The sequence below is a fragment of the Pan troglodytes genome, chromosome 1 (assembly GCF_028858775.2).
Source record: "Pan troglodytes isolate AG18354 chromosome 1, NHGRI_mPanTro3-v2.0_pri, whole genome shotgun sequence".
NCBI classification, from domain to species: domain Eukaryota; kingdom Metazoa; phylum Chordata; class Mammalia; order Primates; family Hominidae; genus Pan; species Pan troglodytes.
In genome coordinates, this window is record NC_072398.2 from 97709933 (window position 1) to 97821489 (window position 111557).

At 43.0% G+C, this 111557-nt stretch overlaps 2 protein-coding genes across 10 annotated transcripts; one reads left to right on the forward strand and one right to left on the reverse strand.

The window, feature by feature from the left end:
* Nucleotides 1–25537: 25537 nt before the first annotated feature.
* POGZ (pogo transposable element derived with ZNF domain) lies at nt 25538–93294 on the forward strand. 9 transcript variants are annotated; one of them, XM_054670972.2, is made up of 20 exons: nt 40551–41371; nt 42262–42305; nt 54070–54194; nt 55189–55347; nt 65391–65566; nt 66522–66630; nt 67822–68112; nt 68194–68412; nt 71173–71279; nt 71951–72288; nt 72684–72838; nt 83629–83729; nt 84255–84401; nt 87193–87327; nt 87440–87612; nt 87781–87921; nt 88729–88785; nt 88997–89109; nt 89389–89413; nt 89558–93294. In XM_054670972.2, exons 3-20 carry the CDS (start codon nt 54071–54073, stop codon nt 91218–91220), a joined length of 4233 nt encoding a protein of 1410 aa, XP_054526947.1. In that variant the 5' UTR covers nt 40551–41371; nt 42262–42305; nt 54070; the 3' UTR covers nt 91221–93294. The 9 variants fall into 9 exon arrangements, with proteins under 9 accessions (XP_009429593.1, XP_003308425.1, XP_063653649.1 ...); XM_009431318.4 differs by lacking the exons at nt 40551–41371; nt 42262–42305; nt 55189–55347 and adding exons at nt 25538–25723; nt 36730–37190; XM_003308377.6 differs by lacking the exons at nt 40551–41371; nt 42262–42305 and adding an exon at nt 36818–37190 and having other exon boundaries at nt 68221–68412.
* Nucleotides 93295–94083: 789 nt separating this feature from the next.
* PSMB4 (proteasome 20S subunit beta 4) lies at nt 94084–96486 on the reverse strand. Its single transcript, XM_513795.7, has 7 exons — nt 96298–96486; nt 95838–96044; nt 95434–95580; nt 95177–95258; nt 94665–94781; nt 94390–94478; nt 94084–94203 (listed from the first exon to the last, which is right to left on the reverse strand). Exons 1-7 carry the CDS (start codon nt 96435–96437, stop codon nt 94191–94193), a joined length of 795 nt encoding a protein of 264 aa, XP_513795.1. The 5' UTR covers nt 96438–96486; the 3' UTR covers nt 94084–94190.
* Nucleotides 96487–111557: the final 15071 nt, after the last annotated feature.

Below are 111557 nucleotides of genomic sequence, written 5' to 3' on the forward strand. Positions count from 1 at the left end.
TTTTTTGTGTGTGTGTTTTGTTTTTTTTTTTGAGATGGAGTCTCACTCTGTCGCCCAGGCTGGGGTGCAGTGGCATGATCTCGGCTCACTGAAACCTCTGCCTCCTGGGTTCAAGCAATTCTCCTGCCTCAGCCTCCCAAGTAGCTGGGACTACAGGCGCCCGCCACCATGTCCAGCTAATTTTTTGTAATTATAGTAGATATGGGGTTTCACCCTGTTAGCCAGGATGGTCTGCTTCTCCTGACCTCGTGATCCACCCGCCTTGGCCTCCCAAAGTGCTGGGATTACAGGCGTGAGCCACCACTCCTGGTGTGAAGTATTATTTTTATTATTGGCTGAAGTACCAGATATAAGTTGGTCAAGTAACAAATGCTTATTGATTATCTACTGTGTGTCAGGTAACGTTTGTATTAGTTTCTATGGCTGCTATAACAAAGTACCACAAATTTAGTGGCTTAAAAAACACAGATTTATGCCTGAGTGCAGTGGCTCATGCATGTAATCCCAGAACTTGGGAGGTTAAGGTGCAGGGATTGCTTGAGGTCAGGAGTTTAAGACCATTCTGGGCAACGTAGTGAGACCCTATCTCTACAAAAAGTACAAAAAGTAGCCGGGCATGGTGGCATGTGCCTGTATCATTTTAGAATAAGGGAGTTGAGAGACTTGATAGACTTGTGTCTCTCAAGTTTTGTAGCACATCAAGGGGACTAAGAAATAGAAGCCTCGGGCCAGCAGAGTGGCAGAACAACTGGCTTCCCTAGGAGAAAGTCGTCTTTCTCTCTATAGGAGAGGGAGGATTTCCTGTAGATTGAAGCGGAGAAGGAAAGGCTGGTCTCAAGGAGAAAGTCAACTAGATAAACAAAGAATTACAAAAAGCTTACAAAAGAATGCAACATTCTCACTCCAGCTAAGCAAAGACTTTTTCCTCATTTCTCCCCTCAGGAGTGGGAGAGGCTAGTTTATTCTGGTGTGTGGCTAGAAATTCTACAATGACACTCTTTGTATCTAGTCTCCCTAGGCTGTCCTTTGTTTTCCCCAAAATGATTATTCAGTTTTTTTTTCTAGAAATGACTTTCTCTTTGACTGCAAAGATGAATTAGATAAATTTATATATGCAAGTTAATAAATTAAGTATCCAAACTCTGTGATTATAAAAAGTTTACATATAAGATTTTTCCTTTTCATAAACAGCCCTACTGAGGTGTAACTGACAAACAGTAAACTGCACAAATGTAAAGTGTGCAATTTGATAGTTCTGACATATGTATGCATCCATGAAATTTTTACCACAATCAAGATAATGAGCATATCCATCTACCAGAAACTGGGTGTTGGAGAGTGGGGGTGGATATGTTCTCCTTAGGTTTTGACCTCTTATTACCAGCTCACAAATTTGTACTCTGAGTAATGAGACAAGATGAGTCATTCATAAAAAATTTTTTCTACAGAAGTGGGCAGAAAAAAAAAAAAACTTCCCACCCACTTGGCAGGTGATCAGTAGCTCATTAACCTAAATCATGTCACCACACTGTCACTCTTTCTTCATTGTATACTGGCTGGAATGCAAAGGGCTGGGAAAAGCACCCAGCTGGTGTCCCAGGCCAGCTCTTGGCTGCCTATATGGAAGCAGGAGGGGATTTCTGACCTCAGTCCCCTAACAGGCCTGCCCTCCAATAGTCTATCCTCACTGGGTACCATAGCATTCAGCCCAGGGCTAGCAGGCCTAAGTCTCTTCCTTATCTCTAGCTCATAAATCTTCCCCATGGTCTAAAAGAAAGAGATACTTATCCCTAATTCTATTTTTTAAAAATATATTTGCCAGATGTGGTGGCTCATGCCTGTAATCCCAGCACTTTAGGAGGCTGAGGCAGGTGGATCACTTGAGGTCAGGAGTTCGAGACCAGCCTGGCCAATATGGCAAAACCCTGTATACTAAAACTACAAAAATTAGCTGGACATGGTGGCGTGCACCTGTAATCCCAGCTACTCAGGAGGCTGAGGTGGGAGAATCACCTGAACTCGGAGGCAGAGGTTGCAGTGAGCCAAGATCGTGCCACTGCACAACAGAGTGAGACTCTATTTCAAAAAAAAAGAAAATTATATAGATAAAAAATGTTTTTAGGTTTTTTTTTTGGTACAGATGGGGGCTCATTATGTTGCTCAGGCTGATCCTGAACTCCTGGCCTTAAGTGATCTTCCCACCTCGGCCTCCCAAAGTGCTAGGATTACAGGTATGAGCCACCACACCCAGTGGATCCTTATTCTACAGCCAGCCTCTCTTCCTAGTGTCTAGACTTAATTCCTGAGCTCTATTATTCAGCAATATTTATCGAACACCTACCAGGTACCAGGCACTGTTCTAGGCTCTTGGAATATAGCAGAAGTCAACAATAGGCAGCAATCCCTGCCTTCATGAGCTTACTTCCTACTGAGTGAGGAAACTAAAGGCCAACATCTTAATTCCACCTTCTGGAAGTAACATCTGAGTTACCTTCTGCCCTCAAAAAGGTGTAGAGAAGAATCTTATCCTTATCCTAACCCTTTTGCAACTTGTAACTTGTAGCTGCTCTGCTTTTTTTTTTTTTTTTTTTTTTTTTTGAGACAGAGTCTTGCTCCGTCGCCCAGGCTGGAGTGCAGTGGCGCAATCTTGGCCCACCTCCTGGGTTCAAGAGATTCTCCTACCTCAGCCTCCCAAGTAGCTGGGACTACAGGTGTGTGCCACCACACCTGGCTAACTTTTGTATTTTTGGTAGAGATGATGTTTCACCATGTTGGCCAGGCTGGTCTTGAACTCCTGACCTCAGGAGATCTGCCCGCCTCAGCCTCCCAAAGTGCCGGAATTACAGGTGTGAGTCACCGCACCTGGCCACATTTCTTTCCTTTCTATTCACCATCTTCAAGCAGTTTATATGCAGTAATTCCAAGTTCCCTTGTCCCTCACCTGCAGTTGAGCTTGGAAACTGAAGGCTTTTGTGAGTCCTCCTTCTACCGGATGTCTCTTGTGCTTCTGCTCCCTATTTTTTCACACTCTTTTCTCCTTGGATTTCTATACCACTGCTCTATTATTTTCTACAGCTCTAGCCCTCCCCTGTCCCTGTGGGTACTTTTTTCCTTTCTCAGCTATTCCCCATAGCTGTGAAAAAGCTCTTTCCTTTCCTCTGCCCTCCACTCTTCCCCTTCAGTGGCTCATTCACTTTCATGCTTTCTCCTGCCACCTCCAAAAGCAGACAACTTTCAAATCTCCACTTTAAACACCGACCTCTCATCCATGTACTGAATCAGTATTTAACTTTCTCCATAACTTTTGCACTTGTGCGTCTCATCTCTACTTAGGACACAGACAAACCAAGCAAAGTAACTTCCCCCGTATACCAGCACTCCTTCTCAAATTCCCTGTCTTTACTTTTTGCAGCCCCTAATATATATATATATATTTTTTTTTTTGAGACGCAGTCTCACTCTGTTGCCCAGGCTGGAGTGCAGTGGCGTGATCTCGGCTCATTACAAGCTCCACCTCCCGGGTTCACACCATCCTCCTGCCTCAGCCTCCTGAGTAGCTGGGACTACAGGCACCCACCACCACGCCTGGCTAATTTTTTGTATTTTTAGTAGAGACGGGGTTTCACCGTGTTAGCAGGATGGTCTCATTCTCCTGACCTTGTGATCTGCCCGCCTTGGCCTCCCAAAGTGTTGGGATTACAGGCGTGAGCCACCGTGCCTGGCCTGCAGTCCCCAATATTAGAAGGAGCAACTTCTTGCTTAGAGTTGCACTGGAGACTCGGTACTAATAATACCTGCCAGCTACCCTAAATAGGAAAGAAATTTAAATAAATTAATAGATACAAAACAAGTTTATGGCTATAGGTGGGGGTAATCTCAACCTTTGGCAAGCAAGGCTAGAAAGTAGCATCAGACTTCAAAGAAAACTTACCATTGTTAGGTTCAAGTCAGAGGGCAAAGAAGGAAAGTGCAGGACACTGGAGGGGATATAGGAGGTGGGAGGGCATCTGAGAACCTCAGAGAAGGAAGACTGAAGCAGGAGGGAGAATGGAGATAGGGATCTTGTGTGTGGGAAAACACACAAACTCAGAGTGTTTGTTCCTGTTATCTCACTCAACAGTAACAATCAACACAGACAGAAGACTCCTGTGACCAAATATGGAGGATTTCTCCCCACCAGCAAACAAGCAATCAGTTCTGCAGCAGACACCAGCTGGGTGTCCTCTAATTCGATTCTGACACCATCTACCAAGAGGCCACAGGTTGAGGGCTCAAACCCCAAAACTGCCCCCACCCACCCCATTCAGACACCAGTCAAAACCCAAGGCTCCAGAATTTCTGACCCAGCAGCTTCAAGTTGGGGCTCCTACAGCCCCCTCTTTGGACTCAATTCATTTGCTAGAGCAGCTCACAGAACTAAGGGAGACACTTCGTTTACCAGCTTATTAGAAAGGATATGACAGAGGATGTGAATGGAGAGATGCATGTCTGTTAGATTCTTCTTGGTCTCTCTATGCAGCCTTCCTTCCTCCAGGCTACAGGGTAGGACCCTCTCTGGAATCAGGGTCTTATGACTCACAATCAGATTAGAGTCCTGCATCTGGCAGGTGCAATGAGAACAGGAAGGCCCGGTGTGGTGGCTCATGCCTGTAATTCCCACACTTTGGAAGGCCGAAGCAGGTGGATTGCTTGAGCTCATGAGTTTAAGACCAGCCTGGGCAACATAGGGAGAGTGTCTCTACAAAAAATAAAAAATTAGCCGGACATGGTGGTGCACACTTGTAGTCCCAGCTACTCAGGAGCCTGAGGTGGGAGGATTGATTGAGTACAGGAGATCGAGGCTGCAGTGAGCAGTGATTACACCAATGCACTTCAACCTGGGCAACAGAGTGAGACATTATCTCAAAACATAAATAAATGAATAAATAAATAAGAGCAGGAGAAAGTCAGATAGCAAGAAAGTCTGCTTTCTGAGGCCGGCCTCTGAATCCTAAAGTGTCCTAACATTATAACAAAAGACTGTAGGCCGGGCACGGTGGCTCACGCCTGTAATCCCAGCACTTTGGGAGGCCAAGGCAGGTGGATCACCTGAGGTCGGGAGTTCAAGACCAGCCTGACCAACATGGAGAAACCCCGTCTCTACTAAAAATACAAAATTAGCCGGGCGTGGTGACGTATGTCTGTAATCCCAGCTACTTGGGAGGCTGAGGCAGGAGAATCACTTGAACCCAGGAGGCGGAGGTTGCAGTGAGCCAAGATTGCGTCATTGCACTCCAGCCTGGGCAACAAAAGTGAAACTCCATCTCAAAAAAAAAAAAAAGAAAAAGAAAAAGAAAAAAAAAAGACTGTAACAGGGGCATTGAGAGATATGAGCCAGGAGCTGTGGCCACATAGACTTCACATATCTACACTTAACTATTAATATTTGCTGATTCTGTATACTGTGCATGGTTAGCTCAGATAAGAGTTTTGCTCCCATTAGTCAGTGAATTGACGTGGGATGACGATGATAAAAAGCGGAAACAACTGCTACAGTCAAGAAGAGCCTAAGAAGACACTATGAATAAATATAATGTGGTGTATCCTGGATGGGATCCTGGAATAGAAAAAGGATATGAAATTTAAAACTAAGGAAATCTGATAAAGTATGGTCTTCAGTTAATAATAATGTGTCATTACTGGTTCATTAACTGTGACAAATGTATCACACTAGTGTAAGATGTTAATAATAGGAGAAACTGGTTGGACACGGTGGCTTACACCTGTAATCCCAGCACTTTGGGAGGCTGAGACAGGTGGATCACCTGAGGTCAGGCGTTCAAGACCAGCCTGCTCAACATGGTGAAACCCTGTCTGTACTAAAAATACAAAAATTAGCCAGGCGTGGTGGTGGGTGCCTGTAATCCTAGCTACTTGGGAAGCTGAGGCAGGAGAATTGCTTGAACCTGGAAGGCGGAGGTTGCATTTAGCTGAGATCACACCATTCCACTCCAGCCTGAGAAACAAGAGCAAAACCCCATCTAAAAACAAAAACAAAGTAATAGGCGAAACTGGGTTCTGGGTATATGAGAACCCTCTGGACTATCTGTGCAACTTTTCTGTAAATCTGAAACTATTTTTTTTTTTTTTTTGAGACAAAGTCTCTGTCGCCCAGGCTGGAGTGCAGTGGCGTGATCTTGGCTCACTGCAACCTCCGCCTCCCAGGTTCAAGCAATTCTCCTGCCTCAGCCTCCCAAGTAGCTGAGTTTACAGACGTGCATCACCACACCTGGCTAATTTTTGCATTTTTAGTAGAGATGGGATTTCACCATGTTGACCAGGCTGGTCTCAGACTCTCGACCTCAGGTGATCCACCTGCCTCGGCCTCCCAAAGTGCTGGGATTACAGGCGTGAGCTGCCTGAAACTATTATTGTTTTTTTTTTGAGACAGAGTTTCACTCTTGTTGTGCAATGGCACGATCTCGGCTCATTGCAACCTCCACCTCCCAGGTTCAAGCGATTCTCCTGCCTCAGCCTCCCGAGTAGCTGGGATTACAGGCACGCACCACCACAGCCAGCTAATTTTTTGTATTTTTAGTAGAGACGGGGTTTCACCATGGCCAGGCTGGTCTTGAACTCCTGACCTCAGGTGATCCTCCCGCCTCGGCCTCCCAGAGTGCTGGGATTACAGGTGTAAGCCACCACGCCCAGCCCTGAAACTATTCTTAAATCATTCATTAAAGCCTGCAGGCATGATGGCCCACTCCTGTAGTCCCAGCTACTTGGGAAGCTGAGGCAGGACCATCCCTCAAACACCAGTGTTCCAGGCTGTAGTGAGCTATTAGCATGACTGTGAATAGCCACTGCACTCCACACTGGGCAACATAGTGAGACCCTGTCTCTAAAAATAAATAAATAAATAAATAAGCAATAAACAGTAATGAATTATTGATTCTGAAACTTTGGCTCCCTAAACTCACCAGGAAGGACCTATCACTGGGAGGATCCCTGCTGGAGAAGCCTTGTAAAGACACTACTATTATTCCCTAGAAACCTTGGGGTTCCTTTTGATGACTTCCTCTCCCAGGTCCTCTATATCTAAGCTGTCATTAAGGGCTGTTGATTGAAATTTAAAATATCCTTCATCTAGAGTTTTCAGTTTATAAACCTAAAAGCTTGTTTTCTTTTTTTTTTTTTTTTTGAGATGGAGTCTCGCTCTGTTGCCCAGGCTGGAGTGCAGTGGTGTGATCTCGGCTCACTGTAACATCTGCCTCCCAGGTTCAAGTGATTATCTTGCCTCAGCCTCCGGAATAGCTGAGATTACAGGTGCATGCCACCGCACCCAGCTAATTTTTTGTATTTTTAGTAGAGACAGGGTTTCCCTATGTTGGCAAGGCTGGTCTTGAACTCCTGACCTCAAGTGATCTGCTTGCCTCAGCCTCCCAAAGTGCTGGGATTACAGGCGTGAGCCAACACGCCTGGCCTAAAAGCTTTATTTCTGTATAGGAAAAAATGCTGCAAATAAAATCAAAAGATTCATAAATTGTGGGTATTATTTATAACTCATATGATAAGCATAGGGCTAATTGCATTAATTTATGTAAAGAAATATTAGGACCAGGCGTAGTGGCTCACATCTATAATCCCTACGCTCCAGGAGGTCAAGGAGCTCAAGACCAGCCTGGGCAACATAGTGAGACCCTGTCTCTACAAAATAAAATGCTTTTAATAAGCTGGCATAGTGGTGAGCACCTGTAGTTCTAGCTACTTGGAAGGCTGAACTGGAAGGATCACTTGAACCCAGAACTTGAGGTTACAGTGAGCTATAACTGCATCACTGCACTCCAGCCCGGGCAACAGAGCAAGACCGTCTCCAAAAATAAAAATGAAAAAAGAAATAGTAAAGACAAACAACCTAATAAGGAAATGCACAAAGGATAGAAACAGGCAGTTCACAAAAAGAAAACAAGAAAATGACCAAATACATAGGGAAAATGTTCACACATACTAAATAGATGCAAATTAAATAGATGTAAATTATAGGCAGGGGGCAGTGGCTCAAGCCTGTAACCCCAGCACTTTGGGAGGCTGAGGCAGGAGGATCACTTGAACCCAGGAGTTCAAGACCAGCCTGGGCAACATAGCAAGACTCTACAAAAAGTTTTAAAATTAGCCAGATATGGTGGTGCATACCTGTAGTTCCAGCTACTTGGGAGGCTGAGGTGAGAGGCTCCCTTGAGCCTGGGAGGTCAAGGCTGCAGTGAACCATGATTGTGCCACTGCACTCCAGCCTGGGAGACAGACAAAGACTCTGTCTCAAAACAAAGCAAAAAATTAAAATGACTACAAGATATCATTTTTTGCCTATCAGACTGGCAAATTTTTTAAGGTTTGGAAATTCCTGGAGTTGACAACCTGTGAGAAAATAGGCACTCTCAAATATTCTTTATAGGAGCAAAAATCAGTACAAACTTTTTGGAGAGCAACTATGCAGTAACTATTATTTGAAATACAATTATCAGCCAGGCACGGTGGCTCACACCTGTAATCCCAGCACTTTGGGAGGCTGAGGTGGGCAGATCACGAGGTCAAGAGATCGAGATCATCATAGCCAACTTGGTGAAACCCTGTCTCTACTAAAAATACAAAAATTAGCCGGGCGTGGTGGCGGGCACCTGTAATCCCAGGTACTCAGGAGGCTGAAGCAGGAGAATCGCTTGAACCCAGGAGGTGGAGCTTGCCGTGAACTGAGATCACTCCACTGCACTCCCGCCTGGACAACAGAGTGAGACTCCATCTCAAAAACAAACAAACAAACAAAACAAAACAGAAAAACAGATATCCTGGCTAGGCTCAGTGGCTCACGCCTGTAATCCTAGGACTTTGGGAGGCCAAAGCAGGTGGATTGCTTGAGCTCAGGAGTTGGAGATCAGCCTGGGCAATGTGGCGAAATCCTGTCTCTATAAAAAATATAAAAATTAGCCAAGTGTGGTGGCATGCATTTGTAGTCCCAGCTATTCAGGAGGCTGAGGTAGGAGGATCACTCGAGCCTAGAAGGTTGAGGCTGCAGTAAGCAAAGATCACGCCACTATACTCCATCCTGGATGACAAAGTGAGACCCTGCCCAAAAAAAAAAAAAAAAAAAGAAAGAAAGAAAGGAAGGAGGGAAGGAAGAAAGATAAGAAAAGAGGGAGGGAAGGAGGGAGGGAGGTAAGGGAGGAAGGAGGGAGGGAGGGAAAGAGAAAGGAAGGAAGGAAGGAGAGAGAGAAAGGAAGGAAGGAAGGAAAAAAATAAAAGAATACTCAAGGTGCTTTCATGGTCATCCACAGACATGCAGAGAGCAGCAAAAGAAATTTTGCTGGGACTACAGGCACGTGCCAAAACACCTGGCTAATTTTTGTATTTTTTGTAGAGATGGGATTTTGCCATGTAGCCCAGGCTGGCCTTGAACTCCTGGACTCAAGCAATCCATTCGCTTCGGCCTTCCAAAGTACTGGGATTACAAGTGTGAGCCACTGTGACCACCCAAAACTTCCCTTTCATCATGTCATTTCCCTCTGGAAAATCTCAACAATTCTCCATTTCCTATTACAGCAAATCTAACTTTCAAAGTCTTACATAATCAGGTCTCCACCTATGTCTCCCTACTCTCCAATTCCAGTCCTATTGGCTAGCATTCCTTCTCACTCTCCACCTTATCTGGCCCCAGCCATGCCAGTTGCTGCCTCCATACTTTTGCCTGTTGATCCCCAGATCTAGGCCACACCTCTGTGGCTACTCAAATCCTACCAATTGCTCAGTTTCACTACTTCAGTGAAACCCTTCTTGATTTCTTTTTTTCTATAATTTTTTCCAATTATAAATTCTTATGAGGCTAAACCACAAGATGAATGTTTCACTTATATGTTATTTATAAATTATAACTGTAAATTTATAATTGTTTTGTATATATTTATTTAAAAGCACTTTAGCACTTACTATTACTATTTTAATTACTTTACAAATATTACCTCATTTGATTTTCATAATGACCTTATGAAGTATTATCATTTCCATTTTAAGTGAGGAAATCAAAGTGCAGAGATGTTAAGTAACTTGCCCAAGGTCATACAGTAAGTAGCAGGATTCACACCCTGACAGTCTGACTCTAGAATCATGCTCATAGTCATGCATGTAATAAGAATATACAGTTCTGCCTTTTGATTGCTTAAATGGATTAATTATATGATGAGGTCCTTGGGAGGGGATTCCCATTTCTTCTCTTGAGAGCCTCATATCATGTACTTAAAAGTCTTATCAACTGCCTGGAGTTTTCTAGGTTTCATTTTCATGGGAGGCTGATACTTCTAGCTCTGGGAATGGACTTGCGATTAGGATGCTGGGCATTAAGCCAAGCATGGTTCCCTTGAATTTGCTAGCTGTCTCCTTTCTATTTGAATTCCCCATCTTTCTTCCATAGATGGGCCATGCCAAGCCCTTTGCTCCCCTCTGGCTTCCCTCACTGATTGCCAGGAGCTCACAGTGAGTCCTATGGCCATGAGAGGGCGAGATGGACCTCAGCGCCTCCATTGGGAAGACTCACCGAGTTACACAGGAGCAAAAGGCAGTATTTCATTTACCCATCCCAGCTCTAGTCCCTCCACCCTGCAGTTGACCCACATTGAGTCCTTCACAGGTACAATGGGGAAATGCACAGTTTTAAAAGTCAGACGGCTCTGGGTTTGAATCTTGGCCCTACCACTTAGTATGTCACCACTTAAACAAATTACTAAAGCTTTCTGAGCTATAATAGGCCTCTGAATATGATTGTGTTATTGCAAATACAATAATGGCTAACACTGAGCACTTACCATGTGGCAAACACAATTCTGAATACTTTACCTACATGAACTTGTCCAATCTTCACAGCTCTAGAGGAGATGCTATATTGTCTTCATTTTACAGATGGGGAAATAGAGGCACAGAAAGGTGAAGTAACTTACCTAATGACACATAGCTAGCAAGGTGTAATCTGGCCAATTTTTGTAGCACTGTCATGAAGATAAAAAGCAGTATATGTATAAAATACCTAAAATATGGAGTTACTCTGTTAATATTCCCCTTGTATTAATTAGGATTTGGTTTGGCTTCATAAAACAGAAAATTTGGCTGGGCACGGGGGCTCATGCTTGTAATCCCAGCACTTTGGGAGGCTGAGGCAGGTGGATCACTTGAGGTCAGGAGTTCAAGACCAGCCTGACCAACATGGTGAAACCCCATCTTCACACACACACAAAAAAAATAGCCGGGCATGGTGGTATACACCTGTTGTCCCAGCCACAGGGGAGGCTGAGGCAGAAGGATCCCTTGAGCCCAGGAGGTGAAAACTGTTCACACCACTCTACTCCAGCTTATATTTCTCGCCATTAGACTATGAGTAAATGAGGCCTGAGAACATTTTCTTTTTTCTTTCTTTTTTTTTTTTTTTGAGACAGAGTCTCAACCTGCCGCCCAGGCTGGAGTGCAATGGTGTGATCTCAGCTCACTGCAACCTCCACCTCCCAGGTTCAAGCAATTCTCGTGCCTCAGCCTCCCGAATAGCTGGGATTACAGGCCCACACCACCATGCTCAGCTAATTTTTTGTATTTTTATTAGAGAAGGGATTTCGCCATGTTGCCCAGGCTAGCCTTGAACTCCTGAGCTCAGACAATCCGCCTGCCTTGGCCTCCCAAAGTGCTAGGATTACAGGCGTGAGCCACCGTGCCCAGCCTGAAGACATGTTTTTTTATTGGTGTGTCTCAAGTGTGTCATGTGGTTTCTGGCCAATAATTGATACTCAGTGAATAGTTGTCAGGTAATAAATGAATTGTTTTCAAAGTTTAGACTATCAGGAGAGTAGAGACTTTCTTTCTTGTCTATCCCCTAACAATAAAAGGTTTGAGAAAGGCCGGCGCGGTGGCTCATGCCTGTAATCTCAGCACTTTGGGAGGCCAAGATGGGCCCAAACTCCTGGGCCCAAATGATCCTCCCGCCTTAGCCTCCCAAAGTGCTGAGATTACAGGCATGATCCACTGTGCCCAGCCTAGAGATAGCTATTCTTTACCCAACAATTATGATGCTTGTGGAGGAAGGGGTGCTTCACCAAACAAAGGAGAATCAAGAAAGCTTTCACAAATGAAGAAACATTAAATGGAGAGCTAAAAGACTAGTGGGAATAAACCCAGTGAGGACTCACAAGTCCAAGGCAAGGAAGCATGGCAGTGCATGGAGTGCTAAGGGGGTGGTGAGGAGGTCTGCAAGACTAGGGCATGGGATGCCAATGGCGCAGTGGGGAGGTGAGGCCTAGGAGGTGGCAAGGGACTAGATTGTGAATGGTCTTACAGGCTTTCTATGACAAAAGTTTAACTCAATCCTGTAAGTGAGATGGAACTATTGAAGAGTAACATGGTGAGAGTCACAGGCTACATGGAGGTGGATGATGTGAAGTTAACGGTAGGGACCCCTGTTATGAGGCTACTTTGATGCTTAAGTAGGAAATGGTAAACTAAGGCATGGTGGGGAGGATAGAAAGAAAAGCCAGAATGTGAGAGAAATGAGCACAGTAAATACAGACAACATTTGTCCTCCTGGCTTTTGCAGCCAAAGCCTTCTGGACGGTAACTAATACCAGCAGCTGGCAATCTTCTCCAGGCTGGATGAAAGTAGCATGGATATACCTCCTGCAGCTCAACCTCCCCTTGGGCACTTAGTCCTCTCTCTTCCATTTCACACATTATGCTGTGCTTGTGAATGTGCAAGCTAAGCATGCCAGAGACTTCTAGCGTTCACCAAGTTCTGTGTTCTTCTCTTTTCCCATTGCATATAGCTAGATCACATTTCCAGTTTCTGCTACAGTTAGATGTGACCATGAGATTGAGTTCTAGCAGAACAAATATAAAGGAATGTAACATATACTAGTGCTTCTCAAACCGTATGTGGTGAGGAACAAGATTTTTTTCCTTGTAATGCATTATGGGCCAACATTTTTGTAAAATACGCCAAAAATTAGTTACTAGAACTACAAAATAAAATAAAATAAAGACATTAAAAAACAAAGCCCAAATTGCTTTTTCAATTTTTTTTTTTTTTTTTTTTTTTTTTTTTTTTTTTTTTTTTTTTTAGACAGGGTCTTGCTCTGTCACCCAGGCTGGAGTGTAGTGGTGTGATCTCAGCTTACTGCAACCTCTGCCTCCCAGGCTTAAGCCTCTGGAGTAGCTGGGACTATAGGCATGTGCCACCATGCCTGGCTGATTTTTTTTTTTTTTTTTTTTTTTTTTTTTTTGAGACAGAGTCTCGCTTTGTCACTCAGGTTGGAGTGCAATGGTGTGATCTTGGCTCATTGTTTTTTTTTTTTTTTTTTTTTTTGAGACGGAGTTTCACTCTGTCACCCAGGCTGGAGTGCAGTGGCACGATCTCGGCTCACTGCAACCTCCATCCTCCAGGTTCAAATGATTCTCCTTCCTCAGCCTCCTGAGTGGCTGGGACTACAGATGCCTGCCACTGCGCCCAGCTAATTTTTTGTATTTTTTTTTAGTAGAGATGGGGGTTTCACCATCTCGGCCAGGCTGGTCTTGAACTCCTGACCTCATGATCTGCCCGCCTCGGCCTCCCAAAGTGCTGGGATTACAGGCGTGAGCCACTGTGCCTGGCCGATCTTGACTCATCGTAACCTCTGCTTCCCGTGTTCAAGCCATTCTCCTGCCTCACCCTCCCAAGTAGCTGGGATTACAGGTGTTTGCCACCATGCCCGGCTAATTTTTGTATTTTTAGTAGAGACTGGGTTTCACCATGTTGGTCAGGCTGGTCTCTAACTTCCTGAACTCAAGCAATGCACCCGCCTCAGCCTCCCAAAGTGCTGGGATTACAGGCATGAACCACCGCGCCTGGTCAGAGCCACCGCGCCCAGCCAAAATGTTTATATTTTTTGTAGAGATGGGGTTTTGCCATGTTGTCCAGGCTGGTCTTGAACTCCTGAGCTCAGGTGATCTGCCCTCCTTGGCCTCCCAACATGCTAGGATTACAAGCATGAGCCACTGCACCCAACCAAGAATTTTTAGTGAAGAATTTCTGAAATTGAGACTTTGGTAGAAGAGAAATCAAGGTAGCAGGGCCCTGTCCCACTGGCCAGATGGCTTTGGTGACCAAGAAGACCTAAACTCCTGATAGTCATCTCCTATCCAGTAGTAGCAGGATACTTAGCAGTGTTGGGGTTAAACCTTCCTTGCCTTCAAGTTTGTTCTCTCCAATATTAGCAGGCTCAACTTAGTCTTCAGTGATTTGAAATAGCATCTCTGACATCCTTTTTCAGAAACAGTAATGGGGGAAATATTTTGGACCAAGCTGAGGTACTGTCCATAGGAAAGTAAAAAATTTTTTCAGACTAAGGCAGGCCTGAATCAATTTCTTTTTTTTTTTTTTTTTGCCCACTCCCCTTTTTTTTCTTTTTAAAGTCAGGGTCTCACCATGTTTCTCAGGCTGGCCTTGAATTCCTGGACTTAAGCAATCCTCTTGCCTCGGCCTCCCAAAGTGTTGGGATTACAGGTGTGACCCACCATGCCCATCCAATTAACTACTTTTAAATAAAATTGTAAAATGATGCTGAATTAGATAGAAACAATGTTGAAAATCCTATAATTTAGAACAGTAAAAAGTGTCTTTTGATTATCTGACTTTTTTTTTTTTTTGAGAAAGAGTCTCATTCTGTCACCCAGGCTGGAGTGCAGTGGTGCAATCTTGGCTCACTGCAACCTCCGCATCCTGGATTCAAAAGATTCTCCTGCTTTAGTCTCCCGAGTAGCTGGGATTACAGGTGCCTGTCACCATGCCCAGCTAATTTTTGTATTTTTAATAGAGATGCGGTTTTCACCATGTTGGCCAGGTTGGTCTCAAACTCCTGACCTTAGGTGATCTGCCCACCTCAGCCTCCCAAAGTGCTGGGATTACAAGCATGAGCCACCACACCTAGTCAAGATTACCTGACTTTTTAAGCTGAATGATGAAGAATCATAAACAGAGAAAAAGAAAAAAGGAAATTTAATTGACTTTTTACATTACCATAGGGAAAAAAATTACCCTGTTTACAGAGTTGGTCCTGTGGCCAGATCATATTTAAGGGAAGAGTGAGTTATTTATTTATTTATTTATTTGAGTTGGAGTCGCACTCTGTCGCCCAGGCTGGAGTGCAATGATGCAATCTTGGCTCACTGCAACCTCCACCTCCGAGGTTCAAGCAATTCTCCTGCCTCAGCCTCCCGAGTAGCTGGGATTACAGGCACCCACCACCACGCCTGGCTAGTTTTTGTATTTTTAGGAGAGACAGGGTTTCACCATATTGGCCAGGCTGGTCTCTTGGCCAGGCTGGTCTCAAACTCCTGACCTTGTGATTTACCCACCTCAGCCTCCCAAAGTGCTGGGATTATAGGCATGAGCCACCACGCCCGGCGGGAAGAGTTATTTAATACAATGTTCTCTTAGTCCCTGCTTTCCAAGTTGTACTTAATTTCCAGGCCCCTTCCAAGAAAAAGGTGATGAATTTTGGGTAGGGTGGTTGCCCTCATCTCTTAAAATTGTCAATGCTGTTCTCTGTGCTGCTCCTGTCTTTTCCTCTGATTGCACTGTTTGTTAACACAGTTTGAAACATTTCATCTATCATCTTTGCCTCATTTCTGAGGGTTCTGAATCAGAGTTTTTTAGTGCTGGTTCCCGAGAACTAAAGGTCTTTTAAATTCTTGTTGTCTTCTTAATATCAGGGCATCTATTTCCTTTGTCATAAAAACTTTATGACCCTTTACCAATGGTGAGTTCAATTTTTTTCCTTATATTCTTACAGTCCAAAGGCAGTGAGTTCAGTTTTTTTATATTTTTTAAAAATATAAAATGTTAATTATAAAAAAAAAAAGAAAATTAAGCCATATATATAAAGTCTCACTCTGTCACCCAGGCTGGAGTGCAGTGGCGTGATCTCAGCTCACTGCAACCTCCACCTCCTGGGTTCACTGTCTCAGCCTCTTGAGTAGCTGGGATTACAGGTGGCTACCACCATGCCCAGCTAATTTTTGTAATTTTAGTAGAGACGAGGTTTCACCATGTTGGCCAAGCTGGTCTCGAACTCCTGGCCTCAAGTGATCTGCCTTCCTCGGCCTCCTAAAGTGCTGGGATTACAGGCATGAGCCACCGCACCCAGACCCAATTTTTAAATTTTAGATTCAACAGATAATTACTGTATCAAAATTGCTATAAAACTTTTTTTTTTTTGAGGCGAAGTTTTGATATTGTTGCCCAGGCTGGAGTACAGTGGCGTGATCTTGGCTCACTGCAACCTGCGTCTCCTGGGTTCAAAGCGATTCTCCTGCCTCAGCCTCCTGAGTACCTGGTACTATAGGCGCACACCACCATGCCCGGCTAATTTTGTATTTTTAGTAGAGCCGGGGTTTCACCATGTTGGCCAGGCTGGTCTTGAACTCCTGACCTCAAGTGATCCACCTGCCTTGGCCTCCCAAAGTGCTGGGATTACAGGCATGAGCCACCGCGCCTGGCCCCAGATTGCTATAAAGCTTTCTAAAGGTTTACTTTCCGTTTCTATTCTTATATTGTCAAGTACCAGTAACAAACTATTTGCAAACCAACACCAATCTGTGGAGCCCATTTCGAGGGATATACCCTACTTCTAGGCCCATAAAATTTTCCCACATATGCTCTTCCATGCCTTTTGCATGGCAGGCCTTCATATCCTGAATTCCTGAAATAGCTGTATGGAGGAGAAGTGTCCTGCCACCCAAAGGGCAAGAAATAAATGTCTATTGTATCTGAGTCATTATTCTTTTTTCTTTTTTTAGAAACAGAGTCTTGCTCTGTCACCTACACTGGAGTGCAGTGGCGCGATCTCAGCTTACTGTAACCTCAACCTCCTGGGTTCAAGTGATTCTCCTGCCTCAGTTTCCCGAGTAGCTGGGATTACAGGTGCCAGCCACCATGCCAGCTATTTTTTTTGGATTTTTAGTAGAGATGGGGGTTTCACCATACTGGCCAGGCTGTTCTCAAACTCCTGACCTCAAGTGATCCTCCCACCTTGGCTTCCCAAAGTGCTGGGATTACAGGCGTGAGCCACCACACCTGGGCAAGCCATTATTCTTATTTGGGTCTATGTGTTATAGCAATTAGTCTATCCTAACTAATATAACATGCTGCTACTGTTTCTTTCACAAGAGTAATTCTTTTCAGAAAGAGCTCAGTAAATCTCTGAAGTGAGAGATTAAGAACAAGCTGTTGGAATGGAATGTGGTAAACAGGCTCTGGATGTTCACAGAGCAATGGTCAAAGCTAGGAAAAATGTTTCAGCGTGGGTGGCACCTTAATACTAAAGTGTTTCTGTAGTTGGTTTAAGTCTACAGAGTCTCATTTCAAGATAAGACTTCATTTGGGAAAACATTGGAAGGCTTCTCTAAGATTAAAATGGTATAGAAGAAGATGTATATGGAGCTGTCTTGTATGCAGTATCTGCTCAACAAATGTTAGTGGATTCTGAATGTGAATGCCCAAGCCTTACCGGAGGGAGGCCCTCCTTTGGGCCAGACCTGGGATGGGGGGGCGGGGGGGTCTTTTTTCCACAGAGACATATTTTCTAGGCTAAAATCCTCCCTCATTTGTTTTGTATTGGTGCTACTGTGCCTTGGCAGCAAGAAGTCCTTCTTGAATTGTAACTTCCTTTCTTCCTTCTGTAATTTCAGGATGTCTCCTTGCTTTCAGCGGAGGTAGAAGGAGTGCTGGCACCTGGCAGAGTTGTCTATGTCAGAGACAGAAACAGAAAGATGAGTACACAGAGGGTCATAAATCCACCTTCTCAGAACTAAAAGGAAACAGCCCATATGGCTAGATTTGTTCTTTCAAGGAAGAGAACTGGTCCTCCAAAGGAAATGTGTTAAGTTAAGGAAACTGCCTGCTCTCAGCACTCCAAAAGTTTATTTAATTAGGTATTTCATTTATTTATTGACCTCCACAAACACTGAATAATTAACTTGCCTCACTGCTCTACTGCCAGGAGGCAGAAATTTGCCTAAGAGAGGAAGGGCTGTGGCGAGAGCCTGGGTTCTTCTGACTTGTTTCAAATCACCACCACATGACCCTTTCTAAGTGACTGCACCATTTTCTCCCTATACAATGTGAAGGGGATTGCTTTCCTCCTTCTGGGAAACTATATGCATTTTTCTAAAGAAGCTCTCCAACCTACAAAAAAAATTAACTGAAGACCATGCTGAAGTAAAAAGCACCTTAATTTAATCCTGATAAAAGGTCAAGTTTTTTTTTTGTTTGTTTGTTTATTTGTTTTTGACAGAGTCTCACTCTGTCACTCAGGCTGGAGTGCAGTGGTGTGATCTTGGCTCACTGCAACCTCTGCCTCCCAGGTTCAAGTGATTCTCCTGCCTCAGCCTCCTCAGTAGCTGGGACTACAGGTGTGCACCACCACACCTGGCTAAGTTTTGTACTTTTAGTGGAAACGGGTTTTCACCACGTTGGCCAGGCCAGTCTGGTCTTGAACTCCTGACCTCAAGTGATCCACCCACCTTGGCCTCCCAAAATGCTGGAATTATAGGTGTGACCCACCACACCTGGCCAAGCTCTTTTTATTATTTTTATTTTTATTTATGTATTTATTTATTTTGAAACGGAGTCTCGCTCTTGTCCCCCAGGCTGGAGTGCAATGGTGCAATCTCGGCTCACTGCAACCGCCACCTCCTGGGTTCAAGCGATTCTCCTGCCTCAGCCTCCTGAGTAGCTGGGATTACAGGCCCCTGCCACCACGCCTGGCTAATTTTTGTATTTTAAGTAGAGACAGGTTTTCACCATGTTGGCCAGGCTGGTCTCGAACTCCTGACCTCAGGTGATCCGCCCACCTCGGCCTCCCAAAGTGCTGGGATTACAGGCGTGAGCCACAGTGCCCAGTACTCTTTTGATTTTTAAATGAAGAGCTTGGAACTCAGAAGTAAATAATTAAAGAATGAATTTCTAAATCTATTTAAATTCTATATTAAAATAAACTAAAGCAGAAAGGAGAGAAAGTAAAGATGGAAGAAAAAAATGGAAAGCAAGTGAGAAGGAAGAAAAAAAAGAAATTCAGATGATAAGAGACTGATAGGTGATAAGAGGAAGGAGCTGGGGAGGAAAGTAAGAGGAAGAAAAAAGACAGTGAAAGGAAGAAACGAGGAGAACTAAACTCAGTGAGCAGAACCTTTGGGCTGGGCGCTTTATGTACATCATCTCACACTTGTCCAATGTGTTCATCATATATTTAAGGTTTTAAACAGAGGAATGACATGATCTGGTGGGCGTTTTTAAAAGCTCACTTTATCTGCAAACAGGGGCAGGGATAGATGCAGGTAGACAATTTCGGAAGCTGTTGTGCAAGTCTAGGAGAGAGATAATCTGGCTTAGATTAGAGTCGTGGCAGGCAGGATGCAGAGAAGCAGAGAGAATTATGAGATTTTAGGAGGAAAAACTGGAGGAACTAAGCCCCTTTTCTATGCTTTCATTGTATGATGAGTGTACTTTTCTCATCATAGCCTTTATTACATTTAATTAAAATTATCTAGTCTGGGTAACATGATGAAAACCTATCTCTATAAAAATTAGTTGGACATGGTGGTACCCACCTGTAGTCCCAGCTGCTGGGGTGGGGAGTTGGGGAGGTTAGCTGGGAGGATCGCTTGAGCCCAGGGGGTGGAGGCTGCACTGAGCCTCTGCACTCCGGCCTGGGAGAGTGAGAATTTGTCTCAAAAAAAAAAAGAAAAATAGAAAAAGAAAAGAAATTATCTGTTTACCTGTTTACAAATTACACATCTGTATTTCTCTCTAGACATGGACTGCCCAGTATGGTAACCATTAATCACATGTAGTTTTTTAGTACCTGAAATGTGGCTAGTGCAATGTAAGATTTGCTGTAAGTAAATTCGAGAAACTTAATTCAAAACAAAGAATGTAAAATAATTTGTTAATAATTTCTAGTGGCTCATGCCTGTAATCCCTGCACTTCAGGAGACCAAGGCGAGTGGATCGCGTGAGCCCAGGAGTTGGAGACCAGCCTGGGCAACATGGGAAATCCTGTCTCTACAAAAAATTAGCTGGTGGCAAATGCCTGTGGTCTCAGCTACTCAGGAGGCTGAGGTGGGAGGAGCATCTGAGCCCAGAAGGTTGAGGCTGCAATGAACCATGATTGTGTCACTGCACTCCAGCCTGGGTGACAGAGTGAGACCCTGTCCCCCAAAAAAAAAAAAAACAACAATAAAAGTATATTAATTACATATTAGGATAATATTTTAGATATATTTTTAGATATATTTGGTGAAATAAAATATATTAATATTAACATTAATTTTATCAGTTTCTTTTTAATGTTTTAATGTGGCTACTAGAAAATTTTAAATTATATATGTGGCTCTCATTACATTCCTATGGAATGGCACTGTTACAGACTATAAGAACTGAGGAAACTCTAAGGCCTTGTACTCAATAAATACGCATTAATAAGTGAATAAATAAATTGCAATCAGCCAGGGCACATTCAATTTCTGACTACATGTATACATTAATGATATCTTTTCACTTCAATGTTGCTATTTTCATAAAACAGAATGTACTTTCTGTACCAGCTAGACTCAAACATTCCCCAAAATCTGGCCAAAAATTTTAGAGTACTTCCACAATTCATCTACAAATGTCTCTACAGGGATATTTGTTTTCTTATAGGTATAGTCACTTTCAGCTAAGTTACTTGCTCTAGAAATGGCGTGGCATAGATATAGCATGATAACTGAGAACCATCTTAAGGCATGCATTCTAAAAGCAACAGCTAAAACGTGAAACAATACCTACACATCAAAATCAGTGAAGCTCTTCCAAAATTGTGACTTCATTTTCACCAAGTAGTTCAGCACCTTGTGAAAGTCTGTGCTTCTACTGAGCTCATGGTGCTTAAGCAAAAGGAAATGAGTCCAGTGCCTGGCTGACTCAGTTGTCACGGCCAGTTCTCATCTGAACACCTGCATGTCTTAGAACACATCAGCACTGCTCTTGTATTACTCCCCAGCAGTTTCACATATACTGTGCTCAGCTATCACATCATATCAGTAAGAAAGTACACTCTTAGAGTCAGTAGGGGTCTGGCATGTTGTATCTCTCAGAATTAATTAAATTTAGAGAATTTAATTAATTCTCTAAAGTCTTCAATCTAAGGAAACAGCTCAGTAAATCTCTTCAACAAGTTTCCACCATTTAGCCGTCTGACAGCATTAAAATAAACTAGATCTTCATGTTCTGCTTCAGCCTTTTCCAAACATACTAAAAACTGAATATGGCCAAGGGCAGACACACAAGAAACCCAGTCTCAATGCCTCCATCAAATCATGTGATTTGCAGAGCTCCCAGCACACATTTTCCTAATGAATGATGTAATGGAAGCTGGGGCCCCCTAATCGCTTTTGACGTGAATAACTTGAATAACATGCAGAAATCTTTCTTCCCGTGATCTGTGTCAAGTGAGCTTAGCTTTTCCATACTTAGACAAACTTCTCAAGTTCCATCTTGACAAGAGGTTAGGCCCTACTAGCTAATTAGGCACACTTTTTCCCCCGAAAATTTTAAGTGGTCCACAATCCAAGGTCAAGGGAGCCTGCATCTGGTAAAAGGGCTGCAGGAGGGATACTTCCACACAAAGCTTCACTGATGAAATGAAATCACTGTGCTAGTGTCCCCATCCTGGTCTTTTCTCTGTGTATACCGCAGTATGGGACATGGCACCTTCATTCATTCAACCAATATTTCTTAGTGTTAGCCATGTGCAAAGCCCTTTGGAAGATACCAAGATAAATAATACTAACAGCTATCATTTAATGAGCCTCTTACATCCGAGATCCTTCTAAATGCACAACACCAAAAGGAGATTAACTCCCTTTCGCTGAAGAATAAAACTGGGTCCCTATATTTAAGGAGTTTATATTTACAAAGATTTCTGATATATAGCATGGTACAGACTATATGTATATGAAATCCTAACTGCTGTTTGTAATGAAATTAACAAGTACATCAGATTGTTTAATTTGTAGTACTCAGCAGCATTCTGATCTAAGCACTTCTCAAATGTTTGTTGACAGGGCCAACTAGGAGACAGTGACAGGTTGTTTTCTATCTACACTAAGAACACAGCAAAAAAATACTTAAAATGCATGCGCAATAAAGCAAAATTTCCTAAATCTTAATAAAGAGAAGCTCGTAAATTACTTGCCACTGAAATTTTTTAAATAATCTGAATTAAACCTGGGCTGAGCTAGGTATAATTTTACCCACTTGAAGCAGGGACATGTATTAGAATGAAGTAAAACAAAAACTCCACGTCATCACCTACAGAAATGTTCATCGTGCACCACGGTGATGTTTTGGGGAGTAGGCCTCCATTTGGCAAAATTACTAGCACACCAAAATCTTATTCTGGTGTCAAGTGAGACCAGCAGCCAGAGCCTAGGAGCCTGATGTTGGGCCATGTTAAAATGTTATTTACATCTAAATTAATTTAAGAGAGAAAAAGAAAGTAGGAAAAACTATATTTTAAATATCACATTTTTTTTTCCCTCCACTTCATTTTCTGCACTCCTACTATGGCTCCCTTAACTCAGTCTGAGGCCAAGAGATTATGATGACAAAAGAGAAATGATCAATAAGAAAAGGCGGCTCCTGAAAACCCAAGCCCACTCGAGGGTTCAGACCTCGAATCCCACCCTCCGGAGCCTCGCCGCTCCCTCCCGGGTTGCGGGCGCCAGCAGAGGAGCGCAGGGCGGACACTGCCCTTTTCTGGACTTCGGTGCTCTTCACCCCGCTTCCCAGTGCCTCCTGCCGCCCCGCGGCCTCCACACCCACGCGCCGCGGGCCCCCGCGCCTTCGCGGCTCCAGCTGTCCCTTCCCGGTATACCCACCCACCCGCACGTCCAACGCCCTTTCCCCCCCACCCGAAAACTTTCTAGACGGTAGGGACTATTTTCTTCTAATGTAACCTTCCACCAAACTGGAGGGAAAAGTTACCCGAGGCCAGAGAAGGGCTGGGGACGTGGGAGGGACTCACAAGATCCCTGGTTCTAAAAACAGAGGTCTCTTTCCATGAAAGTGAGTAACTGGGCCCCCAAGCCAGAGTTTTGTTTGTTGGATTAATTGGTCAAGGTGCACGTTGAAGCTAAATATCTTAAATGGAGATTTTAAAAAAATGGATATAAAATAGACTCCACTAGACAAATGGTTCTTGTCTTCAGACCTTGCAGTTCTTTCTATTGATTCTCATGTTATCTGTCCCTCCCTACCCCGGGCTCCCACGTCATGAGGTTCACGTATAGGGAAATCCAGGTCACTTGAGAATGATGACTTCATAAACCCTAGAGGAAGAAGTCAAATCTAGAAACTGCTCTTTGAGGCAGTTTACTGAATTCTATTCTGTATTCTGGAAAGGTAAGCTAACCTGCAGAAATAGTTAATGATTGGGATAATCCTCTAGACCTTCTTTTTCAAACTGGGTGGCAAAATCAGTTTGACAAGCAGTATAAAGAAGGAAGGAGAGGACGGAATGATGGAAGAAAGGGCTGGGCACAGTGGCCCAAGCTGTAATCCCTGCACTTTGGGAGGCCGAGGCAGGGGGATCACTTGAGGCCCCAGGTTGGAGACCAGACTGGGCAACATAGGGAGATCCCATCTCTACAGATAAAAATAAAACTAGCCGGGTGTGGTGGTGCACTTCTGTGGTCCCAGCTACTCCAGAGGCTGAGGCAGGAGGACTGCATGAGCCCAGGAGTTCAAGGCTGCAGTGAGCCATGTTTTATAAGCCACTGCACTCCAGCTTGGGCAACGGAGCAAGACACTGTCTCAAAAAAAAAAAAAAAGGTGTAATAAAAGAGAATAGAAAGCTATCACATAGTGAATATCAGTAGTCTTTGATGCAATCTGAATCATGAAAAGTACTGTGTGTTTGTGTGTAGCCAGTCAAGATGTAGAATATGCTTTTTACTGTGGGTGGCTGTCAAAAAATGTTTAAAAACCACTGTGCTAGACAGTGGAACTTTTTAAGGATGCGTAGATTGGAAAGGTTGAAAAGTCATCTAATTTATTCCTCTATACTTAGACAGTATTTCATTTTAAGAATAGTACAGACTTTAATTACCTTTCTTGCTTATCATCTCATCTCAACATTTCCTACTAATGATTTGTGAATAATTTGCCTCTTTAAAGCTATTATTTCAGTAAAGAAAGCTATAACTTTCTTTACTGAAAGAAAGTTATACAAAGGCAATTCTGCCAAGTTCCCTTTTTTTCTATGGCTCTTCTATCCTGTCCCCTGGGCAGTGGACATATTACAAATGTGCCTGAAAGATCTGTCTCCAGTGGAGTCCCAGAGAAATCTGAGTTGCTGGAATATCATGTCATCAGATACCCCCATGGATCTATTTTACTTTATTTTAAAATTTGAATTTTTATTTATCTTTTTCCCCTTATTATTTATTTCTAAAATTTTATCCACCCATATAGGTTATATGAAAGCCTGAAGGTCTTTGTTTGTTTGTTTGTTTTGAGATGGAGTCTTGCTCTGTTGCCCAGGCTGGAGTGCAGTGGCGCAATCTCAGCTCACTGCAACCTCTGTGTCCTGGGTTCAAGCAATCCTCCTGTCTCAGACTCCTTAGTAGCTGGATTTACAGGCGCACACCACCACGCCCGGCTAATTTTTGTATTTTCAGTAGAGACGGGGTTTCACCATTTTGGTCAAGCTGTTCTCGAACTCCTGATCTCAGGTGATCCACCTGCCTTGGCCTCCCAAAGTGTTGAGATTATAAGCATGAGCCACCGCATCCAGCCAGAAAGCCCAAAGGTCTTGAATTGACTTTGTCCCTTCTCAAGTAGGGGAGCTCTCTGTCATGCTAACAAGTTTGTGACTGAAACTTTCTATCTTTACACCCATTTCTTCCCCCCATTACACACACTCCAATCTGGCCACTTTCATTAGCTTAACGTTTGGATTAAAACACCCAAATTGGGCCCGGTGCGGTGGCTCATACCAGTAATCCCAGCACTTTGGGAGGCCAAGGCAGGTGGATCACTTGAGGTCAGGAGTTCAAGACCAGCCTGGCCAACATGGCGAAAGGGGTTTAATAGAGATGGGGTCTCTATTAAAAATACAAAAGTTAGCTAGGCGTGGTGGTGGGCACTTGTAATCCTAGCTACTGGGTACTCGGGAGGCTGAGGCAGGAGAATCACTTGAACCTGGGAGGCAGAGGTTGCAGTGAGCCGAGATGGTGCCATTGCACTCCAGCCTGGGTAATGAGCGAAACTCCATCTTAAAAAAAAAAAAAAAGTAGCCCAAGTGTATGTGTGGGTGAGAGTGTTGATGGTTGGGAAACACTCCCCATTGTCAATAGCGGCCCACTTACCCACTAAGGATATTAATAATAAGAAAAATGATAAAACAATAATAATATAACTAAAATAATAATTATTGACAGTTGTTTTTTTTTTTTTGAGACGGAGTTTTGCTCTTGTTGCCCAGGCTGGAGCGCAATGGCACGATCTCCGCTCACCACAACCTCTGCCTCCTGGGTTCAAGCAATTCTCCTGCCTCAGCCTTCCGAGTAGCTGGGATTACAGGCATGCGCCACCACACTAGGCATGCCTTGTACCCTCCTGTGGCGCGGCACATCAGATAAAAGTGTGAGTGAACTACAGTCTGGCAGAAAGGGACCCTGAGGCCCCGCTTTCCTGGGGTGCTATGAGGGAGAGCCACAGTGGCTGAGAAGCTTGCTGGAGGAGGCAGCCTTAGTAGGGCAAGGTGACACTGCAGTGAGGACTGCAGAGTGAACCACCCCAAGTTCAGGGCCAAAGGGGCCCCTCAGACAAACTTAGAGGGACCTGTAGAGCCAGAGAGTTGAAAGGAGGTTGAGGGAGAGCCACGAGGCCTGGGCAACCTGAGTGGGACCAGCTCACAAGTTGTACCCACACGGTCTTGAACCACAAATTTCAACCGCGAACACCAGTAGGGCAAGCGGTGGGCAGATGGAGAAGGGGCATTGTCCCAGAGGCCAGAAGAGTTAAAGAACATTCCACTTGGGGTCTCTGGATTCTTCTTCTTTATTTTTTAATTTTTATTATTATTTTTTAAGATGGAGTTTCACTCTTGTTGCCCAGGCTGGAGTGCAATAGCAGGATCTGGGCTCATTGCAACCTCCACCTCCCAGGTTCAAGCGATTCTCCTGCCTCAGCCTCCCAAGTAGCTGGGACTACAGGTGCGCTCCACCATGCCCAGCTAATTTTGTATTTTTAGTAGAGATGGGGTTTCACCATGTTGGACAGGCTGGTCTCGAACTCCTAACCTCATATGATCCACCCGCCTCAGCCTCCCAAAGTGCTGGGATTACAGACGTGAGCCACCACACTCGGCCCTCTGGATTCTTCTTTATCATAATGTTGCACAAGCCATGCTTGTCGCCAGTACAATTGGACACCACACTGGAGAAAAGCTAGAGAAAAGGATGAATGTCTGAGGATGTTGAGAAAACCAGGTGTTATTTTCCTGATGAGAATAAGCATTACGTAAAGAGATTGTTTAAATTATTTGATGAGACTTAACTCTTTTTTTTGCTAATGTTTAAATTATTTTAAAAAGATGATTATGAAATATTTAAAACCACAAGAAAATTAAGAATATAAGGAATCTATAAACCTACCACTCAGTATAAAAAATAAAACATTACCAATACGGTTGAAACTTCCAGAGTATCACTCCGCAAATGCTGCTTTTATTAGGTCAAATGATATGAAACTGCTGATATTAGATTGTTTTTGACCCACAAAAAAACCCAGTAATTTTTCTTGATTCAATCTAATATTTTAGGTGGTTTTTTTTAATTTTTTTGTTTTTTTCTGAAACAGAGTCTCTTTCTGTTGCCCAGGCTAGAGTGCAGTGGCACAATCTCAGCTCACTGCAACCTCTGCCTCCCGGATTCAAGTGATTCTCCTCCCTCAGCCTCCCGAGTAGCTGAGATTACAGGTGCACACCACTATGCCTCGCTAATTTTTGTATTTTTAGTAGAAACAGGGTTTCACCATGTTAGCCAAGCTGGTCTTGAACTCCCAACCTCGTGATCCACCCACCTTGGCCTCCCAAAGTGCTGGGATTACAGGCGTGAGCCACCACGTCTGGCCTCTTTGTTGGTTTTATCAGTAACTTTATTAATCTGCTGCCCATGTGGAATGCCTTTCTTCTTTTCCCTCATTTATCTACATCCTGCCCCTTCTTTAAGACAAGGTCTGAGCCCACTCCTTTTAAGAATTTTTCACCAAAGACTTGAGCCTGCACAGATCTTTCCTATCTCTTGCCAGAAGGTACTGTCTGTCTCATACATTTAACATCATTTTATATGTCATATTCTTTAATTGCCTGGGCCACACAAATTAACACTTGGCAATATTACGTTACCTATTTTGTTAATTAACATGTGGAAGAAATAGTAGGGTTTTACTAAATGCTTGACTGATTAAGAACAATAACTACATATTTCTTGGAAGTTATTACTTCAAGCAATTTTATAAAAGATGCTTGAGCCCAAGACCCAAAGTATTTAGAAGAGATACCTTAAGGTAAGAAATCTCGGGAAGAATCAGAATAGGGAGCCTGTCATCCATGAGTATAGTCAAATGTTATCATGTCCCATAAAATATTTATATCTTAAGAATTATTGGTAAAAACTATCATTTATGGAGTAACTACTGTAAAGTATTGGCCTAGACATTTTATATATTATATCTCTAATATAACAACCCTGCAATGTAACTAATATCAGGCTCTATCCAGTTCACCATGTTGTCTCTCATTCTTTTTTGTTGTGTTTTGTTTTGTTTAGAGACAGGTCTCACACTGCCACCCAGGCTGGAGTGCAATGGCACAATCATAGCTCACTGCAGCCTCAAAATCCTGGGTTCCAGCAGTCTTCCCGCCTCAGCCTCTCCAGTGGCTGGGACTACAGGCACGCACTACCACACCCAACTAACTTTTTACTTTTTGTAGAGATAGGGTTTCATTACGTTGCCCAGGCTGCTCTTGAACTTTTGGACTCAAACAATCCTCCCTCCTTGGCCTCCCAAAGTTCTGGGATTACAGGCGTGAGCTACTGCACCTGGCCTTGTCTCACATTCTCAACCATAAAAGTGTCCTGGGAACTTCTTATTTTTTCAGTCCAACCTTTATACCCGTTTATTAGTCAGTATAATTAGGCTATCCTACATTAACAAATTAATCCTGGAATCTCAGTGATTTAGCACAATAAATTTTTTTTGTTGTTATTCTGGTAAAGTCTGATGTATTCTGGGCAACTCACTAGTTCAACTCTACTTCATGGGGTGACTCAGGAATCTAGGATGCTTCCATACTCTGGTTCTACCATCTCATTTGATGGGAAAAGAGGAGGCATGTCAACCTTTAAATTGAAGGGCAATTGATGGATTACTTCTGGCCCAGAACATTCTTGAGGTCAGGAGTTCGAGACCAGCCTGGCCAATATGGTGAAACCCCATTTCTACTAAAAAATGCAAAAAAAAGGTTAAGAGATCACGAGGTCAGGAGATCGAGACCATCCTGGCTAACATGGTGAAAACCCGTCTCTACTAAAAATACAAAAAATTAGCCAGGTGTGGTGGCGGGCTGAAATCACACCACTGCACTCCAGCCTGGGTGACAGAGAGAGACTTTGTCTCATAAAAAAAAAAAAAAAAGATTAAGATTCACTTTCTAGGCTAGGAATAACATTCTGGGCCAGAAGTAATCCATCAATTGCACTTACATTCCCATTTACAAGGACTCAATCTTGAGGCCCTGATACAGCTACAAGAGAGGCTGGGAAATGAGAGTACATGAATATTCAGTGAGCCACAGTCAATATAGTAAAGGCAGGCATCCCAGGAGAGCCACTATTCTTGCAAGGTTGGAGAATCAAAATAACCTCCTTAATGCCAATTACATCAACTCAACTGGCTGAAGTAACTAGACTATCTGATCATCTATGGGGTTCTAGAGGTTCCTGGACTTTCCTACATGTCAAAGAACATCTTGGGCAAAGATAAAGGAAGAAGTAAAATAATAATAATAATGGCCGGGTACAGTGGCTCACGCCTGTAATCCCAGCACTTTAGGAGGCCAAGGCGGGCGGATCACGAGGTCAGGGGTTCGAGACCAGCCTGGCCACTATGGTGAAACCCCGTCTCTACTAAAAATACAAAAATTAGCCAGGTGTGGTGGCACGCAGCTGTAGTCCCAGCTACTCGGGAGGCTGAGGCAGAAGAATTGCCTGAACCCAGGAGGCGGAGGTTGCAGTGAGCTGAGATCGTACCACTGCACTCCAACCTGGGTAACACAGTGAGACTCCATCTCAAAAATAATAATAATAATAGTAATATAGTAATAGTAATATAATAATAATAAGCCACATGTTAGAGTGAGAAGAAACTCTAGTTCTTTGGGCACATATGCTCATATAGGATTATTGAGAAATGTGTCATTTCTCTAGGAAGACAGGGAATGAAGCATATCTTTTTTTTTTTTTTTTTTTCTGGAGACAGAGTCTTGCTCTGTCACCCAGGGAGGAGCGCAGTGGCACAATCTCAGCTCACTGCAACCTTCGCCTCCCATGCTTCAGCCTCAGGAGTAGCTGGAATTACAGACCCGCACCCCCATGCCCGGCTAATTTTTGTATTTTTAGTAGAGATGGGATTTCGCCATATTGGCCACGCTAGTCTTGAACTCCTGACCTCAAGTGATCCACCCACCTTGGCCTCCCAAAGTGCTGGGATTACAGGTGTGATCCACCATGACTGGCCAGAAGCATCTTGTCCACTGGGGTTCATGAACAAGCCCAGAAACAGGATTCAAGTCTGAAAGTGCTTGCAAAATGTTGTGTATATGTACAAATGTGCATTTTTCTGGGGGAGATAATTCATAGCTTTTATAGAGATTTTTGAGGGGGTCATGATGCAGAAAAGTTTAAGACTCACTTTTCTAGGCTAGGAATAAGATCTCTGAATAGGAGAAACAGAGATCAGAGCCTGCCAGGAAGCAAGGTTCGTAGGAAAGATAAAACTCTTATTCACACCTGATGCACAGCACTTATACACACAGCTACATTTATGTGAAAACTGAGAAATGAGAATTATTTCCTGAACGAACGAAAGTTAAATCATTTTCCTCCTATAAAATAATTTTAAACTGGTGAATCGTGGCACTCTCACATTGTCAGATTTTATTACCTCTATGTTTCAGGTAACAGAAAAGTCATTAAAAATGGATGATCTTTTGCTGTCATGGGAGATGGCCCCTTTGCCACCTCTAACTCCTATTGTACATATTCAGTAATAAGAGAAGACCCAAACGGACCTTACCACTTATCTACACCAGAAACCTTTAAAAAATTTAATCCTGGCCAACATGGTGAAACCCTAGCTCTACTAAAAATACAAAAATTAGCCGGGCATGGTGGCAGGCACCTGTAATCCCAGCTGCTCGGGAGGCCGAGGCAGCAGAATCACTTGAACTGGGGAGATGGAGGCTGCAGTGAGCCGAGATTGCACCACTGCACTCCAGCGTGGGCAACAAAGCAAGACTCTGCCTGAAAAAGAAAAATTAATTCTGAATGATACCTCAGTCTTCTCATCTGTAAAACAATGATATTAATCCTCATGTCCTTCAAAAATATGAATTGGAAAAGCTATTTACTGTCCACAGTTGCATTCTGAAAATTATGCATGACTATAATAAAATATAAACACTGCTAAATTTAAAAAGAATGTATGCTAGAGGAAAAGGAATTTTTACTACATTTTACTCTGCAATCCATTATCAGGAACAAGTCATATATCAAGCATACCTATAAAATAGTCCAATTTATTTTGTCATGAAGCTTTATGGAGTCAATTTAATTACTTGATAATCATACCTGGTCAACTCCATAGCAACAACCTAGATTAGACAAGTATAGCTTTGCTTCTGGGTATCTCTTTAAAATATTAATTTAATTCGAAGTTAAACTACATCATTACCTCCTAGGAAACCATGCAGCAACTCACAGTGAGCTCTTGATGATGATAACACTGCTGCTCATGCATTTCTTATGAAATATATTTTGAAGACAGAGATCTTAATTGCTTCTTACTGAAAGCTAATGGGAATTCTTCCTTTAGAAACCCAGTCTGAGAACTTCCTCAGGCTTTTTCTCACCTCCTGTGTCTCTAGGAAAGTCCCCAACTCTTCTAAAAATAAGAAGGTAGCAAATAATATTCCTAAATAAAATCCAGCCACAGCTGTTAACTTCCCCATTTTTTAATTTGACATTGGTCAAATGTAGATCTCCACTTGCCCTTTATTTCATGGCAATTTGCCTGTCAAGTTAAGCACCTCAATGTTTTCCTTCCACCACACATGCTGACTTATACACATGCTGAATCCCAGGCTCAGTGCAATCAGCTATCCATCTTTTCAACCTGGGAGCTGCTCAGATGGTAAAAATGTCTCTACTGTTTTTCTCTAACGTTTTCTGAAATGAGTAGCTCTCTTTGAGGTTCCAGCTTTGACAATCCTGAGTGTGCATTACAGAGAGTGGGATACCCATTTCTTTCTTTCTTTCTTTTTTTTTTTTTTTTTTGAGACGAAGTCTCACACTGTGGCCCGGGATGCTATGCAGTGGCGTGATCTCGGCTTGCTGCAGCCTTCGCTTCCCAGGTTCAAGCAATTCTCCTGTCTCAGCCTCCCAGGTAGCTGGGATTACAGGCATGCACCACCACACCCGGCTAATTTTTTGTATTTTTAGTAGAGACGGGGTTTCACTATTTTGGTCAGGCTGGTCTGAAACTCCTGACCTTGTGATCTGCCCACCTCGGCCTCCCAAAGTGTTGGGATTACAGGCGTGAGCCATCGTGTTCGGCTGTTACCCATTTCTTAAAGAAATCTGGCATTATCTCCCACGAAGCTTATTTCTGCCTGGACTAACCTCACCATCTGAGCCTCCCTACTCCCCGCCCAAACACATACCAGTCAACCTCACGCTGAACCTGAACAATAAGTGATTAGGTCTGCATTTTAGCAAAATGATGCCACCGAGGGCATCCATGACTCAATGCTTTTGAAGACATGCTGAAATCATTTGTCTCTCTTCTTTAACATTCTCCAAGCTACAGGTGGTTCCAATTTTCTTTTGTATGTTTTGTTGTTGTTGTTTGTTTGTTTGTTTTTTGATGGAGTTTCACTCTTCTTGCCCAGGCTGGAGTGCAATGGTGCAATCCTGGCTCACTGCAGCCTCCACCTCCTGGGTTCAAGTGATTCTCCTGCTTCAGCCTCCCAAATAGCTGAGATTACAGGCGCGTTCCACCACGCCTGGCTAATTTTTTTGTATTTTTAGTAGAGATGGGGTTTCACCATCTCTACTAAAGACCTTTGGCCAGGCTGGTCTTGAACTCCAGACCTCAGGTGATCTGCCTGCCTCGGCCTCCCAAAGTGCTGGGATTACAGGCATGAGCCACCGTGCCCAGCCCCAATTTTCAACTTGTGGCAGAAACCGTAAGTCAAGGAAGCAAGTAAGTATTTCCATAAACTGTAGAAAAGAAACACTCTCCAGCTATGTAACTGAAAAGCTCAGCTTGGGACATCCATTAACCTTTGACTTTCTTTCTTAGAAAAAGTTTCTAAGTTGGCTACTGAAGACTGGAATAATTTTTAGGAGTACCACTATTAGGATCAAATTTCTTCAACATATCAGACTGGATTGGCTTTCAGATTCCTCCCCAGTATGTTATAGAGGCACATACAAGTTGATTTCTAAGGATCTGATTCAGGTTATTTGTTCTACTACTTGGGTTTCCCATCATCATCAAGATGGTTCAAACCATTATCCAGATGGTCCAAAAGAGAGACCAAAGCTATCAGTTCTGTTACTTCACTCTGGAAACCTGTGTTTTAGCTGAAGAAGCAAAATGTTCCAACACTGTCCAAATTAATATGAGCATTCTCTCTTTAGCACAAGGAATACGTTTCTGGAAATAGCAGTGTTAACTGTATAGTCTCTTTTGAAGTGCTGCACCAGTGTTGTAATGTAAGGTGGCAGAGTTTCCTTGAAATCTTCTGAAGGTATAAAATGTCTTTGCTCATCATTTCCTTTTTTTTTTTTTCTCTGAGATGGAGTCTCACTCTGTCGCCCAGGCTGGAGTGATGTGGTGTGATCTCGGCTCACTGCAACCTCCACCTCCCGGGTTCAAGCGATTCTCCTGCCTCAGCCTCCTGAGTAGTTAGGACTACAGGCATGTGCCACCACGCCTGGCTAATTTTTGTATTTTTAGTAGAGATGGGGTTTCACTATGTTGGCCAGGCTGGTCTCAAACTCCTGATCTTGTAATCCACCCACCTCGGCCTCCCAAAGTGCTGGGATTACAGGCATGAGCCACCACGCCTGGCCAGGATACCTTTTACAACGTCAAAAGACACTCCATTCCCTAATTGCCTGTTGATCTTTACCCTCTGTTTCCACACCCATTTCCTCAAAGGTGCCTCCAGATCCTGCAAAACTCCCACTTTTACATTCAGCATGATAGACTTTCTCTATTTCTTGGTGGCAGGCATAGCACCATCACTCATTTTATTGGGCATTATGGGTCAAAACTGTCTCCCAGGGCACAAACTAAATGACAGAAAAATAGAGAGGAGTAAGTAACACACCACAGAACTCAATCACCTGAAGCAGCAGCTTCACAACTCCCATCCTGGTCCAAGCTACCATCAACTCTCACCTGGATTATTGCAATAGCCTTCTATCTGGTCTCCCTGCATCTGCCCTTGCCTCTATTAGTTATTCTTCACAAGCAGCCACAGTGATCCTTTAAAAACGTGAGTCAGGCCGTGTCACTACTTGCTTTATGATCCTCCAGCAGCTTCATTTTCACTACAAGTAAAACCTAAACTTTGCTTCACTTTCTTCAGGTCTTTGCCCAAATGTCACCTTAACAAGGACTTCTCCAATCACCCCACATAAAATAGCAAATTCTCCACCCCCATGTCTGCACCACACTCCTAATTCCCCTATCCTGCCCTTTACCCTTCATAGCACCTATCACCATTTCATATAATCCATATTTATTTACATAATGTATATCAGATTGCATTTTCCAAGATGGCCACAAGATTTCCCTTTCCGCACACTTTCTTACAATGTGACATTTCCACTATTCCCGTTGAGAGATGGGGATCTATGCTCTCCATCCTGTAACTGTAATGGAAGTAACACTATATGACCTCTGAGACTAGGTCACGATCTCTGTCTGGTCCTTTTGGGGCACTCAGTCTTGGAACTCAGCCACTATGATATGAGGAAGCCCAGGCTACATGGAGAAGCCACTTGTAAATGGTCTGCCAACAACCCCAGCTGCGGTCCAAGCCAACAGTCAACCTCAACTTCCAGACATGTAAGGAAGCTTTTGAGATTACTTCAGCCCTAGCCACTGCATACGAGACTCCCAAGTGAGAACTGTTTAGCTGAGCCTAATTACCTCCCAGAACCATGAGAGGTAATGAAATTGTTGTTTTAAGCCACTAAGTTCGGGGTCATTTGTTATTTAACAATAGATAATAGAACAATTTGTTTATGTGTATATTTTATGTCTCTTTCCCTCTAGAGTATAAATCCCACAGATTCAGGTATTTGTTGTTGTTGCTGCTGCTGTATTCCCAGCACCTAAAACAGTGCCTAGTACATGTGCTCAATAATTTTTTTTTTTTTGAGACAGGATCTTGATCTGTCCCTCCCAGGCTAGAGTGCAAGTAGTGTCATCATAGCTCACTGCAGTCTCAAACTCCTGGCCTCAAGTGATCCTCCCAAGTCTTCCAAGTATCTAGGAATACCACAACCAGCTAATGAAAAAAATTTTTTGGGGCCGGGCACGGTGGCTCACGCCTGTAATCCTAGCGCTTTGGGAGGTGTAGGCGGGCAGATCACGAGGTCAGGAGTTCGAGACCAGCCTGCTTGGTGAAACCCCGTCTCTACTAAAAATAGAAAAAATTAGCCAGGCATCGTGGCGCACGCCTGTAGTCCCAGCTACTCAGGAGGCTGAGGCAGGAGAATTGCACCCAGCAGGCGGAGGTTGCAGTGAGCCGAGATCGCGCCACTTCACTCCAGCCTGGGGGAGAGAGCGAGACTCTGTTTAAAAAAAAAATTTTTTTTTTTGTAGAGATGGGATGTTGCTAAGTTGCCCAGGCTGCCCTCAGACTGCTGTGATCCTCCTCCCTTGGCCTTCCAAAGTGTTGGGATTACAGGTGTTAGCCACCATGCCCAGCCCCCAATAAATATTCATTGAATGAATGAATGGATGCATGATCCATATTCAATAAAGCATGCTAACAGTTACTGGTCAACGGTACATGGCATAGTCTGCGCTAGATCTCATTGGCTGGGAGAATAAATTGACAGAGCATGGGAAAATATGTTGGAATTTTTCAAAGGTTAATAACGTAATATACATAATGTAAATATAACATATATAATGAATTATAGTAATTACACGACAGCATAAAATAGGATTTGAGTTTCATGTAGTCTTTTGGTGATTGATCCCATAATCCTAATATGGGCTTCTCCAGATCAGGTCTGGAAAGTCTTCAGAAGTATTTTCAGAAGGATTTAGTGATTCTTCTCATTCAAATAATGAAGTCCTTCCTAAGCATCCTACACTAGTGGAAATCACTCACATGGTTTTGGTATGAAATGGAATGAAACTGGGTGGTGGCAGTGTGTGTATGTGTATGCACATGTGCACACTCACACGGGCAGGTGCATACAATTTGGAATGCCTACTTCCACTGCCTATTTTCAGTCTGGTGGTTTGAATGGAGTGTGTATATAAAGAACACGAATAAACATAGTTCTGGATTTCCCCTTTCTGCACCAAGTACCTTGATTTCACATTTGGTTTGAAGCAAATATTTGTGTATTGCTTAAATAGCAAACATTTTCAAATATTCAAGGAAAATATTACATTTTTATAATCTCAGAAGGCAATAAAGGACAAAATCTTAGCTACCTGAAAAGAGGTAGTTTTTGTCTGGGGAAGAATAAACAGGTGGATGGTCGTTTGAGTGGACTAACCAATTTCTTTGAGCCAACCCATCTCAGCCTTGATTGGAGCAAAAAGCATAAGGATGTGGAGTGTGTGTGGTTTCTTGGAACTGGGGATCTCTGCTGAATCTACTCACAATGGGAGCAAAGCAGTTTCCATCACAATAATCGCTTTAACAATCGTGTGCCACTTCTTTACAGGATCCAGAAGGGCTTGAGGATCAAAATGGCTTTTAAAAGTTCTTCACTTAAACAAGGCCACAGCCACAAGGTTACTTGGCCGAGTGTCTCTTGAGAAAGAGTGAGTGCCATTTTGTTCTTTGTTCCAATGACAGTTGTTGGTGCCACTGGGCCTCACCACCTGGCCTGTGTCATGAAGTCTCCCTCTTGACTGGGTCTAAGCCTTGAGTGGAAAGTGGGGGAGCCTCCCAACACTTCCTTGGAAACTCTAGGCAAGTAAATTGGGGAATATTTTCTTTGGAAGTCTCATTTTTCTCACCAAAATTTAGATATAGCTTCTGAAGCTAATTATTCTTTTTTCATTACAAAAAATGTTTTCCTTTATTTATTTATTTGCAGGCCCAGCCAAACTTGACTAGAAAAGAAGCCCGGGCAGGGGTTTGGATGAGCCCATGACGTGCAGCGCGCTCCGACCAATTGGGAGGCCGTGAAAAAGGGAAGGGCGGAAGTGACGAGCCGTATCCCTCCGCGGGGCGAGAGGGTCGGTGGGGGGAGTCGGCGTCTCTCTCCCCCGCGCCAGCTCCCGTACACGGAGCCGCATTCCTTGGCCCCCCCACCCCCCTCCCTCGGGGCCCCCCCGCCCCCCTCGGGAAAAAAATCCACCCCGAATCACTCGAACCCGAGGGAGGCTTCCTTTCACCCTTGGGGAGACGAGCTTTCAACGGTTACCTCTTCTTCGTCTCCCCCCAAGCCCCCGTCCCCTCCCCTGCTCCCACCCCCTTCTGGCGCCGGGTGTAAGGTCCCTTTAAGGCGACGGCGCCTTCCTCGGGTCAGACTACCGGCGGCGACGACCACGGGAGGTGAGTGAGCGAGCGAGCCTTCTCTCTCCCCACCCCCTGCTCCCGGGGGTTCCGTTATCTTTTCGCTCGGCGAGGCGTTCAGAGGCGAGACAATGAGAGGGGGATGGGGCCGGTACGCGCGGGGGTGGGGGCGGGGGGCCGGCGGTGCGCGCCCCCGCCCACCGCGAGTGGCGGCGCGGCCCGCGGCAGGGGCGGCCGCGGGGTGCGGCGCGCGAGCGCGAGTGTGTGTGCGTGCGCCCCGGGCCGCGGGAGCCGCGCGAAGGGCCGGCGGCGGAGGCCCCTGCCTGCCGGCTGGCTGGCCGCCCCCGCCCCCCGGCGCCCGCCGCGGCGCGCGCGCGCGCACTCGCGCCCCACGGCCCCGCACACAGCCCGACGTCCACACGCACGCTCGGCGCGAGGCGTCTCGGAGGAGTGGGCGGCGCGGGCGCGGGCGGTGGCCCGCTGGGGAAGGGGCGGGGGCGCGGGCGGTGGCGAGACGGCGGGGCGCGGCGGGAGGGGCCGGCGAGGGGGCGAGGCCGTGCGGCGGAGGGGGCGGGCGGCGGCGGAGCGGCCCCTGGGGGTGGGGGTGCGCGGCCCTCCCCGCCCCATTCCCGCTCCGAGAAGGAGTGGGGCGCTCGTTTTGAGCGGGAGGAGGAAAATGAGTGATTGCTGAGCCGATCCCTTGTGTTATGTAATCTCTGCTTGGTCTAATAGTACATCCCAAGCCTTAGTGCACTGCAGCTAGTTTACGAAGTCTCCTCCCTCGGTCCCCAAATTTCTTTTGGGATGGCGCCGTGATTTATAAAATGGAATGGGGCGGAGAATCTTTATTTTCTGGTGATTATGTCCTGCCGCGGTGGGCGCCATGTTTATCCCGGGGACTATTTTCTTTAGATTCTTGGCACCTTTTGCAAAGGAGTACTGTCATTGATCTACTTGCTTTCCGTCTTTCTGCGTGTTGTTCTTATTTCCTTCCTCTCCAGATGTGGTATTCTCTCAAACTGCTAGTAGCATTTGTCTTAGACATTCTTAGTTCAGGAAAAGGTAGTGCTGATGAGTCCTTAGAGTCATTTAGTGGCCAGTCTCATTTTCGAAATGGAAACTAAGATGCAGTTGGACTATCTCAGAGCAGCCGCCGTCTTGATGCAAGCGGTGTAGCCCGTCCTTCCAAGCCCGTAGACACCTCTTACCGCAGCTCAAAACTCCACAGAAATGGGGTTTTACTTTTTTTTTTTTTTTGAGACGAAGTTTCACTCTTGTCGCCCAGGCTGGTGTGCAGTGGCACGATCTCTGCTCACTGCAACCTCCGTCTGCCGGGTTCCAGTGATTCTCCTGCCTCAGCCTTCCTAGTAGCTGGGATTACAGGCATGTGCTACCACGCCCGGCTAATTTTTGTATTTTTAGTAGGGACGAGGTTTCACCATGTTGGCCAGGCTGGTCTTGAACGCCTGACCTCAGGTGATCCGCCCACCTTGGCCTCCCAAAGTGCTGGGATTACAGGCGTCAGCCACCGCGCCCGGCCGGGGTTTTACTTCTGTAGGCATTTACCCAACTAGAGGAAAGGGAAACGGAGGGGGCAGGGAGGGCTGCTCCTTGGCAAACGATTAATTTTGAGACACTATTGCTCAGGGTCTGAGAGCTTGAACTCTGAATTCGAACTGTTAGCACAATCGTTCTCAACTTCGGGGTGCATAAAAAGTAACTTGAAAGTGGTTAAACGTACAATTTGGGGGGCCTCATCCCCCAAATTTATTTGAATGGAGCAGAGGGGGGTTGTCATCTTTACATTTTCAAATGAGCAGTCCTGCGGCTGAGACTGATTAATGTAACCACTACATTGAGAATTACTGGTCTAACATAAAAGTGTTCAAGATGTTGAAACAGGTGACACCTTGTGCCGTTGATTTCCTTCCCTTTTCCAGAGCTGTGTTGGTGGTGTATCTCAAACTAAAGGAGGTAACAGAGTGGACTCTTGGGACGAACCTGATTTAATTAGAGTTTCCACTCCCACCTTGAACTAGTGGTATAATGTAGGAAAGCAGTTCTCAAAGTCTGGACAGATGACCCATGGGGATCTCCTCTTACCCTTTCAGGGTAGCCTCAAGGTCATAACTATTTTCAAAATAATAGTAAGATGCTATTTATTGTTTTCACTGATACACTGATGGCTCAAAAGCAAGGCTGGGTAAAACTACTGGCGGTACCTTAGCACAAAGCAAGTCAGGGGCACCAAACTACTTGAGAATGCCCTTGAAGCAGTAAAATTTATTATTCTATTTTTATTTTTTTGAGGCGGAGTTTTGCTCTGTCGCCCAGGGTGGAGTGCAGTGGCACTATCTCGGCTCACTGCAATCTCTTCCTCCCTGGTTGTATTTTTAGTAGAGACAGTGTTTCGCCATGTTGGCCAGGCTGGTCTCGAACTCCTGACCTCAGGCGATCCACCTGCCTCGGCGTCCCAAAATGCTGGGATTACAGGCATGAGCCACCGTGCCCAGCCTATTATTATTAAGTCTTAGCTTTTGACTACATGTCTTTTTAATTTTTAAGAATTTGTGGTTAAATAAACATGGATAAAGCATTTATGCTGCCTAGGGAGGTGTGATTGTTGTCATGAAGGAAAAGCATTTGTGAGATTGGGTTGTGAATGAATGATGGCTTATTTCATGGAGTAGCATTTTTACTTGAAAGAACGACTAGCAGACTATGGTTTTTCACACTTAGTATTTGGCAGATATTTCTTGAAAATGAAGTGAGCTTGTCACTTTTAGGAAAACAACTGACAGTATTTATTACCAGTGATAAAATTTGGGTGAAAATTAGAATTTTTAAAAAGTTGACAGCTGGAGTTTGACAGCTTCCTAGTACTTAAAAGACTTTCCTTATGATATCAGTGGTTAAGGACTGCAACATTTTAAAATGTTGTATAATGAAATATGTTATTTGGAAGATGGGCATAACTCAGTAAATCTATGCTTTGCAAATGACCAATGCATGATGTTGCAAAATCAAGCAAAGGCAAAAGATCCTTTGAAAATTCCAGATATAGCAATGGATTTTAACAGTAAAAAAGTGGATTGATGTGGTTTCAGATTCCAAAATGTTAACTGTCCTTTAAGAAACTACTATTTGGCCTAGCGTGGTGGCTCACTCCTGTAATCCCAGCACTTTGGGAGGCCAAGGGGAAGGATTGTGTGAGCCCAGGAGTTGGAGTTGAGCCTGGTCAACATAGTGAGACCCTGTCTCTATTTATTAAAAAAAAAAAAAAAAGAAACTACCGTTTGTTGAGTTTTAGTATTTACCAAACACAGTTATCTGAAAAGGTTATTAAAATACTTCTCCCTTTTCCGACTAGATTTTCATTATATACTTAACCAAAGCTACATATAGCAACAGACTGAATGCAGAAGTAACTGTGAGAATCCAACCATCTTTTATCAAGTTAGACATAAAAGAGATTTGCAAAATGCAAAACAACGTTACTTTTCTCACTTTTTGGAGGGAAAGTATTTTTTGTTGAAATGTTATTTATGTTAACTTGTAATGGGCTTGTCTTAAAATACATTGATAAATACTACATTTTAAAAATTTGAATGTGGTAAATGTGGAAAGATAAAATTCACATAAACAAAAGATCTTTGGCGTCTTCAATAATTTTAAGAGTCAAAAAAATGAGAATCATTCAGTCAGTCCTATGTTTCTGCTCTTTACATCATTCAAATCTAACTCCCTTGGGGAACTTGGGAGAATTTATAAATAGTTGAAGTTGATGGAAGAGGCAGTGACCTGGGGAAGAATTCTAAAGCAAAAAAAGCTTGCTTTGAATCCTAACTGGGATATTTACTAACTGTAACCTTGAGGAAGTTACTTCGTCTCTCTAAACCACTGTTTTGACCTGATCTGTAAAATAAAAACTTTAGAGCTGGTTGATTACAAATCCTAGAGCTGGTTAATGCCTTTGCCATAATATCAATATGGTAACATTTTGATAGATTCTTTGGTATTCTTGTTTGTGATATTAAGCCATATCCACAAAAACTTGTCTTTTTTTTTTTTTTTTGAGATGGAGTCTCGCTCTATTGCCCAGGCTGGAGCGTAATGGCACAATCTCGGCTCACTGCACCCTCCGCCTCCTGGGTTCAAGCGATTCTCCTCCTTCAGCTTCCTCAGTAGCTGGGATTACAGGCACGCGCCACCACACCTGGGTAATTTTTGTATTTTTCTAGAGATGGGGTTTCACCATGTTGATCAGGCTGGTCTCAAACTCCTGAACTCTTCATCGACCCGCCTTGGCCTCCCAAAGTGCTGGGATTACAGGCGTGAGCCACCGCGCCCAACTGAAAAACGTGTTTTTATATGTAACCAAGGGGAAGAGAGCAGAAAAGAGACACTAACCTATTGCTAGGTTTTAGCAGAGTTAAAAGAAATTGAAAGCATAGAAATGGAATTTAGGCAACACACAGCTGTCATTGAAGAAAAGCTTTCCATCATAGTATAGATATTTTTCTTGGGAAAGGGACTCCTGAATATTGAACCCCTTTAAAAAAGAGAACTTGTTGCTTACTTGTTTTAGTAAAGAGCACAGAACTAAGTATTCGGGTGTTTCTTGATACAGGATTGGCTACCAGACAAGAGGAAAGTATTTTGAGTTTGGAAATTTTAGGTTATTAAGACTACTTAAAACCGTTATGATTCTTACATATGAGGTACTATAACAGATGTTGTGAGGGACAAAATGGGCTGTGCAAAAGACTGGATAAATAAAAGCTTATTACATGTTTAACTATAGTTTTATACACAGATTAAGTATTCAGCCCTATAGGTTTTCTGGTATTAGTCCTTTTTAGAGCCAAAAATTGAGGTAACTTGAAAACATAATTACCAGTTATGTTGAGGATTATCATTGTTTATTTTTCACCCTGGAACAAGAAAGTGGTATTCTTAAAATGTTTGTTTTCTGTAAAATATTTTTCCTGTTCCAAATGTTCTTTTTATGTTGATTTTTGGGCAGGTATGTACTGGCAGTAAATAGAAAACGTTAGATACCAAATTCTTCATTTCTGAATTCTTCATTCTTCATTTCTGGACTTTACAGCTATGAAAGAACAAGACAAAGGAATTCAGAGCTTCAAGAACCAAGTATGTCAGGATAGTTGTGGAAAACAGATCTTTTTCTCATTTTCTTTGAGATGAAGATAGGCAACATTTGCTGCCCATTAAATACCTTAAAAGTATACAGGTGTATCTGCAGGATTCTTTTTGCTGCTTTTAAATAGTACATTGTTTTAAAAGGTCTGTTTTTATCTTGCCTTTACAATTATATAGACTTTTATTGACTAGCTGATCATATAGGGCCTTAGTATAGACTACCATATTCGCCAGCATTTAAGAAATAATCCCCTTCCCTCCAGGAGAGTATTTATCTGGTACTCCCATATTATGGATTGAAGGATGAGACAAGAGACTGAGTATTGCTAATAGTTCTGTGTGAGCCTGCAGTGTTAAGTAAAACCTATTGAGTGCACAAAAAAAGCATGTTACAATTACTACAAAATAGAGAAACCACCTAGGTTACCAAGATGTCAAATAATGGATTAATGGAAGAAAGGAATGTACCTCCTTGGTAGCCTACATAATCCACCTTAATTTGTTACTTCTTATTTAACTATTTTGCTATGTCTTAAGAAATGTATATTAAGTGAAAATGGATGCATAAAAATAAAAGAGGAATGTATATATACAAGCTACATGAAAATTGGTCCTGGGAATAAATCAAGAAATTCAACCAACAAGGCTACCAGTTATTTAGTAAATACCAAAGAGATAGGCAGAATGTAGCAGTACAGAATATCACAGCTAAGATATGAGTAGGTAGTTCCACTCCCTCCTACCCCACCTCAGTTTTTATTAAGAAAATTTCACGCATGCGAAAAGGGAGAAAGAGGCTGGGCGCAGTGGCTCGCACCTGTAACCGAAGCACTTTGGGAGGCCAAGATGGGCGGATCACAAGGTCAGGAGTTCAAGACCAGCCTGACCAACATGGTGAAACCTGTCTCTACTAAAAATACAAAAATTAGCTGGGCATTGTGGCGCATGCATGTAATCCCAGCTACTCAGGAGGCTGAGGCGGGAAAATCACTTGAACCTGGGAGGCGGAGGTTGCAGTGAGCCAAGATCACTCCAGCCTGGGCAACTGAGCGAGACTCCATCACAAAAAGAAGAAAAAAGAAAAGGGTGAAAGAATTCTACAAGGAACACTTAAACTATCCACCACCTAGACAGAATGACGTTTTTTTTTTTAAGACAGAGTCTCGCTCTGTTGCCTAGACTAGAGGGCAGTGGCACAATCTTGGCTCACTGCAACCTCTGCCTCCCGAATTCAAGCGATTATCCTGCCTCAGCCTTCCGAGTAGCTGGGACTACAGGCACCAGCCACCACGCATGGCTAATTTTTGTATTTTTAGTAGAGACGGGGTTTCACTGTGTTGGCCAGGCTGGTCTCGAACTCCTGTCCTTGTGATCTGCCTGCATTGGCCTCCCAAAGTGCTAGGATTACAGGCGTGAGCCACTGCGCCTGGTGACAGGATGATTTTTAATGTTTTGGCCCATGCCAAATATTTTTTGAAAGTTGGCATACTAGTATCTATAAGAAAATATCAAAATAGCCCGCCTGTAGTGACAACTACTTGGGAGGCTGAGGCAGGAGGATCACCTGAGCCCAGGAGGTTGAGGCTGCAATAAGCCGTGATTGTGCCACTGCACTCCAGCCTAGGGGATAGAATGACACCCTGTCTCAAAAAAAAAAACCAAATATCTATGTATTTGCTTAACCCCTTGAAAGTCACTTTCAAGATATTTCTATTAAATATTTTGTGCATTTCCTAGGAATAAATACATTCTCCTACATGAATATAATATGATTATCCTTTCTGTTTAAAAATTTTTTAGAGGGATCAGTTCTGTTTCCCAGATTGGTCTTGAACTCCTGACCTTAAGCAATCCTACCACCTTGGCCTGCCACCATGCCCGGCCAACATTGACTTTTTTTTTTTTTTTTGAGACGGAGTCTTGCTCTTGTTGCCCAGGCTGGAGTGCAATTGCACCGTCTCGGCTCACTGCAACCTCCACCTCCCGGGTTCAAGCAATTCTCCTGTCTCAGCCTCCCGAGTAGCTGGGATTACAGGTGCCCACCACCACGCCCGGCTAATTTTTGTATTTTTAGCAGAGACTGGGTTTCATCATATTGGTCGGGCTGGTCTCGAACTCCTGATCTGAGGTGATCCACCTGCCTTGGCCTCCCGAAGTGCTGGGATTACAGGCGTGAGCCACCGCGTCCAGCTGAACATTGACATTTTTAAAGAGACTCTATTAATTTTATAGAATGTTCCATATTCTGCATTTGATTATTTCCTTCTAGAATGTCCCACCTTCTGGATTTATCTCATTATTTGTTTGTGGTGATACTTAATTTGTTCTTTTATTGCTGTATTTCTTGTAAACGCAAAGTTACGTTTAAATAATGGATTTGGGCCAGGCGCGGTGCCTCACACCTGTAATCCCAGCACTTTGGGAGACTGAGGCGGGTGGATCACCTGAGGTCAGGAGTTGAAGACCAGCCTGACCAACATGGTGAAACCCCATCTCTACTAAAAGTACAAAATTAACCAGGCATGGTAACGCACCCCTGTAATTACAGCTCCTTGAGAGGCTGAAGCAAGAGAATCGCTTGTACCCAGGAGGTGAAGGTTGCAGTGAGCTGAGATCGCGCCATTGGGCTCCACCCTGGGCAACAAGAGTGAAACTCCATCTCAAAAAATTTAAAAAAAATAAAATAAATAAATAATTGGTTTGATTCAGGTTAAATATTATTGTCAGTAATACTTCATACATTGTTTTTGGCTTTTCTTGTGTATTTGTTTGCAAAAAAATGCCATAGACAAAATAGCTGATAACTAATGTGAATTATTAGTCAATAGTTTATTGGTTAATGTTTTTCTTTTTTCTTTCCCTTTGAGGCAGTCTCCTGCCTCAGCCTCCTGAATAGCTGGGATTACAGGCGTGTGCCACCACACCTGGCTAATTTTTGTATTTTGTTTTTTTAGTAGAGACGGGGTTTCACCACATCTCTGGTCATGGTCATGGCCAGGCTGGTTTCGAACTCCTGACCTCAAGTGATCCACCCACCTTGGCCTCCCAAAGTGCTGGGATTACAGGCGTGAGCCACTGCACCGGGCCTGGCTAATGTTTTTCTATTTAAACATATTACGATCATAACCTTTGGCTTTTGAGATACAGAGCTACTGTAACTTTTAAGTTCAACCATAAATAAGATTTTTGAGGAAGAACATAGAAATAGGTTTCCATTTTGTCACTTTGAGGCATTGCTCTCTGCAAAAATGATTTGAAAGTTGAAGAAGCTAGAAGAGTTTATATGTAGCAAAAGTAACCTGTAGAGGAATTGTAAAGGGGCCACAACTAGAAAAAATTTAGAACTGGGGAGGCTGGGCACGACTGCTCATGCCTGTAAAACCCAGCACTTTGGGAGACCAAGGCAAGCAGATCATTTGAGTCCTGAAGTTCAAGACCAGCCTGGGCAATATGGCAAAACTCTAGCTTTATAGAAAATACAAAAATTAACCAGGCATGGTAGCACATGCCTGTAGTCCCAGCTACTTGGGAGGCTGAGACGGGAGGATTGCTTGAGCCCAAGGGGTCAAGGCTGCAGTGAGTTGAGATCGCGCCACTGCGCTACAGCCCAGGCGACAAAGACCCTGTGACCTAAAAGTTGTCAGATGAATATGAAGATAAAATCAAGTTCCTGGCTGGGTGCTGCGGCTCATACTTGTAATCCCAGCACTTTGGGGAGGCCAAGGCAGGTGGATCACCTGAGGTCTGGAGTTCAAGACCAGCCTGGCCAATATGGTGAAAACCCATCTCTACTAAAAATACAAAAACTAGCCGGCCGTGGTGGTGGGCACCTGTAGTCCCAGCTACTTGGGAGACTGAAACAGGAGAATTACTTGTACCCGGTAGGCGGAGGTTGCAGTGAGCCGAGATCGTGCCTCTGCGCTGCAGCCTGGGCGACAGAGCAATACTCCGTCTCAAAAAAAAAAAAAAAAAAAAATTCAAGTTTCACAGGTAGGTGATTATAGGATGAAACAGACTAGGTATATATGGGTTTTATAAAAAAATTTTTTAACATACAAGATATAACCATTTGAATAATTCATAAGAACCTTGTTCTGCTCTGTTGCAGAGTTTTTGAGACGGAGTCTCGCACTGTCTCCCAGGCTGGAGTGCAGTGGTGCAGTCTGCAAGCTGCATCTCCCAGATTCATGCCATTCTCCTGCCCCAGCCTCCCGAGTAGCTGGGATTACAGGCAGCCGACACCACGCCCGGCTAATTTTTTGTATTTTTAATAGAGACGGGGTTTCACCGTGTTAGCCAGGATGGTCTTGATCTCCTGACCTCGTGATCCGCCCACCTCGGCCTCCCAAAGTGCTGGGATTACAGGCGTGAGCCACTGTGCCTGGCCTGAGAGGACAAATATTTTTAAAAAGAAATGATAGTTCTTTATGTATAGAATGTGGGATGATTTTTTTTTAATTGCCCTCGTTTTCAGAACATGTATTCAGTTTGATCAGTGATTTTCAGCCTTGGCACTATTGACATTTAGGGTCGGATAATCTCCAGGCTATCCTATGCATTGTAGGATGTTTTGTAGCACTCCTGGCCACTACCCACTAGATAGGTCAGTAACACCTCTCCTCACCCCCACCCTGATTGTGACTACCAAAAATGTCTCTAGACATTGCCACATGCCCTCTGGGGGGCAAACGTGACCTCTGATAAAATTCACTGTCACTTATGAAGACTCCTTAATTATTTATTTATGCCTTTTATGAACTAGGGTTCCCTTGATGTAAGCTAGGTACAGGTGTTGAATGAATCCCTTCTGCAGATGTAGTGTATAGCTTGGGCGGTGCCTGATATATGTTGGAGAACACTGGAATATGATGAAATATTTTAGCACTATTGGGAATTTAATTGAAGGTTCGAAATGAGCTCTTGTTTTGAAAGTAAAGGTGTACGCTTTCTGCTGTATCTAAATCTCTGTTTTCCACCTCTGCCACCACCCCCTCATGCATTTGCTTGAAAAAGATCCTTACTAGCTTAGGAATAGTTGAGAATTTTGTTTGAAATGTTTGACATGATCTGTCTATATCTTGTGTTCAAGGAAAGATAGTTTTGTTTGTTTGCGTGTTTGTTTGTTTGTTTTTGAGAACAGGGTCTTGCTCTGTTGCCCAGGTTGGAGTGCAGTGGCTCGATCACAGCTCACTTCAGCCTCCACCTCCTGGACTTAAGAGATTCTCCCACCTCAGCCTGTTGAGTAGCTGGGACTACAGATGTGCATGCCACCAACACTCTGCTAATTTTTCTACTTTTTATAGAGATGAGATTTCACCAAGTTGCCCAGGCTGGTCTCGAACCTCTGGGCTCAAAGAATTAGGGCTCAAGCAGTTCTCCCACCTCAGCCTCCTGAAGTGGTGGGATTACAAGCAAAGAAAAGATAGTCTGGAAAAGTTACTTGCTAAAAGGCTTGATTAAACTAAATGTGTCCTCTTTGTTAACCTTTGATTGTTTGATTATATTTTCCTTAAAATTTATCTTTTTAAAATAATTTTTAAAAAATTTTAATAGAGATGAGGTCTCTCTATGTTGCACAAGCTGGTCTCGAACTCCTGAACTCAGGTAATCCTCTCACCTCAGCCTCCCGAAGTGCTAGGATTGCAGATGTGAGCCACCACACCTGGCCAAAATTTCTTAACTACATATAAATTATCTTAATGATCTAGGTATTTTGTTAGGGGAATACCTACAGTCAGGATAGGATAAGAGGGGAAGTAATGAGTGGTTTAATAAATATATAAGACAAACATTTCAAGTAAAATTTTCAGGAGAAAGTTTTTTTTTAGGTTTCTAAGAAATATATTTGTGGATGTGGAATTTTTCTGTCAGATGACGTAAGAGCAAAGTTGAAGATAGCTAATACTTGGGGATTCATATGGAGGTAATTTTTTATTTAAAATGAGCAAGAAGGACCCTAGCCTTTTATTGTGGTCTTGGAAACTCATTCCCCACCAGTATCATTCCTTGAAGAAATGGTTGGTTCTAGGTCTGGGGCAGGAAATATATGAGATAAGCTGAAACATCTTGACTATCAGCAAAGATTTTATCAAACGATGCTAGGGTTGTGTCAGAAGGACTCAGCAGCCAACTGAAGACGTTCCCACTGGCCAAAATAGGGCACATTGAGTATCTGTAAAGATAACTGCATGGATCAAAACACATCAAAAGCTGGGCACAGTGGCTCATACCTATAATCCCAGCACTTTGGGAATCTGAGGCAGGTGTGTTGCTTGAGTCCAGGAGTTTGAGACCAGCCTGGGAAACATGGTAAGACCCCCTCTCTACCAAAAAAAAAAAAAAAAAAAAAAAAAATTAGCCAGACATGGTGGCTCTTGGTTATCCCAAGAGTTAGTTAGCTCTTTGTCCCAAGAGTTACTCAAGAGGTTGAGGTGGGAGGATTTCTTGAGCCTGGGAGGTGGAGGTTGCAGTGAGCCGAGATTGTGCCATTGTACTCCAGCCTGGATGAGACCACATCTCACAAAAAAAGAAGAGAAAAAAGAAATTGGGATGATGACTAGATATTTCATATTAAGGGATTATCAATTTTTTAGGCATGTAATGGTAATACAATTTTTTTGTTTTTAAGATGGAGTCTTGCTCTGTTGTCCAAGCTGGAGTGCAGTGGCACAATCTCGGTTCACTGCAACCTCCGCCTCCTGGGTTCAATTCTCCTGTCTCAGCCTCCTGAGTAGCTGGAATTACACACCTGGCTAATTTTTGTATTTTTAGTAGAGACAGGGTTTCACCGTGTTGGCCAGGTTGGTCTCAAACTCCTCACCTCATGTGATCCGCCCGCCTTAGCCTCCCGAAGTGCTAGGATTACAGGCTTGAGCCACCGCGCCCAGCCATACAATTTTTTTAAACTATAGTCTTTTAAAGTCCTTATCTTTTAGACCTACATACCAAAATATTTATGAATATGATGTTTTAGAGATTTGTTTCAATATAATACAGGGAAGTGGGGGCATAAATGAAGGAATCCATTTTGAGTTGATAATTTTTGAAACTGAGCGACGAATACATGTCTAACTTTTTTATTCAATTAAAATTTGTATCATTAAAATTAGCAGAAAAGGAACCACTACAATTTTGATTCAGAGACTCGTATGAAAATTTGCCTGTTCACTTGTTGCAGTATGATTCCCAAATTTACTGCCCATCCAAGTTTTCCTTTTTTTTTTTTTTGAGATGGAGTCTTGCTCTATCGCCCAGGCTAGAGTGCAGTGGCACGATCTCAGCTCACTGCGACCTCCACCTCTCAGGTTCAAGCGATTCTCCTGCCTCAGCTTCCTGAGTAGCTGGGATTACAGGCGTGTGCCACCACACCTGGCTAATTTTTGTATTTTTAGTAGAGATGGGGTTTCACTATGTTAGCCGGGCTAGTCTCGAACTCTCAACCTCAGGTGATCCCCCCACCTCAGCCTCCCAAAGTGTTGGGATTACAGGCGTGAGCCACCGCGCCCGGCCGTTTTCCTCTTGATGTAGCACTGTATTCACTATGGGCTGGCTTTAAATATCTGAAATTCGCATTTCTGTTTGGCAGTTTTGAAATAAAAAATGAGAAATTAAAATGCCCCTTAAGGATTACATTTCAGCATAATTTTTTTAGTGTGATAAGTATCCAATCCTTCATAGCAAGAAATTAGGGAAGAGGGAATAAAATTTGTTGTTTTTTTTTTTTTTTCCTTATGAGAAAGATTTGGTATGGAAGGAGGTTAAATGTGTGGAACGATAGTTTGGGAAGATCTATTTTTTTTTTTGAGGAGGGCACATTTTCAGAATCTGGATATACATGTTAACACTGCATATTTAGTAATTCCTGTCTTCTTTGTTCAAAAATAGTTGAAAGGCTGCCCTTGCCATGATCGGGGCTAAAAAAAAAAAAAAAAGTTGAAAGGAGACTGTATGCCATGGATCACTTGAAAGACCACAGAGAATGGTGGTGTTTCTTGAGAATCTTGGTAGAAATATTAAATACTGCATTTTATTATGTTAGTATAAGATTTCCTTTTGATAGCTAGAAAACTACAAGAAGGATCTAAATTTGAATTTTCTATTTTTGGTTTGCTGAATATTTATATTAGGTTGATATATCTCTGTTGTATCATGTTTTAGACCCTGAGTTATAGATGCTGAAAGTGAAAGGAATTGATCACATCCTGAGATAGCAGAGTGTAGGTCAGAATCAAGGACAGTTTTGAAAAATTTGGCTTCAGTGTCTTTCAGAGATGCTTTGTGTATAAGTCTGTGAAATATGTTCAGTCAGCAGACCTAATATTTTCTGAGTTGACAAACCTTATTAGCTAACTCCATCTTCTATGTTGTTAAAAAAAAATGAAAAATATTTCCCCATAAGTTGGATTTTCTTTTTTTTCTTTCTTTCTTTTTTTTTTTTTTTTTGAGACAGAGTCTGGCTTCTGTTGCCCAGGCTGGAGTGCAGTGGCGTGATCTTGGCTCACTGCAACCTCTGCCTCCTGGGTTCAAGCGATTCTCCTGCCTCAGCTTCCTGAGTAACTGGGATTACGGGCGTGTGCCACCATGTCCGGCTAGTTTTTGTATTTTTAGTAGAGGTGGGGTTTCACCATGTTGGCCAGGCTGGTCTGGAACTCCTGACCTCAAATGATCCACCCTTCTCAGCATCCCAAAGTGTTGAGATTACAGATGTGAGCCACTGTGTCCAGCCAAGTTCGATTTTCTTTTCATTTTGAGTCTTTTAATTTACATTGGATATCTTGGCAGTACTCATACCTAAGGAGAAGAGATATTTTTCTCACTTGATTAACAAGTAGTTAGGACATAAACATTTTTCTTTGCCATCTTTTCAGATCTACCCTTTTCGGTTATTTCCATTTGTTTTTTATTTTATTTTGTAGGGATGGGGTATTGCTCTCCAGCTCTCCAGCTCAGGCTGGAGTGCAGTGGCACCACTGCAGTTACTGTAACCTCGAGCTCACTGTAACCTCGAACTCCTGGGCTCAGGCGATCCTCAATCCTCCCACCTCATCCTCCCTGGTAGCTGGGACCACTGGTGTGTGCTGCACGCCTGGCTAATTTTTAAAAAAATTTTGTAGAGATGGAGTCTTGCTGTGCTACCCAAGCTGGAGTTCTTTCCATTTCTCTCAGAAGGTCAAATGGAAGAAATTTCAATATTCTTATTAAAATTCATTGCTTTATAAAATAAAGAACTGAAACTCTTAAGGTATTGTAAATACTTCAGATAAAAGAACACCCTTTTGGATATGCTATTAAAATAACCACAGGCATGACACTGAAAACCACAATTTGTATTCTGATAGCTCTTCATATTCCAAATCAAAGTTTTCATATGTGTGGAGAGTTTGCTTGTAAGTGGTCAGGACAAAAGTAGGTCCTTGAAAACCATCGGCAGAGGTTATTATCCACAGTTTATATTTATTCTGCTGGGTGTTGGATATTTGCGCATTAATTATCTGTTGACTAAGCTCTCAGAAAGTTATACAGCAAAGAACAATGGAATAAAATTAAGTATTTAAGGAAAAAGTTTTTGAAAATGTATTTTGTAGTGGAATTAGACTGGAAAACAAAGGCATGTGTTGTCTTTGTCTCAAAGAATACCTGTGATATGGATTTGATTTCTTTTTAATTCAGTTTCTGGCTAGTATTGTCTTCACATAATTAAGCCTGAAAATAAGAGAATTTAAGTAAGTTGATCCCTTAGATCTTTTTCTTTCCTCACCCCCTTTGTGGCTTTGGTTTAGAAAGACAGAAATAATTAAAATAGAAGATTAAAGACCAGTTAGAATCCAGTTAAGCACTTTACCCATTAAAACCCAGAGTGCCCCTGGCTATAGCTGACTCACTGGGGCACTGCAAGATTGTTTTCAATTTTCAAGGGAAACAATGCCATCTGTTGGGCATCTTGCAAACTGCTACTGTCAGGATGTATAGCCCTAACTAAATACTCAATAAACAGAATGGTTAGGTTGGTTGTTTGGTTTTGGTTTTCGCTTATGGATGTAGCAGCAGAATTACTAAGACACTAAGGACACTTAGAGCCTTACAGTAAAGGCTTTGTTTGAACATTGAGCAGTAATAGTACTCCCGTTCCAACACAGAGAAACTGACCCTTAGTAAACTGTTATTGGAGGGCAGAATAGCATTAACTCTTTGTTTGCAATGCAGAGATACAGACTTTATTTATTTGTTTTTATTTATTTTTTTTTTTTGAGATGGACTTTCTCTGTTGTTGCCCAGGCTGGAGTGCAGTGGCGGGAATTGTGGCTCATTGCAACCTCCACTCCCATGTTCAAGCGATTCTCCAGCCTCAGCCTCCCGAGTAGCCGGGATTACAGGCATGCACCACCACGCCCGGCTAATTTTGTGTTTTTAGTAGAGATGGGTTTTCTCCATGTTGGTCAGGCTGATCTCGAACTCCCGATCTCAGGTGATCCGACCTCAGGTGATCCGCCCACCTCAGCCTCCCAAAGTGCTGGGATTACAGGCGTGAGCCACTGCACCCGGCTCAGACTTTAATTTTTTAAAGGGACATGTAATTTAGGCAGTGTTTTCAAATTAAGGGTTGTCTCCGAAATCACAGTGGAATGGCCTCCAGGATTTCCTAGACTAGACGTACAAGGTAGTAGTAGGACTGGGACTAGAGTATGACAAGTAAGGTTCTCATCTTAGATGCAAAATTTAAAGGATTACAGAGAGGTTCAGTAATCATAATAAATGCATTTTAATGCATCATTTTAAAAGATCAATATTAATGCAGAACAATCCATAATGAACAGAATATCTATTTTAAATAAAGACTGAATCCGATCCTGCACTCGCTTGACTCACCTCACTGTCCTCATCCTAACCCTGGCCCTGGGTATTACACATTAAACTTTTTGTTGTTGTTGTTGTTTTTGAGACGGAGTCTCTATTGCCCAGGCTGGAGTGCAGTGGTGCGATCTTGGCTCACTGCAACCTCTGCTGCCCGGGGTTCAAGCAATTCTCCTGCCTCAGCCTCCCAAGTAGCTGGGCTTACAGGCGCCTGCCAGCGTGCCCGGCTAATTGTTGTGTTTTTAGTAGAGATGGGGTTTCACCATGTTGGCCAGGCTGGTCTTGAACTCCTGACCTCGTGATCCACCCACTTCAGCCTACCAAAATGCCGGGATTACAAGCATAAGCCACTGTGCCTGGCCTAAACTTTTATAATCCTAATTTTTTTTTTTTTTTTTGAGACAGAGTCTCACTCTGTCCCCCAGGCTGGAGTGCAGTGTTGTGATCTTGACCCCCTGCAACCTCTGCCTCCTGGATTCAAACGATTCTCGTGCCTCAGCCTCCCAAGTAGCTGGAATTACAGGCGTGCACCGCCACGCCTGGCTAATTTTTGTATTTTGAGTAAAGACAGGGTTTTGCCATGTTGGCCAGTCTGGTTCTCTAACTCCCAACCTCAGGTGATCCACCTCCCTCGGCTTCCCAAAATGTTGGGATTACAGGCAGAAGCCACCATGCCCGGCCTGTAACCCTAATTATTAAATAATTTGCTGTGGAATGGATTCTAATATTCAATAATAGAAGTTGTAATTCTGAACCCTTGGAAATGGAGGAAGGCTAGAGGATATGATAAAGGAGTCCAAGGGAGGTAGGTTACCAATGGAGTCAAAGTTCTGATTTCATATTTGGTATAAAGCAATATCTCCTATTCTTAGGCCCATATCTTATTTGAATGTTTTTCTTATAGCATGGCGGACACCGACCTGTTCATGGAATGTGAGGAGGAGGAGTTGGAGCCATGGCAGAAAATCAGTGATGTCATTGAGGACTCTGTAGTTGAAGATTATAATTCAGTGGATAAAACTACCACAGGTAACAAAAGCTCTTCTGATCTTAGATGGTTTAAATTAATTAAATTGAATGGTATTTTGGTTAACAAAGTGTGAGATGGAAAAGGACTTGAAGAATCCAGGGGGACCTCATTGTGGCACTCACTGGTGCTGCCTTTTTTCCTATGCTCTAATCTGTGAAAACCTCAGTTTCCTCATCCATATAGCTAGAAACTATATATTTAATTCATCGAAAACATTGGAAGGTTGGATTAACCAGTATTTATCAAATATCTAGCAGTCTTCTTACTAAAAGATGTATGAACAAGAATTCAAAGTGGTGGTGTGTGTGTGTCAGTGCTCATTTATGTACCCAGTCAAAAATAGGTTCCCATAGTCTTGTTTTTTTTGTTTTATTTTGTTTTACTTGAACTTGGTTTCCTTTGTGAGTGGAGTAGAAATTGCCTTGTGTCTGCCTTCATGGACAGTTTACAAATTTAGGCTTGTTAGCTTTTCTTTCATAAAGGTGATACTGCTGGGTCAAATTCTAGATTGCCCTGAATTCAGAAAATGGGTGGTAGTTCTTTTGCTCCCCTAAATTGTACCAGTTGCTCTATATTTTTATCTTTCCTGTCTTGAGACCTGAAGATGGCATTGGTTTGGGCTGAAATAGGGCACAGTTCAGGGTCTTTTGGATGGCTTAATATGCATGATTATGAATACCACTAGTGGTAATAATAAACCTTTGAGTCCTAGAGGTTTGCTAGTGCTATGTAAGCAAAGATTAAAATCCCAGTTCAGTGGGCTCCGTGATGTAACTTAATTAACCAGGAGATGTGAGACGAAGAAGGGATTGTGTTTAAATGGTGGACTAAGGGTTAAGTAGGAGGAGAAATCACATGAACAGTTGGATTTATGAAACAGGAAACTTTTTGGCTATAGAGACCCACAATAAGATGGAAAGGGAAGATTAGAGCAGTATCCTTTAGTGTCATCTGTCCCTGTCTCCAAGTGACTATGCCTCCCCTTCCCCACAGTTTCTGTGAGCCAGCAGCCAGTCTCGGCTCCAGTGCCCATCGCTGCCCATGCTTCTGTTGCTGGGCACCTCTCTACATCCACCACCGTTAGTAGCAGCGGGGCACAGAACAGCGACAGTACAAAGAAGACTCTTGTCACACTAATTGCCAACAACAATGGTAAGTGGGATTATTGGGAAATAATAATCCTGGGCTAGAGGGGTGAAAGAATAAAAAAGGTCTCAGGGACAGCCATACTGTTTAGTTAGGTACAGATGTGGTTCTACTAGTTGGAAAATGAATTTAGTAATGATTCTCTGATACGGAAGTGATTTCTGTAGATGGCGCTATTCCTTCTAAGTTAGTGCTGACTCGGTACTGGTGTTTCAAGTGAGAGAGCAGTAGATTCTTGCTATTGATAATTTCTCGGAGAGAAAATGTCAACCCAAAATTCCTGTTAAGATTTTTTTGTTTGTTTGGTTGGTTGTTTTTGTTTCTTTAATGAGAAAAATTCCATTAGTTTGGTAAGAATTTTCCCAGGGCAGTTCTGTATTTTCTCTGGCAGATTCATTTGTTTATTGGTTCCTGAGTATGGAAGATAGGATAGGATTGTTGTCTACATGAAAGAAATGGTGAAAGACTAATGTTTTTAGTGTATTTTATTTTATTTTTTTTTAATAGAAAGGCTATATAGTATTGGTTTCTATTTAATTTCTGATGTCTATTTCTACACTCCTAAGATGAGTTGTTGACCAGTTATGTCTCAAGATTCATAACTGAAGTAGGCACTTTCATAGAGTCATTGCATCGCTGCGAGGGACTTTATTTTTTAATTATTTTATTTCCTTTAAAACTAAAACAGCTTTAGTACTACAAAAATAATATATGCATTGTAGAAAAACTATAAAGTGAAAAAAAAAAAGGAACAAAAAAATGTTTAACCATAATCCCACCACCTGAAGATAACTGATGGTTACTTTTATTCTGTACATATATTTATTTTTATATACACCTATATGTTATATGTGGTGATTTTCATTTGACAAAAAAAGATTATACAAGTTGTACATTACTCTGCCTGCCTTTTCCCCTAATAGTGAATATCTTAATAGTCATCTATAACATTTTTGATGACTGACTGTATTTCCCATTATTTGATTAACTTATTAACAATGGGTTGTAAGAGGGTATATTGCTATTTTTAAGAGCTTCAGTGAACATTCCTATCTCTGTATCTTTTCTCGCATTGTTAATTAGTTCTGCAAATATATTTCTGAAACAAATTGTTGGCTCAAAGGTCATCACAGTTTTTAAGAATTGTGATCAGTATTGTTCCTGGATTGGCCATCTAGAAATGTTGTGTCAGTTTATATTGCTGATAGAAGAGAGTATGGTTTTTAGTTTGGGAATATAACCATTTATATATGCATTCCCCATTGTTGAACATTTATTAGGGTCCCCATCCTTTGTGATTACAAATGATGCTGTAGTGAATGTTTTCAGGCATGTGTCCTTGCCTACTGTGTAAAACGTATTTGCAATATAAAGTCTTAGAGATGAGATTTGCTGGATCAGGTGTTTATAATTTGATAGACGTTGTCAAGTTGTCCTAATAGGTTGCTCTAAATAAGTGCCCGCCAGTAGCTCTTTCCCCGCATTGTTGCCAACTTTAGGTATTATCAAACTTTAAAACCTCCATGATTTCCAAAGGTTTTCAGTATTTGGGTACTGAAAATATGATGATTTTATGGGGAATCTTTAGACTTCTAAAAAACTTATAAATGGGATCCCTTGTATGTATAAAGATGGGGAACCATTTATGTAAAGATTTCTATTATTTTACAGATGTGGAAACTGAGGCCTAGAGAGTCTAAATAATTTGCTTTTGTTATAAGTAATAATAGTTGCTAAGTGACTAAACTGTATTTGAATTTTCTGGACTTCAAAGCTTTCGGGATTTCCACTGTATTATATTGCTTTCCTGTGTATTTCTTTTTTTTTTTAAGCCAGTCAAATTTAGCAGTGGGGGAGTTGTATACCAACTTTAGTAACACTAATGTTTATAAGTTCTGATAACCCACTACCACAGGACTAGTCCTATGTGTCTCTCAAACTGTTAAAGTTCTGTTAGCAACCAGCTTACCTAACCTTTTCTTTGATCCCAGGGTTCCAAGGCCCATACTGAGATGGCTGTGCATCTTCTTTTTTTTTTTTCCCCGAGACGGGATCTCACTTTGTCACCCACGCTGGAGTGCAGTGGCGTGAACACAGCTCACTGCAGCCTCAACCTCTGTGGCTCAGCAATCCTCCCATCTCAGCCCTGCAAGTAGCTAGGACTACAGGCACATGCCACCATGCCTGGCTAACTTTTATAATTTTTGTAGAGACAGGGTTTCACCATGTTGCCCAGGCTGGTCTCAAACTCCCAAGCTCAAGCAATCCTCCCTCCTTGGCCTCCCAAAGTGCTGGGATTACAGGCGTGAGTGAGCCACCATGCCAGGCCAGCTGAGCATCTTGTGACATGCTGAGATGACCTAGTCTCCTTGACTCCTTGAATGTACCCTTGATTCTTGAGCCTGCCTATGGCCAGTGTACTAATTTTTTCTAAAAAATATAAATTGACTTTATTTACTTCAAAAGCCTCTAATATTTAAATTAAAATGTTAACCCATAACCCATGTTCATGAAAAAAAGAAGACAGTGGGTATAGACTGGTAAGTAACCACAGTCTTGTGTATTCCAAAAAAAAATTCATCCATAGATAAGCATAAATTAATTGCAATTGTCTAATTTATTTTACTTTATATATCTATATAAAAAATACATACAGTTCTGTAACTTTTTTTCATCAGATACTCTTGTTTTTTCTTTTTTGTTTTTTTTGAGATGGAGTCTCCCTCTGTCACTCAGGCTGGAGTGCAGTGGTGTGATCTTGGCCCACTGCAACCTCCACTTCCCGGGTTCAAGTAATTCTCTTGCCTCAGCCTCCTGAGTAGCTGGGATTACAGGCATGCACCACCATGCCTGGCTAAGTTTTTTGTGATTTTTGTAGAGATGGAGTTTCACAGTGTTGACCAGGCTGGTCTCGAACTCCTGACCTCAGGTGATTTGCCCACCTCGGCCTCCCAAAGTGCTGGGATTACAGGCGTGAGCTACCGCGCCCAGCCTAGGAACTCTTGAAATGCTAGTCCAACTTTAAGGATATGGCTTCAGAATAAAGTGAATGAGAAATATTGCCTCATACAACCCAGTTTCCCTTTAAGCCTTCAGTTTAATTGTATTGATATATTATCTGCTTACTACATTAGTAACATAGCAAATGAGAATAACGTTTGTTTTTTTGAGACAGAGTCTTACTCCATCACCCAGGCTGGAGTGCAGTGGCGCAGTCTCGGCTCACTGCAACCTCTGTCTCCCTGGTTCAAGCAATTCTCATGCCTCACCCACCCTAGTAGCTGGGATTACAGGCATGCGCTGCCATGCTCGGCTAATTTCTGTATTTTTAGTAGAGATGGGGTTTCACCATGTTGGCCAGGCTGGTCTCAATTTCCTGACCTCAAGTGATCCACCCACCATGGCTTCTCAAAGTTCTGGGATTACAGGCATGAGCCACTGCTCCCCACCAGCAAATGAGAATAATTTTTAAACAATTCAGTATTGTTTCACTTAGTGTACTTTAAAAAGTTTAGAAATTTAAAATTAAAAAAAAATTTGTGGTCTCAGAAGAGGGAAAGATTTCCTAAACCAAATACAAAAACAGAGCTAACCATAAAGGGTAAAATTGATAAATAGAACTACATTAAAGATGTGATTTAAAAAAAACACACACACGGAGAAGACAAACCACAAACTGGAAGGTGTTTGTGGCATGTATTACTTTTTTTTTTTTTTTTGGAGACGGAGTCTGCACTCCAGCCTGCTTTGTTGCCCAGGCTGGAGTACAGTGGCGCAATCTCGGCTCACTGCAGCCTCTGCCTCCCAAGTTCAAATGATTCTCGTATCTCAGTCTCCCGAGTAGCTGGGACTGCAGGTGCCTGCCACCACACCCGGCTAACTTTTGTATTTTTAGCAGAGACAGTGTGTCACTATGTTGGCCAGGCTGGTCTCAAACTCCTGACCTCAAGTAATCTGCCTGTCTTGGCCTACCAAAGTGCTGAGATTACAGACATGAGCCACCTCACCTGGCCCTCGAAAAGTTAAACATACAGTTACCATATGACCCAGCAGTTCTACTCCTAGCTGTATACCCAAGAGAATGGAAAACGTATGTTCACATAAAAACTTGTGCACTAATGTTCATAGCAGTATCATTTGTTATAGCTAAAAGTAAAAACAACCTGTGTCCATAAATTGATGGATAAACAAAATGTAATATATGTACACAATGGAATATTATTTGCCCATAAAAAGGAATGAAATACTGATACATTCTATAACATAGATGAACCTTGAAAACATAATGCTGAGAAAGAAGCCAGACATACAAAATTAGCCAGGTGTGGTGGTGCATGCCTGCAATCCCAGCTATTAGGGAGGCTGAGGCAGGAGAATCATTTGCACTCGGGAGGCGGAGGTTGCTGTGAGCTGAGATCGCACCACTGCACTCCAGCCTGGGCAACAAGAGGAAAACTCTGTCTCAAAAAAAAAAGAAAGAAAAAAGAAAGAAGCCAGACACAAAAGGTCACATATTATATGATTCCATCTATATGAAATGTCTTGAATAGGCAAGTCCACAGAGAGAGAAATTAGATTCGTGGTTGCCAGGGGCTGGGAAGAGAAAAGAATGGGGAATAATTGCTAGGGGAAATGAGGTTTCTTTTGAGGGCGATGAATATGTTCTGGATCTAGGCCAGGCGCGGTGGCTCACGCCTGTAATCCTAGCACTTTGGGAAGCCAAGGCAGGCGGATCACCTGAGGTCAGGAGTTCGAGACCAGCCTGGCTAACATAGTGAAACCCCTTTTCTACTAAAAATATAAAAAACTAGCCGGGCATGGTGGCATGTGCCTGTAATCCCAGCTACTCGGGAGGCTGAAGCAGGAGAATTGCTTGAACCTGGGAGGCGGAGGTTACAGTGAGCCGAGATCGCGCCACTGCACTCCAGCCTGGGCAACAAGAGCGAAACTCCATCTCAAAAAAAAAAAAAAAGAAAAGAAAATGTTCTGGAACTAAATAATGATGATGATGGTTGCACAGCCTTGGGAATATAAAAAAAAATCACTGAATTGTGTATTTTAAATGGGCAGTATGTGGATTATATCTCAAAGCTGGGTTTGGTTTTTTGTGTGTGTTTTGTTTTTAAGAAAGTATCAAGGCCAGGTGTGTGGCTCACACCTGTAATCCCAGCACTTTGGGAGGCCGAGGTGAGCAGAACATTTGAGGTCAGGAGTTCAAGACCAGCCTGACCAACATGGTGAAACCCCATCTCTACTAAAAATACAAAAAAATTAGGCAAGTGTGGTGGCATTTACCTGTAGTCCCAGCTACTTGGGAGGCTGAGGCAGGAGAATCGCTTGAACCTGAGAGGTGGAGGTTGCAGTGAGCTGAGATCACGCTACTGCACTCCAACTTGGGCAACAGAGCAAGACTCCATCTCAAAAAAAAAAGGAAAGTATCAGGAATAAAATTTTGGAATATTTTTACTATTCTGTTTGATGTTCTTTAGAATTTACTACTCAGTATTTTAAAATTATTCCTGTAGTTCTGACTCATCTTATGTTTGCACAGGAAAGAAACATTATGAGGTGAAATAAACTGTTGCTTAATTCTGAGCTGTGAATGATGTGAATTTAATGTTATAAATTTCTTACAGTATAACTAATTATGGTTTTCAGTTCCTATTGTATTTAGCCCTCTATTTCTGGGCTTTAAGGGTATGGAAGTAAACTTAAAAGAATGAAGGAAGGCTGGGCGCAGTGGCTCACGCCTGTAATCCTAGCACTTTGGGAGGCTGAGGCGGGCAGATCGCCTGAGGTCAGAAGTTTGAGACTAGCATGGCCAAATAGTGAAACCCTGTCTCTGTTAAAAACTACAAAAATTAGCTGGGCATGGTGGTGGGCATCTGTATTCCTAGCTACTTGGGAGGCTGAGCAGAAGAACCACTTGAACCTAGGAGGCAGAGGTTGCAGTGAGCTGAGGTCACGCCATTCCAGCCTGGGTGACAGAGCAAAACTCCTTGTGAAAAAAAAAAAGAATGAAGGAAAAAAATCAAGAGAGAGCAAACTTAGAGGGAGAAAGTTAGTTGCATAATTCTTTGATTTATGTGCAAGGTGGGCAGATCACAAGGTCAGGAGATCAAGACCATCCTGGCCAACATGGTAAAACCCCGTCTCTACTAAAATACAAAAAAATGAGCTGGGCATGGTGGCATGTGCCTGTAGTCCCAGCTACTTGGGAGGCTGAGGCAGGGGAATCACTTGAACCCAGGAGGCAGAGGTTGCAGTGAGCCAAGATTGCGCCATTGCACTCCAGCCTGGTGACAGAGCAAGACTCTGTCTCAAAAAATAATGTGCTTGATACCATATGACGTCTGAAGTATAGAAGAAAACTCATGGAATTAATTGTCACTGAGGTGGATTGTTTTATTTCATTTGTTTCTTAGGTTTTCTTTGTTTTGTTCAAGATGGGGTCTCACTTTGTCACCCAGGCTGGAGTGCAGTAGTGGCACGAACACAGCTGGCTCACTGCACCCTCCACCTCCCAGGCTCAAACAATCCTCCCACCTCGGCCCCCCAAGTAGCTGGGACTACAGGCACACACCACCATGCCTGGCTATTTTTCATTTTTTATTTTTGAGACTGAGACTCACACTGTTGCCCAGACTGGAGTGCAGTGGCACAATCTTGGCTCACTGAAGACCCCACTTGGGTTCAAGCAATTGTCATGCCTCAGTCACTCAGGTAGCTGGGATTACAGGCATATGCCACCATGCCCAGCTAACTTTTGTATTTTTAGTAGAGATGGGGGTTTCACCATGATGGCCAGGCTGGTCTCAAACTCTTGACCTCAAGTGATCTGCCTGCCTCGGCCTCCCAAAGTGCTGACATTATAGGCGTAAGCCACCACGCCTGGCCTTGTTTTGTTTTTGAGATGGGGGTCTCACTGTGTTGTCCAGGCTGGACTCAAACTCCTAGGCTCAAGTGATCCACCTGCTTCAGCCTCTCAAATAGCTGGGACTACGGGTGCATACCACTGCTCTAGGTTGGATAATCCTTTTAAAGGCTTTTTTTTTAAAGCACCAGAATTGTGATTGCCTGTTTCATCCTCTGGAAATAGAACCTTGTAAGACACTTGAATTGTCAGAATTCCTTTGAGCAAAGATTGCAGAAATCATTAAAATGCTTCTAAATAAGTAAGTATAATTTACCCAGTATGACTTTCCATAGTCTGGCTTTTGCTTTCCATTGCATTGTGAATCTAATCTGGTCTTAGAAAACCACTTTTTGATTGTACCATATTTTTGGGAAAATTCTTTTTTTTTTTTTTTTTTTGAGACGGAATTTCGCTTATTGCTCAGACTGGAGTGCAGTGGCGCGATCTCGGCTCAACGCAACCTCTGCCTCCTGGGTTCAAGCAATTCTCTTGCCTCAGCCTCCCGAGTAGCTGGGATTACAGGCATGCGCCACTACGCCTGGCTAGTTTTGTTATTTTTAGTAGAGACGGGGTTTCTCCGTGTTGGTCAGGCTGATCTCAAACTCCTGACTTCAGGTGATCCACCCACCTCAGCCTCCCAAAATGCTGGGATTACAGGCATGAGCCACCTTGCCCAGCCTTTTTGGAAAAATTCTAACAATCCACCAAAATTTAAACTTGACCCTGATATAAGAGAAAATATTTGCAGAAAATGCTGTTAAAATTCTTTATAATGGTATTTACGGGTTTCATGGAAACCTGGTCTGTCTTTAAGAGACTTGCTGACTGATTTCACATAAATGCAAAAAGCCTCCATCTTTCCCTTCTTGTATTTAATTGGGATGTTGAGCTAGTAATTATCTTAAGAATTTTTAGAATTAGGATAAATAAGAGATAATTTATTTTCTTTTGTCCTAGCAGTTAAAATAATGACTAAAAAATATAGACTTTTGCTTAGTCAATATTTTTCAACCATAAATTTCAAAAGGATAGAAAGAGATGGTTGGGGAACCTATAGAGTAAAAGACTTGGGTTAGTTCATCAGTTGCACTTTGCAAACATTTTGTAACTGGATTCAGACAAATTACTTAAAAAATACAAGTAAATTTGAATTTTGACTGGGTATTTGATATTGAATAATTATTATAATGTTCAGGAGTTATGTTGGTATGATTCTTTTATCTTTTTTTGAAGTTCTTATGTAGAAGGTATATTTTGAAATACTTATAGATGATATGATCTAGAACTTGTTTTAAAGTGATATGGGAACTAGTAAGTATGTAGAAGGTATAGATGAAATAAGACTTGCCATACATTGATAATTATTGAAGCAGGGTGGTGGTTGCATAGGGGTTCACTATAGCGTTCCCTTTTTATGTATGTTTTAACTTCTCTATAATAAAACATTTAAAAATTTAAAAAACCCACCATAGATAAATTGCCAGTATAGTTTAACATGGATAGAACTTGCTGGAATTTTCTGTTTTATTTATCTATCTGCCTCTACAATCACTGGTCTTCTGGCTCAGTAACTGAGGGTCTAGTCTACTGATGAGCTCTCAGTTTCTGAGAGAGTATGAGATAAGCCACTGTTGGCCCATTAGTAGCCACCTACATACCTATTCCTTTGGTGGTCTAGCTTTGTAGTTAACTGTGGTGATATAACCTGCCAAGTGGAACATACATTTCAGAGGGGCCCATCCCATTCTGGTGATTTTGGGTAAAAAGTTGAGGCCATATTTTGCTTGACTCTTTGGTTTTTTGTTTCTTGTTGTTGTTGCTGTTGTTGTTGTTTTGAGACAGAGCCTTGCTCTGTCGCCCAGGCTGGAGTGCAGTGGCACAATGTTGGCTCACTGCCACCTCCGCCTCCCTGGTTCAAGCAATTCTCCTGCCTCAGCTTCCCAAGTAGCTGGAATTACAGGTATGCGCCACCATGCCTGGCTAATTTTTGTATTTTTAGTAGAGACAGCGTTTTGCTGTGTTGGCCAGGCTGGTCTTGAGCTCCTGGCCTCAAGTGATGTGCCTGCCTTGGCCTCCCAAAGTACTGGGATTAGAGGTGTGAGCCACCATGCCTGGCCTGCTTGACTCTTTGGCTTAGGTATATTGGCTCTCTGAAATTTTCTATCTGGTTTTGAGTATACTTTGTAAATCAGGAAACTTAGTATTGGTTTTTTCACCAAATGTCATGAAATAGGGGACTTAAAAATATTTATTAAATTTTTCACAAATGAAAAGAATTTAAGATATTTCAATAATAGCCCAGTTTATTAATATTTATTCATGAATGAATCATTATCTTCTGAAATCATGTCATTTTTACTTGGTGTGGGTTAGTTTTTGTCTAGGTCTTCTGTTTATCACCCCTGATGACATAAAGAGAGGGCTACGGTAGGTAGCCTGTCAGTCTCTGGGTTCCCAGTGGTTGCTTAAAGAATCTTGCATTTCTCAGATTTAACTCACTAGGAAGAGAAACCATTCCTTAGATTCTGTGTACTTGCTGAATTAATGTTTGTTGATGAATATTCTTTTTAAAAAATTAAGGGGGATTAGCTAACAAATTATCTTCTAATAAAATAGGTTTTACCTAGTTAAAATATGGAAAAAGACTTAACATATTTTGTTCTGCTGATTTGGTGGGGGAGATTATGTGTGGTCACTTAAATCATGAGAGTCAGGGTGCTAGCCACATAGAATTCTAATGTCTTTCATCCCCAGTGAAGACATATGGGTGAAGTGTTAGTGAACCTCCCCTACCCGTCTGTTTTTCTGTTAGTTGTAGATTTGGGTGAAACTTAAATTTTTGGTGAGTTTGGTCACATTAAACCTGAGATGAGTGGCAGTCTTGGATATTTTGGCATATAGGACACCATTTCTGTTTCTAATAAAATGTGGATTTGTACTTGGGAGGCTGAGGTGGAAGAATCGCCTGAGCCCAGGAACTTGAGGCTGCAGTGAGCCGTGACTGTGCCACTGTGCTCCAGCCTGGGTGACAGAGTGAGACCCTGTATCAAATAAAATAAAATAAAATAAAGTAAAATGTGGGTTTAACATTGTTTCTAACATTCCTTTTTTTTTTTCTTCCTTTACCCTTTAGCTGGCAATCCTTTGGTCCAGCAAGGTGGACAGCCACTCATCCTGACCCAGAATCCAGCCCCAGGTCTGGGCACAATGGTTACTCAACCAGTATTGAGGCCTGTTCAGGTCATGCAGAATGCCAATCATGTGACTAGTTCCCCTGTGGCCTCACAACCAATATTTATCACTACGCAGGTGAGTAGGACTCTGAATTCCAAGGTTGCTAGAGGAGAGAAAGACTATAAACCTCTGAAAACTCTGACTTAGGGTCTTTGGCGTCATTAGAAGTGGTTCTAAGTCTTGTCTTTTGACCTGGCTTTCTCTTTTACTGTTCTGTAATTTGATGCCAACTGTGGAAAGCCCAGCATAGCATGGCTGGGTAATATCTTCTTTAAACCCCTTAGAAGTTTATTAAGTGATTTGATTAAAGTCTAGGCAGAAATTAGTGGGAAAACTTGAATTAGGAAGCCTTAACGCTTGGCTCTTGAGGCTTTTCACCCTTTGCGTGGACTGCTCCTCTTCACATGGGATGAATTAGTTAACTTTTGGAGATGTATGTATGTAATTGGTGGAGTTCATGGAGACCTTTGGGAGACAAGCAAGTTGACTTATTTGATATATAATGTGTTGAATTGAAGTTGAAAGCCTAATTCTGAATATGGATTCTAAAGGCAAATGCTTCTCTTTGCCTGTGGCTTCCTGAGTTGTAAATTCTTATGAATTTGCCAAAGGTTTATGGCCTTTGAAGTAGACTTTGGGAACAATTTTTTAGGATTGTTTGTATGTTGAATCACTCCAGTGAACATTGCTCTTCCCCCTGCCCCCCACCCCCACTTCTGTTCATTTAGCACTTTAGGGAGCCAGTCTGTTGATGAGGTTTTTTTAAGCCGATGCTCTCTTAAGTCAGGAAATAGGTTTTCATTTTTGCTCATGTGTACCAAAGCTTGTTCTCTAATTTTGATATTTTGTCTCTCAAAAGTTTGCCAGAATTTCCTAAATTTTTCCATCTCAGTCACTTGAAACCTCTAATTCTAGAGAAAGAACCATTAAGTAAGAGTATGGGAATTTTTTTTTGGATGTAGGTCATACTGCAATCTTTGTCAGTGTTAATTGGTCTCCATGTTAAAGATCATTTTGCTTTTTAATACAGGGATTTCCTGTAAGGAATGTCCGGCCTGTACAAAATGCAATGAATCAGGTTGGGATTGTGCTGAACGTACAGCAAGGCCAAACGGTTAGACCAATTACACTAGTTCCAGGTAAGGAAAAATGTCTATCCATTTGGAATAAACCGGCATCCAGAAGATTTGTTTTTATTGTTCTAAATATCCTAAGTCATTTAGTAAGTATATTTAAAGAAAATCTAAAAATATAAAAATATTAATGATTTAAGCCCAATTTTAAAAAATCTGCTTCTAACCTTTGGCCAGGGTGGTGGTTTTATTTATTTCTGTTTAGCTTTTCACCACCCTTCATCAAGTAGTAAAACAGAGTTTACAGTCATTTTTCTGTAACTGGTATTTAGTCAGCTATTAAGACTATGTTATTAATGCAAACTCATAAATTCTACACTCCCTACACATCTCCTCATTTGCACGGTGGGATTATAAACTTTGTTTTAATTTTATAGCATAGATTTTAGATATAAACAAATGACATTCCCTTTATGGATAAATACTGTCAATGACTAGATAGTATTTTTTTTAAGATTTTGCTAGATAGTTTTTTTTTTTTAAGATTCTGAGAAGGATAATTTTTTTAAAATCTTAGAATTTTCCATTGCTCTATTTAGCATGTATAAGTTTACTACAATTCAGACCAAAAAAGAGTATCTTAATTTAGCTATTTGTAAGGGTACCTCTGTAGCTTGTCTTCCTAAGGTTTTGTTTTTTGTTCTCGTAGCCCATAGGGGTTTAAGTCTGACCAGCTTACCCTGGCATTTCTTTATTTTTCTCAGTGGAATTGTCTACAGTTGAGCCAGGAGACATTCCTCTTTGGGACATCCTAGTAGAATGGCATAGTCTGTCTTCTGAGTTGATAGAAGAGGATGGAAGACTCCTTTAGTACTCTGAGAAAGACTGATTTCTTTTTTCAGGACCAGGTTTGCCATTTGGCCTATATACACCCATATTGCCTCCCACTCTTTTCTTCCAGTACCGAGGTCAAGCCACTGATTGTATTCTTAGAATTAAAAAGGCAGTGTGATAAGGTGTTTTAGGAGGAGTTGATGGGAGTCTTATTTAACTTAATGTTCTTAAGCTGCCCAGGTTAATTTATTTTGTCAACATGGACACCTTGTGCTTTCTTAGTCTTTAGAATCTATACTCCTCTTGGAAACCTCTGATGATCATCCATCAGTTTGGGGAAATAATCTTTCCAGTAAAGGCAGGGAGAATGTGTTATAGGTGAGCTCACTGACCAAGATCTGGTACTTTGTCTCTCTTTTAAAGCCCCAGGTACCCAGTTTGTTAAGCCGACAGTTGGAGTTCCACAAGTGTTCTCCCAGATGACCCCTGTGAGGCCAGGCTCCACAATGCCTGTGAGGCCCACCACCAACACCTTCACCACCGTCATCCCGGCCACTCTTACCATTCGAAGCACCGTCCCACAGTCCCAGTCCCAGCAGACCAAGTCCACTCCCAGCACTTCCACCACTCCCACTGCCACACAGCCAACCTCACTGGGGCAACTAGCTGTTCAGTCTCCAGGCCAGTCAAACCAGACCACGAATCCCAAGCTAGGTAAGGCTTCGGAAGAGGAGATGGCAGAGCCAGGTTGGGATGGTGGGTGGAGAACAGATGATTATCACTTGGTCACCGTAGCTCCCTCCTTCCCCTCTCCACCTGCAGTGAGCATTGCCAGCTTTGTCACTGTGAAGCGACCTGGTGTTACAGGCGAAAATAGCAATGAAGTGGCCAAATTGGTGAATACCCTTAACACCATCCCTTCCCTGGGCCAGAGTCCTGGGCCAGTGGTGGTGTCCAACAACAGCTCTGCTCATGGCTCTCAAAGAACCAGCGGACCTGAGTCTTCAATGAAAGGTACAATAACCTGAAAGACTCTGAGCAGCCAGTCATTCAAAAACATTAATAAAGTGTTTGTTGTATCAGAGCTTTATACTCAGAAATAGAAAAATAAAATAAAATACAGCTGCTGTAGTTTGTTCTTACAGAAACTTTAGTAAGGAGAAAGCCACTTACAAAAAGTGTAACTGAATCAGCTCCAAGAAATTCTGTGTGTAATTGTGCTTTGGAGATTAGTGAAATTGATTGATTAAAGATGGGTGAGATAATGAAAGATAACTTCATGGAAGAGATGGATTTCTGAGCAAGGTTTTAAAGTTGGGATTTGGTAGAGAGATCTTCAGGTTGAGAATGATGAGCATGAGGGTTTTCAGTGGTCTAGAGCAGGGGTCGGCAAATGTTTTCTGTAAAGGGCCTAGTAGTAAAGTTGTAGGCTTTGTGCACAATATATAGCCTCTGTTGCAGCTATTAACTGTGCTGTTGTGGTGGGGAAGCAGCCACAGATACATAAACGAATGAGCATGGCTGTGCTCCACTAAAAACTATTTATGGACTCTGAAATTTAAGTTTCATAAAATTTTCATGTGTCGAAAAGTTTTATTCTTTTATTTCAACCATTTAAAAATAAAAACCGCAAGGTATAGTGGCTCACACCTCATCCCAGCATTATGGGAGGCCAAGACGGGAGGATCACTTGAGCCTAGGAGTTTGAGACCAGCCTGGGCAACATGGTGAGATCCCATCTCTACAAAGAAAAAAAAAAAAAAGATTAGCCAGGCGTGGTGGTGTATGTCTGCAGTCCTCGCTACTCCGAAGTCTGAGGTGAGAGGATGGCTTGGGCTTGAACCCAGAAGGTTGAGCCTGCAGTGAGCCATGATCATGCCACTGCAACAGAACGACACCCTGTCTCAAAAAAAGTAAAAACCTTTAAAACATGGTGTTGGGAAAACTAGATACCCATGTCCAAAAGAAGTTGGATCTTACCTTACAATAAATACAAAAATTAACTCAAAATGGATCAAAGACCTAAATGAACTAAAACTATAAGACTCTTAGAAAAATTATAGGACAAAAAGCTTCATGATACTGGATTTGACAGTGATTACTATTTCTTGGATATGACACCAAAAGCATACGCAAGAAAAGAAAAAATGGGTAAATTAAATTATATCAAAATTTAAAACTTTTGTGCAGGACGTTATCAACAGTGAAAAGGGAAGCCACAGAATGGGAGAAAATATTTGCAAATTATGTATCTAATAAGGGGTTAATATCCAGAATATATAAGGAATTTGTACAGTTCAACAACAAAAAAACTCCCAAACAACCTTTTTAAAAAATAGACAAAGGACTGGCTGGGCGTGGTGGTTCACGCCTGTAATCCTAGCACTTTGAGAGGCCGAGGCAGGTGGATCACGAGGTCAGGAGTCCAAGACCAGCCTGACCAATAATGGTGAAACCCCGTCTATACTAAAAATACAAAAATTAGCCAGGCGTGGTGGTGTGTGCCTGTATTCCCTGCTGCTCGGGAGGCTGAGACACAAGAATTGCTTGAACCTGGAAGGCAGAGGTTGTGGTGAGCCGAGATCGTGCCACTACACTCCAGGCTGGGCAACAGAGAAAGACCCCATCTCAAAAAAAAAAAAAAAAGTAGGAAAGTAGGCAAAGGACTGAATAGACCTTTCTCCAAAGAAAGTTATTGCCAATAAGCTCATGAAAAGGTGCTCAGTGTTATTAATCATTATGGAAATGCAAATCAAAACCACAATGAGGTACCGTCTCACTCCCATTAGGATGGCTACTATCAAAGAACCATAAAATAACAAATATTGTTGAGGATGTGGAGAAAGCAGAACCCTTACGCACTGTTGGTGGAAATGTAAAATTATGCAGCCACTTTGGAAACAGTATGGTGGTTCCTCAAAAAGTTAAAAATGATAGAATTGTTGTATGCTCCAGGAATTCCATTCTATACCCAAAAGAATTGAAAGCAGGGACTAGAACAGGTATTTGTACACCTATGTTCATTGCAACATTATTCACAATAGCTGAAAGGTGAAAGCAACACAGAGGTCCATCAACTGATAAAGGGATAAATAAAATGTGGTATTCACGTACAATGGTATATTGTTCAGGCTTAAGAAAGGAAATTCTGCTACAACATGTGCTGCAACATGGTTGAACCTTGAGGACATTATGTTAAAGTGAAATAGGCTAGTCACAAAAGGACAAGTACCATATGATTCCACTTACTTGAGGTACCTAGAGTAGTCAAATTCATAGAGACAAAGTTGAATTGTGGTTGCCGGGGTGGAGGCGAGGGGAGAATGGTGAGGAGGTTTTTATTGGATATAGCTTCAGTTCTGCAAGATTAAAAAAAACAAAAACCTTAACAAAAAAATCACATACAAATTATTCTTAGCTTATGGGCCAAACAGAAACTGGTAGCTGGGCTGGATTTGATCTGTGTGCTGTGGTTTGCTGACCCCTGGCCTAGAGTTAGAACAGTAAAAGGAAGCCTCAAACATAGTGATCTTGAGCCCAGGGAGGTCAAGGCTGCAGTGAGCTGTGGTCGTGCCACTGCACTCCAGCCTGGGCAACAGACTGAGAGACCGTGTCTCAAAAAAAACAAAAACAAACAAAAAACCATAGTGATCTCTCATGCTTGCTTACCCTTTTATATACTTCTCAGGGAGTGTTTGACTTTTTCCCAAAAGGTCAGTAATCTTTTTCCAGTGTCATTGTATTAATCTTATCAATTCTTCTCACTTCTTTCAGTGACCTCTTCCATCCCAGTATTTGACCTCCAGGATGGTGGACGGAAAATATGTCCACGATGTAATGCTCAATTTCGTGTTACTGAAGCTTTGAGAGGTCACATGTGTGTAAGTGATATCACCTGTGATCCAGCTTAAGTGGCTTCTGCCATTTACCTTCATTAATATTGGAAGCTTGTAAGCAGGGGCTCTAAAATGACTGAAGCTTTTTAAAGGGTTACTGTTTCTCTTGGTCTGTTTTTAGAAGAGCTGTGTACTTTGGAATGTGATGGGATACATTTAAAGACCCTCAAATAGATCAGAACATATGTGATCTTACTTTTTTAGTGTGGTAGATTTTGAAACCACACAGGAGAACAGGTTTATAGATAGTAAGGACTCAAACCATATTGGCCTCAGTTCATTTTTGTTAATTGTGTCATTGGATGAATCGGGAGCTCTTACTTCCATTTTTTAGCTTTTCATTTTTTGGTATTAGTCCAGATAAAAAGGTTGGAACTTCTTTTTTGCCAGGGAGCTCAGAGCCAAGTTATACTAATGATTAAGGGACCTAAGAGAGGCAGGAGGGAGAAATACAAAGTATAGCGCTTGGGTGGCATATGTCTGTGGATATACTCTAGAAAAGGAGTAAAACTTGGAAACGCTAAAAAAACTGAAGGGTGAAAGCTGAATGAGAATACCTGAAACCAAACCGTTAACAAGGAATGGTAGTGAAGTTAAGGAGTTAGCACATTCTAGCCCCCAGGATAACCAGAATGATCAGATGTCTTTCTTTATAGTACTGTTGCCCAGAAATGGTTGAATACCAGAAGAAAGGAAAGTCCCTGGATTCAGAACCCAGTGTCCCATCAGCAGCAAAGCCCCCGTCCCCTGAGAAAACAGCTCCTGTTGCTTCCACACCCTCTTCTACACCTATTCCTGCTCTGTCACCGCCTACCAAAGTACCAGAACCAAATGAGAACGTGGGCGATGCCGTCCAGACCAAACTCATTATGCTTGTAGATGACTTCTACTATGGACGGGATGGTGGCAAAGTAGCCCAGCTCACAAATTTCCCTAAGGTCGCCACATCTTTCCGATGCCCACATTGTACCAAAAGGCTAAAAAACAATATTCGGTAAGTGTTTTAAGAGCCTTGGAAGTTACCTTGAACAAGAGAAGACTTACATTTTCTTATATATTTTAAGTCTTTCTCTTTGGAGAATGGACCTAACTACTATGCAGTCTTGCTGGGGTTATCATTAAATCAATAACTAGGACTATAGAAGGAGATATTGTAATAAACAAAAGGTAACTGGATTGAGTAAGGGAAAGCAGTATATCTCCTTTCCCAGAACTCTCTTAGTTTCAAGAACTCATTATCTTTCTGGGCTCAGAAAAGGATATCCAAAACAGGAAGTCTGGGGAATGGAGGGGAGCAGATAATGTTTGTTCTGTGATTTTACCATTATATTTCTAAAAGGCTACCAATTTTTTATGTTTTCTGTACTTTCTCTTTGTGCTTTATTACAGATTCATGAACCATATGAAACACCACGTAGAACTCGATCAGCAGAACGGTGAGGTAGATGGTCACACTATCTGCCAGCACTGTTACCGCCAGTTTTCCACTCCCTTCCAGCTTCAGTGCCACTTGGAAAATGTTCATAGTCCCTATGAATCTACTAGTAAGTTTGGAAACTCTTAAACTCAAGGGGAATATACCTTGCTGTTCACTCATTGAATGGCGCTGGGGGGAGCCCATTATATTTATTTACGTGTGGGTAACAGTGTAGAGGAGGTACTTTTCATATTTGTAGCCAGTTCTTTACTTCATTCACCTTGTTTTTTTTTACAAGCCTGACTTTTATTTTGTTCAAGCATGGATTGAGTTCAGTGTTAGATCCTGAATTGTTAGGGGCGTTGATTCAGAACCACTGTAGAAAAACAAATGTAATTAATTTATTTCTTAGGTCTCTTTATAGAAGGAACAGTCATCTATTTGCTCTTCCACTTTAGTTAAACCCTGATAGGTTTTATGTAGGCTAAAAGATAATATTGTGAAGTACTTTATCATTAAGACATTGCTTTCAATGAAATATAAGATGAGCTGGAGTGTTTTCTACACTGTATATTTTATACATGTAGGCTGGACATAAGCTCAAAAAAATTAAGTAGGATAAAAGATAATATGGCCGGGCACGGTGGCTCACGCCTGTAATCCCAACACTTTGGGAGGCCGAAGCAGGCAGATCACCTGAGGTCAGGAATTCGAGACCAGCCCGGCCAACATGGCGAAGCCCCATCTCTACTAAAAATGCAAAAATTAGCTGGGTGTGGTGGCGGGCACCTGTAATCCCAGCTACTCGGGAGGCTGAGACAGGAGAATCGCTTGAACCCGGGAGGCGGAGGTTGCAGTGAGCTGAGATCATGCCATTGCACTCCAGTCTGGGCAACAAGAGCAAAACTCCATCTCCAAAAAAAAAAAAGATAATATTATGAAGTACTTTATCATTAAGACAGTGCTTTCAGTGAAATATAAGGTAAGCTGGAATGTTTTTCTACACTGTACATTTTATAGATGTAGGCTGAACATAAGCTCAAAGAAATTGAGTCATTTGCTTATGAGCGTACACCTCTAAATACACCTCTACTAGGGATACATAGTGAGGATTTAAGCCCAGTATTGAGAATACTTCTCATGTCCTTTACGGGATTTCCAGTTTTGTTGTAAAGACAAAAATTATGTAAATATAGGAAAATGTGAGAACAAGATAGTGTATTATAAACATAGACATTTTAAGATATCATTGATAGGTGAAATACTTCAGAGAAGGGAAAAAATCCTTGTGGCTAGGTTTCCAAGAAAGTCGTGCTTAAATTTAAGAAAGGTTTAGATGGATGGAGAGTAGTAAGAAAAGCTTTTAGGTGATTGAAAACAGCATGATCAAAAGCATAGAAGACATATGCATATTATCTGGATGCATTTGCTACAAGTAAAAATCCTTAACTAAAAATGAATTAAACAATAAGGACTGGGTGTGGTGGCTCACACCTGTAATCCCAGCACTTTGGGAGGCTTAGGTGGGTGGATCAGTTGAGGCCAGGGGAGACCAGCCTGGCCAACATGGCAAAACCACATCTCTACTAAAAATACAAAAATTCGCTGGCTGTGGTGGTGTGCGCAGGTAATCCCAACTACTCAGGAAGCCAAGCCATGAGAATCACTTGATCCCAGGAGGTGGAGGTTGCAGTGAGCTGAGATCGCACCACTGCACTCCAGCCTGGATGACAGAGCGAGTCTCTGTCTCAAAACAAAAGAAAACAATAAGAATATCTGTTATATCATTTAACTGAGAGATACAGAAATGGATGCTTCAGCCTAGAACTTGACTGCCCTGCTGTTTTTCAACAATTCTCTTGTCTCTGGCTTATAGCAGGGTGGCTGTATAAGTGTCAGGCACTATGTCCAGACAAAAAATTGTTAGACAAAGAAGAGATCTTATCTTCCCATCTTTCTTTCTTGAATCTGTTTTCTTATGAGTGAGAATTGCTTTCCTTTTATATCTCTTTGACCATTTATTGGCAAGGGAAGTGGGATTGACATTAATGGCTTACAGTAACACTAGGCAGTAGAAATACGCAAGCTTCATGAGTAATTTTAATTTTTTTCACTTTAAATACAGTAGCGCTCCCTTATCCTCAATTTTAGTCTCAATCACAGTCCAAAACTAGGTGAGTGCAGTACAATAAGATTATTGAGAGAGACACCACATTCACATAACTTTTATTACAGTATATTGTTATAATTGTCCTTTTATATATATTTTTTAATTGTTAATCTCTTTGCCTAATTTATAAATTAAACTTTATCATAGGTGTGTATATATATATATATATATATGAAAAAACACGGTATGTATAGGGTTCAATACTATCTGAGGTTTCATGTATGCACTGGGGGTCTTGGAACGTATATTTCCCATTGGCAAAGGGCGTCTACTGTAAAGTTTAAAAAAACAGGCAAAATTAATTTTAACAGCATATTTTATTCAGTATATTAAAAATATTTCAACATGAACTCAAAATTTAAAATTAATGAGATATTTGTCATTCTTTTTTCCTCCATTAAAAAACAGATCTTTTGAAATACAAATCTAAATTGGGTTTGAGCTTACCACACTTTAAGTGTTCACTAGATACATGTTGCTGGTGCCACCATATTAGACAGTGGAACTTTGGACTAATCATTTGGGAGTAGAATGTATATTAGAATCAACCGGGCCAGGTGCAGTGGTTCACACCTGTAATCTCAGCACTTTGAGAGGCCGAGGCAGGCAGATTGAGCTTAGGAGTTCAAGACCAGCCTGGGCAGCATGGAGAAACCCCGTCTCTACAAAAAAAATACAAAAATTGGGTGTGGTGGCGCACGCCTATAGTCGTAGCTACTCAGGAGGTAGAGGTGGGAGGATTGCTTGAACCCAGTAGGTCAAGGCTAGAGTGAACCATGATCACGCCACTGCACTCCAGCTTGGATAACAGAGCAAGACTCTCTCTCAAAAAACAAAGAATCAATGGTGACACTGCAGTGTAGTGCCAGGGTAGCCAGCTTGGTCTAGAATAGGACTCAAGATTCTTCACTGTCAGTAATGTGAAGCCAGAGTAACTCATGCATACCTCTTAGTGAAAACACCAGTTTTTTGAGACAACAGGGTCTTGCTCTGCCACCCAGGCTGGGGTGCAGTGGTGCAATCTTAGCTCACTGCAGCCTCGAACCCCTGGGCTCAAGCAGTCCTCCCACCTCAGCCTCCTGAGTAGCTGGGACTGTAGGCATACGCCACCACACCCAGCTAATTTATTCCTTTTCTTGGGGGTAGAGACAGGGTCTTGCTCTGTTGCCCAGTCTGGGCACCTAACTCATTTTTACGCGTAATATGGGGGGTGGGTTTTGTTATTCCGAAGTTCCACAAATAATAAAATTACACAGAGGGAAGATAAGTTTTTCCTTATGGAAAAGAAACAATGTAGACCCTCATTGATCTTTTTTCTCTTGGTTTCCCTGACTTAATTTTTGAGTCTCTTACGACAAAATTTTATGCTTATCAAAATCACCTTTCCTTAGCATATATCAATTTTATTCTTGCAGTCTTTCGTAACTTCCTTTTTTGCCCCTTGACAGATCTGGCATGAAAGTATTTTTTTTTTTTTTTTTTTTTGAGACAGGGTCTCACTCTGTTAGCCAAGCTGGAGTGCAGTGGCACAATCTTGGCTTACTGCAACCTCCACTTCCCAGGCTAAGATGATCCTCCCAACTCAGCCTCCTGAATAGCTGGTACTACAGACACATGCCACCATGCCCAGCTAATTTTGGGGGTTTTTTTGTTTTGGGGGGTGTTTTTTGTAGAGATAGGGTTTTGCCATGCTGCCCAGGCTGGTCTCAAATTATTGAGCTCGAGCAATCCACCCACCTCAGCCTCAAAGTGCTGTGATTACTGGTGTAAGCCACCGTGCTCAGCTTTTTTTTTGGGAGACAATCGCTCTGTCACCTAGGCTGGAGTGCAGTGGCGCAGTCTTGGCTCTCTGCAACCTCTACCTCCTAGGTTCAAGCAATTATTGTGCCTCAGTCTCCCAAGTTCCTGGGATTACATGCATGTGCCACCATGCCCAGTTAATTTTTTTGTTTGTTTATTTTTAGTAGAGATGGGGTTTCGCCGTGTCGTTCAGGCTGGTCTCAAACTCCTGGTCTTAAATGATATACCTGCATCGGCCTCCCAAAGTGCTGGGATTATAGGCATGAGCCAGCATGCCCGGTCGAAAGTAACTTTTTTTCTTTTTTTCTTTTTTTTCTTTTTTTTTTTTTTTTTGAGACAGAGCTTCATTCTTTCACCCATGCTGGAGTACAGTGGCACAATCTCGGCTCACTACAACCTCCACCTTCTGGTTTCAAGCGATTCTCCTGCCTCAGCTTCCCAAGTAGCTGGGATTACAGGCGCCCACTACCATGCCCGGCTAATTTTTTTGTATTTTTAGTAGAGACGGGGTTTCAGCATGTTAGCCAGGCTGGTCTCAAACTCCTGACCTCGTGATCCACCCACCTTAGCTTCCCAAAGTGCTAGGATTACAGGCATGAGCCACCGTGCCCAGCCCAAAAGTAGCTTTTTCAAAAAAAAGAATTGATGCATAATAGGTGTACATGGTTTAGGGATGCATGTGATAATGTGATATACATTTATATAATCTGTAAAAATTAAATCAGTGTACTTGGAATATTCATCACTCTATGTGTTTATGCTAGAAACATTCAAATTATTCTCTTCTAGCTATTTTAAAATTTACAACAGGTTATTGTAAACTATAGTCACCCTACTGATCTACTAGATCTTATTTCTTCTTTCAAACCATATATTTGTACCTGTTGATCAGCTTCTCTTCAACTCCCTACTCCCCTACCCTTCCCAGCCTCTGGTAACCACCATTCTACTCTCTCTTCATGAGATCTACTTTTTTTTTTAGCTCCCACATGTGAGTGGGAACATGTGATATTTGTCTTTTTGTGCTTGGCTTACTTCACTTAGGGACTTCCAGTTCTAACCATGTGCTGCATGACAGAATTTCATTCTTTTTTGTGGCTATAATATTCCACTGGGTATATATACCACTTTTTTTTTTTTTTTTTTTTTTTGAGAAGGAGTCTTGCTATGTCGCTCAGGCTGAGGTGCGGTGGTGCAATCTTGGCTCACCACAACCTCCACCTCCTGGGTTAAAGTGATTCTCCTGCCTTAGCCTCCTGAGTAGCTGGGATTACAGGCACACGCCACCACGCCCGGCTAATTTTTTTGTATTTTTTAGTGGAGACGGGGTTTTACCATGTTGGTCAGGCTGGTCTCAAACTCCTGACCTCATGAGCCACTGTGCCCAGCCACCACATCTTCTTTATTCGTTCATCTGTTGGTGGGCACTTAGGTTGATTCTATATTTTGCCTATTGTGAACTGTGCAGCAATAAACATGGGAGTGCAGATACCTTTTCAAAAAGTAGCTTATTTTTACATGCTAATATTTTGGGGGATTTTTTTCCTTTTATTTTCTGAATTGTTTGTTAATTGTAGACATCATGATATTTTTCTCCTAAATATTTTAATATGTAGCTCTAAAAAATAAGGCCTTTTGTGTATGCGTGTGTGTGTGGCCACAGTACCTTTGTTAAGATCTAATAGGCCGGCGCAGTGGCTCACGCCTGTACTCCCAGCACTTTGGGAGGCTGAGGCGGACGGATCACCTAAGGTCAGAAGTTCAAGACCAGCCTGGCCAACGTGGTGAAACCCTGTCTGTACTAAAAATACAAAAAATTAGTTGGGCATGGTGGTGCACACTTGTAATCCCAGCTGCTTGGGAAGCTGAGGCAGGAGAATTGCTTGAACCCGGGAGGCGGAGGTTGCAGTAAGCTGAGATCACACCATTGCACTGCAGCTTGGGCAGCAAGAGTGAAACGCTGTCTCAAAAAAAAAAGAGGGCCGGGCGCGGAGCCTCATGCATGTAATCCCAGCACTTTGGGAGGCCGAGGCGGGTGGATCACGAGGTCAGGATATCGAGACCATCCCAGACAACATGGTGAAACTCCATCTCTACTAAAATACAAAAAGTTAGCCGTGTGTGGTGGCACGCGCCTCTAATCCCAGCTATTCGGGAGGCTTAGGCAGGAGAATTACTTGAACCCGGGAGGCGAAGTTTGCAGTGAGCTGAGATCGCACCATTGCACTCCACCCTGGCGACAGAGCAAGACTCCGTCTCCAAAAAAAAAAAAAAGATCTAACAGAATTAATCAGAAATCCTTAATAACATTCAATACCTACTTTATTTAAAAATTTTCTGAGTTGTCCCCAGAATATCAGTGGATCATTATATTTAATTGTGATAACAGTATCATCTTAATAACATTACAGGCCAAGGCATGGTGACTCATGCCTCTAATCCTAGCACTTTGGGAGGCCAAGGCATGAGGATTGCTTGAGCCCAGGAGTTTTGAGAACAGCCTGGCGAATATAGTGAGACCTTATCTCTATCTCTGTTTTTGTATTTTTTTTTTAATTAGCCAGGTGTGGTGGCTTGTGCCTGTAGCCCCAGCTGCTCAAGAGGCTGAGGTGGGAGGATTGTTTGAGCCCAGCAAGTCGAGCCAGCAGTGAGATATGATCACACCACTGCTCTCCAGCCTGGGTGACAGAGTAAGACCCTATCTCAAAAAAAAAAAAAAAAAAACCCAAAAAGTAGTATTACATTTTTATTCACACTTGTTTAAGAGCAGTGCAGTGACTTGAAGGAGCTTGTATGGCCCTAGGGTTCTTTTCATAAGTTTGTCTAATGCTGATTCTTAGTCTTTTTTGAGACAGAATCTCACCCTGTCACCCAGGCTGGAATGCAGTGACGCAATCACAGCTCAGTGCAACTTAAGCCTCCCGGGTTCAGCAGTTCTCCTGCCTCATCCTTCCAAGTAGCTGGGACTACAGGCATGTTGGCCAGGCTGGTCTCGAACTCCTAGCCTCAAGTGAGCCACCCGCTTTGGCCTCCCAGAGTGCTGGGATTACAGGCATGAGCCACCACACTCTGTCTGATTCATAGTCTTTTTTTTTTTTTCTTTTCTTTCTTTTTCTTTTTCTTTTTTTTTTTTGAGATGGAGTTTCACTCTTGTCACCCAGGCTGGTGTGTGCAGTGGCACAGTCTCAGCTCACTGCAACCTCCGCCTCCCAGGTTCAAGCAATTCTCCTGCCTCAGCCTCCCAAGTAGCTGGGATTACAGGCGTGCACCACCACACCCGGCTAATTTTTGTATTAGAGGCGGGGTTTTGCCATGTTGGCCAGGCTGGTCTTGAACTCCTGACTTCAGATGATCCGCCTGCCTCTGCCTCCCAAAGCTCTGAGATTACAGGCGTGAGCCAGTGCACCCGGCCCTGATTCATAGTCTTTTAATATTTATGTCTAATACAGAAATCTTAACCTGCTTGGTGGTGAGGTGTCCTGTGAGCCCCTTGAAATTACATATAAACTTTGCCTGTGTGTGTGCATTTTTCAAGGGAAAGGTTGCATAGCTTTTGTTAGTGTGAGATTTGGGACTAAAAAATGGTTAAGACTGTTAGTTATTATTCCTGTTTTCCATAGTGGCTATCTTAAGGTACATTTCTTCTAATATTCTTTTTTTTTTTTTTTTTTTTTTTTTTTTGAGACGGAGTCTCGCTCTTTTGCCCAGGCTGGAGTGCAGTGGTGCGATCTCGGCTCACTGCAAGCTCTGCCTCCTGGGTTCACGCCATTCTCCTGCCTCAGCCTCCCGAGTAGCTGGGACTACAGGCACCCACCACCACGCCCGGCTAATTTTTTTGCATTTTTAGTAGAGACGGGGTTTCATCGTGTTAGCCAGGATAGAATGGTCTCGATCTCCTGAACTCGTGATCCACCTGCCTCGGCCTCCCAAAGTGCTGGGATTACAGGCGTGAGCCACCACACCCGGCCCATTTCTTCAAATATTATAACATTTTTCTTCCTGGCATCGTTACCTCCACTTCCTGAGCATCTCATTAAAGGTAACAGATGTAGGTTATTCTAATCTTTCAAAAAATCTTGTGTTAGTGGAAAGGAGAGAGTTTGAGGAAGAAATAGGATTGAGAGAAGGATGCTTTAAGGAGCTTAACCATGTTTAGGAGTCGGAGCCTGTTGGGGGTGGTGAAGATTGAAGACAGGGAAAACGAATTGACAAAATCTTGGAATACATGGCATGATGAGGTTGGATGAGCCTTAGGAAGGTACAAGAGATCTATCCTTCCATAATTTGGAAAACAAGCAGCAGAAGTTACAGTTGTTCATGCCTATTTCCTCAAAGTAGGAGATTGTGTTAGGTGTTAAGGAGGGTGATGGTGCTCAGAGGGACAGTGTTAGGATAGCCACCATGGAGAATCAATTCATTCTCCCTCTTGAATCTTTTTCTGTATTAGCTCCTTCCCCTGTAGAACTGATGTGTCAAAGGTTACCAGAGATCTCTTAAATCCCCTTATATTTGAGTTCCTACCTCACTAGTTTTCTTGAGATAACACAATGTAGATCTTTTTTTTCTTTTTTTTGAGGGAGTTTCGCTCTTGTTACCCAGGCTGGAGTGTAGTGGCGCCATCTTGGCTCACCGCAGCCTCTGCCTCCCAGCTTCAAGCGATTCTCTTGCCTCAGCCTCCCAAGTAGCTGGGACTACAGACATGCATTACTGTGCCCGGCTGATTTTGTATTTTTAGTAGAGGCAGGGTTTCTCCATGTTGGTCAGGCTTGTCTTGAACTCCCAACCTCAGGTGATCCTCCTGCCTTGGCCTCCCAAAGTGTTGGGATTACAGGCATGAGCCACCGTGCCCAGCCAACACATGTAAATCTTAACCTGATGCTTGTACATTAGAAATTGCTTAATAAGTGTTTTTATTATTGATGTTGCATGACAGCTGTGAAAATAGAGCTGATAAATAGGTTATAGGAGAAAGAGTGAATGAGATTGCCCAGGGAAAACATAGACTAAGAAAGGCCTGGACAAAATATTGCTTAAAGGTGTTCTAGAAGAGAAAAATGAGAGAGGTAAACAAATCGGGGGGTGAGTGGAAAAGAGATAATATCGTTATGTTGCTAGTTAACTGTTTCCCAAACATGTGGTTAACTTTCATACCTACTTGCCTTTCCTCCTGCTTTTCTCTTGGTCCTCTCTCTGGCTGGCTGAGCCCCATTCTTTGACAATTCAGGTTTTATATGTTGTTATAGCTTTTCCTCATTCCTTTATGCAGAATTTCTTATTTATCCATGTCCTCATAGCACCTAATGTACCCCTAGACAGTGTTTCTAAATGGAGTTGCAGACCTCTTTGAGAATAAATATGAAATGTGTGAATCCTCTTCCTAGAAAAATCTACATTTTACTCTTTCGCAAATAATTTCAGAGAAAACCTGGATTCCTAGAGGCCTGTTCCATAGACCCCAGATTAAGAACCCCTGGCTTTTGTTTGTTTGTTTTACTTTAAAAAATTACTTGGCTAGGCACAGTGGCTCATACCTGTAATTCTGGCACTTTGGGAGGCTGAGATGGGAGGATTGCTTGAGCTTGGGAAGTCAGGGTTGCAGTGAGCCATGATTGAGCCACTGCACTCTAGCCTGCGAGACAGAACGAGACTCTGTCTCAAAACAAAAATCCAGGGTTCTAGGTAGTTAAAAAAAGAAAAAAGAATTATTTCAACTTTATTCATATTTCTTTGGCTGGGGTGTAGGGGGCTGGGGGCGGGGGGAGGTTAGACATTGTCCAGTAAATGCCCAAGGCTTTAAGCTTCCAGTTTTCGTATTTGCAAAAACTCGAAACTAATTCCATTAAAGTGACAAAAATGTAAATAATCTCTCTCTTTTTGCCATACTGTATAATTAAAAATATGTAGCAGTTAAAAGTCTTACCAAAATTGGCCGGTGCACTGGCTCACACCTGTAATTCTAGCACTTTGGGAGACTGAAGTGGATTGACAAAAGGATTGCTTGAGGCCAGGAGTTTCCAACCAGCCTGGGCAACATGGCGAGACCCTGTCCCTACAAAAAAAAATTTTTTTTACTTACTTGGGCATGGTGGTGCACCACTGTAGTCCTAGCTACTTGGGAGGCTGAAACAGGAGGCTCGCTTGAGCTCAAAGGATAGTCCTAGCTACTCAGGAGGCTGCGGTGAGCTATGATCATGCTCCAGCCTGAGCAACAGTGAGATTCTGTCTCTTAAAAAAAAAAAAAAAAAAAGGCCAGGCATGGTGGCTCACACCTATAATCCCAGCACTTTGGGAGGCTGGGACAGGTAGATCACCTGAGGTCAGGAGTTCGAGACCAACCTGGCCAACATGAAATTACCAAAAATTGTCTCAGAAGTTTGACAAAATTGTTAATTTGTGTCATAAAATTTTGTCAAAATTTTTTCTCATAAGCTTGACAAAATGGACAATTTCAAAGAGAGTAGGAGGTATTGGAGGCCAGCTGATTAGCAGTGGGAAATCATATGGGCTAGTACCAAGTTTTTGCCTTATTATAAGTATAGAGAAGTGACAGTTCCTACATGCAGTTTGAAATAATGGTGACAGAATGCAGGGTTTGGAATCCGAGATAGTGCCTAAATTTTGAGCTCAGGAAGAAATGGGGAAAGGAAAAAGGGAAACAGTGGTAAGCCAGGAGGATGCTGAATTAGGTTAGAGTTGACGATAGAATTTAAAATGTCTTATAGATAAGATCTAGAACGAAGCTTTGGTAAGAAGTCTGAGCTACGTACATAAGATTATCAGCAACATATATGTTAAGGTGGAGCCATTTAAAGAAAGAACAGAAGGGACCTATGATTTACTGATTGTTGAAAATCAAAATAAAGGAGTCAGAGAAAATAAAGATTGTGAGTCAGCAGGACTTTTGTCTTATTTTCAAGTGGATTTATTGATTACTTTTCTTCTTACAGCCAAGTGCAAGATCTGTGAATGGGCGTTTGAAAGTGAGCCACTATTTCTCCAGCATATGAAGGATACTCATAAGCCTGGAGAGATGCCTTATGTTTGCCAGGTATTGCCTTTTTCTCCAGGGAGTTTTAGCAGTTTTGCTCTCAGGAAGAATACAAAGAATCTACTAATGAATATTGTTGACCACCTACTGCATACACTCAGTTTAGGAACTCTGAGTAGGTACAGAAGAAATAGTAAACACAGTTTATCTTCAGGGTTTCCATGCAGGAGAAAAACATAAAAGAACATGTCCACAAGTAGACTAGCCAGGGAACATGTGCATATTCTAAGGGAGTGTCTGTCTCCTGAACGTGCCCTTTGGAAATTGACAGAAAAGGCTTTATTTTTCTTAGTTAGAGAACATGGATTATTCTTAGACTTTCTGTCCCTTCCTATTTTTAAAGTAATAGCTAAACCTATCATAAACATAGCCCAGCATTACAAAGTCAGGAAAATAATTTGATTTGTATGCATTTGAGAAAACTTTTTTTTTTCAATTTAAAAATTTTTGTTGCTACCTTTTTTTTTAAGGCCTCTCAGTTGTTCACTTCATTCTTAGCCTTATTTTCCCTCCTATGTGACTCAGGTGTGTCAATATCGCTCCTCACTCTACTCTGAGGTAGATGTCCATTTTCGGATGATCCATGAGGATACCCGGCATCTGCTCTGCCCTTATTGCCTGAAGGTCTTCAAAAATGGCAATGCATTCCAACAGCATTACATGAGGCACCAGGTACTAGGCACCAAGCAATTCCCATATTCTCTTGTTTTTTTTTTTTTTAAACATGGATGCTGGGGCCAGGGCTGAGCTAGGCAAATAATTTGGGCAGAGATTATAATATGCATATGTTTGCAGAAATTTATTGAATTCACTTAATGTGCCATGTACTAGTCCAGATGCTAGAGATTTAGTAGTAAACAGGGCAAACAATACAATAAAGCATGAAGAGTACTGTGTTGGGGAAATTATAGGATATAGAAAATCACATAGCTATTCTGGGTGCCTAGTAAGGCTTCCAGAAAGAAGTGTTGTTCAATACCTGAGGGATGAATAAGAATGAGCCAGATGAAATAAGACGAAGAACAGTGTGGCCAAGGCACAAAGCAAGATTGTGGAGGTTCAAGAAATTGAGAGAGATTCAGTGTAGGGTGTAAGAGACAGAGGGGTTGGAAGTTAGGCAGGGACAGATCATGGAGGATCTTTTAAGCCATGAAAAGAATTTACTGGGAAGCCACTAAAGGGGTTTTAAGCCCTGGAGTGATGTGTTCAGCTTTAGTTAAGGCTTTATACTGCCTGCACTGCAGAGAATGGATTAAAGAAGATTGAGACTACAGTTAGGGAAACTAGCTAGAAGGCCTTTTTCAGTAGTTTAGGTGAGAGATGATAGTGGCTATTGGCTTTTGAAATAAAAAGAGGGTAGAGTTGAGAGATATTCAGAAGATTTGTGATATTTATGATGTAGAGATGGATTAGGTGAAGGTAGCAATGCAGTAGTTAAGAATAGTGCCTAAGATTCTGTCTTGGGCAGTTGGGTGAATGAGGGAACTATTTGCTGAAATAGAAACAATAGAGAAAGTATATTTGTGAGGGGGGAGATCATGAGTTTGGATATTGTAAGTTAGCAGTATCTGTGGATGTCAAGTGTAGCTGTTGGATAATAGATCTCAAGCCTGTGAGAGAACTCTGGGTTGTAGAAAAGATTTAGGAATCAGCGTTATATAAATCCTATAGATTTTAAACTTAAATACCATGGGCCCCCCAACCCTGTTGAGAATAAGAGAAGGCTTAGGATATTTGAAGTCCCTTATCTATAAAGCAACCACCATAGTACTAGGAGGAAAACCAGAAGAGTCTTAACCTTAAGGAAACTGGGGAGAAGAAAGTGTTTTAAAGAAAAGGGTGTGATCAAAATGTCATATGTTACAGGAAGGTGTCAAGCAACATAGAGACTTAGAAACAGGCCTTTAATTTAGCGACATTGATGAGAGCCATTTTGTTGGTTGGTAGGGGGGAAGTCACATTTCAGCAGAACAAATGAATGAGAGGTAAGGAAATGAAGACGATGTATTTAAAGAAGTTTATTTATAAAAAGGGAGGACCCAGGGTAGGTAAATCCAGAGGAAGAAGTGGCAAAGAAGAGTTTTTTATTGCTTTTATTTTCCTTATAAGATGAAAAGCTATGACTTCGTTTTAAAATACTACAAGAAGAGAGCCACTAGAGGAGAGTGAAAGGGGTATATAAGAGAGGATTCAAAATGGAGAATAAGATGAGTGCATGTGTGCTTAATAGTCACATACATATGCACACAAACATATGTACCCTATTACACTCATAGTCTCCTTTGCACAGTAGTGACTGCTGATTGTCTGCCACAACTGTATTTCCAAATAGGGGCATGGAAATTGTCTCTTAGCCTAAGCTTACAGAGCTTTGTTATCCTACTAAAGAAAATCATAGACATGGGTTCTATTTTTGAAGGACTTCAATACTAGGCAGACTGAATCCTCAAAATGGTCTCACCAGGAGACATATCTGTATATACTGATGTGTTAAGTGAGAAAACAGCAAGGTATAGACAAGTGCTATCATTTGTGTTAAAAGGAGAAAAAGAAGAGGGCTGAGGTGGGAGGATCACTTGAGCCCAGGAGGTGGAGTCCAGCCTGGGCAACATGGTGAGACAATATCTCTACAAAAAGGAAAGGGAAAAAAGTGAGGGCCAGGCACAGTGATGCACACCTGTAATTCCAACACTTTGGGAAGCCAAGGCGGGTAGATCACTTGAACCCAGGAGTTGAAGACCAGCCTGGGCAACATGGTGACACCCCATCTCTACAAAAAAATACAAAAAGTAGCCAGGCGTGGTGGCACGTGCCTGTAGTCCCAGCTACTTGGGACGTGCAGTGAGCTATGAACATGCCACTGCACTCCAGCCTGGGCTACAGAGAGAGACCCTGTCTCAAAAAAAGGGGGCGAGGCAGGTAATGATTGGATATGAATGTATTTGTGATATAGTTATATGTGTAGACTGCCCACGAAAGCGTACTCAGGAAACTGGTAATAAGTTGTTTGTATGGAAGGGGACTGAGTGTTGGAGTTGAAAACAAAGTTGGAAGAGTATAGAAAAAAAAGTATGACTTTAGTTTACTATGTACATTGTCCTTTTTTAAAAAAAGAAGAATGAAGAATGTCCAGAAGAATGTCCAGTTGTCAGCAGTGTAAAGATATAATACAAATAAAGGTTACATCACTCATTCAAATTGTTAAAACAAGTCAGGAAAGGATGATTTGAGAACTTAGTCATCCTGGACTAGAATCCATCTTTCATTGATATCATGGGAGGTGATGATTCTCAATGGTAGGTTTTGTGGTCATGTTGCATATTTCTTTCTTACTCTCTTAAATTATCAACAGAAAGGTGGGAAGAATGATATGGTTGACATTGATCTGCTTTCTCCTCAAAAAAGAAAATTTATTAGGAACCTTTAAGGGATTTTGTCTCTTTTTTTCCCTCCCCCACTTCAGAAGAGAAATGTTTATCACTGCAACAAATGCCGGCTGCAGTTTCTCTTTGCCAAGGACAAAATTGAACACAAGCTTCAACACCATAAAACCTTCCGTAAACCCAAGCAGCTGGAGGGCTTGAAACCAGGCACCAAGGTAAAGAGTTTGCCAGTGTCTTTTATAGGCCCAGGGAGGGAGGAATAGAGATTTTCAGTATTCTGAAATTTAGTGTGGGTGATGTCTCATTGTTACTTCCCTTGGTTCTCAGGTGACAATCCGGGCTTCCCGAGGGCAGCCACGAACTGTTCCTGTATCCTCTAATGATACACCTCCCAGCGCCTTGCAGGAGGCAGCACCGCTGACCTCCTCAATGGACCCTCTGCCTGTCTTCCTTTATCCCCCTGTCCAGCGCAGCATCCAGAAGAGAGCTGTTAGGAAAATGTCAGCGCCTTCTTCTAAGTGCTGGGCGGGTGGGGACTGGGTGGCCAGGATTATTCCTGATACACAGTGCAATCTGGTAGCATTTTAGCAGGGTTTGTTGTCTGAAAATCCTACATTTTGGGGACCCATGAGGCAGTAATGAGAATTCTTTTTTTTTTCCCCCCACAGGAGTGTCATGGGCCGGCAGACATGCCTGGAGTGCAGCTTCGAGATCCCAGACTTCCCTAATCATTTCCCTACTTACGTACACTGCTCTCTGTGTCGCTATAGCACCTGCTGTTCTCGAGCTTATGCCAACCACATGATCAAGTAAGTTGGTTTTTAACCAGTGTTTTAGCTTGAGAGTTCAGATTCTTTTTTTCTTCTTCTTCTTTTTTTTTTTTTTTTTTTTTTTTGGAGACGGGGTCTCACTCTGTCCCCTAGGCTGGAGTGCAATAGCACGATCTTGGCTCACTGCAACCTCTGCCTCCTGGGTTCAAGTGATTCTCCTGTCTCAGCCTCCCAAGTAGCTGGGATTATAGGTGTGCACCACCATGCCTGGCTGATTTTTTTGTATTTTTAGTAGAGACGGGGTTTCACCTTGTTGGCCAGGCTGGTCTCAAACTCCTGAGCTCAGGTGATCCACCTGCCTCGGCCTCCCTAAAGTGCTGGGATTACAGACATGAGCCACTGCGCCCAGCCCCAGCCAGATTCTTGAGCACTCATTTCATTTTCTCCCCTGCTTCTAATATGTTTCCTCCTTCAACTCTTAGAGCTATTTGTTCTTCTCTCCTAGCAGAGTGAGAGGCTCTGTTTTTTCGGTTTTGATGGTCTGTGCTCTAATTTCATAGGGCCTTGCTATTCAAGTACCAGTAGTATTAGGTGGGAGCTTGTTAGAAATGCTGACTCTCAGCCCCGCCCTAGGCCTACTGAACCAGAATGTGAATTTTAATAGATCCTCAGTGACTTGTATGCATATTAAAGTTTAAGAAGCATGGTGACAGGAAAACTGGCTTAGGTTGAGATTAGGGTGCACTGAAGAAGCGTCTCTTTTGTTGGGGGCATTGTCACTGGCTGGTGATCTCTAGCTTAGCCAGCAGAACTCCATAACTCATACCACTTCTTTGTCTTTCTCAGCAATCATGTTCCACGGAAGAGCCCCAAGTATTTGGCTTTGTTTAAAAATTCTGTGAGGTAAGAAAAAACTTATTGGCAGCATCTTAATTTTTCAGGTTTTTACATTAATTTTCAGGTTTTTCATTATTTGGAGAGGTGGTTATGTGAATTAATTTCAGAAAAAGGAGAAAGTGGGAGGGCATTCCTTTTCTTTCTTAAGCCTCAAAGCTTAATGGTCTCAAGTGTCACTGCTGTATTTGTCTTACATAGTCTCAATTCTCTTTTTTAGTGGAATCAAGCTGGCCTGCACTTCATGTACCTTTGTTACCTCTGTGGGCGATGCTATGGCCAAGCATTTGGTATTCAACCCCTCTCACAGATCCAGCAGCATCCTGCCACGGGGTAAGTAGGAGAGAAGGGGATTAGTTGAGCAAGGGGAGGAAAAAAGATACAGGTTCGTACTGTATGCATCAGGAGCATACCTACCTGGCCTCACTCATTCACTGTTGAGATGTGCTGGACCTAATTAGAAACCTTTCGACCTGAAGTTTATATAAAACTGGGAAAGCTGGTCACTGCGAACAGCGTATTTGTATGTAGTAAGTTGAATCCCAGGGCACTGTCTTTGGAGGGCTTATTTTTTCACTGAGCTAACTATTTTTGTTGTTTCATTTTCCATAGGACTCACTTGGATAGCTCACTCAAGGTAACAAAAACTCACCTCACAATTTAATTTCTGGTTTGCAGTGTGTTTACTCTTTGTCATTATTATTATTATTATCATACTATTGTTTCAATTTCCTAGTTGAACTGAGATTTCTCCTCTTCTCTTTGCTCCTCACCCCTTTAGGCATGGCCAGACTCGTGACCGAGTGCATGACCGGAACGTGAAGAATATGTACCCTCCTCCTTCCTTCCCCACTAACAAAGCTGCCACTGTGAAATCTGCGGGGGCCACCCCAGCTGAGCCTGAAGAGCTACTAACTCCCTTAGCCCCAGCACTCCCATCACCAGCCTCAACTGCAACCCCACCACCAACCCCCACTCACCCGCAGGCTTTAGCCCTTCCACCGCTGGCTACAGAGGGAGCCGAATGTCTGAATGTTGATGATCAGGATGAAGGGAGCCCAGTCACCCAAGAACCTGAGCTAGCATCAGGTGGTGGTGGTAGTGGTGGGGTTGGCAAAAAGGAGCAGCTGTCTGTGAAGAAGCTTCGAGTAGTACTGTTTGCTCTATGCTGCAATACAGAACAGGCAGCTGAACACTTCCGAAATCCCCAGCGACGTATTCGCCGTTGGCTTCGACGTTTCCAGGCCTCCCAGGGGGAGAATCTAGAGGGCAAATATCTGAGCTTTGAGGCAGAAGAGAAACTGGCTGAGTGGGTGCTAACCCAGCGCGAACAACAGCTACCTGTAAATGAGGAGACCTTGTTCCAGAAGGCCACCAAAATAGGACGTTCTTTGGAAGGGGGGTTTAAGATCTCCTATGAGTGGGCTGTGCGTTTCATGCTGCGGCACCACCTGACTCCCCATGCCCGGCGAGCTGTGGCCCACACCCTACCTAAGGATGTAGCAGAGAATGCAGGACTCTTCATTGATTTTGTACAACGGCAGATTCACAACCAGGACTTACCCTTGTCTATGATTGTGGCTATTGATGAGATCTCTTTGTTCCTGGATACAGAGGTGCTGAGCAGTGATGATCGAAAGGAGAATGCCCTGCAGACAGTGGGCACAGGGGAACCTTGGTGTGATGTAGTCCTAGCCATTCTGGCAGATGGCACTGTCCTTCCCACCCTGGTTTTCTACAGAGGGCAGATGGATCAGCCTGCTAACATGCCAGACTCCATATTGCTAGAGGCAAAGGAGAGTGGCTACAGTGATGACGAGATCATGGAGCTGTGGTCAACTCGAGTGTGGCAGAAGCACACAGCTTGCCAGCGCAGCAAAGGCATGCTTGTGATGGACTGTCATCGCACTCACTTGTCAGAAGAGGTACTGGCTATGCTTAGTGCCTCTAGCACTTTGCCTGCAGTGGTCCCAGCAGGCTGTAGCTCCAAAATTCAGCCATTAGATGTATGCATCAAAAGAACTGTCAAGAACTTCCTGCATAAAAAATGGAAGGAACAGGCTCGGGAAATGGCAGATACTGCATGTGATTCTGATGTCCTGCTTCAGCTGGTGCTTGTCTGGCTGGGTGAAGTGCTAGGTGTCATTGGGGACTGTCCAGAGCTAGTTCAGCGCTCCTTCCTGGTGGCTAGTGTTCTGCCTGGCCCCGATGGCAACATTAACTCACCTACAAGAAATGCTGACATGCAGGAGGAGCTAATTGCCTCCCTAGAGGAGCAACTGAAGCTGAGTGGGGAACATTCTGAGTCTTCCACTCCACGACCCAGATCATCTCCTGAAGAGACAATTGAGCCTGAAAGTCTTCACCAGCTCTTTGAGGGTGAAAGTGAGACCGAGTCTTTCTATGGCTTTGAAGAAGCTGACCTAGATCTGATGGAGATTTGAGTGTTGGGGTCATGAGGGGGTGTGGAGTGGGGGTGGGAACATGTGAGGGAGGGTAAAGGGGCTTAGGGAAAAGGGGGCATACCAGGTGGGGTATTTGGTTTCTATTTTTTAATTTTATACCACCACTCCCCCCTGAAGTTGACTTACACTTCCCTGTGGATTTGTGGATTAATTAGGAAAACCAATAGTAATCACGTCTGAGCCAAGGAGCTGGCCCATTGGTCATTCACTTCTGCTAAAAACAGGTTTTTGTGACTTTTTTTTTTTTAAATTTAAATCACTGTGTTTGGTATTTTTCTGACAAAATTAAGAAAAAGAAAAAAATTATTTGTGGGCGAATGTTAAATTTTTTTGTTTCCCCTTTTACCTCAATTGTATCATAGTACTGGGTTTTTTTGTTTGTTTTATTGTGTGGCCAATGTCTTTGGGCATGATGCTATCTAATCATTGTTAATGTGAGAACATTTCTGAAGATGGGAAAGACAAATTATGTAGCTCACAAACTGGTTTATTATATATATGGATAAAAAACTTTTTTCATTGTGGTCTTAACACTTTTATATAAAAATGAAAATGGAAAAAAAGTCCCACTGAACTCTCTCTTCTCCTTTTCTTTCCTTCCCTCTCCAGAGATGTTGGTTTCTACAGCAACCCTAGATATAAAATTGTGGCTTTAAAAATGCATGAAACCACCTTTAATTATCCAGAATGAATAGATTTGTCTTTTCCTCACCACCTTCCCTCCAAAACATGACATAAACAATATTTTTTGCACTTGTGATCCTTGGCCCCTTTCCCCATTCTCAACACCATCCATCCCTCTGGACAAAGGATCATACAGGTGTTATTAGCAAGCAAGAGATACTGAAGCGATCAAACAGTTTTAGGGTGGAAGCCATTCCCAGTTTGAGTCTTCATCCTGTAAGCCCCCAGGGGCAGTCCCTGCTTTACTGAACTTCATCCTGTTAGATGGAGAGCATGCCTGTTTAAGGGATTACTGGTCCTACAGCCAGGAGCTAATTGTTCAAGAAGTGTTGAACTTTAAAAAGACAAGACCACTTGTTGAAATCCAGCGTGCTCTGTGGCTTTCCCCTATTTCTCTTAATACTTAGGGAAGAATCTGACAGGAAGAAGCGCACAGGGGTGTGCACAAAGAAAATGACATGAATCTTTATTTTTCACTGCCAGCTTCAAGGAAAGAAAATTTTTTCTACAATTTGCATGAGGGATTTTTTTAATTGTATGTACTCATGGTTGTAAACCAAAACGTACTGTACCGTACAGAGAAAAGGAGCAAAAAACCAAGTCTTCTGTTTATCCTGAGGCTTTCCACAATGTTCCCCTCCTGTGAGCCAAGGAGGCAACCTGCACAAGCTTGTAAATGGTTCGTCTTTAAAATGTACATAAGTGGAACATTTAATAAAATGAGGGGAAATGGATTTATAAACTTGTTTTTTTTCTAGGTGACCCTGTTTAATAGGCTTTCACAGACTGGGGAATGCTCAAGATGTGATGGGCCTGGTGGTACAGGTGTGACATTTGTTACCACCCATTTCTCCCACCCCACCCTGCTTTTTTGTTTGTTTGTTTTTTCATCCCCCAGCACACTATAATATAGTGAACTGGAAAAGTCCCTTCCAGAAACAGCTTGGCCAGCTTTGTGAACCTTTGACATCTGAAAACAACCAAGGATCCATCTGGGCTTCTCTTCCCCAGCTTTTTGCCTGATGCCATTTTATTGACAGACAATGGACTTTGAAGTCAGCCTTTGCCTTTGAGAAAGTTCAAGAACTATGGTTGGTCACGTCTATCTACAACAACCTAATCCTACTCTTTGGTAGTCTCTGCAGCAGCCACAGCCTTAGCAGAGCTGGGGTTCCTGTCTTCGGCACACGATTGACTTTCTTGATGGGTAATTTTTTTTAAGATCATACCAACAGTGGATCAGCTGGGTTTTGGCCAGGAAGTTGTCTTTGTGGACTCTGCCTGCATGGCTTAGTAGTAGAAGGAAATTTTTTTTTGTTTTGTTTTTTATAATTCAGTTTAATCAATAAACATGTATTTATTGACTGTTTTCTGTGTTGAGACTGAATGTGTGGAGGTTTCAGATTGAAAGCTCATTGTTTGGCTTTACAAGTTTGTTGTTACGGACAATGCAAATGGAGGGATGGTTTTATTTTTTCCTTCAGTTCTCACTGAATTTCTGTACTTTGAATTTGCTGCCTATATTTTCTTTCTCAAGAAGTTTGGAGAGGATATGTGTCAGAATCGCCTACAGTGTTCATTTTAAAAATTCAAGCTGGGCATGATGGCTCATGCCAGTAATCCCAGCACTTGGGAGGCTGAGGCAGGAGGTTGCTTGAGCTCAGAAATTCAAGGCTGTAGTAGGCTATGATCATGCCACTGCACTCCAGCCTGGGCAACAGAATGAGACTTTTGTTTCTAAAATATTCAGGTTTAGAACCATTCCAGGGATGGCTGATGCCCCAGCTGACTTGAGGGCAACCTGATGCAGAATAGTTCTACTAGATTATCTTTAAAGTGGTATTTTAATGAAAATCACAGCCAACATTAAGAAATCTGTATTCTTTGATAATCCAGTGCAATGGAGGAAGATTTGGGAGGGGAATTTGAACACAAAAGCCAGTTAGCACACAAAAATTAAGTCTGGCTTCTACAGGAAGCTCTGCTTCTAATACAGCTCCAAATGACGCTAGTGTGTCTTTCTGTATTGTGCAGAGAGAATTTCTGTATGTGCTGCAAGACCACAAGGGTTCTCCGACCAGGGAGGGAGATGGCACATGGCAGTACTCAGCAGTTTTGCACTTGGTGTGACCCAGTCAGACAAAAACCACTCAGCAAGCATTTTGAAGAATTTATTTACTTTACAAAAGAAGAGTCTATCTTTGAACTAGCCAAGTTCAAAGTTAAAAGTAGGGCAACTTCAGTTCTGGATAATGCATCTGTATTTCATTCAAAGCCACTAAAAAAGGAAGACAGAATAATAAAATTGTGAAGCATAAAGGGATCAATTCCTAAAAATAGCTGTACTGTCCAACCAAAACTTTCCACCCAGAAAATTTTCCTGGGTGAGCCTCCCAGAAAAGCCCAGCTTAGTGTAAGCCAAAGACCTCCCAAGTCTGTCACCAATTTTTTCCCTATTACTCACCTGATCATGTGGGCAATATCCCAGTTGGTCTCTGTAGACAATGGTCCCTCTATTTCAACACCTTTTTCGGTGACAGTGGCGATTTGAAACTGGAAGAAAGCAGAGCATTCAATAATGCCCACGCCTTAAGTCCTTAAATGAAAGGTCAGGTGGAGGTCTTCCCCAATGTGAAAATAGGAGTCACACAAGTAAGGCAATCTGTTCTTCAAAGCATAGAGACCCAGGGATTGCAAGTATCCAGAGCCCGCCAATTAGGTTCCCAGCACATCCCTCACCCGGTTGTAAGAACGGGCATCTCGGTAGTACAGCACTCGCATGCAGCGTTCTACTAAGTCGCGGGCCTCGGTCTGGCTTAGCACTGGCTGCTTCTCCAGAACTTCTCGCAGCAGAGGCTAGGGAGATTGGGGGAAAACCATAGGGGGATATTGGGCTGAATAACAGGCTAGTTGTCTCAAATCTATGGTATAAAAAGCATTAAAGAGTGAAAGATGACATTCTACTTCTTGCCTCACCAGAATGAACTCTGCTTAGAAAATAAGCTAAGAGCCACTTCAAGAAGAAGTTCTAGGGTGTCCTCTCTTTGCATGTCTACTGACTCCCAGTCATGTCATCTTGTCACTGGAATCAGTGTCAACACCTACAGCCCCCAGACTACAAAGAAAACCATCTGCCCAGTAATAGCGATCCCAGCCCATCCCTCATATCAGAATTTCAGGAGAAAAGCAGACAACCACTAATCCATTTCCTTTTGTCTTCCCTTTCCCCCACCTCTAGACTTACTACTTACCTGAGCCAAGTATGCACCATAACCAGTGGCCAGCGAAGGGGCTTCATAGGCTACACCAAGCATGTCCACATAACCGAGGAAGCTAACAGGACACAATGGGTCAAAACTCATTTCACCTTAGGTTCATCTTAGCTGAAGAAGGGGACCATGGGGTCTGAGTTAAAGTGGGATTCACTTGGGGAGAAGAGACAGAAGAGATACTACACAGGTACTAGGTTGGGTGGTAAAGGAAATAAGTTATTTGTATTCATATGAACCTCTCTCCATCAGCATAGCCTCCGATGACCATGGTGTTCCACAAAGGGTTCATCTTCGAGCGCCGGCTGTACATGGCCCTGGTCAGCCATGAATGAATAGCTCTAGGACTATAGCTGTGTCCATCTCCCAGAAGCTCCTCATCAATCCTTAAAAGGAATTGGTTGTGAGAAAAGGGAGAGAATTAAGTCGGGGTCTCCACCCATCCCCAAAAGAAGTTACCACACCTTCCCCCATTTTACACCTCCTAATGCCAAAAACTTTATTGCAAACACAGATCGCCCACCTCCAACAACTCTCCCAGTCCCCCGCTGCAACAAGTCCCCCCATCCCATCGAAGGGAATAAAAAACAGGGGACTCCCCTCTCTACTTGGGAACCACTCTCCTGTTCTCTGGATGACTTACACCATCTGGCCGAGAACTTGCTTCAAATACTGGAAATCAGCGTAGTCGCCAGAGGCACCCAGCATGGTACTGTTGTTGACTCGCATAATGCGAGAGATGTTGCGGAAACGAGCCAAGGAGCCGTAGGATCCCAGCATGTCTGCGGCAATCACCACTCCGCCCTCGAACTTAACGCCGAGGACTGAGGTCCCGGTCACCATGGGGTTCCTAAAGAGTGAGAACGGTGGGAGCTGAGAGGGGGGATGGACTGCGCCCTCTTTCCGCGCACTGAGCTGCGCTTCTGATTTTCTATAATTCCTTCCAATTATTCTGCATTCTCCAGGACTCCGCGCCCTGAGCTCCCCTGCCGTTCGCGCGCCCCCGGGGTCCCCGCCTCACCTTCCCGGGCTCTCAAAACCAGCCGGCAGCACCAGGCCCCACGGTCCCTCCCGCTACGCAAACGAAAGCGCCGAGAACTTACTGGGTCCGCGTGATTGGACCTCTGTAAAGTGCAGACGCCGGATCCATGAAGGAATCGGGAGTGGACGGAATGCGGTAAAACTGTCCTGGGGCCGGACACCCCGCCCAAAGTCCGGACCGCGACCCCAAAAACGCCTCCATCTTAGTCACGGTAGCAGAAAAAATGAAAGCGCTTGCGCCAACGGAAGCGGAAGTGATCCTTCAGTGTCATTTCTTTCTTTTTCCTGTAGGCGACTTCCAGCAGCCATGTTGATGAGGTCGTAGCTGAACATGCAGTAATCCTAGGTGGCGACCGAGACAGGGAGTTGAAATTGCCCAACATCGCTTCGCATCGCATCGCATCTCTGTGGAGTTTGGACCAGATCACAGCGTTCTAACACACGATTCAAGGAGGAGGGAGGCATGAAGGTGGGGTGGGGAGGTGGCCACTTAAAGACGCTGATCCTGAGCGAGACGTCACAATTTTTTTTTTTTTTTTTTTTTTTTTGAGACGGAGTCTCGCTCTGGCCCCCAGGCTGGAATGCAGTGGCGCGATCTCGGCTCACTGCAACCTCCGCCTCCCAGATTCAAGCGATTCTCGTGCCTTAGCCTCCCGAGTAGCTGGGATTACAGGCGCCTGCCACCACGCCTGGCTAATTTTTTGTATTTTTGCTAGAGACGGGGTTTCACCATGTTGGCCAGGCTGGTCTCGAACTCCGGATCTCAGGTGATCCGCCTGCCTCGGACTCCCAAAGTTCTGGGATTACAGGAGTAAGCCGCCTCGCCCGGCCTAGAAGTCACAGTTCTCATGTTCCTTTTGTATCATTATCAAAAAGCCCACATGAAAATATCGGTGAACACAGGATCTCTTACATCTGTACTCCTCAGAGCAGCCCCATGTGGCAGGCATTATTCGACCCTTTTGGTAAATAGGAAACCGAGGCTTGCGGTGTAGTGATCTACCCAGTCACACAGCCGATAACGGTAGAACTGAATCTTGAAGCTAGAATTAAAAAAGGAATCAGGGCCGGGTGCGGTGGCTCATGCCTGTAATCCCAGAACTTTGGGAGGCCAAGACGGGAGGATCACTTGAACCCAGGAATTCAAGACCAGCCTCGGCAACATGGTGAGACCTCACCTCTACAAAACAAAACAAAACAAAAAATTAGCCAGGCCTGTAATTCCAGCTACTTGGGAGGGTGAGGTGGGAGAATCGCCTGAACCCGAGGGAGGTTGCAGTGAGCCGAGGTGGCGCCACTGCACTCCAGCCTGGGCAACAGAGCGAGACCCTGTCACAAAAAAAAAAAAAAAAAGAATACACTTGTGTATACCCTGTGGGGTGTGATAGCTCAGGTGGATCAAGCACTCTCTGTGGGACCTTAGACAAGTCTGAAAGTTTCCTTATTGTCAAGGGCCCTTGCCCACCTCTAAAGAAACAGAAAAATTCCATTGGAAGTGTAGGGGTGAAACTAAATTCCAGGGGTTTCCTTCTCAGTGTAACTCCATAGCAGGGGCTGGAAACTGTGTCTTGAATCAAACTGGTGAATTTTGTCAAAGATAAACAAAGCCGGACACTAAAGTGGAAAGGACAGATTTCAATCAGTAATAACTACTACAATAAGGAAAAACAGTTCAGCATGAACTGAACTCAACTGCAATTTGTATGCAAGTAATGGGTATTTTATAGGGAAAATGAGGTTAGGGGACAGTGAGACAGAGGGTCAGTAGAGTCAGGGAAGTGAACATTTACAGAATTAGTCAATGTAAATGTGCTTAGGTCAATGATGTCTGCTAGCTGGCATTTATGGAAGTTAGGATTCCATCCTCCCACAGAGACTGGTGAGGATACCATCCTCAACACTGTCCTTAGGTGTCTTTTGTTTGTTTTTTGAGACAAGGTCTGGCTCTGTCACCCAGGCTGGAGTGCAGTGGCATGATCTCGGCTCACTGCGACCCTTGCCTCCCCAGCTCCAGCTATCCTCCAGCTGCAACCTCTCGAGTAGCTGGGGACTACAGATGCCACACCCGGCTAATTTTTGTTTTTGTTTTTTTTCTTTTTTTCTTATTTTGAGAGGGAGTCTCGCTCTGTTGCACAGGCTGGAGTGCAGTGGCACGATCTCAACTCAAAGCAGCCTCCGCCTCCCTGGTTCAAGCGATTCTCCAGCCTCAGCCTCCTCAGTAGCTGGGATTACAGGGGTGCACAACCATGCCCAGCTAATTTGTTGTTGTTGTTGTTGTTGTTGTATTTTTAGTAGAGATGGGGTTTCATCACATTGGCCAGGTTGGTCTCAAACTCCTGACCTCAGGTAATCCTCTCACCCCAGCCTCCCAAAGTGATGGAATTACAGGCGTGAGACACCACGACCGGCCTAATTTTTGTATTTTTTTGTAGAGACCAGGGGAGATCTCACCATGTTGCCCAGGCTAGTTTCAAACTCCTGAGCTCAAGAAATCTGCCCACCTCAGGCCGGGCGCGGTGGCTCATGCCTGTAATCCCAGGACTTTGGGAGACTTAGATGGGCGGATCACCTGAGGTCAGGAATTCGAGACCAGCATGGCCAACGTGATGAAACCCCATCTCTACAAAAAATACAAAAATTAGCCAGGTGTGGTGGCACACGCCTGTAATCCCAGCTACTTGGGAGGTTGAGGCAGGAGATTCGTTTGAACCCAGGAGACAGAGGTTGCAGTGAGCCAAGATTGCACCACTGCACTCCAGCCTGAGTGACAGAACTAACGAAACGCTGTCTCAAAAAAAGGAAAGAAAAGAAAGGAAAGAAGGAAAGGAAAGGAAGGAAGGAAAGAAAGAAAGGAAAGAGAGACAGATAGAAAGAAAAAGAAAGAAAAGAAGAAAGAAAGAAAGAAAGAAAAGAAAGAAAGGAAGGGAAAGGAAAGGAAGGAAAAGGAAAAGGAAGGAAGAGAAGAGAGAGAGGGAGGGAGGGAAAGGAAAGGAAGGAAAGGAAGAACGAAAGAGAGAGAAAGAAAGCTGCCCACCCAAAGTACTGGGATTACAGGCGTGAGCCACTGCCCCTGGCCTATTCTCAGGTATTGGCTGGAACAAAGTAAATTATTTTGGCAGCCTTGAGTTTTCTCAGGCAGACACTTTAAGGCAGGAGATGGTCACCTCAGGGATGTGACCCTGAGCTTTTAGAAGCTATGTTACCGGTGGGGTAATATAGCTATATATTTTATCTATATATAAAATAATTTTTTAAATGAGAGGATCCAGAGTCATCCCTCCTGAGAGTAGGATGTCAGAGAAAGCAAACTGCTAACTACTGATGATGCAATATTCAAAAGAACGTGAGAACAAGACATAAGACATCTCGGCCCACTGCAACCTCCACCTCCCGGGTTCAAGCAATTCTCCTGCCTCAGCCTCCTGAGTAGCTGGGATTATAGGTGCCCACCACCATGCCTGGCTAATTTTTGTATTTTTGGTAGAGATGGAGTTTCACCATGTTGGCCAAGCTGGTCTCGAACTCCTGACTTCAGGTGATCTGCCTGCCTTGGCCTCCCCAAGTGCTGGGATTACAGGCGTCAGCCAACGTGCCCGGGCCACTACTCCACTTTTTAAGAGAATGGGATTTGAACCTTCAACTCCAATACAGTTAAGGATTCTTTCTTGACCTACGCAAGGTCTGTCGCAAGGGACTAGAACAGAAAGATGAGAAAGAAAACATATCCAATGTATCCATGGCTGCACTAGTATGTGAGTCCCCCTTGAGGATCCCCTGAGGATTTTTGAAGTTTTATATCCTCTGTAATTCAATTCTATAACACCTCTCATAGCATTCATCATAACTTGGAAGACTGCCTTACTAAGCTAAAAGTTCCATAAAGGCAGGAACTGAGTTTGTCTTGCAAAGTGTCCTTTGATGCACAAAAGCTTTTAATTTTGATGTAGTCCTATTTCTTTTCTTTTCTTGTCCTGACTTTGGTGTCATTTCCAGAAATCGTTGCCAAATGCAATGTCATGAAGCTTTTCTCCTGTTCTAACAGTTCAGTTTTAGCTGTTAGTTTAAATCTTTGATTCATTTCGAATTAATTTTTGTATTGCTGTAACTTCATTCTTTTGCATGTGGATATCCAGTTTTCCCACTACTGTTTGTTGAAAAGACTCTACTTTCCCCATTGAATGGTCTTGGCTCCCTTGCCAAAACTCATTTGAGGCTGGGTGTAATGGTTCACATCTGTAATTCCAGCACATTGGGGGGCCAAGGTAGGAGGATTGCTTGGGCTCAAGAATTCAAGACCAGCCTGGGCAATCTAATGAGACCCTATATCTACAAAAACATTAAAAATTAGCCGGGTGTGGTGGCATGTGCCTGTAGTCCCAGCTACTTGGGAGGCTGAGACAGGAGGATTGCTTGAGCTCAGGAGTTCAAGGCGGCAATAAGCTATGATTGCACCACTGCATTCCAGCCTGAGCAACAGAGTGAGACCCTGTCTCAAAAAAAAAAAAAAAAGCCCAAAACTCATTTGATCATGTATGTGAATGTTTATTTCTGGGCTCTCTATTCTATTCCATTGGTCTGTATGTCTGTCTTTTTTTTTTTTTTTTTTTTGAGACGGAGTCTCGCTCTTTTGCCCAGGCTGGAGTGCAGTGGTGCGATCTCGGCTCACTGCAAGCTCTGCCTCCCGGGGTTCACGCCATTCTCCTGCCTCAGCCTCCCGAGTAGCTGGGACTACAGGCACCCACCACCACGCCTGGCTGATTTTTTGTATTTTTTAGTAGAGACAGGGTTTCACCATGTTAGCCAGGATGGTCTCGATCTCCTGACCTCATGATCCTCCCAGTTTGGCTTCCCAAAGTGCTGGGATTATAGGCGTGAGCCACCGCGCCTGGCCAGTGTGTCTGTCTTTATGACAGTACCACACTGTTTTGATTACTGTAGCTTTGTCATAAGTTTTGAAATCAGGAAATGTGAGACCTATAACTTTGTTCTTCAAGATTGTTTTGGTAAAAGTGTCTTTCTTAAACTTTTATTTTTGTAGCATTTATCCTTTGGCACAGGTTGATAGTTATTTTCTTTTGGAGCTTTAAATGTGTTATTTCATTGTCTCCTGGCTTCCATTGGTTTTTTGTTTGTTTGTTTTTCGGTTTTTGTTTTGTTTTATTTTGTTTTTTGAGACAAAGTCTTACTCTATTGCCCAGGCTGGAGTGCAGTGGTGCAATCTCAGCTTACTGCAACCTCTACCTCCTGGGTTCAAGTGATTCTCCTGCCTCAGCCTCCCAAGTAGCTGGGTTTACAGGTATGCGCCACCACGCCCAGCTGATTTTTCTATTTTTAGTAGAGAAGGGTTTTCATAATATTGGCCAGACTGGTCTCAAACTCCTGACCTCAGGTGATCTGCCTGCCTCAACCTCCCAAAGTACTAGGACTACAGGTGTGAGCCACTGCACCCAGCAAACTTCTATTGTTTTGTTGAAAAGTTACCTGTTAGTCATATTGTTTCTTTGAAGGTAATGTGGCTTTTTTTCCTCTGACTTCTTTAAGATGTTTAATAGTTTTTTTTGTTTGTTTGTTTTTTGTGTGTTTTTTTTTTTTTTTTTTTGAGATGGAGTTTTGCTCTGTTGCCCAGGCTGGAGTGCAATGGCGTGATCTCGGCTCAATGCAACCTCTGCCTCCCGGGTTCAAGCGATTCTCCTGCCTCTGCCTGCCCAGGTAGCTGGGATTACAGGCACACACCACTATGACCGACTAATTTTTGTATTTTTAGTAGAGATGGGGTTCATGTTGGCCAGGCTGGTGTTGAACTCCTGACCTCAGGTAATCCACCTACCTCAGCCTCCCAAAGTGCTGGGATTACAGGCATAAGCCACCATGCCTGGCCAGTGTTTAATAGCATTACTAGCATATTCTTAGGAATTGTTTTGTTTGTATCTGCCCTGCTTGGGTTTGCTGAGCTTCTTGACTCTGTGAGTTGATATCTTTCATCAGTTTGGAAAATTATCTGGCCTCAGGGGCTATAAAAGGAAGATAAGAAAGAAAACATGTCCAGTTTATCCATGGCTGCACTACTGTTTTTATCTCTTCCAATATTGCTTTTGCCCAATAATCTCTCTTCTCTCCTTTTGAGACTCCAGATGTATGTATGGTAGATATTTTAGCTTACCCCTAATCTTCCTCCTTTCTTTTTCTTTTTTATTCTTTTTTAAATCTCTGTCCTTCAGTTTGAGTATTTTCTACTGACCTGTCTTCAAGTTCACTAATCTTATGTTCTGCTGTACCCAATCTGCTATTAAACCTGTACACTGAGTTCTTAATTTCAGATTTTTTTTCAGTTTTAATATGTTCATTTGACTTTTTTTATAGATTCCATTTCTCTGTTTAAATGATCCATATTTTCATCTATATATTCATCATTTTCTCTATTTTCCTTTACATGTTAATTGTAGTTATTTTACATTCTTGAATGCTAACTCTAATATCTGGATCATCTGTGGGTCTGCTTCCATTATCTTTTTTTTTTTTTAATTTTGGTCACGTTTACTTTTGACTTTGCAAGTTTTACAATTTTGTATTGTTTGCCAGAAATTATGAGTAAATATAGAGGAGCCATATCATATCATCTTCTACCAAAGAGAGTTTTCCCTTTTTTCTATCAGGCAGATAGAGTAAGGATCTGATCACTTCAATTCAATCTGGGATTAGACTGTGACAGGACTGGGTTGCTGTTTCAGCCTGGTTCGTCCCCCTTCTCACAACCTTTTGTTGTTGTTTTGAGATGGCCTTGCTCTGTTACCCAGACTAGAGTGCAGTGGTGCAATCATGGCTCACTGAAACCTCCATCTCCTGGGCTCAGGTGATCATCCCACCTCAGCTTCCCTAGTAGCTGGGACCACAGGTGCGTGCCACCATGCCTGGCTAATTTTTCTTTTCTTTTCTTTTTCTTTTTTTTTTAAGAGATGGGGGTCTTACTATGTTGCCCAGGCTGGTTTTGAACTCCTAGACTCAAGCCATCCATCCACCTCAGCCTCCCAAAGTGCTGGGATTACAGGTGTGAGCTACTGTGCCCCGCCTCTCACAACCTTTGATTGAAAACTGGACAGGTATTCATCCTCTCTGCCCTGAAATACGGAATGATATTGAGCTAGCTGTCCAGGCTTCTACTTCATGCAGACTCAAAATCTGGCAAATATCTTGAGGAGGAGAAGACCAGTTGAGTAATTGAGGCTCTTCTCCCTGCTCTGCCTCAGCAGATCTTCATTTTTTAATCAATAATTCCAGACCATAGGAGATTCAGTCTGCCTTTTAGGAGCTTTTAGCCTGACTCTCCAGGCTCCTGCACATTCCCAGTGTTCAGCAAATATTCCATAGGAAAAACTGGCCATAGTTAGAGGCCCCTTAAGTTTCCAACTTGCTTTGCATGGCCACCAGAAACTTTTGATGGTCTTCCCAAGGAGAGGCATTCTGTCTAGGTTAAACCCAATCCTAAGCATATACTCAACTCACCTCAGAAAAGTTCTCCCCTCTCTGAAATTTTAGTTCATCTAGTCTTCATTCCTTCCTCAGCCCTTTGGTGGCATTGTTTAAAATAAGGCCAGGCACAGTAGCTCACGCCTATAATCCCAGCACTATGGGAGACCAAGGCTGGCAGATCATTTGATCCCAGCAGTTCAAGTTCAAGGCCAACATAATGGGACCTTATCTCTACAAAAAAAGATTTTTTAAATTAGCCAGACCTGGTGGTGTGCACCTGCAGTCCCAGCTACTCAGGAGACTGAGGTGGGAGGATGGCGTGCACTCAGGATGCCGAGGCTGCAGTGAGCCATGATGGTGCCATTGCACTCCAGCCTGGGTGGCAGAGCGAGACTCTGTCTCAAAAATAAGGAATAAAAATAAGGCCAGGCACGGTGACTAACACCTGTAATTCCAGCACTTTGGGAGGCCGAGGCGGGCAGATCATGAGGTCAAGAGATCGAGACCATCCTGGCCAATATGGTGAAAACCCATCTCTATTAAAAATAGAAAAATTAGCTGGGCATGGTGGTGGGCGCTTGTAATCCCAGCAACTTGGGAGGCTGAGGCAGGAGAATCGCTGGAACCAGGGAGGTGGAGGTTGCAGTGGGCAGAGATCACGCCACTGCACTCCAGCCTGGCAACAGAGTGAGACTCCATCTCAAAATAAATAAACAAACAAATAAATAAATAAATAAAAAATAATAAAGTTGAAAAGAATAAACACACATTCAGAACACATGTTATTCCCCTGAACCACTAGGCCTGGCCCACCCCATTCTGAGCACCTCTCATACTGGGAAAGCTCACAACCAGGAATGCCCAGAAGATCAACAGTTTACACATTCAGTTCTGTACCCTCTGTTCCTCTGATGTTCTACCTTCAAGGGTTCACTGAACTGTGTAACTCCCAAGTTCTGGAATAGGGAGAGGAAATTTTGTGCTCAACCTCCACACCCTTCTCAGACCAGTGAACCTGTCTGATTATGGATATTCAGATTTTCCCCTAATCTGTGCTAAATCAAACAAATAAAATCAGAGACTGGCCATGAGAAGGGCAGTTCTAACATGCTTCCTGCCAAGATTATGCTCCAGAGTCATAGTCCTTTAGTCGGGGTAGATTAGAGTCAAGGTTTACACCTCTAGGCAAAGGTCACTGAGGTTTGAGGCAATGTTTAAGGCTTTGTGCAGTGGCTCATGCCTATAATCTCAGCACTTTGGGAGGCCAAGGCAGGTGGATCACCAGAGGTCATGAGTTCGAAACCAGCCTGGCCAACATGATGAAATCTTGTCTGTACTAAAAATACAAAAATTAGCCGGGTATGATGGCGGGTGCCTGTAATCCCAGCTACTTAGGAGGCTGAGGCAGGAGAATCACTTGAACCCGGGAGGTGGAGGTTGCGGTGAGCCAAGATTGTGCCATTGCACTCCAGCCTGGGGAACAAGAGTGAAACTCTGTCTCAAAAAAAAAAAAAAAAAAAACTTGATAGCACCTAATAAAACTGAAAATTACACATGCTAAATTACCCAATAAACCTATAACATAGAGACACTCACATGTACACGTTAGGAAACATTCAAGAATGTTCATCAGAGCATTGTTTGTAATAGCAAAAAAATAGAAACAGTCTAAATGCTCATCAAGGGGGAGTAGATAAAATTCAGTATATTATTACAAAAGAATACTACAAGGTAGCTTAAAGGAAAGAACCTAACATATCAAACACATTGTTGAGTGAACCAGATAAACCACAGAATGACATATATGATATGGTACCATCTGCGCTAATTTAAACACACAAAACAACACTAAGAATGTGGGCGGGCGAGGGTGGGGGATGCGCGCGCATGTGTGTAAAATTGAGTCATGGTGGCAGTTGAAAATGAGTTTTATATAGTCTTACTTATAATGATGCTCTGGGAAAAAAGTAAGGAACTTCTGAAACATTTTCCAGCAATAAAAAATAAATGAAAGCGGCCGGGCGTGGTGGCTCATGCTTGTAATCCTGGCACTTTGGGAGGCCAAGGCGGGCGGATCACGAGGTCAGGAGATAGAGACCATCCTGGCTAACACGGTGAAACCCCGTCTCTACTAAAAATACAAAAAATTAGTCGGCGTGGTGGCGGGCTCCTGTAATCCCAGCTACTTAGGAGGCTGAAGCAGGAGAATGGCGAGAACACGGGAGGCGGAGCTTGCAGTGAGCCGAGATCACGCCACTGCACTCCAGCCTGGGCGACAGAGCGAGACTCCGTCTCAAAATAAATAAATAAAAATAAATGAAATCTGCCAATTATAATGGAATTAAAGCAGGAAGTAGGCTTTCCTGGGGAAAGGGGAGGAAGGGAGTAACTTGGTCCCTGGAAAGGGAAATGGTGGGTTGAGAGAGGTTATAATACGATTTTAGATTTCAGCATTACTATAAAATTTTTTTTTGACAGATGAGTTCTCACTGTGTTGCCCAAGCTGGAGAGCAGTGGCTATTCACAGGCAAGATCCTTATGCCACTACAAATGGCTTTGAGACTTTGAGAGAGACTCTGTTTGTTTGGAAGAAAATACAAGAAGAGAATAGGAATTTCTACCTGGTAATCCAGAGAATTCTTTTGGCTCTTATTCAGGACCACCAAGATGGTACTCTATGAGGCTGCAGGGACCACAGCATTACTGAGCTTGGGGTGCCGCCTAATGCAGAGACAGCTTAGATGACAACACCTAAGTCCCTTCAAATACCTGGAAAGCCTTCCCAAGAAGGACAGGTACGGCCGAGCGCGGTGGCTCACGCCTGTAATCCCAGCACTTTGGGAGGCTGAGGCGGACAGATCACGATGTCAGGAGTTCAAGACCACCCTGGCCAACATAGTGAAACCCCGTCTCTACTAAAAATAAAAAAATAAAAAAATTAGCCAGGCGTGGGGGCGGGCGCCTGTAGTCCCAGCTACTTGGGAGCCTGAGGCAGGAGAATCGTTTGAACCCAGAAGGTGGAGGTTGCAGTGAGCCGAGATCGCACCACTGCACTCCAGCCTGGGCTACCCAGCGAGACTTTGTCTCAAAAAAAAAAAAATAATAATAATAATAATAAGGCTGGGCGTGGTGGCTCATGCCTGTAATTCCAGTATTTTGGTAGGCCGAGGTGGGCAGATCACCTGAGGTCAGGAGTTCGAGACCAGCCTGGCCAACATGGTGAAACCCCGTCTCTACTAAAAATACAAAAATTAGCCGGGCGTGGTGGCAGGTGCTTGTAATCCCAGCTACTCGGTAGGCTGAGGCAGGAGAATCGCTTGAACCTGGGAGGCAGAAGTTGCAGTGAGCCGAGATAGCGCCATTGCACTCCAGCCTGGGCAATAAGAGCAAAACTCTCCCAAATAAATAAATATACAAAGTAAAAATTACCCAACTTCACTCTTTTCCCAAGTAACCTTCATTTATATCTTGTTGTGTCTTTCTAGACTGTTTTTATCCACATGCAAACAGAATTGTTTATTTTTTGGAATGGAATCGTGTTATATACAGTTTGGCAGCCTGCTTTTTGCTCTCAAATGTCTTGGCCCTCCTTCCCTGTATAGTCTACTTAACTTGTTGTAATTGCTTCACAATATTCCACAGCACAGATATATTATGAACTATTTAGCCATTTTTTTTCTTTTTGAGACAGGGTCTCACTCTGTCACCCAGGCTGGAGTGTAGTGGTGCAATCCATGGCTCACTGCAGCCTCAACCTCCTGGGCTGAAGTGATCCTCCTGCCTCAGCCTACTGAGTAGCTGGGACCACAAGCTCGCATCACCATGCCTGGCTAATTTTTATTTATTTTATTTTATTTATTTATTTATTTATTTTTGAGATGGAGTTTCGCTCTTGTTGCTCAGGCTGGAATGCAATAGCGCGATCTCAGCTCATTGCAACCTTCGCCTCCCAGGTTCAAGCAATTCTCCTGCCTCAGCCTCCTGAGTAGCTGGGATTACAGGCATGCGCCACCACGCCCAGCTAATTTTGTATTTTTTAGTAGAGACGGGGTTTCTCCATGTTGGTCAGGCTGGTCTCAAACTCCTGATTCAGGTGATCCGCCCACCTTGGCCTCCCAAAGTGCTGGGATTACAGGTGTGAGCCACTGCGCCTGGCCTATTTTATTTTATTTTTGAGACAGGGTCTGGCTCTGTTGGCCATGCTGCAGTGCAGTGGTGGGTCACGGCTCACTGCAGTCTCCGCCTCCCAGAGGTTCAAGCCATATTCCCACTTCAGCCTCCCCAGTTCCTGGGACTACAGGGCGCCCACCAGCCAGCTAATTTTTATATCTTTTGCAGACATGGAGTCTCACCATTTTTCTCAGGCTAGTCTCAAATTCCTGAGCTCAGGCAATCCGCCTCCCTCGACCTCCCAAGTGCTTTTTTTTTTTTTTTTTTTTTTTTTGAGACAGAGTTTTGCTCTGTCACCCAGGCTGGTGTGCAGTGGTGTGATCACAGTTCACTGCAGCCTCAATCTCCTGGGCTCAAGCAATCCTCCTTGCCCCAGCCTCCCAAGTAGCTGGGAGTACAGGTGTGCCACCATTCCAGACTAATTATTTTTTTTTTTTTTAGTAGAGACAAGGTCTTGTTATGTTGCCCATGCTGGTCTCCAACTCCTAGGCTAAAGCGATCCTCCTGCCTTGGATTCCCAAAATGTTGGGATTACAGGTGTGAGCCACTGGATCTGGCCTAACCATTCTCTTATTAATGAAAAGTCTTCTGTTTCCACTGTTACAAATAATGCTGCAATGACAGTTATTTTTGTATATTTATACACCTAAGTAGTTCTATAAAATAGAATCCTACAAGAGTTGATTTTCAGTCAAAAAGTATGACATCTCATATTTTAAAAGTTACTAACAGCATTGCCCTCAAACAAGGTCACTTCAATGCATATGCCATTAATAATGCATGAGGGCCCTTCTCTCTCACCTTTCCAACATGAGATACTATCAGCCTTTCTAACTTGTGCCCAACTAATAGGGCAGAAAAATTGTCTTGGTCTAAACTGGCTTGTTAATCTTGATTGTGCCTTCCCAGTTCCATTTTTTGTGGCATCACAATGTTAGCTTGAAAACAGCTGTAGTGGGAGTATTTACACCACAGAAACTGGCAAATGCAACAAATTAAACACACACACATACAAACACACACAATACAGTAAGGAAGGAAATATAGGTAGAAATTCCTGTTCTCGGCTGGGTGCGGTGGGCCATGCCTGTAATCCCACCACTTTGGGAGGCCAACGCGGGTGGATCACGTGAGCTCAGGAGTTTGAGATCAGCCTGGCCAACATGGTGAAACCCCGTTTCTACCAAAAATACAAAAAAATTAAATGGGTGTGGTGGCAGGCACTTGTAATCCCAGCTACTTGGGAGGTTGAGCCAGGAGAATTGCTTGAACCCCGGGGTGGAGGTTGCAGTGAGCCCAGATCACACCCAGGCTGAGATCAGCCTGGGTGACAGAGTGAGACTCTGTCTCGAGAGGAAAAAATAAATAAATAAATAAATTACTGTTCTCATGTTTTAAATTAAACCTTTGTATTTTGAGATAATTGTAGGTTCCCATGAAGTTGTAAGAAATAACAGAAAGATTGCCCTTTACACAGTTTCTCTCAATTGATAACATCTTGCAAAACTATAGTACATTATCACAACCAGGATATTGACATTGACACAGTCAAGATATGGAATATTTCCATCACTGCAAGGATCTCTTTTACAGCCACATGCACTTCCTTCCCAACCCCACACCCCCTTAACTCCTGGCAACCACTGTCTGTTCTCCATCTTTATAATGTTATCATTTCAAAAATGTCCTATAGCAATGGTCCCCAACCTTTTTGGCACCAGTGATGGGTTTCATGGAAGACAATTTTTTCACAGATGCAGGGGATGGGGTGTGGTTTTGGGATGAAATTGTTCCACCTCATATCATCAGGCATTAGATTCTCATAAGGAGTGTACAACAAAGATCCCTCTCATGCACAGTTCACAATAGGGTTTGAGCTCCTATGAGAATCTCATGTGGCTGCTGATCTGACAGGAGGCAGAGCTCAGGCTGTAAAGCTTGCCTGGGGCTCACCTCCTGCTGTGCAGTCTGGTTCCTAATAGGCCACAGCCAGTAGTAGTCTGCATCCCAAGGGTTAGGGACCCCTGTACTATAGGCTGGGCCTGGTGGCTCATGTAAGTCATCCCAGCACTTTGGGAGGCTGAAGTAGGAGGATCACTTGAGCCCAGGAGTTTGAGACCAGCTTGGGCAACATGGTGAAACCCCAACTCTACAAAAAAAAATTTTTTTTTTGAGACAAAGTCTCACTCTGTCACTCAGGCTGGAGTGCAGTGGAGTGATCTCTGCTCACTGCAACCTCCAAATCCTGGGTTCAAGCTGTTCTCCTGCCTCAGCCTCCTGAGTAGCTGGGATTACAGGCATGCACCACCATGCCTGGATAATTTTTGTATTTTTAGTAGAGATGGGGTTTCGCCATGTTGGCCAGGCTGGTCTCGAACTCCTGACCTTATGTTATTTGCCACCCCAGGCTCCCAAAGTGCTGGGATTACACGCGTGAGCCACTGTGTCCAGCCACCATCTCTAAAAAAAAAATTTTAAAACATTAGCTGGGTGTGGCGGCACTCACCTGTGGTCCCAGCTACTTGGAAGGCTGAGGCAGGAAGATCCCTTGAGCCCTGGAAGTTGAAGCTGCAGTGAGCCATGATCACGCCACTGCACTCCAGCCTGGACAGCAGAGGAAGACTGTCTCAAAAAAAAAAAAGTTCTTTAGAAGGAATCATACAGTATGAAACCTCTTGATTAGCTTTCTTCACTCAGCATGATTCTCTGAAGATTCAGCCAGGTCACTGCATGTATCAATCATTCATTCGCTCTTATTGGAGAGTAATACACCATGGCCTGGACTTACTAGTTCATTTAATCATTCACACATTGAAGGGTATCTGGGGTTTTTCTTTCCAGTTTTTAGCTATTACAAATAAAACTGGCATAAACATTTCTGTACAGGGTTTTGTGTGTCATAGTCTCATTTTCCCAACTGATCCTGAGGCTGTAGCTAGTATTTATGACTTGGTTCCCTTTTACTTCTCATTCCTTTGACTTAATAATAGGTAACATTTATAGAGTGCTTATTACATGCCAGAACATGTTCTAAGTGCTTTACAAGTATTAACTCATTTAATTCTCAAAATTACCATTTGAGATATTAATTATTATCATCTCGATTTTATAGATGTGCAAACTAACGTAAGGAAAGGCACACAGCCAGCAGTGTTAGCACACAGATTCGAACCCCAGCCAGTCTGGTACCAGAGCTCAGCCTCTTAACCACTATGTTAATACAGCCAGGACTGAAGATGGTTGGGGTTCTTTCCTCGTGGAGTGACCTAAACCTTTGCTGCTAGAGGACCTGAAGTCTTGGTTATCTCATGCTTTCATCTTCTGTTAACCTTAACTATTGGACATGGTGGTACAAGATATTCCTGTGGGCTGCTGAGGGTTCCACCCATCCTCCTCCCTGGCCCTGCTGTGTAACAGCAACTCTTTTTCCTGTAAATCATCAAGATGTCAGGATTGATCACCACAGCTCACATCTTCTCCTCCTTTTCTGCCTGTTCACTCGATGGCATAAGGAGCCCAGAAGAGCAAGGTAGCTGTCTCAGCTTCCAGTTCAATGCTTATTTTTGTGGAAGCAAATCTCTGTGGGGCATCAAACCTCCCACCTAGCAGAGCTCAGCATCATGGGACTGCACGTGAAAATGTTGTGAATGGGTCATCAGGTGCAATAGCGAGAGGCCCTACTTCC

Bases quoted from the DNA above. Each gene is read 5' to 3' on its own strand.
- PSMB4 (XM_513795.7), bottom strand. From the start codon at position 96,437: ATGGAGGCGTTTTTGGGGTCGCGGTCCGGACTTTGGGCGGGGTGTCCG. The intron at 96,045-96,297 runs GTAAGTTCTCGG...CTCACTCTTTAG, and splicing joins GGTCCAATCACGCGGACCCA to GAACCCCATGGTGACCGGGA. The intron at 95,259-95,433 runs GTTCATATGAAT...GTGTCCTGTTAG, and splicing joins GGCTATGCTGATGGAGAGAG to CTTCCTCGGTTATGTGGACA.
- POGZ (XM_054670972.2), top strand. From the start codon at position 54,071: ATGGCGGACACCGACCTGTTCATGGAATGTGAGGAGGAGGAGTTGGAG. The intron at 65,567-66,521 runs GTGAGTAGGACT...TTTTTAATACAG, and splicing joins CAATATTTATCACTACGCAG to GGATTTCCTGTAAGGAATGT. The intron at 87,613-87,780 runs GTCAGCGCCTTC...TTCCCCCCACAG, and splicing joins AAGAGAGCTGTTAGGAAAAT to GAGTGTCATGGGCCGGCAGA.